Source organism: Spodoptera frugiperda, chromosome 8 (assembly GCF_023101765.2).
Source record: "Spodoptera frugiperda isolate SF20-4 chromosome 8, AGI-APGP_CSIRO_Sfru_2.0, whole genome shotgun sequence".
NCBI classification, from domain to species: Eukaryota; Metazoa; Arthropoda; class Insecta; order Lepidoptera; family Noctuidae; genus Spodoptera; species Spodoptera frugiperda.
Window position 1 is genome coordinate 5,929,853 of NC_064219.1, and position 112,409 is coordinate 6,042,261.

The window sequence follows — 112,409 nt, forward strand, 5'->3', positions numbered from 1 at the left end:
TTTGGCTCGTACCACCTGTAAAAAATAAAACAAAATAATTAATAATAATTCATAGTTTTGCTTATTGCGAATGTGCTTCGCTTCGAGTATAGTAGATAAATGAATTTTATTTTTGTACCAGGAATCGAACCTGTTTATTTTTAAATTCTGTTTACTTTGATTGGATTAATTAATAACATTTTCATTAATATCTTTCTATTTCAAATTTTATATTATGCTGTGAATGTATTTCTTGTTAGTTAACCCTAGAAGAGGGTTTAAAATTCGTTATTATTTGTGTATTTCGTGTTCTTCAGTCATTTGTCGGATGCGTATGCGCAGTCTCCTCATCCTCTGCGCCGGCGCCGTAGCACAAGCACCGCCGCCATCTTCCTTTTAATCCGGGTTGCGTCCATCTGTAAACAAAGATATAGGAATATTTCTTGTTGCTTTGTGTCATCTTAATAAGTTTTGTACTATTTATTTTAATTTTATATTATGTAAAAACATAAGTTAGTTTACCTACTAATATGTACTGTCAAATTATCTAATACTATTACATTATCAATGATGAAATTTTCGTTTATCTCATCAATTGATTTTTATTACTGTTTCTAAGTTAATATTTATGAAAGAAAGTTTACGATTATGGCTTAAACGTATTACACATTTGATAAGCAATCACATTATATCGGCTTGATTGCTTGCATACGATAACAATCGATCGGATTAGGCTTAGTTTTTCTTAGGATTTTGAAGCATGTATGCATAATGGACCATATAATATTATTAACACCGGTAGATCTAGATGCCGTGAGATGATTGAACACTTTTATTTCTTTCTGATACAGTTTTAGAAACTATCAGGTAGTATCTGGGAAACGGTAATCTGCTGTGTAACCGCGAACATTCATATCTATCTTAGTATTAAAATACATCGTGTATAGTTTAGCAATTCGGTAGAGGAGGATAACCTTACGGACCATACATAGGTACTGTTCTACGGAATTGGCAGTAAGCATTGGCATTTGTAAGCACATATTAGGTTCTATGATAGTTCATAACCGGAGCTGCGGACTACCTAGTGGGTTATCGAGGCTCCAGTTCGAAAAGCAGGAGTAGGCACGGGGTGGTCTTTAGTCAGTAAGAGTCGAGGCGACGCGAGAGAGCGCGTCGCCTAAGGCGGGAGAAGTCATTGGATGATTTTTACCCCTTCAAAAATAATGATAGTTCATATGTATTTTCGATACCAATGCTCTTTTTGTCAAACCTTTTTACCAAGAAGTGTGATAGTTGACTAATGAACGGTAATTCGGTTTCCTCTGCGACACCTGCAATCTTCACCCGGAACAAATATTTGTATGACCCAGTAATAGTTCCGGGCTCGGCTGATCGTGTGAGAAATGTTTGTAAACTCAGACGCGACAGTCAGACTTTGAACCAATGAATCATGGCGGTGCAGAGCTGTGGTGCAGAGTATTTTAAACTGAGATTTTTCTTTGCAAAATTGGTCCTACATTGTCCGTTGTTTCCTTCATTTCTGTATATTGTTAAGTTTACTTTTCGTATTAATTACTCATAGAATAATAATAGATAATAGCAGTTATAGTATGTGTCTCGTTACAACCTATGAAAGTTCGTTTAAAATAAAGATTTTGGGGATCGTGGGTAAGTACGAGTGAGTCTAATTTAAAAAGTTTTGCCAAAGATTCTCATGTTATGTTTGTATTAGAAGTTTACGATATTAGTATTATGGGCTCCTTGCGTGGTCGGAAACCAGTCGAGTACCTATCCTTGTCCAACAAGCAATAACAATAATCTAGCCTACGTAATTAACTTTCATTCAGGTCTATTTAAATTTAAAGACCATGTGTTTGATATAAAACTCGCTGTATCAGAATGCAACCAGTTTACCAAATTGAACAGTTTAATTAGTAAAATAACCTAACTTGCGTTGGTAAAATACTTAATACGTTTATGTCTTCGCTTAACATTCCTTGCTTGCATGACGAGGCTATCGCAATGCATCTAATGCATTTGATTTATAAGGAAAACCGGTAATGTAATAATGTATGATTTATACATCCCTCAAGCTATAATCTATTGGTATTTTACTAATTAAACGTCGTAATAAAGGAGTTGAGTCTTTCCCTAAGTGCTTCACATGCGAAGCTGTTTCATAATGGTTGAGTGGTAGCTCGTATGATGGCCGACCATGAAGAGTTATGATCTGGTTTCAGATTTTAGAGGTGGGTTATGTTTATTAAGATTTTATGTATGGTCTCTTTTGTTATTTCTGTATAGCTTAAGTGTCTGCTAGGGTAATCTGTACTGATCCGGAGCTGCGAACTACCTAATCGCTAGATCCAAGCAGATTTACCAGGGCTCCGACTCGCAAAACAGAAGTGGGTGGTTTTTAGTCAGTAAGAGTCTTACACAGGGAGTGTTAGACGATCGCCTCGCCCAGGGCGGGAGAAGTAAATGAACGATTGATTTAAAAAAAAAGGGTAATCCATTCTTTCATTTTGAAAGATCTAAGTTAACCCTATCACTGTCCGCCACCTTGCCTGTCATTGGTTGTGAGAATAATCCCGACCAATGACGGACAAGAATGCGATCGAGCTCACTTCGAAAGAATTGTCAGTTCAGAAGCCTCGGCAATGCGATTACAAGATTGTCTAAGCTAGACATTTAATACATTACTAGATAGGTAGTTATATCGATTTAATATTAAATTATGTGAGTTTCAGTCGTGTTCACAGGCGACAGGCGACAGGCAAGCCATTTGTCACTTAATATTTAATGTAACCAAAATTATTCTTGTTCATGTCGTGTGGTACTTTAGTGGTTACGATTTATGTATTAAACTGGTTCATTGCCGCAGTTTTTTTTTAATTTTTATGAGTGACAAATGAAAAAGGAAAGTTAAGTGATATTTGCTATAAGAACTAAAAAATCATGGTTTACTCACGTACATTAATAGAGGAATTCTCTACTAGTTTCGAGTCACAGAAGGATTCATTATTATGAGCTATTAAAAAAAATTGCTATATGGTTGAAACATTGAAATGAAACTCACTCGTTACGGCATTTTTAGCAAGATCTTCTTTAAAATGGGACTTATAACATAACCGGTCAATATTAAATGCAATATCCCTTTGAGGTACACGTACCTACATTCTATAATATTATACACTCTAATAAACTTAATATTATGCAGCTCCAGTTGTTTACAGACGTAAATGATACGTTCAGGCTAAATTGTTGCCTATTTAAGAGTCTGGAGTCTCGTATAATATGTGTCTAGGCTACATTAGCCTACAACGCGCATCTATTTCAATGACCCTACTTAGTAAGTGCACGTTTGCATATTCTACACATTAATTTTCTAGATGGTTAAGTACCTATATTATAAACTATCATTGCTCAGTGTTGTGATTAAGTAAGTAATATTTAGAGATGGATTCAGTACCATTAGTACGAGTTTGCTTTACGTTGAATGAAAATGAAATGAGAGGCGTTAGGCGCTCTGATTGGCCAGCACGAATGAACCAACCAATCAGAGCGCCGAACGCGTTAGCGTTTCGATCTCGTTAAATGTCAAACAAACTGATAATAAGCCTCAGGAACCAAGCGTTGAGGCGACATTGGGGTATACCTTAGCGCTATTTTCAGTAGATATTAGCTTGTGGCTGAGATGATGATGATGAAGTGGATTTGAGGTTTTGAAGTTTTGATTTTCAGGCAAATGCAAGAAGCTACATGTTTCTAATGACCCTGAAATTACATGTGTATTCTTAATATAATTGAAGTTTGCAGTAACCTAGGCAGGTTACAGCAAACTTCACACCTTCTTAGAAATATAAATTAATATTCTCATAACTATCAATTAATTAAAACCTACTTGATATGTATTTGTGCATCTCTTTATCTAGTAATTAGATATTTATAAATAGTCATTCGCTTATCAGTGGCGCAACCTTTAGAATCACTGCTGTGCTTATGTTCCTAATGTACATAACGAATATTATATGTATAGTATAGGAATATTACTAGTACATAATTATTTCAATACAAATTCTAAGACTACGTTTAAAAAACCCGCCTTCAAACTCGAACTAATCGTGGACAATACATAAAACACGTATTGAAGTACGAACCTCCATTTTTTTAAGTCCTTCTGAAAAATAATATGCTGAAAACCGCATCAAAATCGGTTCAGCCTATCAAGAGATAATCGCGCACAAACATACATACAGGTCAAACAGAGAACCTCCTTTTTTTGAAGTCGGGTCCTTTCACATCGCAAGTATCCATTTTATTCCATAGTTTTTGTCTTTAGCATATTAAGAGGCTTGAGTTTATTATTCATTTATTATGTGTGAATTAAATGCATCAATCTCTGAAACTGCTAGTCAGTTTTCGAGTAAATTTCGTTGAATTCGATCTTTACTTGAGAAAAACTTTTTATTATTGTATATTACATAACAAAACGCTTAAGAATACTGCAAGAGAATGAATAGTCGTTTATAATAAAGAATTAGACACAGAGTCGCAGACGCACCTTTTTTGTTAGATGTTTTTTGCGACATTTTGATAAAGCACGCTTTCTGTCTGGTCGTCTATGATAGACTTTCGATTTCTCTTTAATACTATACTTACTACGCTTTATGTCTCCTAATATAGACGAAATTATGACCAAAATGTTTATTTTTAGTATCAAGATTTGGTTTTATTTCACCAGTATTTAGGTTACAGTAGATTTGATTTTTCATTATGAGATTTAGATGCTTATCCAAAGATTGTGAGACTTATGGTTACGTCTGTATTCCTAGTATGAGTTTGCTTTAAAAACGAAACGACAGCGCGTTCGACGCTCTGATTGGTTGGTCAATTCGCGCCGGCCAATCACAGCGCTGTCTTTTCGTTTTCGTTCAACTAAAGCAAACTCATACTAAAGGTACTGATTATTGAATAAAATGATTGATTTTTTTGCATATACTCGTAGCTATTTTAAAAATGATTGATTTATGATCTTTTCGCATACACTCGTAGCTTTTCTAAAGGATCTTTTAGCTATCATAGTTGATTCCATATCTATATAATTGTAAGGTTATCATATTTTTTTACTACACAATGATTCAATTCCTGTGTATGTTACTTGATATATTATGTATGCTTGGAATATTTCGGTGATCACTAGGTAAATGATGTTTTAATGCTGAAAGATAATGTGCGTAGTGAAAATCTACGTACTACAGTTTCATATAGCTTAGGATACTATGTGAAGAACATGTGTCAATAAGGGGATCAGAATAGAAAAATAAAATAAAACAAACAAAATTAAAAATGGTTTATTTAAGAAAAAAATATGAAATAATAATAAAATCATAACACAGTCATAGTAATATCACTTTTGTCGTTAACTATTTAGATCTATAAAAATTTAACAAAAAAAATTTACCAATAACTAGTTCACTAAGTACTTAAATAGTTGTTAATGTGGCAGTAGGATCATTTAAATCTATTCCTTACTTCTTTTGAATAGGGACTATAAAAACAAATGACGAAGGTGTGTACTCAGCCTAAAACCCAGGCAAGTCAGTTCGTCTTGCTTTCTCTAAAGAGGTTCTATTCAGGAAGCTTGAAAGTGCTACAGGCTATAATTTTATCTTTTGATGAAGATACAGGTACAATCTAAATAGTTAAGCCATGAGTTTGAAATCGCCAATTCTTGAGTAACTGGTTTTATTATTTTAATTTAAGAAGAGGCCGTTTCTCAGTAGCACAGTAATGGCTGGTCGTAAGGCGTGAATATAATAGAGAAAAGGGGATTATGGACAATGCAAGGCTAGAGTACATAGTAAGGCTTCCCTGCCAGTGTCCACCCACACTTGACCTAGTGGCATCGTTCCACTGATTCCATACAATACAATTATCATGACACCTTTTAGAATATACTGATATGATTAACTTAGGCCTTTAGCTAAAGATCAGTTGGGTGGAAAATGATAGTCAATTTAATTTTTAATTACCTATCGAAAAATGTACTACTTGATGTTGAATTTGAATTGGATATGTAGATTAATATCAGATAGGTCTATAGTAGTCAAATCTAACTACTAGATAAGTCGGAGAAGATGGCCATAGCTATGTACTGTAATTGTTGATTTATTTATTTTATTTACTGGTTATATACCTTCAATGATTTATGCGACGTAAGTCTTATACGTCTTTGCCTATCCCATTAGGAAATAAAGTGTAATATACTCATTATTAAATATAATTCCATAGCTGTGACATCACTAATTATAATGCAATGCAAAGGTTGTAATCATTTCAGTATTTCCCCGCAAACGAACAGATAACCGCGGAGTTAACCGCTAGCAATAGTTACAAGTACGTGCTAGTAACTCGGTAAGATTACCAAGGCCGCATAAGAATAGTGCAGAACTATGAATATGAGAGCGCAACATTGTTTGTAGCTATTTCAACGTGTCTCTAATTATACCGTAGCCAATCGTTCGCTGTAACTGTGTGGGCTAACAGCTGACAGCTTTCAAATGCCCCACTCGCTCATATTTGTGCCAGTTGTACCTGATTTATATCGGCCTTCTCCACTCCGATATGATATATTTATATGTTTATATAATACACAATATCTGCTGCAACGAACAGGTGGATTGATGTTCGCTGCTCTAGTGATGTAACCGATGCAGTCGATGTATCGATAAAATTATTTTATATCTAATATTTTTAAAGATGTGTCACTAATTTATTATGGTGTATGTACACTACACCCATAAGTCATGGTTACGCAACTACATGGCGTAAAAAATAGTAAATCCCCACAAACGTGCGGCTGCAATAGTGAGGCGAGCGACGATAATTAGTGTCGAAGGCTACACGAGGGAACCACTGCCACAATGGCTTCCTACCATTATGTCTTTGTCAATGTACTGAACTATATATAACCATACACTTTGGAAATGACTACTGTCTACCTACATTACGAAATATTACCCAATGTATCAGAAATACCAGTCTAGTTGTGTCATAACACTTATAATGTTGAGGTAGGGGCTTATTAATAAAATATAAAAAAGAAATAAAACAAAATAAAAACTCGAAGAAAGCTGTAATAAAAAAAACCCACAAACATAAACAAAATACAACAAAATTAACAATTTAAATTCACTACTAATATGGAAATACAATCAAATTAACATAAGTGCTTACATAAAATAATACTTAGTATACAAAATATACGGCAATAGTAAAAGCAAAATTAGACACAATGACTAAAAAAATAATATATAAAGCGTACAACGAACTCAAGAGGTTCTCTAAAAGATATAAAACTAAACACAATAATATAGGAAATAAAATATAAATAATTAGGTGCAGCATGTCCGGAAATAGTAAAAAAACCGTTCACTAGAGTTCATTACAGTTCATACGGTAGAACTTGGTGTGGTCTCGTCAGGAGCGATGCTACACACTCCGGGGTGTCGTACCAGATAGTGCATTTACAGTGTCAACTTTGCCTTAACGCAAACTTGTAGCGTGCTTTGCAAACGCACTCCTGGCACGAACTCCGGAGCGTAAAAACTTCGATATCGATATCTGACGAACGGAGGGCAGCACTACACAGTCTATGCACTACGAAACGTCTCTGTCGTTTGTCACTTAGTGTCCCCAAATTACACTAATTGGCACAGGATACTATTATTTGTGGGTTTGTGAGAGATGTGTCAGTAGAAGCGATGATAGTTTAGTGATCTTGTTAGTAACTTTGATTGTAATACATTGTTATTTTTATTGCATGCTCTTTAACATTACATGTTTCTGTGCACTTTAACTACCTAACTACCTAAGTTTCTTTGTTAAATCTAGTGTGCTAGATAGACGTAATAACAAATCCTTCCGTTAGTTATTATCTTGCATTTAATTCGCACTTAGCAAACTAATTGTTATTCTGCGTACAGAAGTGATGTTTCATTGTATATTGACATCGACTTCTTAGGATGCGATGATTGACAAGGTCGTAAAGTACACGCGTAACGTCGATTAGTTATGTTTTATATTTACATCGATAGTATTAATTTTAAGTTTATATCGATAGATGGATGTACATCACTAAAGTGTAACTTATAAAGTATACTCACGTAGTAGTACAATGTCGTATTTGACAACAATACTGTGTACATTAGAATTTCACTGAGGTCAAAAACACATTAGTTGCGTCATGGATAAATAACAACAATTCATGTTATTGTCATATGTTTGACATTTGTGATATAAGAAAGTAATTTTAAGTAAAATGTAATTCAGTAGCGCGGTATAAATGACATTTCTCCTTGTCATGATCTCATTTCTCGTTATTACGTTTGTATGACAAAACTCGAATGTGGCGAGAGATCCCACAGATTTCGAAAGCTTTGTGTATTTTTAAAATATTCAAAATGAAAGTGTGCAGTGAAAGCGTGACATTTTAATAATGACGGCTGATAAAAGCAGACGTGACTTCGACTTTGTGCGTCAAACGTTGAGAAATAATATAATAATGCGTTAATTACTCCCTTTTACTTAGTGAATGTAATTATATTAGGAAGGGCTATAATTAACACAGATTTTTAACGTAAAATGAGAGAGTTGGAACCGACATTCTCTTTTGAGAAGAAAGTGAATGAGACAAATGATTGCGACTAATTAATCTTAAGTTAATTGATCTTTTTTTCTTATTATTCACATCAAATTACCATGATAGGGGATTACGATCTTTCTTCTTAAGAACATAGAGTGTTATTTAGATTGTAATGTCTTAAGGAAAATCCGTATTGCACGTACAGATATATCCGAGTATGACTCGAACACGAACGATGCGTTAATCAGACATTTTGTTATTTCCTCAATGACGTACAAGAGTCCTGCGTTTTATTTATATGTGGAAACTAGAATATATTGCACATACGTATTGTGAAATATAAGTCTAAACTAGTCTACTAGGTAATTAAGGTAGAAATGCACATTTACCCAAATTCTTGCAACACGTAATTGTCAGTTAACGTTGTCTAACTCACGAAATTTCACTTCTACTTCCTATTCCAAAGCAAAAAATGCCGTCATAACGGAAAATAACTTATCTAACCACCACGAAATGTAATTAATTGAAAGTTAAAGTAACTGTCAAAACATTTTATAAGAGCTTTCACCTCGACACGTGTGCTGACATCATAAATTAAACTCCAAAGTCCACTCTGAATGTAACAAACAGTCTTCCAACATATTTGCAACACTGAGGTATTGTTTAAATCAATCAATACATACATTATGAAGCTATTAAAACATGTCAGCTCATGTACTTGCATGTACTGTCAACGCATAGATCAAGGCAATCATTTACGTTGCGCCAGCGCACACACATACAAATACTTTAACGCTTTAGAAGTTCGTTTCCATTTACAAATACCAATGACTTGTTAATTGTCTTTCAAATCTCAGTAGGAATCTTTATATTTGAAAATGTTTTTTTTTATTATCACATCGTTTCAATGTGGGTGTAGGTAAATGCATAAGTTTTTTCCGTAATGACGTAATGTTGCAATGGAAACTCGACCTTGTGTTAGTTGACACGTGTGCCATCTATAATAGCTGAGTTTATTTGTATACGTAATGAAGTGAAGTGAGTTGCATGTGAAGTGCATATCTGTGCTAATTTATGCATGTGACGCGTCAAGTACAGGCGACGGTGCAGGTGAATACTTCTGTTTTACATAGGTTATAGAAGCTGTACAGAAAGAGAAAACTGTTTTACTGTCTCCTTTTTGGAATTTCAACTCTATTTCGTTACAGTTAAAGTTTACTGTGTAAATGTTATTTTTTCTGTAGGCACATGTGTTTGAATAGAGCAACGTGGTACACAGGTACACGTGCTCAGCCATTAAAAGTTCGTAACATTAAGAAACAAATGCCACCGAGGTTGATGAATACAAACTACTGTCCAATCGCCATTAAAGCTAGAATCTTAGCGAACTATGTAATTATATTGAAGTTTTTACGGCGATTCTTGGTATAATGACTGCGATGTCGTTAGAGTTTAGTTTAGCGTGGCACAATGTGAAACAAAGGTGAGCCGGCACAAGTGGGTCACAGCGCTGGCCTTGCGCCGCGCCGCAGAGACCGACCCAGTCCACCATCCGAGGGAACGAATACTCGCGCTTTAATTGTATTACCTACACGACACAAACATATACTATGTACTATTTTAAAATAACACTACTAAAACTATTTTTAGGAAACCTACGCATATATTTAGACGAACGCATCTAATTTGAATGCATAATTATCTTTAGCCTAATATTTTTAGCCAGACCCGTTATTTTACTTTCTGTTTCCAATCGGTACCTGCATGTTTTATGTTTAGGCACTAAATTGTATATTTACTTCAAACACAAAGGAATTGAATGCCAATAAAATATGCATTTGCATGTAATAAAATCCTGACGAATGGCTCAATGGACATAAATCCCCATGGGTGGCGCGCTAAGTGGGCGGCTGGCGGCTGTGGCGAGGAGGCCGCGGCTGTATGGCTTTAATACCAACCGCCTCCGCGCTGCACTGCACTCTGACGTAATGACATGCAGCCGGCCTGCATTCGTTGCTCACCGACCTGAATATACCGTCATCCCTTTATTTATAAACGCCAAATCTATGAGAGCGAGAGAGATGCCCGCTGGCCGACTACACTCCTATCGATCATTGCAACTATTCACGGTTCGAGTTCTAGGGCTCTATAATCTTTCTATTCGAACAATTTAATGAATAAAACATTTGTTGAAATCGCCAGTGTTGCGAGTGAATGTAACATGAATACAAACTCGTTTGCTGGCTGGCATTATGTCACGACAATCAATCCGCTTGAAAGTGCACAGATGTAATCGTAAGATCGGCTGAACATGAGCGCTCTAAGAAAGTAGGACAAATAATTGTTAGGTCTCATGCGCTAGATAAGCTGCATTGTGCAATTGTGCCGCGCATGGGACTACATACATGATAAATGTGTCCGCTCATTGCGGCACACATTGATATGTCCTTGAGTGCATGGCCGGCCGGGACCGCATCATATGGCATTTGAAACGCGACTGATTATTATATGTTATGAATCGCAAATGAGTGTGTGGACGTGTGAGAATGTGCACATACAGGCACAGGCTGTTACTTTTACTGAAGCCGGTGGGTGCGCGCGAGGTATGCGCCCGCGGCTCGAGGAAGCCGACACGCTCCACCGAACACTTTCCCTCTCGCGCCGACATCGCATCCGACAGTAATTGCAATTACAAACATTTTATAATTAATTGCTATCCATACCGACGAGGTTTTCGCAACAAGAGACCGGCACTGTGACGTGTTAGTGGCCAACATTTGGTTTCTAAACGAAAGCACTTCATGAGCGGATTGATCGCGAGGGCAAACCTGTTGCTCACCACTGCTAGCGCTACTCTCATTAAACTTGTCTGTATTCATGTAAGGATCGTAACCAAGGGAATACTCTTGTCTACGGCACTACAGATACAAGGCACGACAGTTGTACTCACTCCGCCGGGAGGTTTAGTGAAGTATATGTGACACAGTACACAGAAGGCAAGTATTCATGCACAGAGATATTGTGAAGCGTTCAGTAGAGAAATAAGATATGTAAGTGTAGATACATATAAATACATACATTACTTTTTATGTATATGGTTAGCATGCACAGCGATATGAGTTATTGGATTATGTATGTTGAACACGTGATATGCATCGTGATATCGCACGTGCCGAGCGACACATGTATGTACAGCCGGGGGTAGCTCCCGGGCGAGGGCCAGGCTCGTGGCCCCTGTAATTATCTAGTTTAAAATAATCCCGCAGTAGGCGTAGGACTTGCGCAACACAATTCCAACGTTCTAGAAGCGACACTGACACGACACTGGGAGGCACTTCACTGGAGTCCGCGGGGCGTGTAGCGGCGGCGCGCGCGCCAGCACCACTGCGCCGCGTTCCACTTTTCCTTCCGGCGGTACGCGAGCAGCCGCGAGTTGGCAGCGGCACGCCTTGCATAACCGACGGTTTCGCAAAGCGGTCGATGCAGCGCGCGGCCCGGCTTGAAATACGCGCCCGCGCTGCCAACAGGGCCGCGCGGCTAGTTGACGCAACGTCACCGAGCCCCAAGCTCCCACCGCCACCACCACCCGCCGCCCCTCCACACCACTCTTCAACTGGTTTCACAGACACCACTTTCGCCCGAATGCGTATTCGCTTTCATCGCCAGCGCATCCACGCTCCACTTTGTCTGGTCCAGTGTCGAGCGTGCAGGTCCCCGCGGTCGGGATACGTCCCGCGAGCGCGCATCGCACGAGAGCGGTGCAGATAAGAACGCGCGCGCCAGATGCATCGGTAACTAGGCCACCACGCACTCTGCCATCTGTTTGCATGATTGCACTCCATATAGATTGTTAGATAGTCGATTGTAAATATAAACTTATTTTTACGCGATCATTACAAAATAACGTATCGGTTAAGATTGTGGTATCATAACAGTAAAGAGACGATAACTGCCGCGCGTAAGGCTCGTATGTCTGCGACAATATTGTCGCGAGCGGGCCTCGAGCTCCACAAATAGACGTTCCATTTCGACGGCCAACTCACGGCGACACGCGAAAACATTACAGACACGTTTTATTATTTTATTGCCAGGTTTATAATAAAAACAACGCTTTATTTACCCCCGGAGATGGGTTCATTTAAACTATAGATATTACTAGCGTCCATAAATTATTGTTGATTAAATTATTACCAAGTTTTCGTCGTATTTTGTTAAGATCGTATTCCCTACAAACGAATGTCGTTGGTAGTTACCGGCTACCGGCTTTCATAAGATCGAATCAGTATAAAGATAGGCAGCGTTCTGTCATCGCAGCGGCCTCGGCCCGCTGTCACTGCTCGCTGGTACCGGTGCGGTGGACCAATAAATAATATTTCAGCGTTTAGCGGGTTTACGCTTATAGTATGCGCGCCCAAGGCCGCCTGACTCACGCGCGCGCCGGTCTAAACCGCGAGCTACGAAACTGACTCACTGACACGTGTGCACAGATCAGGAACGCTGTGACCAACGCTGCATACAAACAGCTGATGTCGCGCACTATCGGGACTCACCGGTCGATGCTAGGGGAGGGACGCGACTAACTACCGCACCGAACGATCCAATCTTGTTCCTATTTATCTTATTTTGATGACAGCATAGTGATTTACTTCTGACCTTATTATGCCCTCTATGGCAATGATGAGTTGCATTTACAAAAAGCCTATTTTTTACTTATTAGCTCATGTCGTCACGGCTAGTTAGGCAAGTCGGGGAAAACCTAAAACGTCTAGTTCCATTGAAATGGTTTCGAATAGAAGTGAGATTACTGTACGATGTTAACACTTCCATTTTAAAAATAAACTATAGTTGTTGTTTTGGCCCATTTTTAAGATGAGAATGACATATCCCACACGTGCGGTGAGGTGACACACACCGTGAGGTGTAAAGACTTGGCGTTAACCTAGCAATAAAATACACTGTCTACTTGATTACTACATCCACGTTACGGAATTTTTCGATTAAACTAAGCCGCTGTGAAAACAGCATTGACTGTATAAAACTCTGTACTACCGAGATGGTCGCGTATATTTTCACTCACACAAGTATAATATTGTTGTTTGTCTCCTGCACATACTATGTTTGCGTTTGGCTCTGTCTCAGAATAACATGTTAATTAATCAGGCTGTAATGCACCGACCTACAAACCTTAGGTGCTATCATTTACACTGAGAGGGGGAGGGGCCTGGCTGGCGTGGGAGGGGGAGGACACAGGTGTATTTTCAGACTCCTGGGGCCGAACCAAGATTACTGTGTGTCATTTTCACATTGAATTTACGATCGGTTTTCTTTAGTGCGCAAAGCGTGAAACTATTTACATTCCGTGAGAAATAAACGCTTCAGCGTTAGTATTGGATACTTAACGAGTCTATTAACACAGTCTAGTACTTGTGTAATTATAAATAAATGAAAATGTTACGATCCAAGTACATCCGACACGAATCAATTGCTATATATTTCGATTTCCTTTGTAATTATTGCAATCGGTATAAAGTATTGCGAGAGCTTGGCAAACATTTTAGTACTTTATGTTAATTGACAGTCATATACAACGGTAAGGTACTTGGTTACGAAATGAAAATGCAGCAACCAACTACTAAAACGATTATTAAAGAATATTGCAGGAAAAGAAACTATCGATGTAAATGGAAGATTCGAGTTAGCAGTAACGAATTAGGTATTAGTCGATTATCGAGTGTCTATTGGCAATATCGATTGTTTCCTGTTCATGCGCGCACGTCCCGAGCCGCGGTGGAGGGGGGGAGGGGGTTACACGCGCTGGCATTCCGCCCAAGGACGTATTCTAGGCTCCCTAGGACCGGTCAGGGTCAGGTCACATCTATCAGGGCCAACTACATCAAGGCCGCGCTAACAGCGCGCTATACCTAGGCAACATGTAGGCTAAACACGACAATGTCATTAATTGTGTTAGTGTTATTCACATCACTACTTCGCGTGAGGAATTCAAGTTAACTTTATCGAAACTGTAATATTATGTTTTTAGACTTTTAAAATAATTAATCATTATATTTTTGTCGTATACTTTTTGCTTACGCGGTTATTGTAAAGATGGACTTACATGAGTTAGAAAATTATATTGAACTTTGAACAGTTAAAATTTTAATTGAACGTACTATTAATAGACAGCCCTATATCACGCGAGTGTCCTACAATGTGGCTCGCTTGTAACATTGATTGCAATTAGGAATGGTTAGCGGTCGCCTTTGATGCATCGCTCTCCCAGCGTCCTTGGAATACTTTAGGGCCTACGAGCTACGCCGTAGCAAGGAAGCGGACACGTAGCGAGACCCTACGTTTTCGTAGCTTTGACATTTTTGATTTTACATTGAGACCGAGAACCGAGAAAAAAGGTAGAATGGAAATTTTGAGAAGTTTTATGTACTTGTCTTTGAGTTATATAACATTCGAGACATAATACAATTACAACTTAGTAATGTCTTTTGCGTTCACTTTCTACGGATTTGCGAAAACATCACTAAAAAAAGGTACTAATGACATTGCGTGTAGCGTCGAGGCGTATCGTGAATTACAATGGCCGGGCGATCACCGACGCACACTGGGGTTTGCTATAAGGAAGCAATGCCCAAAATCACATTTTCAAAATGTGGGTAATAGGAAAAAACTTGACGTATTATTATTGTTTGATAAATTTCACATCAGTTAAGGACGATATTAATCAACACAAAGGTTATCTGTTTGCTTATATACTGCTGTAAAGTTCATTGTTTTTGCATTGTTGCTGCGTTTAAAAATGTTGAATACAGAATTTAAGTGATTGTTGCTACTGCCCTATTAAAGTTAACACAAAACTATAAAATGGCAAGTGGAGATCAAGGTCAGTACTAATAAAAATATGATTAAGATTGGACAAATTCGTTGTGTAACCTACCGTAATAATTTTTTACTTTTTACGAATAGTTGTAGAAGCTAATTGGACGAAATCTAAATTTCGCGCAATGTTCTTTTGAAACGAATTATTGTTTTAGGCACCCTAAACCTTCTTTATTAAGAAACTAAAAACAATACCAAAAGAACATTGCGCGAAATTTAGATATCGTCCAATTAGCTTCTACAATTATTCGTAAAAAGTAAAAAATTATTACGGTAGGTTACACAACGAATTTGTCCAATCTTAATCATATTTTTATTAGTACTGCCCTTGATCTCCACTTGCCATTTTATAGTTTTGTGTTAACTTTAATAGGGCAGTAGCAACAATCACTTAAATTCTGTATTCAACATTTTTAAACGCAGCAACAATGCAAAAACAATGAACTTTACAGCAGTATATAAGCAAACAGATCACCTTTGTGTTGATAATATCGTCCTTAACTGATGTGAAATTTATCAAACAATAATAATACGTCAAGTTTTTACCTATTACCCACATTTTGAAAATGTGATTTTGGGCATTGCTTCCTTATAGCAAACCCCAGTGTGCGACGTTACGACATGGTTTAGAAAGTCGAGCCACGGTCAACGGTCCCGCGGGCGAAAGTTACCGCGCGTGTGTGCGCGCCTTTACATGCGTACCGCGCACGTTTCGCAATCACCAAGACGGAGGCTACTACGAAAACACGAAACTTTTGGACACCGGTTTATCATTTCACATCAATTTCACGAACTCACGAAACCACCTTTCTATTCTATTGCGTTTGCAAAAGTGAGCTAAGATACGAGTTTCAATGGTAGCTCCTTTGATGGACCCCGTTTGATACACGGATGAAAGTGATAGTGAGGCTCTCGGTCTATTATGCTCTGCCTTTACTATTCACGTCACTAAGTAGGCACTAAAGTCACGGAAAGTGATCGTTCAGCTAGTTAAGTCGGGAACCAATCAAGTAATTAATGCTCAGTTACGTAACGCTTGATAAACACGAACGGACTATGTATTAGAGGACTATGTACTCACGTTAGAATACCAATTCATTTTAATTTCACGAATTAGGTCAAATGATATTTGAACAAGGTAAAAGGAAACTTGATCCGGCACACGAGTACAGTTCAAAACAAACCATCAATGTTTTGTTGTTTGATAACAAAAACGTTTGGTATTTGTCGGAAGTCCCGATCCCTTAGAAACAGCTTGATGTCACAAATCAATAGAGCTGGCATTGATAATGTTTATATAATAACTTGTGTCTAGCTAATGAATGAAGATCACCTTGTGGTATCACTGATAACACTTGTGACACTGGGTACGGACGCGACAAAGGCTCGGCGGAAACTGGTCGCGTCCCAGATCTGCTGGGTACGGAGGCTGGCCGAGGTCCCGGATGCACCTGCGCTGTAGCGACGTGAATTATTGCATTACCCCACCTCCGACCCCCGCCCCCCGCTAGCGACCTCGCCGTTATACCCCCCCCCCCGCCCTCGCTTTGCCCCCGCTTTCCCTGCTAATGCGACCTTCGGGGCTGCATCCCTGGCCAAATGCCAGCTGCTGCATATCTCAACACGACTGTCATCTTTGACATCCTAGTATGTTGAAAACAATGATACGAAGACAACTGCACTTTGTCTGCAGTCAGAAGGACACTCCTCTCATCTATGATCTTGGTTTACTTTTAGACGGAGCAGTGATTGATTTATGATCTCAACAGTCTGAGGATAACAAGTTCGATCCGAATATCATATAGAGAATTGATTGGCTATAAAAGTAAACTCCAAACAAATGCCACAAATGTATGGTGGGAGCGGTTGAGCTAACATAAACATTCGATATTTCATACCTACTGCTAGTTGAACTAAATCTCGTTTGAGCAATATCACAAATAAATCCTCGGATCCTTCCATCTGACCTATATATTCGTTCGGTTACCACGTATAACATAATACATTACCACATTGTATAAGAATTATATGTTCTTATCAGTAATCAGTTATCGCACATTAGTTAAACCAATTTTGACACGTGACAAACATCAGAAGGTATTACGAAGACTGGTTCGGTGCAATAGCCTGGTGTAGCGGAATGTGAACGGTGAAAGTAGACGCGTCCGCTACTGAGAAAAAGAGTTTTCCACGCGGTTTCACCTTGCGAGAGCGCGACCAGTGCAACAGGTGCGAGGCAGAGACACGAGACCACTACGAGGTAAATATTGAACGCACAATGTACATGAAGCCGATTTATTTAATGACGGAGCACGGTGGCGTAGGCCGATGCAAGTGGAACGAAGCGCGCGCACGGGCGGAGGCGCGGCGAGCGACTGCGGCTCACCGGCTGCACCGAAATAACTGCTCAGTGCAGCCGGGCGGCTCAATGCAAGCCTCCTCCCTTCCCCCGCGCATGCTCCCGCGCGCCCCAGCTCCCTGCCCCCCGCCCCGCACGCCCCGCTAGCACCCTCACCCTCCAGGTCACGGTTGCAGGTCGTCATGACAATGCGAGAGCAGAGCTGCACCCTCGATCGATCCAGCTGTTGCTTCTGGGCTCCACATGGCCCTGAACTTGAAACTGGAGAGGGAGGGTGGGCTTGAGAACTAATGTACGTTTTATGTATACGGAAAACATTGCAGTATTATTGTTATATTTAAAAGGAAGTAAAACGTCGCGAACATATGTATAATGATAACCATTGATTAACCGCCAAGTAATTTATTGATCGGAGAATTTTCCAGAGCACGACTGTACGATGTAAATTGATATTATGAAGTCTGTTAGTGTTTTTACTTGAGAAGTTTCCCGTAAAGCTGCAGTAAGCAGCCCGGGGACAAAGCTTCAAGGTTCACAATACATCTGGCGCATACTGGTGTCAAGGCTGGGCCAGTCCAGGTCTATGCAGCGCTAGTTGGCAGGCTGCCAAGGTCTTTCCTGTTATTTTATTCTCCAGTTGTAGTTTCTTATTAATTTTGCTCATAAACGTCATAGACATACATTCACGTATTACCACATGCCGGCCGCAATGGCTTTTTCAACATGAATGAAAGATTAGATAATCAGAAATGAGATTGTGATGATCGTAAACATTATTAACGCATTTACAGATAGTGCTTGTTTTTTCCTGTAAGTATTTGTGAAAAAAAAACAAGCAATTTGTAACGTACAAAGTTGCACCAGTTAATAGGGAAGAGATTATAAAGGGAAGTCCCCGGTGTGGACGAGTTTGGCCTAGCGAAACAAGAAGTAATGTTTCGCTAGGTTTAATAATATAACTTCTGCGTAAGATTACAGAAAGTCATAGATCAATGTGAGCATTATTACGACATTATCATTCTGCCCTTGCCCGCTATACTCGTGTTTGTGCAATGTAGGGATGTGCCAGAGGCAGTTGGCATGCTTGTTGGCTTTGATCTGCTTCTCTTCAGCCAACAATATTTAGACACGAAGACGCCAAGATGTTATCTTATTAAGGTAATGCGATGTGTGCTAAATAATTGTAATTTATAACATTACACGCGACGATTTAGTGTCGACTCGCGATATTTATTTCATTATGTAGCCTGGGTCATCGTTGGGTGATTTGTTTTCATTACTAAGAGTAATTAGAGAAGATATAAGGTCTGTGTTTAACGATAAATGGATGTGAACGAAAGTTTATAGTGTGACATTTCAAACTGAGGCATTACGTAACTTGTACATCAGTTATATTGCACAAAGGTTCCAGGGTCGAGGGGGGAGGCTGGCTGGGGCTCGATGTAGAGCTACCTATAAAGCTAGATAGACCTTCACAGATTCCGGGAAGCCTAACCCACCCCCCTCCCTCCTGTATCGATCGGACGTGATGTCCGCGCATAAATAAACGACACAGATGTAACTGGGGGGTGCACTTTGACATTTGCGATCCAACCAAGTTCTGGAAGTTTCGAGAGACGAAAATATGCGAATTTATTGATTTGCTCCAACGTGTTTTAGATGAACAAAGAAAGAAAGAGATTAGATTTGAACGTAAATGTTTTCCTAAACAATAATATTTCAGACAACTTACTTACCTCTAACAGTAAGGGTGAGATTTCCACCTTTTCCTTTCCAGAACATTATACTTTTGTATGATATATGTTGAAAAAGTATAATAAAAATATATTCTCAAAGTCGATAAATGCTTTATCAAGTTTTTTTGGATGCTATATTGAACCAGCAACCTCGCGTCATCAGCTTAGCACCGTACAGTCCCGCTTGGGCTTGGAGAATTTAGTAAAAATAAAGAAGAAAATTATTTAATAAAAATACCAATATCAATTGGTGAAATTAGCAAACATTAACTATCCATAAAATCTCATTTGAAGAAACCAGAACTCGTGACTCTGCTCTAAACTGCAATCTTCTTCTCTTGCAAAAGACAAAGACGGGATGACCTTGAGAGAACAAACATAGTTATCGACGCAATAACTTTGCAAAAGACTCACCAAATCTTCTCAGCTTCTTAAGACGGTTAGAGCGTTCACAGAGAGAGCAAAGAATAGTCTAACAATGCACTAAGTCTTCTAAGAGAAGAAGACTACGCGTCACGCGAAGGACTGTGCTATCAGCCCGGTGTCCACGGATGAACTAAATGGTTATTGAATATCACGTAACGCACTACCTACTGCGCCCACCGCCCAAGGCTCGCAGCCCAACGAGTCCTAGATGCGCCCACCCCTCTCCCGCTTCACTTTCCCCCGCTGCACCCCCGAGCGCAACCCGCGTCCTTCAAAGACCTCCACAGATCCCCGGAAAGCCTAGCCTCCCGCTGTACCTGAATCGATCGTTAGTGCTATACGATTTATGTACTGAGCGAGATAAATGTTCGAGTATTACGTACGGAATGTTCTGGACTGTATTACGAGTTTCAAGGCTGTTTGCGCAGAAGAGAAGATTTGTTTTCGAGAGATATTTGAGTAGGATGTTAGTAGACAGTATTCTAGAAGTGTGAAAGAAGAATGGTTTTTAAGATGGTTCTGGATTTTGAGTCTTTTTTACTACTTTGAAAATTAAATATTCTACCTACCTGGGGTAGTACAATAAATATTTTAGCATTCAGACTCTGTAATTTGTTTGTTTGCTTATGACCTTGATCACTAAAAGCGAGGATGGCAACGGTAATACAAAATATCTTTGATATTTTATGTGTGCTGTTATAGTAGCTTAATAACAAATAATGTAGGTTTTTTTTATACCAGGCATATTTTAACTAGAATACTGAAAAGTACTATAGTGAATTTATTAAATTACCAGACCATTTCTTTATATAACACTAGAAATTACATAATCATTACCATATCTACTGATTTGAGATGTATATTAAGATATTGATATTTTTTTTAAGTCTTTGACTGCTGACAGAAATCTTGGGGGCTAATCTATATATTCTGCGAGGATGGCTCACATGTTATACCCCATAGCGTTCGACATAATGTTCATGACATTAAGGTTCTTTAAAGTAATAATAAAGACTCCTACATTGCACTAATTGAAACCTTTAGTTGGAAATATCAAGGTCGCAAGCTCAGCTCAGGCTCTGCCTGGGCGTAGTGCAGGGGTGTCGAAACGGGCGCACCACCCGAACTCTCCCAGCTTGCGGAAACAAGGGCGCGGTCGACGGGTGATGCTCCGTGCGATGAGTGCAACCCCTACCTCCCCACTGCCGTCCTTCAAACCCAACTACAATGCCTAAATTCAGATGAAAACGGGTAGGCTGGATCGATAGTATCGCGAATGTTCGTTCGGTTGTTAAAAGAACATTTTTGGATTTTATATAATTTGCCTTTTCAATTTAGAGTGCTGAGAAAGATAAATGAATGCTAAATGGGTGTTTTGTTAGTGGTTTCCTATTTCCACCCATCTGATCTACGTATCACAGACATAAAACTCAGTGGTGGACGCCCATCAGCATCAGCAGAACTTCTTTGACTATATGTTTTTTTACTATGAAAAAAATAATACTCAGTAATCTTGATCAGTGAGTTAAAGTTTCAAGAGTAAATCGATAATTACAATAGATAAACGTTTACTTAACATACAAACTAGATTTAATTGTCCGACAAAAAGCAAGAACAAGAAGGGCGACACAGAATCAGTTTGACATTTGAAATAATTAACATTAAGAGTTGGATAACGAGGCTGTTAGCACGATTCTAAGTGAAACAGGTTTAGGTTGTAGGTGTATTTTAGTTCTTTAGAAATTACTTCGATTAAAACTGTACGATCTAACTGCATGGTGAGGTAGAAGGAGCGTAGCAGGATCGTAGCAGGAGCGTAGCGGTAATGTAGCAGGAGCGTAGCCGTCGTAGCAGGAGGGTAGCATGTCGTAACGGTGACGTCATATTTCGTAGCAGGAGCGTAGCGAATGGCGTACGGTAGCAGGATCATAATTGTCATAAAATAATTATTAGTTTAATTATTTGGAGTTAATGTAACATTTGAAAACGAGGAAGTTTTCAATATAACTTTATAATGTTCTGTTTAGTTTTTATCTTTCAACTGTTTATATTTCCTACTTAACGCATTTATTCAAAGTTCGTATTTATGTTGTCATCATTATTGACGTATATACTCTATATACATTCTAACAAATAATTAAGATAATAACAAATCTAAAGACATTTCTCCTGACAAAAGACCAAACCAATTCTAGATGAAGATAAAAGCGTTCAGTATTTTACCCTGAACGAATTAAATTCATCTTCAATATAGAACTAAGTAAAGCAATCTCGTCTGACCTATTTACAAGATTCATATTTCCATCAAACAGTTTCGCGAATCAGGTCAGATCAGGTTTTAAGAGAATCTGGGCCGTATTGTGGGGCGGTAGGTCGAGGCAGGTGAAACCGGGACGCGCTGGAACCTTCGATGCCTTTATTAGGTCAACGCCGGATATAGGCAACAGCCTTCATACGAATCTAGATTACCTACATGTCACGGCCTCTCCAGCACAGTTCCAGTTAGCATACAGAATAGATCAAGGCAGTTTTATTTTGTGAAATATATTATTTTATTTTATTCTATTGTACTAATGCCTTCAGTGATTTTTTACAGTAGTTATTTTAAGCTTGTACCTTCTTCGATGACGTAGTAAGATTGTTAGACTCCTTGCTATGTCTAACTATACCAAGATTTTGGTGCTTTCTGAATTGTAATAGTGTACTAGGTACGAGTACTACAATAACATACTTTTTAAGGGGGGAAAATCAGACTCTTTTTGATTAAAAACCGCCCCGTTCCTATTCCTTCCCTTCGAGTCTGAGCCCCGGCAAACCCTCTAGGCAGTCCGCAACTCTGGGTAGTATAACATACCTAGATGTTCTTTCTTTTAATTCTGACAGTTTTTATTTTTAATTTTCTTTGTTGATCTTATGCTTACAAGTGCAGTTGCTGAGAGGTGTCTCAAGTTTAGTTAGGTCAGGCAAAGTAATATTGATATTTTCGAGTATCGAAATTCATAGAGAGCTTGAAATGGGCCTGATTTACAAATACGATGAGGATCTTCTATAGACTTACTTACTTACATGGTTACATACTTAATCTAACTGGCTAATAGTGGGGTATTTAATGTGTGCACTCTTGCCCACACTTTCCTTGGAAAAAAGGTGTGAGATTACGTAATATTAGCTGTCGTGGGCTTGGAAAACCAGAGGTGGTGGACCGTGAAATATATACCAATAAACTATATTTTATTGCCACTTCGAGTGCAGGAAAAGTAGTAAAGTATGAGCGCATGTTCAACATACGTGCCGACAGTACATTATTTAGTATTAGTTGTAATTATTACCTTTTTTATTTAAATTTGTTTGCTGTCGATTGTTCAGGGAAGAAATGATTTCTCTGTTAACAAATTTTGTCGGCAATAATAATATAGTGTAATGTTTATTGATTTTATATAAAGTCTAACTGCCTTACTCTGAGACATTTAATGGTTACTTGAACTATTCCTTAATAACGATTTTGTTCCGAAAACCATTGCTAAGGCTTTAAGCAATCATTAAATGACTCTGAGTAGGGCCGTTAATTATAAAAATATATTATAAGAGACTTAATTCTGTAAGGTTTGGTTGTGAAACTATTAAATATTATGCCCACTATTCACCATTTATGTTATAACTCCCATGTAATAGAGGATGAGACTATGTATTGTTTATATTCTATGACTATCTTAATTAGATATTTCAATGTTTCTTGACTTAGAGATTTAAAATTACTTATGTGAAATAATAACATGACTTAATTGTAGATATTTATATTCAGCAGAATATGAATCTATCTATAGGGCTTAGTACCCTCTATTTACTATTAAAGAGGTTGAAGCAATAAGGTTTAAGTTTATTCCACCTTTTTTGATAGTATTATGAAATATCTCGTATGTTACTAATGAGATGATAACAAAAACATTTTGGATATTTTTGAATGAATGAAAACTAAACTAATGTTGAAAATGATATTTATTTAAGATAGACAGACAAGTATACAATTATGTAAATACTGAATGAACATGTTACAATATGTAGAAATACAGTTCAAAAAAGCAGTGGTAACACAAAAGTAGACACATATAGTAAATAGCTGATTTACAAATAGACATAGTACCTTTAAAAAAAATAGTGGCAAATTACTCCTCTTGAAAATATCGTACGGGTGTCAAAAAATTTTTTGGATTTCGTTAAATACTATTAATAACTTTTTCATATGCTAATAGTATTATTAATATTTATTTGAAGCCTTGAAAAGTCGTGACACATATTATACAAAGAAAAAAATATTGTGAAATAACCAGAAATATGTAGTAAGTAAAGTATATTGAATAATACAAACAAAAGACATGTGCGAATAAGAAAAAAAAAATAATAGAAAGAAAAGAACATATTTTTTTATAACTTGAACACATTGTGTATTTAAAAGAATTAAGTAATCTATTATATAAAAATAAGTCGGGTTTTCCTTCCTGACGCTATAACTCCAGAACGCACGAACCGATTTCTACGGTTTTGCATTCGTTGGAAAGGTCTCGGGCTCCGTAAGGTTTATAGCAAAGAAAATTAAAAAAACATCAAAAGAAAAGCAGGAAAACAGGAAAATCATTGGTGGCGAAACGGAGTTCGCCGGGTTAGCTAGTTAGAATATAAAAGTAAGTAACAATTGAAAATATACTTTTTAAAACATTTTTATGTAGGTATTCACCACTTTAAATTACATTTATAACAAAATGATATACAATTTTGACTTCTACCAGCTCAACAATACGAATCACCTTTAACTATAACATTAGGTACATACATAATTACAAATTACTTTCTTTATACGCAGTTGTATAAACAAGAAAATATTAAACAGATATCTCAAAATTTCACGACAAGTGAAGTCATTAATAAAAGTCCTCGTTTTCTTAAAAGCCAGTGACCTGTACATGCGCATGAGTCGCTTAAACTCGTTATGCAGCGAGAAAGGAGAATATTGCCATGTGAATGACGTGAAAATAATGATCTTGTACCTGCCGTAGTCAGCTGACAAATGAGAGTTGATATTTTCTGGTAAGAAATTAAATAAGTAAGATATGATTCATGTAAATAATATATTATTAAGTATCTATATACGTTTTGTTAAAAGTATTAATTGATCTGAACTTTTATTAAAAACAAATATTTTATAAAATAACTGCCATCTGTCTTGCTTATTTGAAATCATTGGTCATTTTTGTACAAAATTTACATCAATATAAAGTTCATTGTCGATTAAAAACAAAAAAAAACCAATAACAATAATAAGTTTAGAACAAATACGTTACAAGTACCAACATACATGTCCAATTAATTTTTTTGTTCATATACACAACAACAAAACATCAACATACAATTAAAACAATTACTAGTTAACAATCACAAAGTAAGAACTAATACACACTGGACAGGTATAATAAGACAAAAAAACAAATGTACGTCGGAATCAGCAAACATTTGACCACACAACTTTCCCTCACGCTATAAGAGAGGCACGCACGCTGCGTGACGTCACATCGTCACAGCGACTCATACGCACATCTGTTGAATATCATTTCCCATAATCGCAGTTAAATACACGTCAACTCAATATACTAGTATTATAAAAAGCTGAAGAGTTTGTTAGTTTGTTTGTTTGAATGCGCTATGTTCTGGTACTAATAGTTCGAATTTGATTTTTTTTTGTATTAGATAGTCCATTTATCGAGAAAGGCTAATCTAAAACATCATGCTATGGTCAATATAGGAGCACAGTGTTTGGTGAAACCGCGCGGGAGTAGCTAGTTTAATTTAAATCTTAATGTGTGACCTCAGTATACGTCCATACATAGCTCAGTATTTATAACATGTGGCTGATGTGGCCACTTTGACAGATTTAAAAATAACCACCGTGATATTTAGGTTACGTACTATTTCATGGATTAATTTTATTTCATTTATTTATTCGTTAACAAGTTATGTAACTTTATATTTTTCATTAAAACTTTAAGAAAATCATTGAATAATTTTAGTGTGTACCTTTTGTAGTTTTCGACCATATAAGTCTTTTATATGTATAGTTCAGGTTTTCTCCTCTTGTAGTCATAGTAAAATGTAAGGAGTAATGATATCATTAAAGTAACTTTTTCTTTGAACAAAATTAGATACAATCCTTTAGAATATAGTAATAAAAATATCACAAAATTAAAGGAGAAAATTACAACATGTATTTATAAAGTAAACAAATATTTCACATGGGTTAGTTATATATGACATATTATGAATTTTTATGAGATTTTCCGCAGCCATCATTATAATTACCTGCACCTCTCAAAAGTATCAGTGTTTGACATTTGGACGGTGCTGATAATTATAGCAAAGAATGCGTTAAGCCACTCAGTACTTTCAGTGTGCATTAAAATGTATTTACATTTAACTGTATGTACATTTCAGTGAACATAAAGTACCAAATTTTATGTTTCTTCATTGTTTTCAATAATATGTTTCTTCCAGGTTCTCTGGTCTTCTCAGTAAGCAGCCGATGACCGAAGAGTGGGAGAACTAGGGAACAACTGAGATACCACCAGCTGTGTTCACTCTGCATTAATTCCCGAGAGAGCACAGCGTGGCACCCGGTCGTTCGATAGCCCGTAGATCTTCTTTCTTCATCAATTTGTTCCCAAAAACATTCTTCGAATATTCAAAATTGTTTCTTCTCTTGAAGTTTCATGTTAGATGGCGCTCCAAAACGTTTTATTCTAAAAATATGTATAAGCGCCATCTATGTTCACGCGGAAGAAATAAAGCTGTGGCACGCCAACTGGTTTGTTGGTGTCTGTGCCGATCCAAAAACGGAACTCGCACATCTTCCGCCCGTTGAACATAGATGGCATTACTAGCGACAGGGTGAAATAACATGAAAATATCGAATATTGTAATTCAGACGATGTCGACATTTAAAAACAGAACATATATGAATTAGATACTTATATTTAATAGTTTTATGGGAGATAATAATTTATATCATAACAAGCATTATTTACATATTCAATATTACCTACAAAATCAATAATGATTTGGCAAAAGGAAAATATATACTTTTTCCTGAAACAATTAACAAAAAAAAATTGCTTGCTGAGAATTTTTACTTATCAATATTGGTGAATGCCTAATTAACCTGAACAAAATCCACCTCAATCTTAATGTAAACCTACATTTTTATAAAAGCTTAAACATGTAACATAATTTAATCGTTCAATTAATCGATGCATTTAATTAATCGATACATTTAATTAACAAAATACATAATTTACAGACACATTACCATGATGTAAGTCTTAATAATATCAGACGAGCAAAATTTTCATCAAAATCGTGGAGTTACACGGGAGGGGTACGAAAGGGTAACTTGAGTATGACTAATTTGCAAGGGGGTCGTTACGGAGGGTCCCGCGACCCTCGCCTTGACTGTGGCCGCCACGTGCCAACCCTGACCTTGAGACACACACACACAACTGCACTTGTTGCACACATTCAAACTTCACCCTCTCTTTTATAAAGGACGCCGTTTAGACGTATCCTGTACGAAAACTGTGAACTTGTGTGAATGTTACACGCTTGCGTAGATGGCTCTGTAGTCGCTTTTGCTCTCTTTGTCTAGTATAAAATTGTGTACTGTGATAATTGTAACAGTTTTAACAAAATTTTAATATAGATGTGCATGTATTATTATTTTGATATTTAGTTTAGTGTAAAAAATTAATGACTGAGTTTCGGTTTTCTTTTTTCAACGAATTAAATGTAATAATATCTGGTTTAAGACTAGTTCAAATTAATTTTATTAATTAAGAATGCAAATTAAACAGTGCAACGTTTTGTAATCTTATTATCTGCAAGCAACTGGTCAAAAACATAGCTTAAGAGTCATGATACTACACTTTGACCATTTACATAGGTACACTTTTTGCGTTCGATTGTTTTTTTAGTGTCATATCAAGTTTGTCATCCGGTTAGTTCGATATATCTACATGTATATGTTTACTTAGTTATTCTGTTACAACACTCCATGAATCATAGTCATATTCAAATTAGACAGGGTTTATATCTTTACACCTACCTTGTCACATATCAATTAGGTTAATAGGTTTCTAAGCTTATTTAATTCAGATATTATATGTCTTTAAAGGGAAGTGAATATCGATTATGATTATTTTCTGATTACATATCGACTTTTTGTACATATCGACGTTTATAATACTGGCATTTAATGATCGAAGTGTAAAAACCATAATTAGAGGATGTAGGTATGATTCAGTATTTTATTTTAAAAAAATCAATCAAGCATTTGAATTTAGAACACGAGTAAGTGAAATAGAAATATGACTAGGGATGGTGTCCCTTTCTTTTAACCATTTTTATAAAGTTCGTACTTTACGTGGTAGCATTTTACATTGAATTTATTTCGCGCATGCGTGCTATGTATTTTATCACCTCACGTAAGTAGAATATTGCATACACTAGTACATAAACACTCATATCTATTATCTACACGTGTGAGTGTAAATATTATTTATCATTATCGCTAACGATAAAGCGATATTTAACCCTTGAATGGTTTATACATAATAAATGCTTTTCAGAATGGCATCGCCTATAAAACAAATATAAAAAGTAATGGGATACTGTTTTTTGTGTAAAACTTGAAACAAATACAAAGAGAGATGTCATAATGTGCCTATAAGTGGCCACTGCTGATCAAAGGCCCCTTCTCGCATGAAAAAATGTTAATTTTGGATGTTAGGGAAGTAAGAATCCCACATACCCTAGATTTTTAACAGTAAAGCAGGCGCCATTTGTAAATTTCCCCCCTTTGTCAACAAGGAAACATTTAATTAATTTTACAGTTACAAGTTACACGCAAGTTTGTTTATCAAAAACAATTTTTACCTGTTTGTATAGCCAAAATAATAGTCAACGTAACCACAATGTAAAAATTATCACCTACATAAATAGTACGCACATACACGCTTGTGGTTGTATTTCATTTAAATGTACATTAATATAATAGAAGTAAATGTGTTTTATTTTATAGCTTTCCATTTATAAATTTAAAAAATAATTGCAAGACATAATGTCTATGTGTACGTATGTATGTAGTAAATAGTTATAATATTATGTACCTAATAGATAAATGAGTATGTATAAAATATTATTCACGATGCATATTAAATGCCACTATATTTATTTTAAAGGTTTTTTGAGGGGTCAAATTAACAAATGACTTCTCCCGCTTTGGGCGAGGTGAAAGACTCTTACTGACTAAAAACCTTGTTCCTACTCCTGCTTTTCGAGCCGGAGCCATGGTAAACCCGCTAGGTAGTCCGCAGCTCCGGATCATTTTAAAGGTACACATAATGGATTGACTCTGATTGACTAATATAACACCAATGTGTTATTCCAATGAATATAACTTAAACCGCAGAAAAGAAATAGATACCTAATGATTTAAAAACATTGCTATTTTGTCACATTATTTACCTACTATTCTATGTCAAATGGTACCTTTAATTTACATAAACCACATAGAGTACGGTTGCGCCACAATATTCAATTCTTAGTCATCTTCAGCTATTTGGTCTACAAAGTGCTCTTTATCTTTATATACATGTATGTAAAAGACCCTCTTTCATATCTAATTATATACTATTTATCATAGATGAGCACATATTAACTTATTAATTAATTTTAATTAGTTTCCTCGTTAGTCGAGTGGATGAAAAATCGACTCCTGCATTCTGTAACGGACCAATTCGATATCGAGGCTCGAAAGAACTTTTTCACTATTTTGAAAGTAAAGAATTCAGTTCTGAGGGCTTTGTACGAATTTTCGTTTTCTGCGCTCTGATTTGCCTGCTCCATGAACCAATCAATCAGAGGGCTAAACGTATCGTTTCGGTCTCGTTTAATGTAAAACAAACTCGTACTACGATTAGATCATCTGTATTCTATAAACAATTAGTACGAACTATCGAAGCGAACTGAGACACGAAACTTCTCATTATTTTTGATTATTTGATCAAAATCTACTGATCAGCGAGGGTGACCGGTGTTATGAAATAGGGGTGTAGAAATAGGCGCACCCCTTTTACATGGGATTAATGATGCGACTTAACAATGTGTGGGTGTTACACGACTTAAATAATGCACCCCTGCTTACTATGCAATTGATTTTTTTAAATATTGCACGTAACATTTACACACTAGTTTTTTTTAAAACCTAACAAGGTTCCTTGATATATGTCAGTTGTCATGTTCGAAGGGTAATTTATCATTAGGTTGTATGACATTTAATTTATTTCCTATTTGGACTTGATCTAGACTTTTTTAGTGTCCTGTCAAAGTTTTTTGGAGTAAGGTGCCTGCGTTCATTGGCTATTCATTTGTCACGTAAAGTTGGAACTTATTGATTTATACTTAATTTACATAGCCTAATAATATCATTCCTCTAATTGTTCGAAGGAACAGAAATACATAATAAATGTAACACCTATTTTTAAAATAAGCGCGTATTGCCATGTATTTACATTCTAAAATATTGAAGTATGATAGAGCTATGCTTCGGTACTGAATGACCCATTTGACCGGAGTGATACCACGCAGAAAACCGACGTGAAACAACGCTTTCGGTGTTTCGTCGTGTGAGTGAGGTTCAGAGGCCCAAATCCCTAACAATCTTACCAATCCCCTAACCCTCAAAAACCCTTGCACGCACTAGTAACGCCTTTGGTGTTTCGGGTGTACATGAACACGGGCGTTTGTTTGTTTACCGGCTTATACCATAAAAATCAGGGTCTTGTAGGCCCTAGAAATCCTATATATTTAGTATATATACATTTATACAACCTATGCATACATATACAATATCCGATTGAGTCATACTTCACAACCGCATCTAATCTTCATCAGCGTAGGTGTATGTAATTAACAGGTTTCAATAAATAACTCATGTTAGTACATAAGTAAATACTCGACGCACATTGCACATATTATGTAAATACGTACGTATTTTAATGTATTGACGAGTTGTGATTGTTTTTGCGCGCTCATGTTTTATATGTAGAAATAATAGGTATATTGGTTATTTTTGTAAAATACTTATTATATACATTTATATAGGTTTATTATATTTTGATAAGGTTCGACCTGTATATATTTTGTGTTCTTTTTTATAATTGTGTGTTTTTTAAATAGATACGTAAAATACTACATATATTACAAAAAACATAGAAGAATCTCACCTGGATTTCTTCAGGAAGGTTTTTCTTCAGAAGACATTTCAGCCATCATCATCTATATGTCGAGCCATGACCTGAAACGAAAAGATATACAATTAACGACGTTATATATTAACCCTACGTTATAAATTTGTGAAACCAGTTGCGGATATTTTTTTTAAGAAAGAGAGATATTTTACTAAAGTTAAAATACATTTTTGTAGTAGTTTAGACTGATACCTAGACGGTTTGATGAAGTCAACTCGTAATAACCCGTTACTGAGTAATATTTTGAAGATTGTAAATTGAAATGACCTAATGTGTCAGTGTGCCAATGTTCCAGTATCTGTTCCCAAATAGCTTTTCTAGCGCATTTTAAAATACTAAGGACTTGTTTCACATTGTCTGGATAGCCGCTATGTATCAGATAACTTTAGATTAAGCACGTAATTTGTATGCACTATCTCTCACATAAGTTTATATGGAGGTGGTGAAACAGGCGCTAAACAATAAATTACCATCCCGCTGAAATATGTTTATAACAGAGTCTAAAACATTGCCCAAGATCAGTTTTACTGTTAAATTATTTAAATTACTATGCCTTTGCTAACACAAATCACCTTGTAGGAAGTCTGCGTTTGTCTTTTTAACTGTCAGCGTTAGACTGGCGTACAATTACATACGACCCCGGCACTACTACAGCACTTACATAAAACAAGCTAATGAGGTGTAATAACATACGTTTTTGTTGCTATATAACAAATAACATTGTACACATCAAGCTACGAAAAACCAGTCTATCTTGGTCTCGCTTTGTATCATCTTTAGCAGATTAAACGGTCAGTTTATATTGGATTTGGTGTAGCCATGTCTATGTATAGAGTACAAGTATTGGGTTTAAACACACCATGACCAGTCGCCATGGTCGCTCGTGTGCCATGTTGAGAATCCTTGAGGTGATCTGTAGCGTGGCAAACAAGGAGTGAGTCACCGTGCGTGACGTCGACACCACGTTACCCATTATTTATTATCCACGAAATACTGTGGTGACGTGCAACCAGATAATGTTTTATGATTTATATACACGTGTCCCGCCGCATCCATGTGATAAGCAAATCGTACTCTGCTAGCGGATTTAAGATCAGCTATGTCGCTACGGCAATGTATGAATGTAAAACCTTCCAGCCTCCACAAATAATGTATTTATTTAAATTCATGAATGTCTATTGATGTTCTCGCTCAAGTAAAAAATACGTTGATAATACAATAAGGCTTCTGAACACATTTCTTAGAATTGTAAAGAAGGATACAAGCGAAGGTCGTACTAACAGCAGTTACAAAGTTAAACAAACTTGTTGTCCATTATGACGTTCTGTGTTCCAAGAATTTCGTGAGTAATCAGCTTGTAATTCGGGATGAAGGAAAAATCAACGTCGAAATCCGAAGAAACCAATCAAGAGTGCTATTATCACAAATGGAGAGTTCAGGGCTAAAACCGGGGCCAATATTGAGGTTCCACGTGGAAAGCGGGTTCCTCGTGTACCGGGGAACCTAATTAATTAATTAATCCGAAAACCTTTGAATTGTAATTGAAAATTAATTTCGTGTTAACATTGTGTAGGAGATAATCTGAACTGAGGTCCGGAAGCTAAAGGGTATTTATTATTTCCAACTGTAAGCAAATTCTGTTGCTAAATATAGATCTCGTGATCGGCACGGGCTCTAGGTTTTGCGTCATCAGCCCACGCTGAGGGGAGGCTTGCGGTAGGTGCGGGAGGGGAGGGAGGGTAAGCTCGCCTTCCAACAAAGTAGAGCGCATGCGCGAACAGCGCCTACGCTAAATAATGTCAAAGGGCAATCCCGGGAAGCCTGGATACCTAGGGCGTAACACGCGCTGATTAATTACATAAACTCCGGTAAGTGTTTATTTTTATATAGGGCGGGTTTCAGAGATTTTTATATGTGCCAATCAAACATCATTTTGTGTCCTTAGACACAGATATTGATCAACTTCCTAAAGTTTATTAAATATTTATATCTACACAATTTCATCTATGTTCTTTTCTGAACCGTCCTATACATACCTACCCCAATACTAACCATTCCAAAATTCAATTCCCTTAATGTTCTAGTTTCATAAGTTGCTTTATTTTCGCTTATTGAATAGATGTGGTCGATATCAATGTAGTTATAATAATGTACATAAACAAACGACAGATAAACACGTGTAGCGTCCAATTTGAATAATGTAGCTTGGAATATGTACACAGAAAAATAAATATTGTTTTGTAAGATAAATTGGATGTTTTATGTAGCAAACATAGGGATATATAGACGGAATTATCTTGTAGAAGATTACGAATAGGAGGATGAATAAATTTGATAATGAAATGGTAGAAAATAGAACAATACACAATAAACAGTCCAAATTTAAAAACGCAGATCACAATAAAAAAGAAAACGATAGCAAACCAACCAATAATTCTAAATTAAATGACAAAAACGAAGAACTAAAATCACCAACTGGTTGTATGAATACAAGAAATAAAACATAAGGCGAAAATGAAAATATCGATTCTAATAATAACAAAATTGAATTGAACATCAATTTATGCAAAAGGTCCTTGGTATCATGTATAATCATAGGTCCTTGTATAATGGAAGACAATGTATAAAAGACCGAGTCAGCGTGTATAATTGTCTAGAGCGAGTCAATTGTGGTAATTAATAATATGAGACACATACCGACCCTGAATGACACCCGATACTCTTGGAGCTGCGGTCTTAATCTTAAGGACGACAATGAACTTCCACACAATATGTTGTTTATCGGCTTATTGAAACAAATTGCTATTATATAGATTAATTGATTTTCTTGGAGTAAGAGCTGAACCCTTTTTGGAGTTGGGAGTTGGTATTGGATTATTTGCCAAAGCAAGAAATATGCTCAACCGATAACTACGAAGCAATATTAATTTAGACTAACATAAGAATAAAGGAATCCATGTAAGTTACTCGTACATGAAATAATGACTGCCTACAGAAACACAATGCTACAAATTCAAGGCCTATATAACGAGACGTTGAACAAAAACAAATTATGTCTGCCTTAAAATTGAATTTTTACACAGCTTCAACAATGTCGTTCGTCTCCATACGTCATTATGCTCATCAAGGTTTGAATAAAGTCACTGAGACCTTTTAGCATTGAAGGGCAAACACAATTGTGGAATGACAGTGTGTTTAATAAGATCAAAAGAAGGATTGGTCATCCAAACGAGTTTATTAGCTTCGTCATAAGTTGGGGCAGTTTCATCCTGCAGTTCTGCATCACTTTGTTCGCGGTTACGTGTTTCCCCATTTACTTCAATGTTACTAGCATGCTGGAATACATCAGATATTTACATACCTACATATCTATTTTCATCAACATTTTAGTGCATAACTCCAAGAATATAAATATCACCGTGTGCACGGATATTTATAAGCATCAAATGCTACGTGCTCCAAGAAAGTACGGCTATAGATATATTATCGCTTCCCAGCTATTTAAACATTTCAATAAGTACCTACTTGGAAGTGTTCGAAATAGTTTGTCTTATAATTATGTATGTTAACTTATTTTCCATTATTATGGCTTTACCTTGGAACACCTACAATAGAGCATGTGTTCAACGCAAATAGCGCGTGATCGTGTAGCTGATGTCAATCTTAATTGTACAATCCCTCTTAATCAGATGAAACTGCTCCCCAGAACGCAGTGCTATGCAATGAATTTTAATATTCCCTTTTGCATTTATACATTGCAGCATGCGCCTCTGACGGTGCATCAAAAATAACCAGAGTGAGCATTCCATATAGAGGCAAAATCTCAGTAATAAAGATAAATGGGAATGATAAAACGAATTAGCATTCTCATCCAATGGTACCGCGGCATACGGTGCCTAGGGGAACATCTGACAAATGCACACAAAGGTCACATTCCCGTCGGTTGCCATTACGACTCCATAAAACGTTCTGTTTTAAATTGCAAGCAAACGTGCAGACGAGTAAAACAGAAATAAATAAGCAAGTCTGCGCTGGCAGCGCTGTTGCTAGGCGCGCTCAAGGTCTGCGCGGCCCTGGCCGTGCCCCCCGCATACCCTCTGCCCTTCCCCCCGCGCATGTGCACCGCTCAAGCTGCATTCGCCAGCCGCACACACGCGAATCTTTGCACACACTTCAAGCACCACTACACGCTCGCTGTGTACCGACGTGCTGCACGTGTAAGCTTAGAAAGGGTTCACGTTAGTGAGCGTGTCGTATACACACGATCTCTGATTAATGATGGTGGATATTCTTAGTTTTGTATACAACACACATATACCTTGTATCCATGTGTTAAAGTACATAGTGTGCGCTCCTAACTAAATGTGGAAACTGCCTGCTTACGTGACATCCGCGGAATGTATCTTCCGTCAAAACTCAAACTGTTTTTTTGTGAACTCGGCATAACTATTTGCTGAAAATATTTCTAGGTCGATATTCTAAAATTCTACATTTTTTAAGAAGAAGTATGTATGTTTTTTATATAAACTGAGAATTAATGACGACTTAAGTAAACGTCACACAGAGAGACGATCTAAATAATCACTGGTATGACACGGTGGTGACCAATCCTAAAAAAATAAAGAGCAAATTGCAGTGCAACGTTTAGTCAGCTCAGCAATGCATCAAAGTCCGAGAATATTTTTTGTCGAGTTATTTCTATACTACTACAAATCACCGACATGCTATATTTATGACTTACACGAAATTCTTTCGTGTATCCAATTTATTTTCGAACGACCGTTGTATGAAAAGTTTACAATTCTCGTACGGAAGCGCGGAAGTTGTATGAGTTCCAAGAGTTTCGTCATTGTGGAGATGCAACTGGCTAACATTGTAATACCTATTTGGCATATTATGGACAACTGCCAGGAATTAAGTGACGATGTCAGTTTTTTACGTAATATTAGTTTACTATGATAATGACTATTATTACAAGTCGACCCTGGCACAAAAGTGTTTATTTTCATTTATCTGGATTTTCCGGATGATAATTTTTTTTTACGAATTTCATAAAATAGATCTAAAAGTTGAAAAGATTTAATCCTATAGTTTTGTAATAAATCTATGAATATGAAAAGCCGTTTCAGGACTCTATTCTGGGCAGTCAAAATATAAGATTAGACGGGAAGAAGAAATACATATAAAGTTATATTTTTTAAACAGCGAAAGTAAACATGTTATTGTTTCTAATTCCTCAGTCGTCTAGTTTAGCACTGACGTGAATTATGTACCAGGTACGACTGTCTCGCAAGATGGGCACGTGTCGTCCACTCGCTATACACACGCTTTGGCAAACTTCAATGTTTATTTATTGGTGATATATCACATCTAGAACACGTGAAATGCACTCTATCTGGTTTTCTTTTAGCGTGTAATTACAATGTATACCTTCATGGATTTATGTCCTTACAACTATTCATGTATAATGCTTTTATCTAGTCCACGAACAGAATGCTATTATTTTAATTTGATGTCGTGTTAACATATGTGTTGTGACGCGTGTCTGGCATTTGAACAAAATTAATGGATATGAAAAAAGACGCGTACCTACCTATAGCCATAAATATAGCCTAAAGACATTGAATCTAGGATTTGCACTGCAAGACAATACGAACGAGATAAGAAATGTATAACAATGTTATCGAACACTTTGATAAACTTGTGAATGTCGTTATCTAAACATATCGCGAATTTATTGTACGTAGATATAATGTACCTGCCGCAGACTGACTGAGACTACCTCATACCTACTTTTGTTGTTGTAAATAAACAAATGGTCGGCCATCTTGGCGGCCATGTTGTTGATGAGACGTCAACGTGACGCGCACGTTCGTCAGCTGATAGCGATACGTGGTGCTCCACGTTAAAGTTTAGCTAGTGCAAATAAATATACCCACGATCACTTCATTCGAGTGTTGTTCAGTAAAGTGTCCGCAGGAAAAACTCGTCGCAACACACACAATGAGGGCTCAAGTACCTATGTACATAATCAATATAAAAAACTTCATCATTCAGTCGATTTGCATTATGATCGATGGCTGCACCGATCCGGTTTTAGTTCCACAATACTGAACAATAAAATAGGATTTGTATTGAATAGCACGTTTGTTTTGGATTTCAAATACCACAGCGAACCTGAATGTTTCCTTGAATAATAGCAGGGAGTTGGTTAGTCATTCCCTGTTGCTTTCGTTACTTTTGTTTCAGAATGAATCGAGTCTGGATTGTTTTTTTAAAACCTTGACTGGTAATAGAATCAGTTGTAAGTGATAATGACGAATGAGGAGACAGCGGTGGTATTATTATTTGGTAGATTATTGTTATTCAGGCTTCGCGAGCGCGGGTTCAAGGCAAAGCCGCATGTGGGAGGCCCCCGAGTTTCGTAGTATTATTTAAACTCTATCAGTTTAATCTTGGAATCGAAAAATCAAACTCCATTGTTACATGTTTGCTTAGTACGGATGAGTTCATTAGGATGTTGTGAATTGTATTTGCTAATGTTATTCGTTGTAACTATTGTGGTTTTGTATGCGGTAATGGGTAATTAATAACATAGTTATTTTTCCCTTTCTTCTTTAGCTTTAGAAACATTCCATTAAATGTACTTCATGAATGTTATAATATGATTTACAATACCCTTTTTATATGGTAAAATAGATGTCCATAATCCATTATTGAAATAAGGTTTCATTTTGGCGACGTTAGTCTTCCTCCGAAATATAACCAACTGAACAAATATATTTATAGTAACAGTCCAGGTAGGTACATACTTGCATAGGTACCTATATACCTGCCTTAATTACCGCAGGGAATACCAATGACTCCAAGCTTTTGTCTAACAAAATGATCATTGATATTTTCAAGTCAGCGTTCGATGACGTCATTGTGTTTTTGCCAGCTAATGTGCCAGTAGCTTTTAATATTTAGTTTTTTATCAACGTCAACGACCACACGAGGATTGCTAACAATTATTTCTAACACAAGAACACTAGTAGCAGACCTCCGCTTGCCATTAATGAAGGAGGAACGTTCAGAACGTATAATTAGGTGTTGGTAATGATTTAAAGATGGTAGATGAAGAAAATTAGAACGAGGTACAAGATCATCCTACGGTCAATATAAGTCTTTTCCGAATATAGGTAAGTATTTCCAGAGTTTACTGTGGTCTCCATGCTTAGCAGACTTAGATGTAGGAATAGGTCATAAAACATTTAAAAGATACTCTGCTTTCCGTCTGCCAGTCTGATCGTAGTTTTAGGACATACCAGAGTGTGGCTATGCTCAAGTCTTACGTGCATCCTAAGTCATAATCTTCCTTGCATCACACAGATGGATAAAACGATAAAAAAGTTTTGCAATATAATTATGTTTCATTAATATTTGAAATGAAGTCCTGTGCAAATACAAATAAAACAAGACCTGAAGAATAAATTAACAAGAGATACTTAATTTAAACATTGAAGACTAACTGCCGTACTCAGAGACATTAAATGATTACTTAAACTATTCCTTAATAAGAATTTAGTTCCGATAACAATTGCTTAGGACTGAGTTAAGTAACCATTAAAGGACTGTGAGGTGCGGCGGTAAAACGTAAAGTTTAAAATAATGCCGCCTTTATGTACATTTTCATTGAGGAAAACTTTGTCAATAAATTAAAACAATTGCACATTAATTTTAAATGGCTTTATGAATGGAGTTTTATAACAAATTCTTACGTATGTGATGTGATGACTAAACAGCGCCATGTTTGTAACTTTTTCGGCGTCATAATACATTTTGATCAATGCCGATAGGAGTTTGAAAGCCTAATTGATTGATTCAAGATTAATTGGAAGTATCATCTTAACTTTATAAAATGTCCTATAATCCGATATAGGACGGTATAACCCGTATTGTTACTTTGAAAAGTGCTCTAACCGAAAATCTATCCGAAGAATGGTACATATTATTATGTACATTCCATGCGAAAAATTTAGATCGCATTTATCTGTAAATTTTCCGCAGTCCTCATAAATATAAATCTATTATTATAAAGTTTATATTCTCATAATAAAAATCATTTGTGTTACAGAAGAACAAGGAGAATGCTAGCAATGCGAAGGTGTAATTATCTTTTACTTAATTATGCATAAAGATGCAGAATTAAGTAAAAGATTATACACTAATTATCTTTTACTTAATTATGCATAAAGATGCAGAATTAAGTAAAAGATAATTCAAGATGACTCTATAACCGTCAACGGATAAATTAATAGCTAAAATTGAATTTCCAGATTATTTTGACCTAACCAATAAATGTTTAGACTGGAACCAATAAACCAATCCTAATTTAACGAAGCATTTACGACAGCGGCATCCATTTTTCAAACTTCGAACAAAAGAATATTCCATAAAAAGTATCGTTTGTCATTTGTTTCTTTTCCATATCAAACGTTGTTAACATATTTTATGGATTTTGTTTATGATAAAAACATGTAAAAAAACATGCATTCGTTTTTAAATAATGATCTAGAAGTAAAGTTTTTACCATGTGCGGGCCTAACAAACCACAGCGTCGGCTGGGATCACCCGATTGCCTTGAACTCATGTTCGACATTTTTTGCGAACTAACGCTACAACAGGATACATGGCGCGTCGCTCAGCTCGGCCCTTTACTGGTTTAGTTGATGCCCTTGATGAATCTTAGAGATCTTTTGGGGCAGTTTTACGGCCTGGAATTCCGACGAACCCGTCTGTACAACTTTCTTTTGCTTCTTATTTGAAGGTGCTGCTTACATAACTCCTGTCGCGAATTTTGATTCGGATTTCTGAATCGTTGGCTTTGTTCACCAACGTCACTCATATTGCAACGGTGCTGAAGGTAACGTCAACTATGTTTGATAGGCGTGCTGCTTGCGGAAATTTGCTTTTACATCAGATACTAGCAATAATAACTAACGAGATAAGGTGGAGACAAATTGAGTCATGTAGAGGACACACGACTATGTAGGTATAGGTGATATTGACTGGCTAATGTCTAGAGTCAATATGTTTCGTTAGGAACACGGCGATGGGTCTAAAACAGATCGAATCGAATTATTTATTCATAATCATTTGTCTCTTTCTCTCTCGTTTCTTATCGTTGTATGAAAATCTATTTGCGATTATTTTATAGAGATTGGGAAAACAAACGCAATATTCTTCTAAAATTATGCGAAGCTATTTCCTGGCAGATGGCTCCCCCTCTCCACCTGCTATCGGATCCAGACATGTTTTTGTTGTTGTAACATTGTTAGTTAGCTAAATTATGGGAAACTTACTGGAATGTGTTTTGCTGAGAAGATGTTGCATAATGTACACGGCGTGGCGTCAGCAGCGCAGTTTGTGGGATAGCACACGAGCCGGCCACCGCAAGAATTCAGTCACGTCGCGGAACTGTATCATCGTACATACAATCTACCTATATAACACCGCTCATATGCACTCAGACCGAAACGGTTTGCCTAAAATGCCGACAGATATAAGCTGATCGCGACAGAATGGCGCGTCCACGCTTGTGCGGCGCGAGACTCGCGGAAGGCCTCAACGTGACAATTTTTACGGAACTGTAATTATTGGTCAGGTGACCCGCTGGGACGCGACTGTGAGGAAATGGCGATGCGGTGTGTAGCGCGGTCGTCGGTGAGGCACTGACGGCTCGCCGGCTGCCTGCCGCCGGCCGCTCCTGCATTGCGGCGCGCAGCCGCACTCGCGCGCGCATGACCTTGGCATTGAACTTGGCAATGGGCCGGCGCGGCGAGGGGGCCGCGGGCCGCGGGGAGGGCCACTTCGCCGAGGGATGGTGATGCACCGGCAGCTGCACCGCCCCTCTCCCGCCGTCCTTCCGTCATTGCCACTGGCCGAGCCCGAGCTCACGGAATACAAAGTACTGATTCCAGCACTCAAATGTTTATATAATGCCAAGATATTCCTTATGCCAGCTTCTATATACACGACACTGCTAGTGACGAGCCGTTTCCGTTTATCTTATTTACTTTTATGACACACAACCGTTCGAAATGTATCTAATAGGTGGAACACACTGCTATGTAATTACTGTAACAGTAAAATGGCTGAAGTATTTATCTACATGCATCATACTGTGTTCCACAAGTAAATGGTTATTGTTAAAGATTAAATTAATTTCATGAATAATTTAGTGCTTCTGTGTAATGACTAACCCATTGAAATAGGTAGGCTACATAGTTGTTACGGAATTTTAATTAAAAGCGAGAATAACCTGGAATTCCTTAAATCCAAAATAGTGCTTTGATGAACAATACGTAATTATAATTTTGGCTGTATCCGAGCCGATCATGGTGTTTGCTCGTGCGCCGCTAGCTCGAGGCACATCTGATGTAATATCGGTGGAGCATAAAAACTGGTCGCACTTGAGACTTTAGTTACCAACCGGCGATTTATTAAGCTCGCAATCATTTCTTCGATAATTATACGTTTATGATATCAAGCAGACTACATTCTATTAATAGTACCGTCGCAGTCACAAGTGGACGATTCAATTGTTATGACTTAAGCGGTGAAATTATCGTTTGATAGCGTAGTTATAAAACACAATCAGACGTGGGTGATGAGGCATCTTCCTACACGTTTGGGGTGCGAAGGCTGCAGGGTGCGGGGCGCGAGAGGGTAGCGGGGGATGTTGAGATCGATCTGAGTGCGCGCGCACAGCCGCCGCGAGCTGCGACGCTACCCACTTCTAAAGGCCATACAGATCCCGGGCTGCCTAGGTACTTAGGTCTCAATGCCAAGCACTAACTCGATATACACGTGTAGCTAGCTTTCCTATAGCTAATGTTTATGCGGTAGATATGTACTGGTGATTACATAGATTTCGTAGCACTTTTTATTTATGTCTTATGCAAATAGTGATAATGTTATTGCTGGCGCCATTTAAACTTTTCTTTTTTTAAATCGCATCCTAAATATCAAGTGTTTTGAAAGAATCTATGTATAATTTGAACAAAAATTCTCAGAATATGTAACACATACAATGTTATTATAAGATCCAGTAATAACTATGCGCAAGTTTATTACCTTGAGAAGTAATATTACAAAGTACCCAAGCCTCACGAACATTAATTTCACTTATAACTTCGATAACAGTGCACTGAACTTAACGCGACCAAGATTGATTGTATCTTGTTTTTAAAGTTTCAACTTCAAGCATTAAGTTAGCTAAAAGTTTATTTATGTTTAGTAACATTGAACGATTATATAATATCCTTTTATATTGTGTAAAAATATTGGTCCTAAAATACTGCCTTTGGGTACTCCATTTTTGTCAATGCTTGATTCATCAAACGGGGTAAATTGATAGTACTGGCTCATTGGGAAAACCTACTATCAGTTTACAAGGCGACCCCTTTTATTTTCCTTCAAGAGTGTTGAAGTAAAAAACCCAATTATCTATTGTATGATACAGGCATGCAATAGAAAACTGACTAAAAACAAGCTGATAATTTCAAAACAGAGAGAGATAAATCATTAATCGAAACAAAGAGAAATAAGTTTTATGTCCAATGTCAGAAAAGTGGAAACGGTGTGACAGGTTGTCAGAGCATACGACTCACCGGCGGAAAATGGATGACACTGTTGTGGTCAACTTGTCAACTCATCAGGCCGTCATTGTTGCACGGCCCACTTTATTCTTTTTCATTTCCAACGAGAATTGTTCATTTTCCCCGTTTCTATGTTAAATCAGTCTCAGATAAAGTTTTGCTAGGACCACTTTTTTCTTTTTTATGACTTACATTATTAAAATGCAGATTATCCTTAGAAGGAGACCAACCTACACCTAGTGATATGAGTCGCAGGATGAGCTAAAGCATTAGACAAAACTAAAATCTTGCATTTACTTCATTACTTTTTGAGTCCTAGTATTGTATAGAAAAAAAATATCTGCTTCATAATAACAAATATGTTTACCCAAACTATGTATTCATATTTCTTACAATTTACCTATTTCTTTGACATAAAAAGTCAGATTTCTGAGAAAAGTATGTATTCAAATTGGCTATGGTTCTATTTTTGTTCATTAATATTTTACTGAAAGCCTCAGCGACTATAAATAGCTGCTGGGAACCTCTCAGAATATAAAAGCAATGAACCGATCGTTACACCCCGAAAAGTATCTTAAAACAGTTGGTAGAAGAGTAGATATTTTCATTTTAGATTAATTAATATTGTTTAAAGATGGACGACTCTTTAATAGTATATTTAGGTAGATAGACATTATGCAAGTCCTTTTATCGTACTTATTATTGTAAATGCGAAAACAATAAAATACTACTGCACGGATTTGGATGAAACTTGGTATATCATCAACAGCATATAAGTAGTCATAGGTGACCTGAGGAGTCTTCTCGTACGGAGAATGTTTAAGCTTCAATCACCACGTTTACTCAATGTGGGTTGGCGATTTCAAACTCATAATTAGAAATTAAAAGGTCAGGTTCACCGTTTGCCAGTGGTGTCTAAATAATCTTAGAAAGATTATAGTCGGGAATAATACATAGGGTGATTTTTATTCCAGGAATTCGGAGTAATCCGCTGGCAGACGCTATTTTAAGTTATTTTAATAACCGATTCTATAGTCTATCTATAACATTTCACCCTTTGAACGCGAATAAATGTAACAATTGAATAAGCAGTAGCTAAGTTAGCTTTATTTATAAATTGTGTTATGTATATCATCCACTCTTGCAGAAAGCGTTTGACCTTTACTGTGCTCTTTTAAGGTCAAAGGTTGGAGAGTATACCGAGCACCTGTAAATAACTTATCAGGACTTTACAGAAGATCACATGGAATATTAATGACATTCATTTACATTGGTACATATATGTATCTTCTTTAACATTTGTTACGACCTTCTTTAAATCTTATGTTTGTTACTGTTTATGTGGATTTTTATTTAAATCTTCTGAACTTTGGCACAATAAATGCTCACAAAATATTACTACTGCATCATCTACATCTGGGTTTGTGTATGAATTATATAATTCCCTGTTATATGAATCTTTCTATCCAATTAAAGCTTCGAATACAAAATTACTATTTCTGTCTATCAATTATTATTAATGGACAATGCCAAACTATCCGTGCATAATTCCCTTTACGCGTGTATCCGACGTACAATATTTTCTACAGGCTTCACATAAATATTTCTCATACTGACAGTCAATGCATAATATATTTTTCTTACGCGTAGAACTAATTATGGGTCCAGTTAAGGCACGTGTCTTTTATAGACTCAGGTGCAATGAGATAACATTTGAATTATAAGAAATTGTTCATATCTTAACGCTGAGTCACCAAGTATGTAAACATGTAAAATTAACTTTATCAGTTAAAGTTGTTATAATTTTTTGCTGTTTTGAATACTTATGTTAATTTGACTTTTGACTTCGTATTGCTAACGTTGCATCATTTTAAAGTTACTATATTGCTTATGTATCGGTATCCTTTTTCCTTTTGTCTATATCTTCCTTATTTTTATTATCGTCTACCATTAATTTTGTTTGTGCTACAAAGGCTAGAGGTATACTATAGAACAGAGATTACGTCTAGGCTTCTACTGCGTATAAAGTTACGGCATTCGCCGGCGTCACAACCGTCCGGGTGGAGTTGCCCTTGTCCTTCACGGAGGCTCACGGAGCGCGAATCGATCGGCGCGCGCCCAGCTGACCCGCCCTGGCTGGTGTAAACACTGCTTTACCATCAATGGGCGACTATACTTTGTTTGGGACACGTTATGTACTCTAAGGACCCTCCATAACCCTCTGGGGTTAGGAAAAATAGAAAGGGCAAGCTTTGCGGTGTATTAATAATTTTTAGTCAACAATAGATGATAATTATAAGTTGTAAGAAATTGAACGTGAGCTGATAATTTATTAAGACATAAAAATAGGGGTTTTTAGTATAGTAGTGAGGTAACGATTTCTTCTATAATGGTTATAAATAGTTTAGATATTATTTTTAAGTGTTAAAAGTTTTCTCTGGAGTGTATTAAAATACTTAAATATACAATACATAGACATAAATAATATGCACACTGGTACCGATGGAGTATTTGAGACAGGATTTAGCTTTGTTTGTTCTGCTTTACTAAGAACCGCTTTATATCTTAAGATATGCGATGCTATAGTTGCAAATTATATAATAATAATCACCTATACTTAGTCATAGCTCTTTGCTATTTCATACCGATGCCCTCCTATATTTTGCATTTTAATTTTTTTCTATTCAGTATTGCAAAACATTGCGTGCATTTTTCAATTCAAAATAAAATTATTATGATTTAGGAATTGTTGTGTTTAAATGGATTGGTACTTGTATTATTGACAATTGTGTGAATTTTAGTCATTTTCCTATATTTGTGTTTAATACGAAAAATTGGATTAATCTTCTTAAGCAAGTTTGAAGTCTTTTGTCTTGATAAAAAGATAGCTGGTTGTTTTATAAAGGTTTTCTGAACTAACAATAAGGTGATTATTTTAATCGATTTTTATTTTTATATTAGTTTCCGTTATCGTTAGATATTTGTTATTTTTTTATTGTTCGCGAATAGAACATAACACAATAGGTTTAATATGGGATTTTCTATTTATAAATAATGCAGAGGTTTTAATCTATGCTTAGGTACCCTTCAGGAAAAAATACTAACCACCATACCCAGAGTCATTTAATGGTTACTTAACCTAGTCCTTACTAATTTTGTCCGAACAAAATCATTACTAAAGAATAGTTTAAAGTAATCATCAAATGTCTCTAAGTATCTACGCCATTAAAGAAGAACGCTAGTAAGTAGTTTTTTTTTTAAACTACATTGATGTTATTTTTTTATTCGTTCTGAAACATCTAAAGTAAATAGTAATATTTTTATTTTAATAAAACCAAAGCAAATGAAATTATTGTAACAGCAACCGGGCCATCTTTTTTATTCTATTCAGTAAGTTGAATCATTCAGCTGTTTTCTGTGATTTAACTTTCGAACTATATCTTAGCTATGTGTAACAAAAAAAAAAGAAATTTTCGAATGCGGCTATATTTAAAACACATTCTAAACTTAAAAAAGTCAACGCCAGATTTAAACAAAATGGCCGGCCAGGAGATCCCATTGTGACTATTGACTATTTAGCAAAGGTACGTCAATAAACAGTTCTGTTTTTTTTGTCATGTGGGCGGGCAAGGATCGGTCGATAGAGGGGTGAAAGATGGGCCGCCCACTGCCTCTAAACACCCCCAGCTTCCCCTGACCCAAATAGAGGGGGGATGAGTCACAGTCAAATAAACAAGGGGACTATACACATGTCAATATTAATAATTATGTTTCTTTTGCTACATTTTAGGGAGGATAATAAATAATATTTTTGATATTTGATATTTCTCTTGGACTAATATAATATTATTTTAGGTATTCTGATATTTTTATATAGTCTTTCTTTTCTTTCTTTATTTTGAGAGTGAAGATTATTTTGAAGTGTTTTTATGGATTTAAATATGGAATGATTAATAATTCTTAGATGCCAGTATTAACTAAATAATTACAAAAATAAGAAAAGAGTTAAAAGATAATAATTTCAAATTCAATGTTTAGAAAATTATTTTTAATTGAAAGTCTACATTTCCATCTATGTACAAAACAACCTATGTACTTTCATTTGAAAAATGTATATTATGTAGATACATTTGCTGTATTTAAGCAATAAATTGGGGAGATTTAAAATAAATATTTGATATTATGATAAATTGATAAATGATAAATGCCAAATTAAAAGTACCCTTAACCGACGAACATGTATGGAAAGACTGATGACTGTTGATGAAACGAAAGAGTATGTAAGCCTGCCTGCCTACCCCCATGGGAGAGAGAGACAGGTGAGGATACGCATGTATTGTTGCGAGTATGAAATCGCAATAATTTTCTAATCTATAGAAATTAGTCTTTCTCAAAACCGGCATATTTTTTTATATAACAACATAATCGTCATTATTGTACCTATAGCTCATCCACATATTATTATACCCATAGGTACTCGTTGATACCTTCTTACAAAAAAGTCAATCGTTAAAATAATGTCCGTGCCGGTAGGTTCAATAATAGAAATAATATTTAAAAGAAGATTCGTTATTTCGTTTCTTTGTTTAAATACCAAAAGAGTATTATTTTTATAAGATTGATATTAGCGTGTTATAGAATACTGAAGCATATACTTTTGTCAACAACAAGTCTTTGAATTCCTATCTACCCTCATCTAAAAATTATAATGTCCGGTTATCCAGAATTGCGTTAAATTCAACCGCCATGTTGCCTCTTTGTAAACGAAGTACCTTATGTTTATTTACTTAAGCAATTTCTTTCCAATCATCGACTAAAGCCTTTGGAGGACGCAAAAAAATAAACGCTTCGCCTACTCACATCGGTATTCGTGTGACGCAAACCGTAAGCGTAGACAAACAGGGGATTACTTCAAAAGCGACCTTAAATATTTATGGTTGAATTATGGCCAGTTACAGGCCACTAGGGGTTGATAACTTGTACAAACAAGCTCCAAGACCATAAATATCTTAAGCGCCATAAGCTATAGAACAACGTGGCCAAACACCGGCGACCGGCACTGCAGTCAACAATGTCACACTGACAAATTAGACTCCATTAATACCACAATACGTTTCCTATAAACACAACAAATACATGGAAATAAATATCATGAGAACAGGTATTTGTTACGAGTACTTTGACTCCAACACTATTAACGATACTTAACCAGCGGCGCAAAAACATGCACAAAAAGTGGGTATTCGCTTAATAATGTGGAAGCAAATACCGGCGTCTAACCATCCTTGAGGGATTAATATTCATTTTAAATATTATGCTCACAATGAATTTCAGTTCCCAAAACAACGTCAAAACTGTTTGTTCAGGCGATTAGCGTGCAGAACGAGTGACGTGAGACGCTGCGCAACGTGAGCTGACCAATTTCGCGCAATGAACAAATCATTTGTTCGCACTACCTACGACGATGTTACCTATCTGCCGTTTACTTCCTGTTATTATTTATGAGCCTCGAATAACAACGTCCATCAAATCGTAGCGTGCAAAACCACGCAACTCGACAACTATGATATGCATACGTACTTAGGTGGAAAGCGTGATTACAAACATTACACAACTGATCGATTTTTGCATCAAACGGAACGCGCCCGGGTTTCGGTGTAGGAAATGAGTGTCTTACCTTTGCCGGCGAGTCCTCAGCTGTGCAGAAGGTCAGGATTCATGGCACTCGCGACGATTATTGCGCATTTGTCCCTCAGAAGTTGTTTCCAGAAAGAGGGCGCGCGAGAAGAACCTACCAACGCGGCGGTGCGCGGCAGAATCGCTCGGCCTCGACCTTGGCCGTCAAACCCGCGCATGCGTCGCGCGTCGCCCCCCGCACCGCCGCGCGCCTGCGCTCCCCCCTGCCAATTATGTCATTATGATGTGCCGCCGAGTTGCTGCTGTTGTGTTGGCAAACATAGTCTCGCTCTGCTGGAGCTGGATCCAGATTTTTAATAAGGTCAAATGATGTAGGTAGCCACATTCTTGGAACCGAATATATGAAACTATGAAGGAAGAAGCCACCACGCCACGCCAACTACCGACTACAAACTAAACAGATGTTGACACTGGCATGCTGATTTATATACGTAGCCCATTAGCTTGTAGGAAGATGGCGATTTTCAGTTTTATCAACCGTTTGGAGGTATATAAACAAAAATTTCATCCAATTTGTTTAACTCCAAAATGTGGGCCGATACGCAATCAAAATATACGACGATGTTTTTTGTTTACATACTTATCAGATAATGACAATGTTTATGTATTTAATACTCCAATTACTATTTTATTTTGATGTTTATTTCCTTAAATTATTTTGCAACTCTCGATTTCTGAGAACAGCGGGTAGTTACTTACTATAAAATCTGAATTGGTAATCTTCTGGGGCTTTAAACGAAATGAAGATCCATCGTATGATCCATCAATTACTTTGAATACAAAGAAAAATAAGAAGAATGAAAAGAACTGTCTTCAGTAACCAAACACAAATTTTAGTTCTAAAGCTACAATTTCTAAACTAAAACCCATTTTACTATAACATAACTTAATTTAAGGGCAAAATGAAGGCGAAATGAGGGCAAAAATCATGTAATTCAATAAACTAATGAAGATTAGTCCCAAAGGTTTAACATTGAGGCCGTAGTAGGTAGATAAATAATTATTTGTTTATCCTCCTGATCAAGACGCTCCCAATTACGTATCGAAGGACACACATTATGTATTTGATTAGTTGCTATCCTCCAAGATATATTACTTACATACAAATTAACTGTATACATTATGTATTTACCTGCTTCATATGTATGTAGATAGCTACTGTATCTGCTTAGTTAATTTTGTTAGGGTAAATATGGAACCTTAGTATTAAGCCTCCAGTATCCATCTGCGTATCCGGAGCTGCGGACAATGTAGTGTGTTACCGAGGCTCCTACTCAAAGCATGTAGTGTGTCACCTAAGGCAGGAGAAGTCATTGGATGATATCTTTTATATATGTTCATCTACTTATTTATCAGCAGACTGTATATCACCAACCAATATAGCTAGAAATAGAAATATTTAACTAAAAGCAATACATTTTGTTTTTTTTTTTGTGTTATTGTTATAGAGAAAGTCTCATCCAAATACCGGATAAAAGACCTTATTGAAATCAGTTTTGTATTTGGATTTTGATATTTGTATCTGGAGGTAATTAGGGAATTGAAGTGGGAGAAATGTTACTTCTTTCCTTTGATCACGCAGGCAAAGCAGTTAGCAGAAACTAGTTGATAACAATTCTGTGTAGCAACAAGAAACACTACAATAACAAATGGACCGAGTAAATTCAAACGTCGGAAGGTAATGAAATCTATAAATAATGCAAACATCACAGTGATGTAATCCCCCATTGTTGGTCTACCTGCAGTTTTGTTTGTACCCACCTATACATGGACGGTGCAGCGTCTCGTAATGACTGCTAGCACACAAGAGAATGCAAATTAAATTAGAATAATTAAATTATAAAGAACCGCATTGATCAGCCTTTATTTATGTATATGGTGTGATTCAAATCTCTATGTATGTATAATATGTATTATATCTTAGTTGTATTTAATTAAGGTTTGTTTTACAATATAGAAAATGTTTGATTTTGGTTCTTAGTCTTGGTAATCTTTATACAGAATGTTTTAGAGTTAAAAAGGCTAACTATAACTAAATCAGTAATTATGAAACAGGCTTTAATTATTATCTAATTATGTTTCTAATATATGTATCTATAATGTCCCTTTGTTAAGGGAGAAAATCATCCAATGACTTCTCCTGCCTTGGGCGAGGTGAGAGGAAGTAACAGACTCTTACTGACTAAAAACCACCCTGTTCCTACTCCTGGTTTTTGAGCCGCAGCTCATCTATAATGTCCCCAATATTGGCGTTTCATAGTCTGCGTAACTCCATAAGAAACAGGCGAGAGGTTATGTATATATATCCCTAATATTATTTAACATAGCTATCAATTCTCAAATCGGAATGGAATATTTATAAAAGTTTTTTGTTAAGCATAGAGGGTAATTCTAATTTGCACTACTTGATTCCAATAATAAGTACAAGGACATAGTTACAAATACATTTCCTATCATAATTATCCCATGGTGATATAGTAATATAAATTATATAAATAAACTTGATGGCGACAGAGAAAAATTGTAGATAACAAATATAATAATTATAGGATATCTTTCCTATAATACTACTTTACCCATATTATTTTTCTAAAAGATATTTAGGCATAACAAGGCCGCTAACGAACAAAAGGGAATGGCCAAGTAAATAGAATTTGAGTTTATTATTACGAACAATACTATTCATTCCCTTGACGTAAATAGGTCTAAGCTACACCCACGGCAAAGAGAACAAAGAAAATACTTTCTGGGAAAATGTAGCCGGAACCCATTTAGCTAAGTTGGTACCTACTATTAACTTTTAGAACGTACATAGGGACTTATATGGGGATTTAATTTTGGGCTATATATCTTATATTAGCAATCCATATTTAAAGATTTAATAAAAATATTCATTTAAAATGCAGGTACTCTGTAAATAATACACACAAATATGGTATCCAATCGCGTATGAAACTATCAACGCCATCTATTGATAAGCTTATGCAACCTTACAATGTTGTATCATGACGGGTAACGCTATGGGAGGTTAGGTGACGTAGTAGTATATACGCATGTCAATAGATGGCAGTAAATACATAAATGAGAATAATAGGTTGTATTTTACTGGAATTCTTTTTTTACGGCAATAACCACATAGTCCAGTCATTTGGTAGATAAAAAGGGGGTTACCTGGAAAGTTACCCGGGAGTTTTGAAAATTGGTGAATTTATAGTTTTGGGTATGCTCTTTTCGAATTTCAACTTTGCCACCTCGTACACCCGCCGCTCGCGCCGCCATATTGAAAAAATGGCGCCTAAAAACGGTTTTTTATTAATATCTCCGTTCCGACGCATTTTACGAAAAAATATTTATCTACAAAATTAAACTAGAAAAAAATTCCTACAATTTATGTATTGATCACTTTTTCATAAAATCAATAGTTTTTGGCGTACGAGCGCCGCAAAGTATTATTATTCCAGTCAAATTAGGATTTCACCTCGGAATTTGAGATACCCAGCTGTAATTTTGTATATACTTGTATATTGCCTGCTTGAAACTTGTCTCAAGATCTACATATGGTAGGGTGTAAGCAACTATTAAATTTTAAGGTCCAAAGGTCCCAAAAAACGTTTTTTTGCGCTTTTTTGGAAATATCTCATTTCCTATGGGTTTTTGGTATTTGCATTTAATACCAATATTGTAGAATACAAAATTCTCTACAACTTTTGTCTAAACTTTTTTTTATACGGTGCACCGTTTCCGAGATAGAGGGCGGAGAGCGCGCGGTCACTGCACCTCTTCAAAAATTTTTTTTTCGTCTAACCTATCCGTGATGGTTGTCTATGGATAGGCCATTAAAAATACGTCATGGTTCCTAAAACCATTTTTCGTCAAAATCAATTGTTTGAAAGATAGACACTTCCAAAGTGGAAAAATGAGGTCTATCGAATGTGTCCTGCCCTCTAACTTTTAAAATAAGTGAGTAAGAAAACTAAAAAAAATATATGCTGTAGATTTTAATGGAATCTTTCAAAGAAAATTGGTTTGAACGAGATATCATAATTAGTTTTTAAGAATTGATACATTTAAAAAAAACACATTGTTTGTACACGTGGTGGTGCAGATGAATAATACTTTGCGGCGCTCGTACGCCAAAAACTATTGATTTTATGAAAAAGTTATCAATACATAAATTGTAGGAAATTTTTTCTAGTTTAATTTTGTAAATAAATATTTTTTCGTAAAATGCGTCGGAACGGAGATATTAATAAAAAACCGTTTACAAATAATGTGTGTTGTACAAACAGGGGAATTTCGGTAGGTTCCTGTTTCTGATGTTATATGTGTTATGTTATATGTTCCACTGTGTCCTCCGGGCGGTCTTCGAAGTGATGACACCCGGGCGTTTCCTCCCGCCCAATCAAAAACAGGATCCTATCGAAACTCCTGTGTCCGGTAAGCACCTGCGTCAGGCGGTAGGTGAGGACGCCATGGCGCCTCTCTAGCCACTCCTCAAACAGGGGACTTACCTCTGCAATGACAGCGAGCCCAGCCCTCGGTTGCGACAGTCGTTGCTGCACAACACACATTGTTTGTACACGTGGTGGTGCAGATGAATAATACTTTGCGGCGCTCGTACGCCAAAAACTATTGATTTTATGAAAAAGTGATCAATACATAAATTGTAGGAATTTTTTTCTAGTTTAATTTTGTAGATAAATATTTTTTCGTAAAATGCGTCGGAACGGAGATATTAATAAAAAACCATTTTTAGCCGCCATTTTTTCAATATGGCGGCGCGAGCGGCGGTTGTACGAGGTGGCAAAGTTGAAATTCGAAAAGAGCATACCCAAATCTATAAATTCACCAATTTTCAAAACTCCCGGAAGACTTTCTAGGTAAAACTACCAAATGACTGGACTAACATATGTATTTAAATAAAATGTATTTGGTATATATTTCGCTTTAGTAGTGATTGATTTGTAAGCTAATCATTGAGTATTTCATAAAGTACAGTACAGCAGTCTGTTCTAATTCAGTTAAAAAATACAAAACTAAATAGAGCAGTTTTAGTGGTAGTAGGATTATATGGCTACGACATAGGTTCTACGGCGTAGCGCTGTAGCGTAGTTCTACGACGTAGCAATTTGGCATAGTCATACAGCGTAGCCCTGCGTAATTTAGCATTTATAATATTTGTTTTTCTTTCACTATTGTTTTATTAATCTGAGTTTTAAATGATTATAATAGATTAATACTCAATATTAAAATAAAATAACAATTTCGTCGAGTTTTCATTTATTTACAAAATGGGCAGTAAAAACATTTGATACACTCTAAAATTACAATAATATCACTTAATTTTATATCAGTAAAATGTCTACGAAGATATTTCTTCTATCTTTTTATACAAAGTAACTTATTAACCTTCTTTTAAATGAAAAAAATATTTCGAGAAGTAATTTATTTTTAATCGTATTTCCATTAGATTGAATATGTATTTTTAAGAGAATATAATTTCTCACACCCGTAGTTAAATCCATGTAGATATGCTTAATGATACGATACGGTATTTGTAATGTAATTGAATATATCATGATATGATAATCGCAAATAGTTTCACTAAAGGACTGACATTTTTTTTAATATTAATATTTACTTTAAAGTTCAAAAATACCTTCCCGATCCATTTGAAATAAATAATTTTGACTTTGATTTTCAATAAAAAAAAAACCTTACATGAAACTTACTCTAATGGATACACGCTACACACACGTGTAGCATAAAACCGTATATAATTCTATAACCCTTACTTATATGCTACAGCTATTCAAGACTCATTTTTGACTACAGTTATACATTCAAAACTTTTTTGTTATAATTTTTTTTATATATAATTCCTTTGTCATGACTTTATTTCACTGTATGATATAATGAGTAAGTCAAAAAACGATTCTTATAGAGATTTGCACACCAAGCCATGATAATTAGCCATTTACAACTTTATCCCCCAGGTAATAAAGTTGAACATGTAAAACTTAGATAGTTTAAAATGCTTTGACGTTCGGTTTCTGCTTAAAGGTACGCGTCCCGCAACATACGCATCGCACGCATTCCGTATGACGTCATCAGTACGCATCGCATGTAGACATTGCTGATGATGCGCATAAGTGGTCGCAGTTGTATGAGTTTCTATACTAAACAAACTAAAATCCGTAGCGTGCGATGCATATGATGCGAATCTGTGGACGCTTACACATAACTTATTTGTTTTATTATGACACTTAACTGAATCTTTACTTAAAGTTTTATGCCTATAAGTAATGTTTTTCATACAACAATCTGCCACATAATAATATATTATGTACTTATCTATGTATTATGTATGTATTTATATCTTAGAAGAGTATTGTATTGTCCCTGGTAGGTTCTCGCTTAAATACCCGCTGCCCGTTGGTACTGTGCTCATACTTGTTGTTGTGCTCAAAGGATCAGGGTTCGATTCTTGATCCTTCATCTTTTTGACTCTGTAAACACAAATAAGTTATTAGAGTTTGATTAGGTATTTCAAGTAATTGCATCTATTTTCGGAATTGTCATACAATTTAAATATAGTGCATCACAATGCATACTTTATGGTACTCATAATTGTACCTCATAATTGCACTTGGCTGAAAAAAGGAGTAGTGGTTATTAATTATAATTATTCATTTCTGCTGGATTCAACTATTAATTGTAACTAAACAAAACTTACTTAGACTTCAAGCACAAGGCCAATAATTTGTTGGCGGGAGCTTCAGCTAGTAAGAAGATGGCTAGCGCTGCCAGACATCCGAAGAATATTATTCCTATGGTTGTATTCACCTGAAAACAAAACATTAATGTTTGTAAGATATTTGTAGTAAGTAGTCTATCCGTTGGCGCCTTGTTTGGGTAACAAGCTGCTGCAAAACGAGTTGTTAGGTCCCGTAAGAATACGGGTCTGTGATCGGCGAGCCAAGGGAAGCTCACTGCCCGACTAGAACTAGAACCGTGGGTACGCGTCGCCTTCCGTGCGTGCCTCAACGAGTTATCAGATCATCACAGATGGAGCCCAGTAGGGATGATGCCCAACCAGGAGCTACGGACTACCTAGCGGGTTCTCCTTCTTGCCACACGGAAGAAGAACGCATGACGGAAGAAGCCATTAGATTATTTTCCCACCTCAAAAAAGTCCCGTAAGCAACAATTCTTATAAATCTTTAAGTAGTGATTACGATTCAGGGTGTGAAGTGTTTATTATTGCACTAACGATGCAATATAAGACAAAGCATTAGTATAGGGCTAAGAAGACAGTATTTCTTCAATCGTCTAAATAATAGGCTACAACTGACTTACAATTTCAACGTAATCATTATGCTGTGGGTTTCTGGTGATGAAGACGTTCCTCGCGATCAACATCGCGTGGGTCAAGAACAGGCCGTAGGAGAGTCGGCTCAAAGGCACCCAGGGGTACCAGCTCAGGAACGATTTTATAAGTGCTGGAAAAAAGTACTTAGTTATTCAGTACAGATGCAAGTTTACTTATAAAAGCTATATTTTTAACTTTGTGACCTTAGAATAAAGTTCAGATTTATTTACCCGGTGTGAAGGCTTCCCCTTATCACTTAGAAGTGTGAGAATCCTGACAAAAAATAGGTTACCACGGCCTCACAGAAAACTGACGTGAAACAGCGCTTTCGTTGTGTGAGCGAGGTAACCGAAGGCCCATTTTTCAATCTTCCCAATCTCCGATTCCCTAACAACCCTTAAATGTCTATTCCCTAGAAGGCCGGTAACGTACTTGTTACGCTTGGTGTTCCCAATTTGTGCAAACATTGTTTAAAAATTCTCAGATGTATTTACCCAGTGTGTAGGCTTCCCCTTATCACATGGGACTATGAGAAACCTGACAAACCAAACAACCATCGACTATACTACGAAATAATTTACACAACTAGCGACATCTATGTATACTTACGGACATGTCCAAGCGAGCAGCACAGTACTAACAGCCCCACACCGAGAGCCCAGACCGGCCGGTTCAGCGCTGCGTACACGGCGCCCTCTAGCGGGTGGTAACTGCGCCAGAGGTAGGAACTACCCAGCAACATCACCAGTAACATCAGCGTTAAGGCTGCGAGTGCACCAAGAACCGACCATTTCTGAAACAAGTTATTAAAAGACATGATTAATTTTGATAGGTTCAAGATTTGCATGACAGGAATCTATACTAATATTATAAAGCTGAAGAGTTTGTTTGATTGTTTGTTTGTTTGTTTGAACGCTCTAATCTCCGGAACTACTGGTCCGATTTGAATAATTATTTTTGTGTTGGATAGTGCATTTATCGAGGAAGGCTATAGGCTATAAAACATCACGCTATGACCAATAGGAGCCAAGCAGAGCGGGTGAAACCGCGCGGAAGTAGCTAGTAACATATACGTATATGTTTATTTATGTACGTGTTTATATTTCGTACTAAAGAAAATTTTACACAAGTATTGACACGATTTCATGTCCCAATATGCTTAAAATAACGACTGATTTAGTAAATTAGCGCATAACAAAGGCCATGTATGTAAAGAGATGATACTTATGATAATAAGTGTCACTTACACAGAAACATCTTTTTTTCTCTTTATATGAAAATCAGTCTGCCGGGTCAGCTGTATTTAATATTGAAGGAGGTACAAAAGTTGTGCATTTCCTGACCTGTCTCATCCTGTCCAGGCCTTTGCTGCTGTACTTGATGAACACGTAGCCGATGTAGAAGCCGACCAGGTAGGAGGCGAACCGCGTGTGGCTCGGGATGTAAGTCAGCTTGAAGTCCTTACTGCCGCGAGGGTTCAATATGAAACTGAAGAAAACATACAATTAGTGCTATTAACATATTATAATGTGTTTTTATTCTAGAAAATAATACAGGTACATATAGATAATCCTTCTATTGGGAAAATTACCAAAAATCAATAAAGATATCTAGAATCCGATTGTTAAAGTGAAATGATTAATGGTTTTGTAACAATTCCTGAAAATATTTAAGTATTAAGACCAAAGACACTCCCTATTTGGTAAAAAATTAATCAGATAGTCGGGTTCTTGAAAATTATCAATTTCTTAAAATGATTCTTAAAATGTTCAAGATATTTATTCCACGCTAACAGAATATCTTTTTTAAGGGGGGAAATCATCCAATGACTTTTTCCGCCTTGAGTGAGGCGAGAGGGAGTGTCAGATTCTAACTGAATAAAAACTACTCCGTTACTACTCCAACTCTTCGAGCCGAAGCCCGGGTAAACCCAGCTTGATAGTTCGCAGCTCCGGAACAAAAATATCCTTATGATAATATAATATCCTTATTATAGTTTCTTAATAGCAATTAATACATTAGGTTATAGAAAATTACTCAACAACATTAACATTAAATACTCAATGAGCCTATTTTCTTTATTGACCCATTAGTAATTGTTGGTAGGAAGGCTGCTTGCTACTAGTAAACGGTAACAGAGTAAATTGATTAACAGATTACGATTCTATTCACAAGAACAATGCTAGAGGAAATCCTCCGTGATGAAACATTTAATCGTTTGGTGAGTAATATAAAATGTTAGGTATATAATTATGCTTAGGTATGTAGGTACCCATGTAGATATCGGAAAATTATGAAAAATTATTTGTTTTCTTAAGATTGTCGACGTATTATTTCTTATAAACTTTGCTTCGCCAACCAAATCATGTTGCATCGCAAATCTTTCCAAATCTTTTTAGGTAAACGAAATAAACGACCGAATACAGAAAGGTGTCATGGTATTTTATAAGACATGCAAAGTGATATTTTCAGTATTTTAACCAATCACCTAACCAATTATTCAAGGTTTGATTTAAGACGTTGATCCTACTAATATTATAAATGTGTATATTCGGCTGAAGGAATCAGGATAAAATTTGGAATTGGAGCAGATTATAGTCTGAAATAACCCATAGGATTCGTTTTATCGCACGGGAATGCGGGCAAAGCCGCTGGCAGAAGCTAGTAGTTAATAAAGAAGGGCAACAAACAATAGGATAGTAAAACTCAGTTTTATCTTCTTTCAGTCTTTTAGATTACTCGCTTCGTTCCGGTTCAGGGTATGAAGGCTATGGGGTCACCGCAACGTAACTCGGCAGATGATAAACAACTTTAATGACATATAGATTACGTTTCAATTTGATTAACAGCATATTAATGAAATACAATAAAGAAGCGCAATAGTCATTAACAATACTATTAATTAAGCACCGAGCAAAGTGGATAATGATGAAAGTCACGCGAGATGTAGGAAAATAACTATCTGGAGGATTTTTATTTATACGACATTGTAAACATCAAAGATTGGTATGTATAATCTCTCGACCGGAATGATACCACGGCCTCACAGAAAACCGATGTGAAGCAACGCTTGCGTAGTGGTTCGTTGTATTAGTGAGTTAAGTGGAGGCCCGATTGTCCCCTTTCCCAATCTTCTCAATCCCTGATTCCCCAATGACCCTTAAATTTCTAAAAAGGCAATGTACTTGTAACGCTTCTGTCGTCATCTGTTTGTCGGGTTCCCATGAGCAGCGGCGATTGCTTACCGTCAGGATCTGTCTGCTCGTTAACCGGCTTACACCACAAAAAAATACTTTTAAGACAAGTAGGTATTATTTGAATGTTTTCATCATTCTTCAGCAAAGCAAAATAAAAATAATCTACCACTCGTAACCTTCAGGCAAAGCTGCTGACGACATTTTTTGAAGATCGACTGCTATGCTAAATGCGTATAAGATGGTAATTGAAGTTCGTAATTTAATTTACATTTTTATTTTGCAATAATTGTCTTTTTAATTGAAACAATAAAATTTTCAATTTTCTCATATTATTTATTAAATTTTGTCCTAATGAAGATATTATATAAAATGAGTAATTACTTACTCAAAAGTGAAGAGTTGTACAGCGGACAGCTCATTCATATAGTTGACGACGCCCGGTGCAATGATAGACGCGGCAGTTAATAGGGCTGCGATGGTGATGCCTAGCTTCGGCCACGTCCTGTAGATGCAGTACACCAGGATAGTCACCACGAAGAAGTGGAAGTCGCACGGAATGTACCACGAAGGTATTATGCACTGAAACAAATGACGGTCCACATATTCAATAGTTTTAGGGCCTGGGGTGGGGGCGTACTCTTATTCAACGAACGAACGAAAAGACTTCGCTGATTGCATACTACAATTCCATTTATTGCAAACTTTCGTGAACAAAAATAAACGAATGAAATGAAGATATATAAATAGGTTTTTATATGAAATTAAAAATAAAACTTTTTTTAAGTAATTTTATTAGTAAATCAATAAAACCTACGGCCGTAGATTAAACGAAACTTCGCATTCGAGAACCGGAGTAGCCCTCCTGGTGAAGGTTGCAATTCCACCAGAGATGTGCTATGCTACGTTTCTGTGGTTACGTTTAGCTTTCACCAATCATATTTAATAGTACACATATTATAGCATTGGTGGCAACACGGACTCAGCGAAGCCATGTTTTTTATAAGGAAAGATGCGATAAAAAAGCGTTGACGTGTAAAACTGCCATTTTGCACCCTATTAAAATTTGCAAATAATATAATAATTTACTGCTTCACTGTAAATATTTTCTTGATTGTTGTAGTCAGGGGAAGATTTTAGGAGAAAAATGTAACTGTAATTTGTTCAGGTACTTACCATACTACTATTACTATAACATCTCGCCTTTTATCCCCACAGAGGTGCAGGTTAGGGCACGTAATGCCGCTATACAATGTACACCCACTTTTCACCATTTGTGTGTTTCACTTACCATACTCTCCGGATTAATATAATTATTGAGCATGAGGAGGTTGAGCCACCAGTTGTTGCGGCAGTGCGTAGTATCGTATGCAATGGCCCTCTTCCATAGTGGGCCGGTCCCGGTGTATGGGTGCACAGCACTGATGTAGAAGATGACCACTGCCAGAGCTACCACCAACCTGTTCAAGTTTAGAATATATATATATAATTTTGCCGAAATTTACATGTGGGATGTAATTCCAATGTTTGTGGGAATAAGGTTATTATGAAGATTGATCAATCAATGAATAAACGAGACCGTGTTTGGCGCTCGGATTTGTAGGTTCATTGGAGCAGGCCAATCGGAGCGTCGTACGCGTTAAAAGTAAAACTAACTCGTACTAAAGCCCCTCTGGTCACCTATTTCACATATTCTGTGTCCTACAGAGTTCATAATTGATTCTTTCTTGAAACTAGTATAAGTATGTGTATGTAACTTCCAGGCAGAAAGGTTTGATGTTATGTTGTATACCTAGTATATAATCTTTGATATAGGAAGGCCCTTCAAAGAATAATAATTGCAATATTACGTTGTGCGTTCAATATTACGAAACAACACCAGTTAACAATGGACCGGCCTTCAAGTTATTTACATGGATCATATTATAATACATATTGTATGCTTTTAGCATCGTTTTATATTCCAGAATTTATAATTATGTGAAATCAATATTTGTAAACAGCCAATCTTTTATAATTAAAACATTTTAACTATAAATTGTAACCAAGTTTATGCAAAAATTTGCCATTTTAAGATCTAAGCCATTGTCATTAGTGTATATTAGATACATAAATACAACTATAAAATTTTTAAATTTATCAAGATAACAACAATAGCCATGTTTAATTTCCTCAGAAAATGCGAAACTGCTTAATAAATACATAAATATGTGCATTATTAAGCAAAATTCTTATTAATTGGTGTTTGATTCATTGTAATCATATGGATTACTTAATAATCAAATGATTCTAGCAAGATAAGTCAATGTTATTCAAAAACTAATGACAAAATTATACATGACACGTGTCGCATTGTTTTTATGATAAAAACGTAGTCTTTTATTGTTTTAAAAAGAATTTATAATATTGTAAGCGGTTTTATAAGCCTATAAAAATAAATCGGAGATTAATAGATTTTTAATAAACGATTAGGCCATTCGGAAATAGACTTATTATATGATGATAAATTGAAAGTATAATTTTGTATATTTTCTTAAAAAATATACAAACAAAAACGTTGCGTGTGCAGACGTAGACGTCATACTAGATGGACTGACGACATAATCAAAGTTCATAATCAAAGAGTCAATGGATATCGTTATAGGCTTAGGGAATAGAGAGTAAAGTTCCCTAAAAAAAGGAGGATATTCCGACCAGCTGAGTTGATCGTGTCTGACGGGCTTTCTACCCAACTGTTGTGCTTTAGGATATTTTATCTATGTTTATTCACATGTAAACTTCACGTATGCAATGTACGATTTATGACTTCATCCATTGATTTGCTTTTCGATCATCTATGTGCGACTTCTGTCATCTGTCACTGTGTGTCGCACAGGCAAAAATCCTAGTGAAAAGACGATGGACGCAAGAGTTGACGTTCAACGTGGAGGTTTTAGAGGGGAGAACCTTTGTTTAGCAGTAGACTTTCAGGTAATGATGATGATGATGATAACATAAAAATGTTTCTTAACTTTCCTTACCTTACATATCTCTTCAGAATAATAAACAATGGATTCGGTAGTCTGTTAAACTTTACCAAATTCGTGACGGTAAGGAACCCAGAGAGTAGGAAGAAAGTGTCCACAAAGAGATCGTCGTGTAGTATCAGCATGCCCAGCGTAGTCTTATTCACCTCCTGTTGAAATAACTAAATCTAGCCCTATTAATTTTTTGCATTTATAAAGCAAACATAAGCATAGAACATTTTTATTTGAAAATATAAATGGAAAATGTTAACTTTGTATAGTGATAGTTTAGGCGTAGTGTTGTTAGGTTGTCTGTTCAGTCTACGTGCATAGATTAGATAATATAGTTGATAGATAATAGTTGATAGTTCAGGGCTAAGCAGTTTCAAGGCAATTTTGTATAATGAAGTAAGATCATTAGTACAAAAGACAAAGTGCATCACCATTTAAGTTTTTTAGGGTTCCGTAGCCAAATGGCAAAAAACGGAACCCTTATAGATTCGTCATGTCTGTCTGTCCGTCCGTCCGTATGTCACAGCCATTTATTTCCGAAACTGTTAGATCTATACATATAGTTGAAACTGTGTAGGATGATGTATTTCAGTAACCGTCATTCGTATTTTTGAATAAAAATTAATAAATTTATAAATTAAAGGGGGCACTCCATACATGGAACTGATTAAAAAATATATTTTTTTCAGCTAACATATCCGTGATGGGTGTCTATGGATAGGTCTTTAAAAAAGACATTAAGGTTCCTAAAACCATTTTTCGTCAAAATCAACCGTTTGAAAGTTAGACGCTTCCAAAGAGGAAAAATGAGTGTCCCCTTCTAACTTTTAAAATAAGAGAGTGAGAAAACTAAAAAAAATATATGCTGTAGATTTCAATAGAAACTAACAACGAAAATTGGTTTGAACGAGATATCATTATTAGTTTTTAAGAAATTAAACATTTTCAAAAACCGCAAATATAACTTTGTCGTTCATACAAACACTATGTAAAACCAAGTTATTTTGTAACTTGTATAATATGTCATCTACTTGCTGTTACGGAACCCTTCATGGGCGAGTCCGACTCGCACTTGGCCGGTTTTTAGTTATTCTATCTCTGTTAAAAAAATAGCTTTCCAAAGAAAATCAATATTAATGTTAATTCGGGCACAATTAATTATGCACAGCGATTTTACTATTCTATATTCTTTTGTTTTCTTTACTGGTTTTCTATATTCTTTCTTAACGCACGCTATTTTTAAGGACTTCGGTTGAGCCTTAAAACAGTCGGGTATCCCCGAAATGCAACGATCATTTTTTTAATATTAATGGACATTTTTTGTAATACCCGATTATTAATACCTCATCAGAAGACAACGCATCACTGATGGGCCCAGCGTTATAGATTCCGATCTGATGGTCCATCACTATGAGACATATGGTCAGGAATCGAATCCCGTAAAACACTTCTACACCTTCCTTCTTCATCCGAAGAAGATCTGAAGCATTCTCTCTTAAACAGAATGCGCTTATGAAGTCTGGTTCTGAAAAAATAACAATAAAATATTCATGGTACTCAACAATGTCTATCAAATAGGTACGTATTTAAGAAAGTATAGAAAAGAGTTCGTATTTTTTGTTCTTGTATTGTGTATATGTATTGTGCCTTGTGGAAAATTGTGGTCATCACTACGGCACCTACACCTATGATGGGCGTGGGTTTCATACATCACAGATAAAAACACGTATCGTAGTAGCCTTAGCTTAACACAAAAAAAATTTAGCAGGTAGCAACCATTAAATTCAACACAGCCATCGCCAACGTCCATACCATGTTGAAAGCACCGGTTCTCGTCCGATCACCGAAGTTAAGCAACATCGGGCGCGGTTAGTACTTGGATGGGTGACCGCCTGGGAATACCGCGTGACGTTAGCTTTTTGTTTCTAATAACTACATATTTTTGTCCTAATAATTACGGATATTTTTTATGAGAAAAAGCTGAAAATCTATTAAAGAAATTTGGTACAATGGAGCTGGTTTTCCTATTGGTGTTTTTCTATACAAATAAAATAAATAAAATAATAACACATTACCTCTGGAATCTGCGTCTAGCGATGAGTCCTGTGTCCTCTGGTAATTCAAGTACGTGCAAACCAGAGCGATAGCCGTCACTGAGCCCATGACGATGCTAAAATAGAACAAGTTTTGTTGAAAACTGCTTTTCTACAAAAATATAATTATTTAAATTAAGCACTAACATTCCTTTTGTCGGCAGATTAATATACATGCGTTACTACTTCTACACTTACCACACGTGTCATGCATCACGTGTCACGTGCTGTTAAAGTTGAGTAACCTATCTCATCTAATCCTAAGAGCTATACCTATATTTCATCGGGACACCACTGAAAAAGTGTCACGGGTTCTTGTTCAAAAACCAATAGGCTAGATTCCTACTAGTCAAATTCAATACTTTTTTCGAAACGTCAAAAACGATATTTTCTATGAACTTTGTATGAAATACATACTCTATTATGACGTCATCAGATTTGTACGTCAAATAGCAGTCTTATTTTTAGAAATTTAGCTAGAAACAATCGAAAGTTAAGTAGTTCATTAAATTTATGAATTAGAGTGTGATTATTTTTGAATATTTTATTGTATTAAAAAGTTGTAATAATTTATTTTTGACCGAGGATACCTACTCAATTATCTATAAAATAAAAATAAGTCTTGTTTTCCTTCCTAACGCTATAACTCCAGAACGCACGAACCGATTTTCACGGTTTTACATTCGTTAGAAAGGTCTCAAGAAAACTCTCTCAGGAAAAAATTCAAGAGAAAAGCAGGAAAACAGGAATAATCATTGGTGGCGAAACGGAGTTCACCAGGTTTCCTAGTTTGGTATATTTTCATGAACTTTGTAGAAACTGTAATAGAACATTTACTTACAAAAACGCATAGAACAACGCGTCATATTCCAGTTCATCCTCAGCGCTCTGGCAAGGTTCGTCGACACTGATGTCGGCTTTGATGCCTGCAGCTCCAAGATGGCTCCGTGCCAGCATAATGCCAAGCAACTGTTCCACAGTCCTTGGAGGACATGATGAAGGGACACAGGCACCCCATGTCAGCTCGTTCAGGGGACGAGAGTGAGGTACATGGTACTGGGGTAAGGAAAAAAAATGGGGATTTAGACTAACTTAGATGGTGATGATGGCGAGTAAATATAATTACACTCATACATACATGTATGCATAAGATTTAGCGCGAAAAACAATACCCTCCCTATATTTGTAAAATAATTAGGAGATCGGAACTAAACGACTGACCCAGGCATAATAACAAGAATACGAATTTCACGCTAACCCGTATCATTTAAATATTCACTTATGAATTATTTTGTGTTTAACTAATTCTTATAACTTGGTGAACAAAAATTAACAAAAAATAAGTTTCATAATTGATTTTTTTCTGTTGTGGTTTGACATGACAACACGGAAGTAGGTACTGCAAGCTATTATTAGGACATTAGTTTCCCCGAAAATCAAATCGAAATAATTAAACGAACATCAATTTAACGGTAATATAATGACTTTTTTTCTGAAACCAAATAATTGTAAATGTTTTGATCGACACAAAATATATATTTTGTATAAGATTGCACAATCTTACTATATATTTTGTGTCTGTCCTTGGTTACTTTGTGTTCATTATCTAGTATAAGCAGAATTGTTTACCTATCTACCTCATATATAAATAACTTTCGGCTCAGGTACATCAAAAACGCCTAAGTAAAAGTTCACAGCAATGTTATAGTTTGAAGTTTTTGTAACGTTGTTTGACGTAGGAACGCTACTTTATTTTCAGGATTGCGCAGATATGCCAAGTTTCTGGACCTTCTTAATTACAAAATATAAATTTTTAATTATGCGGCTTTATTTATTGCTAGGTACCATATTTATACAATATTTATTTGTACGGGTTACGACGTCCATACTTTGGTTTAGCCATGTCCTTTGTAAAATATATGGTATAGCCGTTCCCGAACTACGACGACTAGAACATTGAATGAAAATAGACTAGAATGTTTTAAATTATATAGTAATACATATAATTTTCTTTTATCTGGATTAGACTATACATGTGCATCGGTACCTAGGTATACTTAGGTACCTACACTAGGAACACTTGTCTAACATTTTTGCAAAAAACTTGTTTCTACGTTTTTTAAACATAACACTAATTGACCGGTTTATATCATTGTAACAATGGTAATACGTAATAGACGATAAACCGGTCAATTTATTCTTATATACATAAATATGTATTCAAAACCTATTCTTAATATAGAACAAACAAGATTCAAAAATAGTTTTAGTCTATTAATCATATGTATACGAAAATTCACGCGATAAACTTTAAAACATTAGAGTTTTTCCTAATATTTATATAATGTGTAATGTATTTGATTTTCCTAACAAATAGTTAGACATTAATCTTAGTCTTAGCCTTAACACTGTTTTCTCCCTATATTTTAGTATTGCGTGACGTAATCTTGGTGGGCTGTGTTATTTTATTGTTCACTAATTTCTATAAACCATGGAACATGCGATATTAGCATATCTAGTTCATTGAATTGCCACGTGACATAATTGTAATAATGTAATTTTAATACTTATTAGGAGATTTTAGAAGACGTGGGATTTAATACCTCAGCGTACTCTGTTTTAATAGGGCATCACGCTTTTACATGCAACTAGCGACCCGCCCCAGCTTTACATGGGTGCAGTGGTGATATATTATGCATGTATTATATATATAAATTTTCTTCTTGAATCACTCTATTAAAAAACCGCATCAAAATCCATTGCGTAGTTTTAAAGATTTGAGCATACAAAGGGACAGAGAAAGCGACTTTGTTTTATACTATGTAGTGAAGATTAACAGTTATGTCACTTAAAAAGCGATATTCAATTCAGTTTTTGTGTTATAAAACGAGGAAGATTTCTTTTATAGTTTAGGTTTAGCACTAGAATAAAAGGAAAAAAATATTTTGTTGTTCTATAAAAAATGTTACGTTCTTTTACCACTTCGGGGATAAAAAGGCGTGACGTTGCATATATAGATTTATTAATTTCGGTAGTTTCTAAATAGCGAATAATCTTTATTCTTACCTCGATATAATCCAGTGCAGATTGATACGGATACGTGGGTCGGTCTACTCGTCTTCTCACAGCCTTATCAGTTCTCTCCAGGCGTATCTCAGCGAGGCAGTATTTGGTCTTCAGCTCCGGGTGTGTCTTCGCCCAGGGCGCGTTCATGCATTGGTCAAAGTTACCAAGCTGGTAGCGGTTACCAAATAAAAGACCTTGTGGTTCCGATGCTTGGGCGTCCCATTCTGTATGAAAAATAAGCCAGGTAAATGGAGGTCTGGCATTCCAAAGCCAGAAATTTATATGATATTTTTATAAAAGAGTGTAGATGAATGATGAATAATTTTTATTTTATTGTCCATGTTGTTGATTATTTTTAAATATTAGAGACGTATTATTTATTTTCTTACGGAAACAAAAGTTTTGAAGATATATTGATACCTTCACATCAGCAATTTGAAAATTGACACTGACCTCTGAGTTTACTTACAAAACATTCGAATTTTAAATTAAGCATGTAATTTAAAAAGTATTCGTATGCGCAGGAGAATGTATTTATTAGTGGTAAATAAGTATAATTTTGGTACAAGTTTTTACTAGAGATACTTTTACTGGATAGGGAACATAGGGGTATCTACGAGTATATACTCCTTTCGGATCAGTAAGTTGGTAATAAGTAAGTATTTTTTTTACAGTTTCACCCTGTTCTTTACTCTTTCTCTGATCTCTAATCACAAATCAATAAGACAAGTACCTAACACGCACAAATAGGTTTTAATCATAAACAAATATCAACACTTACCCCAAACGGCCCAAAGAGTAAAATTCTGCAAACCAGCCAGCAAACGGTAGATATGATCTAGGCACGGCTTTTCTTCAGCAGTCCAGTTCTGATTCTTCATAGCAAATATCACATCGTCCAGGTACACACTACTTTCACCATTCCCGACATTTTTCGAAGACTCGAGTTTTTTGTCACTCAGTTCTTTATTCCCCGTAAAATCTGACGGCAGGCGTGTCGTCGATATATCTCCTTCCCCCACATTTTTAGCATTAGCTGTCACGTTACACTTAGTTTTACTTATAGCTACTATAAAAAATATTATCAATGTGTACTTCATGGTGTACTGTCTCTCACTCAATGAGCTGAAGCTTGGAAATACCTGGTTTTACTTATAAAACAATAACATTGCATAATCAATGTCAGGCAATGCTTTGTAATAAGTAATTAGTTTCTATTGTGATCACGGCACATCCCATGGAATAAATTAGTATATATGAACTTAAGACACGCCAAAGTATAGGAAAAATATTGTATTTTTTATTTTTGTTCTTAGCTCGGTATGTGTAGTAGCCAAACGACAGTCCTTCACGATCTGATGCGACGCAATACATAAGAACCTCATACGTTTATGTATTTATCAAAATATCGTCATTGTGTGAATGTCTTTTCATGGTGGTAACGGAACCATTTACTTTATTTACATTCATAATTATAAATGCCAGTTTGTTTGTATTTTTTTTTCACATAAATGGGGATGTAATGGTTAATTTGGAGTAAAATATATAAAATTCGTTAGTACTAATGCATAGCATGTTTCATTAGGTAAAAACATTGAGATGTATCGAGTAGGTACAAAGGCGATCATTATCACTGAAAACTACAACCACAGGAACACATGACTATGTTTTTTAAATTACATATCGTATACAGAAGGAGGATCATAGAAAAAATGCATAGGTAAAGATAGGATAGAAAAAATGTGTACCTAAAAGAAAGGAGTTTATTTTACACCACGATGGCAGCAAGAAAATACACGGTTCACCTGATGGTAAGTGGTTACCGTGGCCTATGAACGCCTGCAACACTTGGAGTTTGTGATTAGATGATGTCTGATAGGGAAGAATGGAAAAAGAAGACAAATATTAAATAAATAAATAAATAAATAAATAAATAAATAAATAAATTTCTTTATTACCAGCTCAATGTATTATACATTTTCCAGTTTATGCAGTGACAACCGCACTAGGCACAGCCTGTATCGCGGCTGTCAATAATAATGGCCTACGTAACGATTGTTTCAGGAAGTTTGTAACTTATTCGTACTTATTTGGTTTATTATCTCTATCACAACAAAGAGAGAAGGCGCATTTTTTTATTAACATTTAAATAAATTACAACAATAAAAGAATTGATACAATACTTTATGTAATGATTTAAATATTATTTGAATAATGACATTTTTATGTCCTATTGCATACATTATTGGGGAAGGTCACCTATTTGTTGTCAAGGGCTGCTTTATTTGATAAACTAATTTATTACAATCATATTTTTCTTCATTTTCCGATAACTGTAAATGTTAGCCTAATGTTGCGTCTTATATATGGCCATAAGCTCGCCTACCATTACAACAGACATGCATTCAAACTATGTATCTCTTTAGCAGATAATTCTTAATGTCGTTGGGGCAGTTTTAGTTTTTTGAGATGATAGTATTGGGTTACAGATAGACGCCATCTATCGCATTAACGTAAAAGTTACTCTTACGTATGAGATAGGGGTTGCTATCACACCCCGCATACTATGAAGGGTCTTTACCAGCTTTCATTTAAAGTCCATAGATGTCGTTAAGCGCGTAAAGTGGGTCTTTGTTATCGGTGGAATAAGTTTTGCACTCTTTTTTATGGAATAAAGGGGCAAAATGGGAATACGGATCGCCAGTAAGTGATATTACCATCCTCAAGCAACCATTTAAACCAGAAGAATTTTATTTTTTTCAAATCGGTCCTGTACTTTGGGAGCCTATTCAATACAAACAAACAATTATTCCCTCTATATAATATTAGTATAGACTGGCTGATATCCGCGGCTTCGCTTGCACGATTTACGAATTTTGAAGGTAATAAAGGAGCTTCAGTTTTGTTTTTCTTTGTGATGGCACCCGAGTCTCCAAAACGAAGGTGTCGACTCTAAGTAGCCTAAGTTACTCCTTAGTACATCAGCTACCTGCCGATAAAAGGCTCGGCCAAATAGGTCTACCCAATATATTTGAAAAAACTGCATTCAATTTTTTTTATTTTATTTTGGTGTATGTATCGTATGTATATTCATATATGAATGTAGTAAAAAGCGGTTATTTCAACATTACAAGTAGATCTCGCAATTTTATCTATTAGTTTAGATTGACAGGCACACGGTTATAGCGCAGTAGCTGAGTAAGAGCGACTCGGGGATTGAACCCAAAATCTCGCGCTCAGTAGAAGTACAAATTTGCAATCACCCAACCAATTAGAGAATCTGACGGAACCAATCAAGTAGGCATTTTCTGTTTATGCTATAGTACCTACATTAATAAAAGAATAGTAAAATAGGCAAGAAACAAAGAAGTCAATGTGATTTCCATAATTTATTAATTTCTCAATGTCTCACAATATATTTATATAATAACTATCGTGACACATACTAAATTAACTTAAAACAATGGTTTACTCATGTAAATATACTCGTGCTACTAGGCTGCGCGACGTTGCCGCGCCTGCGCACACTGCTCATAATAAAGAGTCCCTCTGTGACTCGAAACTAGTAGAGCTTTTCTCAATATATTTACGTGAGCAAACCGTTGTTTTAAGTTAGTCTCACAAATGTCTAACAAACATACATACATATAACTACATTTTTTCTACAGTATCTTAAATATTATGTATTTAACATCTGAAGTACATAGTGCAAGCTACTTATATCTACTGTAAGGTACGAGAGTGCAGGGTAAATACATTAATTAGTAATATAATAAAAGCTTATTGCTACAAATACTTATGTTTTTAAATTAATTTGGAATAATTATGGTTAGAATGCTTAATTCATCGTCCTCATCATCATGAGCACTGCCAGGCCACTGCTAGACTAATGTTCAGATACTCAAGCGCTACTCAATTTTAAGACGCTCTCAAGACTAGTTCTGTCCCTATCAATTCTTTATAAAAATGACAGAGATAGCACGATATTTAAGTACAACTTAAAATTGATTAGCATTTCAGTATTCGGGCGTAAGAGCCTCTATCTACTGATATTCCTATTCTACACTGACGGAACACTGTTTATTAGGGTCGGTTTACATCTGACGTAAAATACGTCGAGCGTATCATCGGTAGTACTGACGTATCATTGGTTGAGTGTGAATGGTCGTACATTTGTCTGTTCTGGCGTTACGTGACCGATGATACGCGACGCATGTTCCGTCAGATATGAATGTACCCTTAACATTTTGTAAAAGAATGTCTCAATGTTTGTTTTTGCGTTACGAGGCATTTGCATAAAAATGGAAGAAGATATGTTCATCAGGAAAAAAAATAGTTTTGTTTGAATAAAAGAAAAAGCACTCTTTTTGTATGCGTCAAAGACTGACATCTCGAGAAAAATATAATGCCACAGAATATAACAAATCTAGTATGATAATGTTTTATATTATTATCAATTGTTAGCATACAATTATGTTCAAATGAAATGAAGTAATCAAATATGAAAACATTCTAACATTTGTGTAGAAATGTTTTTTTTGGAAGCACCTTAAGTACTTATAAGGCGTTACTTAATGATATCAAAGAAATATATCGTAACTCTTTTAATTAAATACCTACTAAGGTATACTGAACGAGCAAAATAACGCATAGCCAAACATCTTCTAAACAGTGGCCTAAGTAATAGTTTGCTTTACGTTTAACGAGTTCGAAACGAGAGCGCGTTTGACATTCTGATTGGCTGGTGCATACGAATCGGCCAATCAGAGCCCCGAACGCGATCTCGTTTCGATTTCATTAAACTTAAAGCAAACTCGTACTAAGGATAACAAAGATTTTCATATATTTTATGAAATAGAAATACAGAATTATAGGTTTCGTCGCATTATAATAATATAAACTGTCAGTTAAGTTATTTGGTAGATAAATTAAATTACAGATAAGAAAATTAAGATTAACTTAGTACAGACACAGTTGCTGTTGTTATAGTAAATTGTACACTCTTTAAAGAAAACCAATGATTTATTTTCTTACCTGCTCAGCTATTCTATAACTTTCAATTCGAAAGATGAAAGTGAACTCAATTTGGTCCACCGTGTCATTGGTTGTGAGAATATTCTTGACCAATGACGAGCGAGACTTTGATCGAACTCATTTCAAAAATTCAAATTGATAGTTGCAGAAATAGCCTTGCTGCTTACCAAATAATTTAGCTGACTGTACATGATCTTAAAAAGGCATTAGGCTTTGGCAGCAGGGAACGTTTCATCGCGTAGTATACCAATTATTGTTTGTCTTAATATAATATTTCCTTAAAACTATAAATATCTACAAATTCAAATTCTACAATTTCATAAGTTATTAATGTAGGTAATAATTTTATTCTTTGTTACTACAGAGTATATAAACATTTGTTATTTTTTATATACAGGATAAGAAATTATTAGATATGTATCTATATACTATGTTTAGATGAGGAATATGAAAACGAAACAAATCGAAAATGCTGTTTTTTCTTGACTTTTCGTTAGTTTACTTGTGGTTAGTGTATGTGTATATAATTTGATATTTTTAGTATATTAAATATTTACATTATAGCTTATTTAATTACTAAATATCCAATACTGAAGTCCTAAAATGAACTTTTAACACTATGTAGTTGAAATTATTTTTAAACTAAAATTAAATAAATAAACAGTGACCTTTATACATTATTAAATCGTATAAATTAATCTTATTAATACATGACCTACGTGAAATTAATAGTAGTAAAATAAAAATAAAAGATTTTGACTAAAAATTAAATCTACGTCGGTTGTGAGTAAAAATTCTCGGAAAATATAATTATACAAGACTTAAAATAAACCTGGATACGTCACTATCTACGTCAATGGATCACTAAACATGTTTTAGTGTCATTATAAAGAAATAGAAAAAAATGTATCGGAATTCCATTTACATAATTGTCATTATAAATTAAATATAAATTTGTGTAAAAAATGTAGCAAATAAATTCTATTCTTGTGTAGATTAAAAACGTAATCAATCGTAAAATGTTAAATAAATTTAAGAAAATATAATTATAATTTAAAAATAAATCTTATAATAAATATTAGCGTTTTATTAATATTTACATCTTTGGAACGCGTTTCAATAGACACACTGACTAGACTTTACTCGTGGAGATAAATCTTTATGTTTATAAATAAATTTATCTATCCTTAAACTAATATATAATTTATATAACTTATAATTTTTCATTTTATGAAATAATAATCTATTATAGTACAATATATTAGTATACATTAATAAATAACTACTCTACTTTCTATTACATCACTAAACACTAAAAAAATCGGAATCAGAATCGTATACCATTTTGAAAAAACTAATTTCTATTATTATAATTACCTATTTTACGTGACTGAATATTTCATTAGACTTACGTAAAATAAGTAGATATGAATATTAAAATTAATTACACATTTTACGGTAAGTAAAATAAATCAGATGGGACAAATTAATTGTCTTCATAAAAATAATGTCTTGTATATTTTATTCACGGTTGTATCTTAGTGTTTTAAATGCAAGAATTTAATCGTATTGGCATTATTTCCGTCAATGTTTTTTGTATTCAAACATTCAAAGGACACCGGATCATCGGCTTTGTTTTAATTTATGTTGATTATATATTTAGCACTATTGCGCTTTGTTTATATTATATAAGGTGTTCTAAAACTATCTGCTACGTCTTTAATGGGAGGTAGTGAGTGTTTGAAGATAACAATAGTAATTATTAATGATTGATTATGAGCATTGTTTTTTTTTATACAAAACGTAACGTTTGAGTTTGTAATAAAAGAGCTATTTCTTTCACTGTATCTGGGGGCACGGTAGTGTAAGACGAGCCAAGCGAAGCGCAAGGGCACTACCTACCTTTTCTCGAAGCGCTTCGTCGTATTTTTGAACCTTCATAACTTGAGTTTGGGTTATACCAGATAAACAAAATTTTCAGGATATAATGTCAGTGGTATACTTAATAAACCTCTAAAGTTTCAATTGCATAGCTCTTATACTTTAGATTTTATTGATATCTAAAATACCCCGATTTCGTCACTCACTCACTCACTCACTGATGATCATCAAAATTCTTAAGGTACTTCCTGAAGTCCTAGAAAACTGAAATTTGGTATGTAAGCTAGTATTAGTATCCAAACAACAAAAAAATCCTAAAACCTGGAACTTTTACCCCCCAACCCCTTAAACTAGGGGTGAAAGTTTGTTCGAGACTTCCGCAACTTTTGACGCTAGAGGTCTGAATGCGGCCGCGAAGGGGTAAAAATCTGAAATAGGGAAACTTAATTCCCTATTTCCTGCTTGAGATCTGAAAATTATACACAAGTACATAGAACACAAACTTTTCATCAAATCAAAACATTATCCTACCCATAAGTACTTAGACATGAATAATATTACTACACTTCACTTCGGTAAGTGTTTATTAATCAACCTATACTTTTGAACACAAGCATCGTAAGTATAGTATCTTTCTATCATAAGCAACCTACAAAAAGAAATGAAATCCCACAAAAACATTTCATGTTAAATGTTGCCAAGACGAGACCATATAGCTCGCACTGTCAAAAAGTAATCAGATCCCGTGTAGAGCCAAGTTTCTAACCCTATACTTTTGAACTGGCGAGTTGGCCGCACGGAAAGAGTTTAGAAGATTGAATAGATTTTTAAGCTCAAGCCCATATGACGAATATCAAAAAGTCCGTGCGGCCGACTCGCCAGTTCAAAAGTATAGGGTTAGAAACTTGGCTCTACACGGGATCTGATTTTGACAGTGCGCTATATGGTCTCGTCTTGGCAACATTTAACATGAAATGTTTTTGTGGTATATAGTCTATATACAATATTGCGTTTTCGTGGGTCTTGGTCTTAAATTGAATTAACTGGTCAGTGTTACGAAATTTTCTTCACTATTGTAATTTACCTACCTCCCATTAAAGCCATGGCAGATAATTTTAGAACACCTTATATTGTTTTAGTATTTATAATATGCGGTATCGGCAATGACGCTATTGAATTATTTTTGCAAGGGTACGTTTATTTTTAGTTTTGTTCTTTTTTATTTATTTTTTTCTTATTTGTTGATATGTGATTGACTAGATATTACAGATAGATAGAGATCTCAGACATATTTGGCATTGTTTTATGACTAGATTAATTTCTGACTAGATTAATTTCTGACTAGATAATTTTCTGACTAGATGTTTTAATTCTTGACTAGAGATAATCAATACTTATGTAGTTCTGACTAGATAGACTAGATTTATAAATTTTTGGTAAGTGCTATGATAATTTGAACTGTCCTTAATTATTTTTTAAGCTTAATAAAATTAAAATAAATGACTTCATTTGACTAGAAATCGTTGTAAGACTAGATTGCATTTTATAATTTATATGTTTTTGTAGATTTATACATTTCTTTCCTTCTTAAATAATCGTTTCTTATATCCTAAAATGACTAGAAATTATTGACTACGTAGTTTTATTGAGACCAAAATTAATTGTACTTATTATAATGACTAGGTAAAATACGTATAATTAATTGACTAGAAAAAAGAACAAATATAATTTGACAATAAATAATTATTATGCAAACGTCGATGAACTAATCCACATCGATTCTAAGTAAATATAAGACCTAAAAAAAGACTAGAATTTTGACTAAAGACCTGACTAATTTATTTTATTACAACTAAAATAAATATGCAATAAATAATATTTCGAATACCTAAGTACTATGAGATCAGAGCGAATGACCAAAAAAGTCTTAATTTACGACTCTACATGTAAATTGTTGGTATTTTAATGTATATATTTATGCAAAATTCGTATTGCATTCATTATGCTGACGTAGATACGGCATTAGTTGTTGTTTTACAATATAGGTACATATTGTTGATAAAATTGGGAAATCAATACATTTCTTGATCGCTAAGTCATTGCTAAGACCGCATTTTATAGGTTTGATATTTATCCAAAGAATCCATTAATTTGTACGTCCAATAGATATACACAACACGATGAAAACATGAAATTAATGCCTTGAAATTGAGTAATTGATATTACAGTAAGCAAAAAAAGTAACTGTGCAGCAGAAGAGTACCGCTACTCCATTCGATTTTTTACTATCAAAATGTCTGAATCCGATCTTTAATTTAATATGAATTTGGTATTAGAAGGACTAGATTTCTTAGCTAATTTATATGCATAAACATTTTGATTAGTGCAACCAAAATATATAAACTATTTTCTCTTAACGGTAAAATGAAATAAAACCTGTCGAACGATTGACATTTCTACTATGAATTTATTATCGTGAAATCGGAACAAGGTATCGAAATAAATTGTAATGATAATCGAATAATCGGTAATCTATATTGTATCACGGTTTGAAGACGTCCCAGTTAGGGGTGGACTCAATTCCTATGAATTGTTCACTTTGAAATAATAATGAGGGTTTGTGGCACGGTGGTAGCCTGCCGTGGTAGCCGCTGCATCTAAAAATATGCTCATGTACCGATCGATGACGGTGACCCTTTGACAGTTAACGAACGATCGAACTTAATGCCAATACTGTAATACGTTTTAGAACCGAGATAACTTACCAACTAACATTTTTAGATACAAATTATGAATTTATACTAAGTTTTTTATACCTACAAATACTATTATTATACCTATAAACTGCTATACATCTAATAAAATTGAATTATACGACTACTAAATATAGATTATATTTAAACAAACTACACGCATAATGTTTGACATTTACGTGATTAGATGATTTGGAATGTGCTGCAGGAGATCATTAATATTTACAATATATTCCTAGAACCTAATACACACGCCACACTTATATACAAAAGAATATACAGACATTTATATTAATTGGTTGAAATCTATATGACATTATAACAAGATAATGTTCAAGCAAAACTACTAAAAGAGGACCCATTATGGATATTTTTTCAATAGAGAGAGGATGTTAATTCATTGTATTATTAATTCATTATATGTTTGGGCAACAAACTCCACTTCCAAGGTTACCTGGGTGTGGGGGACTCACCCGCTTAAGAGAAATACATGTGTGTGTCATGCGCGTACGGCGCGGAGTACGGGTAGAGGGCAGTGGCGACCGGTGCGTACGGCGGCAGCCGCGGCACGGGTCGCAGGACCCTCCGTCACCCATCCATAACTCCCCCGCCCCCTCCTTCATCCTCCGAACCCGTTACGTCCAGACTCCGCGAGTCCTCGGAAGAACACGACGAACCACATCTAGGTCGCACCCCCTCCCAGTTCAGCTCATGCTGAGGAGCTGGGATTTTGTTCCAGAAGTTATTGAAGCCGGTCTCTCGCATCACGTCCTGGTTTAAAATTTAAATTAAATTAGTGACGAATTCATATTGACATTTGAGTTTTGTAAAATTCAGAGTTCATTATAGACATTAGTTTACTCACCGGTTGATAAGTAGGATATTCAGCATGCACCTGCCGGAATGCAGAAGGTTCCTTCTCAGGCTCATTCTCCGGCTGTTCGTGAGCTAGCATATGCTTCCGAAGGTAAGCCTGTCTTCGGAACATCTTGCCACATCTCTGGCAAGGGAAGCGACCGGAGTCGGCAGCAGTTGGCTCACGGCGTTTCACTGCGCCGGCTACCCGAGGCTTATGCCAGCGACGGTGAGACGCTAAGTTAGCGGGACAGTTGAATACCTAGACAATAAAGAAATAAAAAGTTTTAACTTGGAACTATCGAAAATAATAAACAGTATCCTAAAACATCCCCTAACAAAGATACGCATTAATATTTTACAAATTGTGTATCCAGATATAAGTGCTAATATTCTCCCGACACGCATCACCGCACGGCTCAATTAACGGATGCCCTTGTACAAACATTTCGTGTCACCACTTGTGTCGGCTTCCCATGGAAACATGGCAAGTGTAAGCCACCCTCGCACTCCCGTTCCCACGAACAAAAATTACAGGATTATGGACCACCTATCTAATAAGAGTGATAAATGCAATTTAATTAATACTCGACAAATGTATTGGGATGTCATAAACAGAAGGGTGTTTTGTTATCAATTAGAATTCAATATTTCACGTGGGAATGTTGTTAGATAAAAACAATCGACAAATATGGATAATACCATAGACCGTTTATTGGTTAAATAAAATATGTATTTAGGATTAAATTACCTTATCGCACTCGGGGCATCGATATTCAATGTGTACGATACGAGAGCACCGATGTTGCGCCAGCGCAAAGGCGTCGCTGTACAGTCGTCGGCACAGCCTGCATATGTACCGGCCCAGCCTGTTCTCTATCGCGGCTATCAAAGCTTTCGCCTCGTCGGTCACCTCGACCACGTTAAACGCTGGATCAATGTCTCCCTAGAAAAAGTACAATTATGAGCATGCAAGCCACATTCACTACTAAAACGATTTCTTATCACACCATCAATTACGACTATTAAGTAATTGCATGTTATTAGCAACTTTATTACGTCTAAATAGAACGTTACAGTTCTCTATCTCAATCCAAAGGAAACAGACGGTAGTATTGAAATGGCGATTTATTTTGTATTTAATGTGTTCGAGCCCACCCCTGCAGTAAGCGTTGCGGTGCGCCCTTAGACCTGTTATTAGTGCAAAACACAGCACAATACCCGATTTCGTACCTGTTTAATTGCTAAAGCGATAAGGAAAGTCGCCGTGCAGCGCTGTAATGGTATGGTAAGAACGTCTAATTAATAGTTCCTGTGCAACTTTGCCATTTATTTTAGATACGTATGTGTGATTAGACTTTGTTTGCTGTTGTGGGGAACATTTTCCCATATCGACTAAACGACTTTAGCAGAGTAGTTATTATGAATTACCTTTCGAACGACGAGAGTTTCATCTTCAGCTAGATCTCGTATGATGGTGCCGGAGACAGGAGATGTCTTATCCTCGTCAAACATGAGCCTTCTAACAGCTTTGCTCTTTTTAGTTGGTTGCTGAACTGGTTTTGGTGATTTTTTAGGTCTTTCTTCTAAATCTTTTATTTCGACGACGTCTGGTGAGCTTCTGCCACTTTTTGATGGTGTCGTCTCCTCTTCTTGAGGTAAACATGTCTTAAGTTCTTCAAAAAACTGTTGAGTGAACTTTAGTTTCTTGACTTCGGGACTATCACTGTCGTTAGAGTTCTCATCGTCTAGTTTCCGTTTGTCTGTTTTATCTTGTGATTCTTCTTTGGTATCATTATCTTCAAAATGGCGAAATATTTTAGGGGATTTGTCTGGTTTGTTGTCGTCGACTGCCTTTCTTTTTTGTAAGGGTGGCGGCGTGCACGGAGGGGTAATCGGTGTAGTGGATTTGAGGGACAAGTCAAGGGGCACTAGAGGTTCGTTATAGTAAGCCAAATATTGCTGGAGGAGTGTCGGATGCTGTTGGGGAATGAGGTCGTGAAGATAGTTACTGGAGATGCGAACGGGTGGAGCTGCATACGGCTGGTAAAATCGTGATGACGTCAGACGATGGAAATGTGGCAAAGCGGCCTCCATATTCAAATATTGATGTAATGAAATTGTAGTTCACTGATTTTTGTAATCATTTTGCTTTTGATCACTTTCTGTCTTCAAAACCTTCGACATTTTTGTCAAATCTGCAAAGACGAAAGATTGTTTATTTATTTGCTGACAAAATGAACATTAATAAAGTAAAGTGCAGTGCGGATTGTTCAAGGGACCGGTAAAAGGCACAAAAGGCGAGGCGTTGATTCAATTGTGGCCGAGTGGTCCATTGATTGTAACGACTGGGAGACGACAACGCGACGCGACGATTTGTTTTGAGAAATTGCTTCTTACTACTTTTGTGGACATTCAAGGTGAGAAATCTTTATGAAAACGTGAGGATTTTAGTAAGACAGATTTTATTACATTGAATATTAACTAGATTTTTAAGTATAACAAAAGTCAACTTTCGATGCATCATTTCATTAAAAGATCCGACAGCACAAGTCAAAACTAGATTGGCAATCAGGAATCTCCAATAAACATAGTATTACTAAGAACATTATCTAATTTATTTACATCTCACAAATGTTACAACACGAAAAAGTTTTCAATATTAGTAACTAAAAACTAGAAAAGAAACACATTTTGTTTCATTTAATTACCGGCCATTTATTTAAGTATTTTCTTTACCAACTTGCATTGGACATTGCAGTACAACATGTAAGTTCCGTCAGGCGCAGCACGCAGCCCATTCGGAATGTTTATTGGTAATAATTTTTACTACTCGCTTTCATGCAATTCTACTAATATATTAAAAGTGAAATAATATTTAAAAAAATGTTCCTAATACTACTACAGAACTGCAATCTTGATTAGCATTCATTTGTTCTATAATAAACTTTTATTGCGTCCTTTGATTTATTTATGAAGTCATTTTATACAGGATTTTTGTTTATATATTGTTTTTTTTATAATAACTATCGTGTGACATTACTAAATTAACTAAAAAATCTGCGCGGCTGCACGACGTCGCCTCTGTGACTCGAAACTAGTAGAGCTTTTCTCCATTATATAGATTTTTTATATGTGTCTACATGTATGTGTTAAATAAGTAATTAAACTCCTTTATTATTTGCTATAGTTAAGTATTAAATTGAATTATTCCCGCGTTTTCAATGGGAATTATTACGATAATGAGGGAAAACAACGATAACTATTCTTATACTATTAAAAAACAAAGTTTTAACAAGAGACAAACTCCTAACGAATAAGATACTTCGTAAGATAAAGCAATCTATGTATCGTAAATTGTAATGAAAAACGTAAAAGTTTCCTTCATATCAAAGTTCCTTAACCAAACCAATAGCTGACTTATTTACTGACAGAAGATTTCGCAGAGATTACTAGCAACAGGCTCGACCGTCGCTAATCCCCGTCTAGTTCACAATCAAGGGGTGTCGCGCATGCAATGTTACCTAATTACTGTCAACGGGGCGCTCCCACGCTCGTGGCAGCCCTACCGAGGGTGAACTACCCTCTCCTTTTAATACATTTTCATTGTTTGGTTTGAGCAAATATACTGAATATGTTTGTGGTAACGGATGTTTATACTGCATTTACTTATTTCAGTTCAGATGTAGTGTAATGCTGTTTTAGTTGGGGTGTTGCTAATTTATGGCTAACACTTTAAGTTATTTTTTATTGTTATTTAAATATGACACATTAACCAGTTATTGTAAAATCAGTAGCCAATGCGAATTTAGGATTGTTTGCCTATGTTAAAGCTGGGTATTCAATGCTGTATTTGTAAGCACAACCTTTACCTTAAGTGTATTTAGGTATATAATTGGACTGAATCTGGTAACCACAAACGCCACGTAAGTTTTTTACCATTTAGACACATATGTATGTACGTTATACGTAGTGGTAGCCCGGAGGTTTAATACGCCCGCTTCTCATGCATCTCATAGTTCAAAATCGAAGAACAATATGACTTTTTCCAAGTTATATGTACTCTCTAAGTTTCTGACACTATTGACCAACGGTGAAAGAAACCATCGTATGGAAACCTGGGCTTATAATTACTAATTATAAATTTGAAATCGCCAACCAGCATTGAGCAAGTATGGTGATTAATGCTCAAGCTCAAATTTTCTCTATACGAGAAGAATCCTTCGGTCAGTAGTGACCAGTTGTGGGCTGTTTATATGTGATGTGTACGTTTTAAAGTTTTTTTTAGTTTCTATTAATTTAATAAAATGTAATCTTATGATAATTTCTCTTTTAGTGCAATGCACATTTTCACTTCAAGCAATCATTAAATATATTTCAACAAAGAGAAATCATAATAAAATGGTCGACGCGTAATGAATTTAATATTGCATATATTTGTGGTTCGGCCCGGGTCCCGGTATATTCGGGAGGCATCATTTGGGCGGCTGGAAGGCGGGGTTTGCGTTGCGTAATGACTAGATATAATACACCCACGTAGTAGTAGGTATATTATATTTAACAATTTACATAAATATACCGTACTCGTACGTTTATTTTCACAACTGCTTTTTTTTTAAATTTGGTTGGCTCTTTTCTTTTCGATTCCGATTTCATACAAAATCGAAAAACAATAATCTCTTTAATGAGTGTCGACTTATTCTAGGGTTTAAACAAATTTTTAAAGCGAACATTATCATTATTTGTGTATCTCATTTTCAATAACGCCATCTGGCCTTAATCAAGAAACTAAAATTAATAATAAATACCCAGACTACCTTATGTAATACCTGCTGTAGTATTAATATTATTTAACAAAAGCTTCCTAATTATTATTTTCAAACTTTAAAGTAAACTAATCTAAATGCTAATAGTACTATATATGTAGAAAGCTGGCATCTTTCGAGGCTAACCACATTTTTTTTATTTAAACGCGACATTTTAGCTAAATGTGACGATATGTATGTATTTTAGCTAAAATGTCACATAATCTCAAAGATTCATAAAATAAACGAAAAACTCGAGAACAACTAAACTAACTCCAATACTTATTAGTATATTTCTACTTCTTCCAGTGTCATAACTGGTTTATTTCGTTTTTTGTATGTGTTAATATAATTGGTATAAAACCCTGTTAACATAAGAAATAAAAATATAACCTTAACCCTTTAAAAGCTTCTGAAGCTACGAACTGCCTAGCGGGTTACTGGAGCTCCGGCTCGAAAAGCAGGAGTACGAACGGAGTGGTTTTTAGTCAGTAAGAGACTGACACTTCCTCTTGCCTCGTCCAAGGCGAAAGAAATCATTGGATGATTTCCCCCCTCAAAGAAAAAAAAAACAATAAAAAAGCTTGAAGTATGAGAAAACTCCATACGACACGTAAACTTGTAAACCACTTTACAATTAGTCTCTAATAACGTCTATTAAGCCAGCTACTTAATTAATAAAACCATTACGACTACAAAATAGGCCTTACGAACATATGAATAAAACAACACAAATCCGGTACAAATAACATGTTAGTGAACAGCATATCTCTATAGTACTACCTAATAAAGTATAACTCATAATTGTCATGTTACGTTAGCCATGAATTCTTGAGTATCTGTCCTTAGTTATTAGGGCGTGTACACACGGTCACTTCGAGGTGTCAAACTAATTACAGATAATTAATAGCTGTTCACACTCACCGTTAGTGTAACACTGGTTTTATTGAAGTGAAAATTGGATGTGGATTTGTTTAATTAATATGTTTGTAAGTAGTTATTATGTTGTTCTGATAGTGTTATTAGTTTTGTCTGTATGTAGGTTTATGTAGTTGATTGTGTAGTCGTTACGTTATTGAGCTTGTTGACTTATGTCCCATGTTTAGTACATTTGAAGATAATATTTTACTTTCCGATTTAAATGTGAATTTAGTATAAAAACCTGTGCTGTGCTCGATGGTTAATAATTAATATTGATTAAAATAGAAGTAATAACTGGAAAAAGTAAGTGCCCCCTTGGTTGGTCCTTGAACATACTTTTTATAAATAATGTATAGGAAAATAATAGGAATGTTGTCATTAAACTTTTTCAGTAAATCACAAGCTATACAAATATTAGAAATAAAACTTTAAAGACAAGTTTTTTTTTAATAATGAACAAGATTAAACCAAAAACAATATATACCCTTTCCTATTAATCATTTTTTTATAATGTGAGATTTTTGTATACAATAACTAAAACTTAAAGCAAGATAAACGAAATTTAAACACACCTTGAAATTAAAAAAATGAAACCAACGTTATGTTACGACCTCCAATTCAACGACTATTCAACATACTTAACAATTAAATTACACGCATCTAACCTTTATAAAACAACATGTATAATAAATGAAGGACCACAAAAATTAGAGCACCCCTTTCTCTAACAAATCTATGTCTACGAGACTACGAGATCTCGTAGCACGCTGGCTACAAGATTTCGTAGCCAGATGATTACCTCCGGCTAACTTGTGTTGTGTCCGGCTTCACCTAACTTTAACTAAGTTACCGATAGCCGCGTATGATAACTGATATTCTTACTACATGTGGGCAAAGTTTGTTGAAAGTTTTAATAGAAGTTTTGAGCTACGAAAACGAGGGTTATAGGTGGAAAGTTACTGGAACTATGAATTAAAAGTATTTTATACTTAAAAAATAATAATAGTTGTTAATTGTAATAAATATGAATATTATTTTAACGGGTTTTTATTTGATCTTGTTTTAGTTTGTCTTTTTTTTGTTAATCACGACACGGCACACAAAATTGTTCTTCACTTGTTTTATAAAATATCATTTATTTGATTTACCGGGAAATATAACTTTTACGGACAACAAAATTATTTATACGAAAAATAATATCACAAAAACATTATTGAAAACAATAAGGGTTTTAAAAATACGCAAACGGTTCTCAAGGGTTCTCATTATAAACAAAATTGCAACGAAATCAAAGTAAGATGCCAATCGCCCACGTGCAGGGCGAAACGCAGGTGCGTGGCGAGGGTGTTACTATGGCGAAAACTAATGTAATGACTCATACCTTAGTCTGGTCCTCTTCTGAATCACCCGGCGACACCCCTGCACACGAAAACTTCGAAAAATTTAAAAAAATCTAAAACTAAAACTTTAAAAAACGGAACGAAACTATTAAAACTTTTTAAATATGTAAACTTTTTTTTGTTAAATGAGATCGTACTGTAAAGTTCGTGTACTTCGGTGGGTTTTTAGTTAGGGGTGCGCGGTCCGCTCGGCAGGGCGGTCGGGACTCGACTGGCGGGCTGTCGCAGGGTGAGCACCCTGGCGCGTGCGGCCGCCGTAACCCCTGCACAGGGTGCTGTCAAACCATTGTGTACTTATTTTACTTTATACCTGATTTGGAGTCGTAATAATAATAGTAAAAGTTGATGTGGTGGGAGTGGAATTATAATACCCTATGAACTATTTGATGGGAACTTAAGCCTTACACTAAAAGGCATATCTTAAAAATATAGATATAAAATTTTATTTGCTTCGTAAATTACATTTTTTGGAAAAATAAAGATGTATCGTACCTCGTAAATTCCGTAACACACTATATTCCACAAGCACAGAGGCATGTCTAAAGGACCCGGAACATGGGCCCCCATGCACACGCCACAAGTGTCTACTTGGGGTTTTTTAAACCTTTACCTTGTAATACCGATTACTGATAAGACCCACATGTGTACCGTACCTTCGTATAACTCACTTGCAACTCGAAATAAGTTCAAATTAATAGATATTATTTTCAATTGTAGAATTTTTAGTTATATTTGTTATAATAAAATTATTTTCTTCTTTTCAAAATACAAAGGTTTATGTGATAATGTTTATTTTAGTCTCTAAGATAACTGATAGAGACTGTATGTCTGAGATGTAGATTGTAGACTGTAGATGATTTATGTACGAATAATTATTAGGTTTTATTTAAATGAAAATTTGAGATGTATTGTATTCATTCTATTTAAATATTTTTAATTATAGGTATTGATTATTACGTAAACTATGTAAGATCTTATTCTGACATACATATACTGTGTTGTATTATTGATTTATTTTCATTTCAAAACTGTAATTTAACGTTTTCTGTGCGATGTCTCCGTGAAGTGATTTTCAGTTCAGTAGTAATTCGTTTAATGTTTTTCATGAACTTGACAGAATTCAAGGTAACTTCTACATTTTATTACATAACTACTAACTTGTTATGTTGGCAATTTATTTTGTCTGTAGATAAGGACACATTGTGAATACCTATACCTGAATTAGGTATAACCAATCTTTTATTCTTCGCGTGGTTTTAATAATATTTTTTAAATACTGACAAACTACTGAAAATTAATTCTTCAGAAAATGGTACGTTACAATGGAAAAATAATAACGAAACCATTTGCTGTTTTAATAAAAGCTTTTACATTTTTTATTTAAAAATAAAGTAAAATAAACAAATTTTCAGCGTAAAAGGAGACGCAGCGATATGTTTCATTGGGCGGTTCTGGTCGCCGCCCGCCCTGGAGCGCCGCCCAATCAGATGACGCCCCGCCCAAAGCCGCCCATGGCTTGGAGAAAATAATTGAATGTAATTGAATCATGAGTCTGGAGAATTCAATTAATGCGGCACACTGGCCGCGTTGTGTAATCAGTGCAATTGTTGCGAGTCCTCAATGGGACTGCGACTGAGTCGCAAGTTTGTCGGCAGGCTTTTGTTTAGCAATTGGTTATTGGATTTATGTCGTGTATGTTGTAATTTGTTTAGATGTTAGAGTCTGAGCTGAATGTGGATAATAATATGTTTAAAGAGCTTCCGTTTTAAATGTTCTTTGTTGGAATAGTTGCGTAGATAATTATTACAGATTTGGAGCCAGAATTCTACGTTTATAAAAAAATATAATCCAAATCATGTCACCTAATCAAAATGAATGCTAATTTAATTAATGCTTAGAAAAAAATAATTCAACAGATTTATAATAAAAATTTCATTTACAACAAATTTTTGAGTACAGAATACTTCCAAATATTTCTTTTGAACGTATTCCTCCTAGATCAAGAATAACACACGTTTTCAAATGTGTGACACTGAATATGTTAGTAAGAACTGTATGTACCTAGCATGTTTGATGCAATAAATGAATTTGAATTAAAAAATATATATGTATAATTCCCGAAACTTCCACCTAAAGGTCCATGACCTCATCGGGAACAAAAGAAACCTTGCAATACTTACCATTGTATAACCATTACAAAGCACCTACTAGACATACAGGCGACTCCATTATAGGAACATATGACAAACTAGATAGTACTCGAAATCCTCTTCAAGTGTCCGGCTTAGCGCATGCGCGGCAACGACCTAATTAGACTAAAACACTAACTTACTTACATACCTACCATAGCACTTAACACCTTTAAAATAAGGTTGATATTTGCTTGACTTGGTGGTAATAATAAGTTTGTGTTGTAGCGGAACTGGGAAGCCATACTCACGCACGCGCCGGAAGCTTGCGCGCGCGCATCCTACGCTACCGGTGTCGCTTACTGCCGGCTGGACGTGTAATTGAATAGTACTTGTCGATATCGATGACATTACAAGTAGTTGCTGTGTTATTGATCAGTGTGGGCTGGTCGATTAGTTCATAAAAAACGGTAATATTCCTTTTAAATGAACTTTTTCTTGAGACTAAATCTAATAAAATGTATTGTCGTTGCATTTTTAAAGTTAAAAATAAAAAATCTATGACAATTCTACTAATCCTCAAGAAACTACAATTTAAAATTTCGAACATTATTGGTAGCAGAATACATCTAAATATAAACTATTCCAAATTACTATCGCATCATATTAAATTAGTATCGATTTTAAAACAAACAGCGCCACCGTGAGAACCAATCAACCCATTTTTATTGCATCTATGGGAAACACAGGTAATTCGTTACACCAATAGAAATACGCGCTATAAACATCACATGGTATCACCATGACTAGCACGACACTCTCAATGATGGGTTGAACTACTACTATATGCATTATTATTTTCACACAGATGTTTGAATGGAGTATTTAGCTCAATTTTTGTAAGGTCACATTTGACGTAAGACCCGACTGAAGGATATTTAACAGGGACTTTCCAGTAGCAAAATTGTTTGATGAATCTGACGAACCTTTGAAGATAGTTTTTTTATCCATCTCCTAAGCATAGAGATTATATAGCAAACCTTTCTCGTTTTCTTTTTCTTCTTCTCTAGTAATATCTTCTGGTGATCTTCTGATTTGTTTCGTTGCGGGATCCAAGACTTTTTGTGATTTGTGAATCGACTGATTTGAAGGGCAGTAGACTCTCGTTGATTCGAAACTGGCTCTAAAAATATTTCGAATTAACGAATATTTGAATAAACAAATGGTCGAAATTTGAATTTACCTCAAAATGTCGGTACTCTGCCCTGCAAGTTCTAAGAACTTTCTATCTCTTTCTCTTTTAAATTTCGAATTATCGAGAGTTTGAATGTTGTAAATTCAAATTATAACGAGTCATTTGGTTACGTGCAATTGATTTTTTTGGTTTGAATTACCAAGTGCACAAAAATGTATTGATTTAATTCGAAATACTTATGTATAAAGAGGTCGTCTGGGGACCTCGTGATAACTTCATATTATAGAGAGGTTCGAATTATTAAAGTTATGAATTAAGATTCGACATGTACTAGTGTAATAAAATATATAATTATGTGAGAGCATCCGCATGTAAATTATAAATATCATTTTTTGGCATTTGCATTGGCATTTGCACATTTCGACCATAACTCACAATTTTGCAACTCTAAGGTCGTCGTGTTATAATATGTAGTCATTATATAAGAAATTTAATGCTATTTTGGGTTCAATAAATGTCCTTGGTCAATGATATTTATAGCTTGGAATATTGGTGCATTACTGGTTCGAAATTTTCATAATTATAAGTCCGTCAGTCAACGTCAACGTCAAAGATTTATTTGCAGATAAATATGGTTACATAAGTTGTTAAGTGATACTTAGTAGGTAGCTTAGCATAATGTAAACTGTAAAAATACTTTTATATTTTTCTCAATTGACTCTCTCTCATTATAATATAGAATCACAGTGGTAATACAGCAAACTATGATATCATATACAATGTTTTATGGAATCGCTGCAACATACAAGTACCACTTAAGTATCCTAGGCGACTAGACCATGGAGTTCCCAGTTCCCATAGCATAAACCTCATTACATCCCCATTTAGAAACAAGGGAAACAATTACAAAAGGTGTGTTGTGACGTGCTACTCGAATGTGAACACATCCTTCCGATGTCAGCGTGTTCCCACGATACGGAGCTTTGTTTACACCTCCGCGAGAGAGGACCATCGATACACCTTTGTTACAAGGTAGGTCACTCTAGGTACTCAGAGTATTAAGTACCTATACAGCTGATTTCAAAAGTTCATTAAAAAACTAAACGTGCTAAGGAAACAATACGTATAAGTACAATAGATGGTTTTATCGTCGCGTTCCATTTATTGTTCCATAAACACAAACCATGAAAGGATTTATAAAATCTATACGAATGCACATTTTATCTGAAAACATTGCGATAAAGCCGTACATTAACCGTTATATCGAATTTCGGTATTGATTCGGACAACAGCGTGGAAATCAGTGCGTAGGGTGCGCGCACGCCGCACTCGCAACCAATCAGAGGCGAGCTAGTGACAGATGCGCGCGCAACACTATTGTATTCCCAACTATTGTTTGACGGACAAAGTTGGGGTGGCATGCGTGTGAGAGTAAACATATGAACGGAACATTACTCTACTGCAATAAAATAACGGCGGAATGATGATACACATTGTTTGCGAACGACACTATAACGGCTACTCTACGCCGAAGATATCGGATGACCCAATATTGATGGATGCTACACAGCATCCCGCTGGAAAAGGAAGTAAGTATAAGTAGTCTCCAATGTAGTAATTCTATTGTCCATTTAAGTTCAACGTCGTATATTAAATTCCAAGACATACCTTACTAGATATTCGGTGAACTGTTTCTGAAGCTAACGAGATAGCATAAGAGTTATAAATGGGTCTACAGCTTGTATGGGTTTTACTTTATGTACAGATTTTTGATAAATAAAATCGCGATGAAGGACGTAGGATATTAAGTACAAGAAGTCAAGCAAGTCAGTACACCTTGACATGTTTGGAAGAAGTCCCTCCCAACAGATATTTTGGTAAAATCAAAAAGCCGTACAAATTAAGAGCCACACACATTTGCAATGACGTGGCTTCCAAATAAGGAGACGTATTGTTCTAATGAATACTTTTAATTAACTGACTTAACACACTACTTGTGAGGGCGAGGTGTCACACACGCTACACGTTTTATAGTTACCATTCTAAAGACCACTTTACAGAATGAATACGAATTATTAAAGCACGTATTATCAAGTCAAGCAGATGCACCCTAAAATGGACAAGCCACGCTTTTGAGATTTGATCAATCTCCTCTTTAAAAAGCATACTGATTAACCCCTTGTACATGTTCGTTATGTTTAAACTTGTTTATCACAAACCTGGTTGTCATGGTAACGCACCCCCGGTTGTCCAATCAGCCCCGTGCGTGCTTGTGCGTGCCATCCTGCAGGTGTGCGCAGGATTTAATCTACTGATTGTTACTGACATGCGCCCATACAAAATACACTTACCTATATCTATCTAGGGGTAGGGAACTCACCGTTATTGGAGTAAATAATGGCTATAAAAATATTGGTTAATTCGATCGATTGCTTAAATTATACCGTAATTTTATTCGTAGCAACTACAACAAGGAGAAAATTTATGTATGTGCGGTAGCTTACTTCAAATTAATTGCTTAAATATTTTTCTTTTTATTTTGGGATTTAAACAGTGCTACTTATGCTTTACTTCAAATCATAATAATAGGCAAAACATGAAAAGTAACATATACATAGGTTTGCATGACCGATTTCTATACAGTTTACTTACCTTTATGGGTAATAATTGAATTGAATATAATACAAAACTAGAAAAAAATACACACTTTCGTAATACTGCAAAAAATGCACATTACGTTTCGGAATTACCATAAAAATAAAGCTCATTAAGTAAATCCGCATTCTGGCACGATCATAAAAATATTTCATGTAAACATGAATGGAGGTATTCTTCGGACCCCTCTATAATCTGGTATAATAGTAGAGTAATTTACGGACTCATAGTCCATTGGCGAAAAAAAAAAGAAAAAATAAAAAAGCTGCGTAAGCATCGGCCATGACAGTGCAGGAGCGTGGAGTCGGGTGCTGCGCGAGCGCACGTGCCCGCCACGCGCCGCACGCGCCGTACCACGCGCACCTTGCTACCGATTGCAAAAATGTCGAACATAACATTTTAATTTTCACTTTTGTTAGTAGTAAAGGTTATCTATAGATAGTCTACTAAACTGTTATTGAACTAATATATTTAAGCTTTGCCTGTATCTAGATTTAATTTAATTGTTATGGTTAAACCAAAAATTGGATTAAAGTATATTTTAATTATTATTTAAATTTAATTTAAAAAAAGCTTTCACTAGTTTATTTAATTTCAAATGCAATTAAGACGTTTCTAACATAATTATACCAACTGCTTCCGTACAGCAAAAGCTTAATAACATAAAAATAAAATTATTTTTTCTCCTCCTAACATTCTGTCGGTACATAATTCGAGTACAAAGCACGGGATTATTTTATTGTATTTTTCGGTGAACGGTTTCTCTTGAAAGGGGAACACCTATCTGCTCCCACTGAGCACACGGGATTTTTTCTAAACACCATTTACTTGCTCCATTCTTTCCCTTGTTCATTACAAATCGGTGAATTTCTGCTATAAATATACTTGTCAGATGTGTTATATGAGGTCTTTTGTACCTGTGTACAAAGGTATTGCAGTTGTATTGATATCGTATGAACTTTTGAATTATTCCTGTATTACAAATGTATCTAAAAATGTATATTTCAGCATTGTGGATTACCGGAAGAGATAGGATCAAGAAACAATTATATCTCTTAGCTAAAAATATTCCTCCTGACCTATGCCAATAATGAATTGAAATAACCCAACGTATTTCAATTCATTGATTGGATATTCGATTTTTTTAGATTTCTTTTACATTGAGGCTAATAACAAAGCCTGTATATCCATTCAAAAAATTCTTTTTACCATGACGTGTAAAAAAAACATCCAATATTATTATTACTACAAACTAATCGGACCACAGTAATTCTGCAGACGACCCTACCTTAAAATATCTGCTAAACAGTGCTGCAATCTTGTCTGGCCTCAGACTCCCTATACAAAATGCCAAAAAAAAGATTAACAAAATCCCTTGCCTTTAGACCTTTTTCAAAAAGAAACTGGTTAGTTGCTGAACGGTGAACAGTTGAAAGGTCGCCGGCGCATGTTTGAGCAGCTGCTGAGCCCCGCGCATGCGCCGTGATACGGGCAGGTGTACATACACTCGTGCGCCGATACGACAATACAAACGAGTATGCTCTACTTTATTATTTTTATTGTACTTTGAAAGGTGTGAGTTGGTGCAAGTTGACTATCTAGTGTCTGGTACATGATGTTTTATTTATTCAGTCTTTCAGTTTTTAATATCATTTATTCATGAAGCTCAAAGTGAAGTTTGTAAAGTTTGGTATTATTCAAAAGTATTAAAAATCAGGAACAAAGCAGATTTATTTAGATTTAAGAGATTGGCAGTGTGAAGCTATTATTCTGGAATGAATGAAACCATCGTTGATTTAGTTACGCTACGGAATATAACTTTTATACGTTACCACAACACAACTACCAATATAACTAAAATCAGAATATTGAAAGCCAAAGAGATACACCAACGACAGCTATAGTTAATCTACATCTTCATCATCATTAACTCAATCATGTAAGAAACTTGAATATATATTTTAATAGACCACTACAGATTCAACTTTCACGGTTCTCTCACTCTGGACTTCGTCTTCGTCTGGACTTTAAAAAGCTCTGAGTTTGTTTCGACATTTCTTCTCAGAGTAGTCGGATAGAACCCGGCCTCATCTAGTTATTTTAAAGAATGACATGTCTTATAAACAACTTGCAAAAATAAATATCATTTAATAATTTGCCATTACTTAACTAGAATAGAGCATATTACCAGCCATACCAACGTATGAGTGCTATCGCCATTGTAGAGCCACTATACTTATCTATAGGCAGTCGAGCGCGCGAAATGCGGGCTCTCCACCTCTATAGAATCCACCATTCAAATAGTACGACACCATGAATTCGTACAATCGAATAATAATATTGCAATGCTGTTCATTTGTATTTAATGTAGGACTTGTAAGTGGGAATCGGTTAGATTTCAAACGAGAGATGTTTCTGTTCGAGATGCCATATGTGATAAAATGTTGGTAACGTAGTTGAATTTATAAGTACATAATTATTTTCTGATGTGATATTGCTTTTGTCCAGGAGAAATGTAGACTTTATTGAATCTCATATCTTGACGCATATAGTGCAGTTTTTTAAATATGAAAGTTTAACATAATTTCTACAATTAAACATTCGATATTAATTCGATAAAAAAGTTGGTTAAAATCAATGAAGTTAATAAAAAGAAATCTACACCCAAAACAGAAACTCTTGCTCAACACCGATTTCTTTTTACACCCACACATTGTAACCATTAAGAACTAAATAAATACCCACTCTCATTCTCAAACTATCATAAAACAATACTAAAACAGCAACACACATTTACTTAACACGTAATCATAACATTCACTCACCTACTAAATCCTATAGAATTCCCACTTCCTTGGCCGTATAATCTTTCGTCGTACAGGTTATGAACTTGTAAAGTTTTATCAAAATCTCATAAATCAGGTGTAAGGTGCGTGCTCCCCTAATTTCCTTACTAATGGGTAGCCGAAGGGTGCAACAGGTTGAGCCGCCCCGACCTGCTTTAAGAAGGGAGCCCTATCAATGCCACTTGCTTGAGACTACGCCGAGTCATATTGCTGGATGGTGCAACGTAATTTGTGTGTGTTTTTGTTTAGTCAGTTTGACACTGAAATGTATTGTGTTTGTAGACATTTTTAATTCTGATGTTCTAATTAGTTACATGTCATAATTAAATTATATTTTAATTTTTTATTGAACATTACGTTTAAGTAACTATTACTTATTTATTCCAAAAGTCCGAAAATCCTCGTAGTTAGCTTTATAATCGGGATTCGGGAGCTTTCATCTCCTAAGATCATAACGTCAAGACAACGGATGTTTTAGTCACTTCGCACAATATTGATTGATAACTAGACAATAATGTATTGACTAATACTCCATCGAATTAATATGAAAAAAGTTTAAAATTAAACGTGCATCTTCGACGGAGCTCTTCTAGTGCGTCTTAAAACACTGCTCTGTGGTAAGTCATTCATTCACAAGCCACCTGTTTAATTCTGACACGTGGTGCTTGGTGCCGGTTTCGAGGCTTTCACACTTCATAAACACGCAATTATCAAGATAAAAACAATGAATCAATTTTATAACTTTTTTTTTCAATGTTTATTTTTAAGGGTGTCCTTGAAGGTTGAACTTTTTTCGTCTACAACCTTGAGTTTTTCAGTCAAACTTCATGTTTTAAGTTATTGACATTTAATGATTACTTAAACTACTTCTTCATTAGTATCGATTTTCTTCCGAACATTTGCTAAGGACTTGGTTATGTACTCATTAAATGACATTGAGTACCGCAGTCAGTATGCATTACACATTATTTAAATGCTACAACTACTGTAGCAACAAGCAACTTTTATTTCCAAGAAAACGTGCCATATCATCAAAAATTCCCAAAAAAAAGTTAATTAAAATAAAGCCACGCATTTTATAATGAGTATGTTTGTAATATGTGGCATTATTTAACAAAAAAACGTGTGATCTATTACCGATACATATGATTTGGGCAGAACAGGCCGTGTAATGCAGTCCGGAAGCATTGGGAATTACTCCATTATCATAATTAGACATGCAGCTGGCTTCTACACTACTGCCATGCTACCATACCACACCATACTGCTACTAATGCTACTAATTTTACACTGTATTCTACCAAAGGTATGGAAATTGGTGTTGAAGTTGGTGAATGGGTCGTTTTACGTTTTGTTTTATGAAACGTATGTTACCGTGATTATTTTTGCTTTAATAGAATGTATTTTTGGATAGTTCCAAATAGATTCTATTAAAGCAAAAACCTTGTAACAACTAAATGATTTCTATTTCTATTTAAAATGAAATGGTCTTGGCAAACATTTGATTAGTGTGTCTATTAGAATATTTTAGATTGTTTAAAAATTTGGACACATTTAAATGGAAAGTAAGTAAGAAAATTAATGGTTTCAACTACTTTAATTAGACATTTGTGTAATGTAACATATTTACTACAATATTTCAGAAGTCAAGTTTATTAATTGTAATTTTATTACTATCTATTGTATTCTTTATTTAGGTAGGCAGTTATAATTTAGTTTTGTTTATTATATTATTAAATATTTATTATATTTATTAAACTTTTCATTAACTTAAAACATTTTAACTAAATATTTTTGTTTGAAACAAAAAATATCCATTATAGTTTTTGATATACATAATAGTTAACCAGCTTCCCAAAAAGGAGGAAGTTCTCATTAAGTAATAGACTCTCGGAAAGAGAATTTTTACCTAAGTATAAACTAACAATAAATTTTCCCGTGTTATCGTATATTTTATTAAAACTTGATGTAATTGATCTCTGTCTAGCGTAGTCGAGTGTCGGCCGAGCCGCGGGAGGATGCTCTAAGTTTGAAGGACTTCCCTCTCGGACCAACTCTCCTCACTCCTCCCTGTAAAGTTTGCAACATTGTTGTTAATATACGCTCTTGTTACCTTGTTTTAGTTATAGGATAAATTAATTTTGTATTTGTATTAAAAGATTGAATTTTATTATCAATCTCTTTCTTAAATCTCTGTTGTTTGTGATCATTAACAAACTCACTTAATGCCGTACTCAAGACAATTAATGTTTACTTAAACTATTCCTTAGTAATTTTGTGCCGAAACCTGAGGACTGATTTAAGTGACCATTAAATGATTCGGAGTACGGTGGTTAGATAAATGATTGAAGTATCCATATTCTTCCCCGAAATATTAAATTTTAAGTTTGTAAACAGTTAACAAAGCCTCGCAATTGTAAGAAAAGATTTCATATTCGAATTTCATCCTAATAAAAATATTCTACCAATTCGAACAGTTGCAAACATAAACACCAAAAATCAAATAGTTACAAAAAAAAATCAAGCTTTCTCGGCAAAAAACCACTACTTCCTATCCTGTAGCCACCCCATTGAACATCTGACGAGGTGAATGAATCCACTACATTAGGGTGCTAGCCCAATGATATAAAATGTACACCGTTTGTAGAGTTACGAGCAAACAATTACATTCCGGCACACATCTGTCAGCGTTTAGACAATCACGATACGATACGGCACGCGATTTTTTAATGACATTGTACGGTTTTGATACTTTTGGGTTTTATTGTAGGTAATACGTTAGATGGCGGGGAAAAGTAAAATGAGAAGTATAATATGTGGTAGTGAAATAATGAACAAGAATTTTTCTTCTTTTTAGAGGTGGTAATTAACTGAAAATATATGGTCTTAATAGTGATCATTTTTATAAATATTTTCATACAATAAGTTACAATTTTCCCTTTATTTTAAATTACAAAACTTAATAACCTTTCAAACTTTGTTTCAAATTTTCAATTCAATAGTTTAAATTGCTTTTGTACTCAGTAAGCAGGGACGCCTTGTCGACAGAAATACAAAAAGAAATCCCTAAAACTTACAGTCTTCTTTGGCAATGTTATTCAATAGTCTACTAAATAGAAAGTTATATCAGGTCCTTCACAACAACTATCAAAACTCACCAAGGCGCGCTACACACACACGACAGCTGCGACTCGAGGCACGCACCCGTCGCATTAATTCGGTAATGCGCCGCCTTTTAATTACGACGCTGATAAATCTGCGCGCGCGCGTGTCGCTCGTGTGGACACCGCCTTATGCCGTAATAATACTAATAATGTGTCCGTACCCTTAAATTTGGCCTGCTTTGGATAACAATGAGTTGTAGAATTTGTCGTTTCAGTAATAATAAGTTGTGCTTAGAAATTGAACATGTTTTGAAAATGGTTAAAAGAGTTGAAACCGCCTTTGGTATAAAATACATGACGGGTATTTTAAATACTGTCAGAAACTTGCATAACTTGTTTACAAGTTTGCTAAACTCAAAAAGGGAAAAAAATATTTTTTACCGTTTAGTGTTGTAACTTGTTATGCCCAACAAATACGATAAGTAGCTTTATTTTTCGAAACACAGAATAAGTATCACTATAAGATTTATTAATGGAATCTGGTTCACAGGTATTACATACGATAGACTCAAAATCAAAACAATTTTAACAACACATGTCGCCATAAGTAGCAATATTCGCTACTATCCAAATTACATGAATTAAAACATTCAATCTGCCACCCTAATACTTCCATAATAATATGTCCGCTCACAACGCCACAACAAAGTGATAATTACGTCAAACATTTTCCACGGAGCAAAATTGTTGGCGCCCAAATGGGACCCGGTATTCAAAGGGAGTCGCCATTTTGTCCCACCGACACACGTGTACTCATAACCTGTGACATTCAACATATTATTAGTCAATATTGTTACTCGGATATGCGGGTGAAATGCCGGGATTTTGTGGCTGATTCAAGTTTCATTCTAATATCGACTCAACTTGGACTCAATAAAGTTAAAATTGCATAAAATGTAATCACGCATTATTATTTTTTCCTTTAAATACTAAAAAAATAATAACCATAAAAAAAAACTTCTTTTGCAAATGGTATTAATATTAAAATACAAAAATTTGGCAAAAAGAAAGATCAGTTGGTTACGTTTTCACATTATCAAATCAAATAATCATTATCAAATAAAATAAAAAAAAAACAAAACTTAGGGCGTGATTAAGATTCTTTTAGTCTAACTGATGAATAATTAGGTGTATTTTCTGTATGAAATATATGTAATAGTTATACTAACAACAACTTAATCAAACATTTGAACATGAGTGAATAATGCTACTTATTATGAAACGACAACGAAAAACCGCATCCTCCCCACTCTAACCTAAACTAATCGAACATCCATCCTAATAAAGATTTTAATCAAATTATTTTCGTAAATGATTCTTTTTTTTTCATAGTAACAGTACCTATAACACAATTAATGACTATTATTTATCTAACCACGTAAAAAGTTCTATAGATTAATTTACCGATTAATGGTGAACGAACATCTGTTTCTAATGGAACTATCAAAAATGTATGATAGCAATCGGAAGGGTGTCCGCATGTATTGAGAGTCATTGATATTTTTTATCATAGTTTTATGGGTATTATAAAAATATGAGCCAAGGGTGATTTATTGAAGCAAAAAAATATAAAATGCGGGAAGAAAAATAATTTTAGAATTGCAATTCTAGCCTCAGTATTAATGTCAAAGATAGGCAAAATATTTTTGTAAACTTTATACCCATAGTACTTTAAATAAAATTGAATATACCTGATGTTTGAAGCTGATCTCTGTACATGATAACACTCGGAGTTCGTCCAAATAAAAGAAGCTAAAATTACGTTTCAATAAACGACAAATCTGCTTGAGAGAGTTAGGCAGGAGTAATATAATCATTATGTTGTCACTATAACTATGTATAACTTACTACACAACCAACATATTTAATATCTTATTTCATTTGAATTGTTTCTTGCCAATGACATTCATATTACAAAACAAGACAGTGACCGCGTATGCATTTTCCATTTCCTATCTTTCCAATCTTGATCAAAGAATCTTTAAGTAAACATTTTTAAAGCTATCGAAGATAAAACGATATGTCAAAAGCAACAAAATGGACATTGGAGAGCCGCGGACGCTCAACCTTTCATAGAGAAAAGTTGAAAAAATAAATCTTTTGAACAAAGTGCCGGCCGAGAAGCTATTAGCCACAAATCCCCTGTGTCTCGCTAGTGGGGTCCACATGAGTTTGATTTTAAAGAAGGATGGTTGTAAAGAAGATTTGATCCGGACTTGAATGAGATATACCTATTTGTGATTAACACAATAAATATCGATAAAACGAGCGAACTCATAACTTTCAGATAAGATGAAAGAAAAACTTATCCAATGAATTTTTTTTTCCCAGAGCTTGAATTTTTTAAGGGGGAAACTATCCCATGCCTTCTCTCGCCTAGGGCGAAGCGAGAGGCAGTGACTCTTACTGACTTAAAACTACCCCGTTTCTACTCCAGCTTTTTGAGCCGGAGCCCCGATAACCAGCTAAGCAGTTTAAAAAAAAATGAAAAAAAAAAACAAGTTAGTTCTGTTAGTCCGCAGCTCCGGATCTCAGAGCATGCGTAGAATGTTTGTTGTAAAAAACAGTTACATATTTGTTGCACAACTATAAGTTAAAGTTAAACTACAAGTGAATTGTTCTAACCAAGCTCTCTAATATGTCGGACTGTATTATGCAAACTTGACACTCTTTACAGCATGCTAATTTTTTGACACATTCATAAACGTTCCAATCATAATGTTCAATATAAAAAAGCAGTTTAAAACTCATTGCGTTGCACTGAATCATAGTCACCGTACAAATATTGGTCAGATAAAGTAAAGATTGTGTACACTGTCCGGATGCAGTATCCGGCTCGTAGGCTGTATAGGTGTGTGTACCTGGCTTTATAATGTACACACAAGCCGCATACTACTTGGTATAACCGCTGTTTGTAGCCTATCGTACTAGACAACAAGTATTGAGTTTCGTCTGTCGAGTTCACTACCTATGTATTTTTTATTATTGTAGTATCAATCTGCGAAATATGCAACGACACGCCTTTTATCCCCAAAAGGGTAGGCAGAGGTGTATGCCATGTAATAGGGGATGAGCCTATTGTCATATACTAAGACAGAATTCCAGACTCCGGGCAACTATTGAGACATTTTCGAAAAACCGAAAAACCCCAGTTTGATACTTTGCCCGACCGGGGAATCAAACCCGAGATCCTTTGTCCAGCAGACGCACTGCGACCACTCGACCAACGAGACTGTCAATCTGCGAAATAATCAAAAGTAAAATATGTATAGAATGCGTTTAATATTTTTACTCTACTTATACGAAGACACATCCTTTACAAACACTAAATTCTTCAAATCAAATGCAATATGATTTGATTACTCGTGACATTTACCCCGCACGCCTATACTAGACCGTGCCCCATTACCGACTGACGACACTGGTTCAAGGAATTTCTAAATTGCCGGCTATTTGTGGCAGCCCCACTCGAAACCCACTTGAAAATGTCTTACTGCATGTAAATGTCAAGTTATCGGAAAATACTTTCGTGATTTGTTAGTGGTTCAAGTCTAAATCGGTTAAAGTCTTTATTCTAGTTTCAGGTTTCAAGTTAAATTTATTGATGTTGTTATTATAATAGCTGTTACAAGATTGATAGATTGGTAATAAAAGTTTTTAAATTCAGAACTTGTAACACAAAATGAATACGGTACTGCTATAGTATTAGATTGATAGATTGGTAATAAAAGTTTTTAAATTCAGAACTTGTTACAACATACACGAAATAACAACTGCTGAAGTATTCTTAGGGACTATGAATCATATTCTTACTACACTCTCTTCTAATAAGTCGAGGAAAAGCCGTTGGTATGAAATTGTCTGGAAAAAATAATTAGGTAATTCACAGTTATAAACATACATGCATACATAGCCTCATGGCTGTCTCACATGGGGGTAGGGAGAGATAATGGAACGCCAATTGCTACGAATCTTACATAGGTACGTACCCCTTTCCCTTCATCAACAGTCATCAGTCTTTTCATCCATGCTTGTCGGTTAAGTATTACGGTTATATAGTAACTTAATATTATCATTACAATTGTTTGAACGAATCCCTATTTCATGAACTGATCATAATAGGAAGCAGGACCAGATATTTTATAGGTACTATTGATTTACCAAACTTACCTCACCACGCTCGGCCACACAGGCAGATGTACAAATAATTGCGTGAAATCGTTAAAAAACAACGTATCACGAAGTCCGTTGATCACCATGGTAACTAGACAAGGTAACAGAGTTCACACACTCCCGGAAACAGCAAGCTGCTATGTGCCTTCCGACCCATTACGGAGAAAATTCTAACAAAACCATTTTTATTACTCTACAGTGAATTTAAAACTCTATTGTGTTCAAAATAAAGTAGCTTTTTATAATTTTACCTTAGTTCTGTGAAATTGATGGTACTAAACGGTGGTACTACTTTATGCCTTTCAAAATAGAGTTGATTTTCAATTTATTGGTTGTGGAATAAGTACAGGGTGTATGACGTAAGCACGTTGAGTAAAGTTCCGTCGGCGCATTTGGTTACATGTGGTTCGCGGTTAGTTTGCATGCCTTATTGTTTCCTGAAGACTGTCTGACCGTGATATGTAGACCATGCTTTATGTTTTTTATGAGGTAAGTAATGGTTCGGTATACTTTTGTAGGTAATGTTCTTCTAGAATATAATATTTAGTTATCTTCAAGTGTATACAGACTAGCTGTATCCTTCAACGAGCATCTTTCCCTAAGATAGTGTAGTGGTCTTTCTAACACATCATATTCAGGACGGTATGACTTTTGTTAATGGATATCCATGTTTCCTTTCAATTTGCAGTTTCAGGCGTTTTTTGGGGGATAATCATCCAATAATTTCTCTCGCCTTGGGCGAGGCGAGAGTGGACTCTCAGGCTGATACTGACTAAAAACCACCTCGTTCCTACTCTTGCTTTTCGAGCCGGAGCCCCGGTAAACCCGCTAGGTAGTCCGCAGCTCCGGATCAGACGGTTTCATGATTGAGGCGTTGGAATAGCTAGCGTTAGCGTTATTATAAGATGAAATTATCCATTTATTACAGAAATGTTGCAAAATTGGTCTACTAGCAAAAAGTCACAATGTAACTTCATGATACTTTCAACAGTTTTTACAAGGGTTTTCGTTCATCAACAAACAAAAACTGAATAGATACGTGTGAGGGTGCAGAGGTCGAGTGCTCGGGGCAAACATTATAGTGTTACGTTACATTATTAGCTGCACGATGCATTGCGCCTGCAGCCATCACAAATTGAAATATATATTGGGTTTTCTATACTAGTTTCCCATACGCTGGTGGCGCCGTGGGGTTGAGAGGGCTAGAAGGTAACTAGAGGAGGCTGGTAAAGAAGATACATACTTGGATACGAGGTAAAATAAAATTATTAATGGTTGTTCACGTCATCAGTATCCTTGGTACGAGTTTGCTTTACGTCTAAACTAGTCTAAAGTAATCGAAATAAGAGGCCGGATCGAATAAACCATCCAATTTCGATTTGCAATTCTTTGCGAATTTTAGATATGCACCTACACGGAAACTATATTATTATTTGAATTGTTTTATTTGAATTTAAAAAGGACTTCACATGTTTCTTTGGTTGGTTGAAATTGCACATAATATGTACTTACTGTATGTAAATACTATACAGTCTATGTTTAATTAAAGTGAGATAAAGGTAAACAAGTTACTAGGTCATCCTTATTGAAACAAGATAAACTACATCACTAAACTACCATAAAATAATTTGGAAATAATTCACAATATATCTTCAAGTTCAACGATTTAATAATTATTCATTAACAACAACCTTTAAAGAATGTTGAATATTCCCCTAAAAGTTTAAGGAGAACAATCTCGCACAATTACTTCATAATGATCACTTAAAAACGTGAATATTTCTAACAATAAAACGCACGAAAGATTTCTAAGTAACTAATTGTTGTTTAGCCCTCGAAGCACAGTTTATTAAATGGTAAAGATAATTAAATCAAGCGAGCCGTCTTTGACGCCGGCCCGGCTATATTTTTATTAAGGGCTCCATATTATCAGTAGAGAGGGTTGCTAGCTTAGTAAAAATGATATCGATAGAATTTTTACTAAAAGAAAACTTTAGTTACAAGAACTTTTATACTTACTAATTTATTTATTAATCGAATACGAAAAGTATCACGAAAATGTTGATTTTTTTCTTATACTTCAATAACAAAGCATATTCAAATTACCTCAACCCTGTTATAAATTAAAACATAAATTGGAAAAGTATTTACTTTCATTGTTGCACAAAATTAATCATGGCAGATTTGGTAAAAAAAAATATAGATGCTAAATAATAATAAAAACTAAATTATTAAAAACAAATCTTTAATGGCATCCATATTTTTTGTAAGCTAAAGTGGCCAGTAACTTATATGATTTGCCGATAAAGTCTAAACAGGTTGTATAACATTCTTGTTTTAAAAAGAATTGTTCTTTAATATTATCTGTTTAGATAAAAATGAATGTTTTAATTTTTATCGACTAGAGTAACTTCCCTTCTCACATCTTTTTTCCTTGGCAAGGTGAGAATGTCTGAGTTTGAAGTCGGCTATAATTACAGGCACGAGGCTCCTACGGCGGAGAGGGGTACAGCTCATAATCGAGTCAATTATACGGAACCAATAAACAAGGCACAATTAACCTGAGTACTGTTAATGTTTATTACCCGACAACATTTTTTATTATTTCCTTTCATAATTTTTACAGTATTTTTGATGTATTTTTTTAATATACTTATTATAATGCATTGAAAAAAGCCAACTTAGCACGCGACCCCATACAAATAAAACAAGTGTAAATAATGTTACAAGTAACAACAAAATTTTCCATTTGATGGCACTCACGCCAATAAAAACTATACAGGTCGAAAAGTAAAACCTTTTTAAGCAAAAAGTTTTTTATTGCACTACGGTGGAAAAAAAAACTTTTGAAATTAGAATTACAAAAAAATATATTTTGAATTTATGCTGCGCTTATTTTATTGTTTTATTTACAGGGTTTATCAATTAAACTTTTATTTATTGATTAGTGACAATATACTTTTAACGTGGTCAGTGCCAACTTCACCAATAACAATTTTTTTCGGTGGTTTATTTTTATTAAATTACTAATTATTACCTATTACCAATAAGTATCTGTTAATGGTGAAAACCTTATCCATGTGAGAAGATGCTTTGTTTAACAGTGATGAATGGTGAAAATACTACGATCGCTATGCAAAGGAATGTCAGAAATGCTTTATTAAGGTAAATAACGATACGTTTGTACTGGTAGCAGCTAAACACTTAATGTTGTTTGTTCGAGAAATTACAATGTAGTCACGGCATCACACATAATAGAGGGCCGCGACCGCCCGCGGGTTTCTGCACGAATGACTTCGCTCATATTCTATGGTAATCGGTACGCCGCGCCGATATAATTTTACATTATTCACTTTTCAATTACTAACTTACAACATGGAAAATTTCTTTTCAAACTTCTTTAATTGACATACGGCATAATTGACATATTAGAGAAAGATGTGGCTTGAAAGATGATGTAGTGACAATGTTTGAAAAGGGAATGTTACGATGATTAAGACATGTAGAAAGGATGGTTGAAAGCAGATTTATCAAAGAAATATACACGGCGGATATGAACGGGATCGTCGGTAGAGAGCAGATTGGCGATATATTAAAGAAGGGCCAAATTAAAAATACCCTTAACCGAAATGAGCATGCATGAAAAGACTGTTGCTGAAGCGAACGAGGTATGTAAGAGTCGTAGCAATTGGCGTTCCATTGTCTCTGCCCACCCCGGTACAGGCCTGGGGTTATGTATGTGTCAATTGACATAAGTATCGCGTGAATGATGACGAGATAATACATGATGGTCACTGTCATTACCTTAAAGTTTAACAGAAACTTGTAGTTTGTAAGTTGTTATTGATAGATAATATAGGTTTAATTTTAAATGCCTTTTCCAATTTTAAAACCTACTACAAGAGCGATAGGTTTCTTTTTACGTGTTCCAACAAACTTATATTTCATACAGATGTATTTATTTTTGTCTCACAGAGAGCTGAGAACTAATACAGCATCATGCAAGTCGGTCACAAAAGTAGGTAAGTCTATCCAAGTTTTAGTATAATGAGACTATTTTTTAAATCTGTGTAATTATCAAGTCATAAAAATCTCCTAAACAAACTTCCACTCCAATTAATAATGTCTTTAATAATCTCTAGAATCAAGTTTGCATAAAATTAACAACTGTAAACGAAAACGTGGACTCGCGAAGGGCGGCCGGTGCCCGACGGGGCGGCGTGATTCCTTCCCTGAGCAAAACACTCCAGTCAAATTGGAAGCTAAATGCTGAATAAAGTTATTTGCTATAAATGCCTCCGGGCACAAATTTCAATTATTGTCACATCCGAATAGTTTCGTAGGGGCCCCACCGTGCATATGGTACATTCGTTTACAGATATTCTTATAAAAACAGCGATTTAAATATTTGATTATTTGTAAATAAATTACATATTTCCTTAATCTAGAGATAATAAGACACAAGTCTTATTGTAGGATTTGTCATGATTACAAAATCATCCAAGGATTTGTCATAATTACAAAATCAAATGGAAAATTTTGTTGTTCCTTGTAACATTATTTACACAAATCCTTGGATTTTATCTTTAAACAATATATGACCTTATTGATTAATTGGTTTTTTATTTTAGTGTTTAAAAAAAGTTTTAAGTTTCTTTTTTAGGTAGGTATTAGTTTTAATACAATACATTATACATAGATAAAAAATAAAAAAATACACAGGTGTATTGTATTTTTTATAAAATTGTCATCGTCATAAATATCAGCCTACCTATTTCCCAATACTTCCTGATCACCTGGGTCGAAGCAACCTATATCCACTACACAAATTGTGCTTAGGTGTGTAAAAAAAAGTATAAAGACAGATATATAAAGTAACTGAGGTTTGAATAGTAAAGGTTTATATTATTTTAACTTAAACTATAAGAATACACGTAATAAATACTTGAATAAAGATGGACAGCTAAAATAAAACTAAAACAACTTTTAAGTTCATTTTAAAACCATTTTTATATCACCAACACTTGTCGAACCAACAGTACCGCACAGTAGGCGTATTCATCTCATAAAGGGGTCAAAATATTTTATTAGCCTTGCGATTTTAACGTCGTAGCGAGGGCGCCAACTAGATTAGAGGCCTGAGGCGTTGGAGGCGCGTGCGACAAATCGACACTCCGACAAATCGTCACTACCCTTTTATACAAACTAATTCCATTTCTCGATATTCGTAATACTGTGACCTCTTAACATAAAGCCATAAGGTTTATTTTGAAGCGGCTAATATTTTCTGCGTGTCGCATGAATCGCCATTTCCAATTTGTCTCGCAGTGGTCAAGGATGAATGCAGCGCAGATTGGCCGTGTCACTTGATTGTACTCTATGATAGCTCATGAATGAATGAGTACGTTATTATATACCAAGGGATGTTATAATGTACTGCACTCATTTTAAAAGACGCATTTTTTTATCTGCACGAGTTTTGATTTAGTAAACTACTTTCTGTAAAATGTTTTAAAAGTACACTCATAATCAACATTATACAATTTCACTTATTCTTTGTTCATGTTACCATTAAAGTGTCTTAAAATAATTGTTAGTAAACAGCACAAAACTACGTTTGACGAGGAACTCGACTAATTTTCATTTAGTACGGTAATATAATAGTTTAGTATGTCACTCGAAAGTCTTATAAAATTAGACATTTGTGATAGAAACAGCAAAAGAATCCGTATTCATATTTGGGAAAAGACAGAAACGATAAACCGTTCAGTTGTTTTAATTTTCATATGTAGTACGTATTTTAATAAGAATCTTATTACGTTTGACATTTAAAAAAAATTTATAACCTGCTTGTAGATAAAATAATAATCAATTTCGTGCAGTTAAGTAGATACTGAGTTTATGACACGATATTATGTGTAAATTATTTAGAATCATATCGTTATTTTAGTAATTTGTAATTCCGTATGTAAAGGCACCCTATTTATTACCAAGCATCTTTATAAAAACCATCAGACAGATAGTTTAAAATTCTTACAGAAGCACAGTGACTGCCACGAGAATACAATAAAGGTAAAATAATGAACTAAATGTGTACATACATGGTAATGTATTTTCAATACTTCTTGTACGGCAACTTTCTCTTCTTCTTTTCACAAGAAAAAGTTACGTCAACTGTCAGATACTTTTATTCTTCCTTATCTTAATTATCGGATTCCCTCTTGACAAGTTTTTTTTTATTGCACTTATAAATTATCATCAAGCAACCACTATAGAGTTAATATGCGTAATATTGCAACTCAGATTACTTAAATTATAATAAATTAGCATAACGAACAATGGCTGCGCGCAGAAGATATAATTATTTAGTTTCATCAAGTTGCATATCTACTTAAAACGTAGTAATTAAGTATAGTCAGGTTAGCTAAGTTAGAACCCTGCTAAGGTATCATCTATTTTCGCATAAATTAAAATTGCGTTTTACAAATTAATTGTTCAAGAATTAGCCCTATTAAACATGTATAATAAGCCACTAAGGGCTGAATCGCGTGGGTTCTCATATTTGTCAGGTTACAGGAAAAACTGCTTAACAAATCATTGTAGTAGAAAATAAATAACGTTTGAAAATTGTTGGTTCTTAGAAAAGGAGTTGGGAAATAGTCAACGTCAAATCATTTATGCCAATTAAACCATAAATGGGTACTTCTCGTTTCAAACGAGTTAATCTGTTAATCAGTGAAGCTAGGTGCTCGTTCCAAAGTATAGCTTCAAATGAAGAAGAACGAGCAAGAAACTCCATTCTTTATTTTCTTTTAATATCTAAAATGTTCTCGGTTGTAGCAAGATGTCATTCGCAAGGTGATAATTACAGGGTCTGTTGACGTGCGCAACAATGGCTATGCAGCCGGAGCGCGCGTCACCAGCACCCGCCGCGCCACGCTAATGATTGTAGGTACTCGTCGCGATTCTACAAATTATACATCATATTTCAAATCTATCAGACACAGATTTCCATTTTTAAGGAAAATATTTGCAGAATATTTTAATGGCATGATCGGTACTAATAAATGCTGTCCTATAAAGTGTACATTGGACCGTTGCATAATATAGGTATTACATAACTATCGATTTATCCTGTCGATAAATCTGGTTTTACGAAATATCTGGTTTTGCGAAAGAAAATACATACAAAAAAATGAGATTGTGACCTTTACGTGGACATTTTTTACATCTTTTGTGTTTGCTGAGCAGCATCTAGGTATACCTACACACATTGAAAATATTTAGAATCCTATCACACGTCTATTTCAGTTACTATAACTAGAGAAATGTTGCATAAAACAGTAAGTTCAATGGCTTCACACCGTCTCCGTCGGCTCGATTCAATCAGTGTGACCGAACGTGTCGCGAGCTGAGAGGCTTAACCTCCGTAGGTGTTCACGAGGCGCTCCGACGCATCCTCTGGGATTCCGTCCGTCCTCTACGTTCCGCTTACTTGAAAAATTCAATGTGCGACGAACGCCCCACGGTGAAATGAAAAGTCCTGATATAAAGAGAAAATATCTCAGAAAATGCTGCCAAAAAGCTCATTACTTCCATTCTTGTGTTTGGAGAAATGTAATAGGTTTTACATAGCAGTGTGTGAAGGAAGTCTACGAGCACTCTATACATGTGGAATCGCTGTCTTCACAAATAAATCAATGTAATGACAGTCTCAGACGTTCGATGTTACGGATGTCCATTAAAAAATCATGAATAAAAAATCTGCTCGCGTCACACAAATAGGCCATCTCAACCCTAAACGAAATGTTTTGATGTAAACGGGGAAAGAATGCTCGTCGGATCTCCCCTGATAGTTATTTGATATGATTTATTCATACGCGCGGCGTTCGGTGTTGTGCACCACGTCAAATGGAAGTTTATTTAATAGAAAATACTTTCCGAAATCTATTTATAAAGCCATTATGGCCGCTTTTTTATTTTAAAGCTGTTCCTGACGCGCGCTTGTTATGCAAATATTGCGGGGGTTGCGGCCGCCGCCGCGATGTTTATCCAACTAACTAATACATGTTTACTCGTATTTTTATTGCTCGATTAAGTTTCAAAGTGTTTTCAATCCGTTCATATGTTTAGTAAGTAAAAGACGTTACGTTGATAGTAATAACACAATGTAAAATTTCTAGCTGATTTATCAAACGCATACTTAACCAATTTTCAATTCTCTTTCAATCTCAGTAAGCACTCGTTTTTCGTCCTGTCGATTTAATATTCCAACCTTTGGTTCCCACAAAGTACCCAGTAGTAAAAGGACAAAGGACGGATCCGACGGCTGATAAAGTATGCACAAACCGCCCACGCCATCTGAGTGGAGGATCGTGGCGATCCGCCCCGCCCATTACCACAAGCGGCTTATACTACTTACATACCTACATTATGTACTTAGCACATGTGTTCCGAAATTAAAGCCTCATTAATTATTTACTACGAGGTTACAGTCAGGCGATTTTGGGAAATATTAATTCGTTTTGTAAGCAAAATAAGTGACTCGGCTTTTAGGAGTAATCCCTACTTTCATTTGAAGTGGACTGTTTTCTGAGCGTTTTAGTACTAGTATGTAAATCTCGTTTAAGTCGTTACCCGTAACATCTGAATTGATAACAAGGACCAATTTAAATCTTAACCACGTTTTGTCTTCTAGTCGATAAGAAATCACAACAAAGCAAGTAAAAAAGACACCAAGAAATAATCAAGCAACCTATGTGTAATGTAAGACTAACAAGTCTTTCTTATCACCCTCGATACTTTTATAAAATAAAATCAAAATTTGCATGCCAATTTACTCTATTATAAACTTTAGAGCTTACTGAGCGAAACAGTACAATCCAGTCCATAATCCCAACATTACAAGCACAGTTATCTCCATGGGCAACATTTCTTCAGCACTAATACCGGGAGCTGAGTGCGTGTGGGAGTGGGGCATGCATATTTGATGGCAGCTCTAATGCGCGCCGCTCTAAGCGGATTGTGGCGGTCGCTAAATGGTGCCACTCCCTTTGTCGCTTGTTTGCCGCAGCCGACAGCCGCTGCTACTGTCTGTTACGGACTTTCGTATTACATAGCGTCGTCTATTTACTTGCAGATTCCTGGAAACACTATGTACATGCCTATTTGGTTAACATAGTTAAGGTATGTGAAAGAAACTTAATGGCCAGATGAAAATTTGATCTGTGGAACATTAGCTCAATAATTTTCAATAATTGATACTTTGATTAAAGATGGATAAGACATCATCAGTTTTAATCGAATATACTAAAATGTGGTTAAAATAGAGATAAAGATCTGGACGTAATCTTGTACGTAACTGCCAATCTGATCAATAGCAAAGATGCTCTACTATTTACAGCCAAAATTCACCGAAAGTAGTACTCCACGAGTAAACTGCAAGGGTGTTATACTTATACTTATACAGTCTCCTGTGAGACTCGGCTTCACATTCTAAAACCAAAAAATACAGATCATATTGCATCAACATTCGCACAAACTAAATCCTACTAAGTACTTACGTTCAAAGCTCCATATTGCGAGGTTCTTACAAGAGAAATTAGCTCAGTCGTGAGCTCAACGAAGAATGTCCCACTTTATTAGATTCCATAAGCTCTATTCATCGTTTTTTCGCCCTCGCAGGGAACCTTTGAGGCGGCACGCCGTATTAGTGAATAATGCGATCGAATCATTCGATCTCGCGTATTAGACGCGGTCGGGGTCGTCTGTAATGTGCCCAATGATAATAGACTGCCAGTATTAGGCGATTACACTAGCTTGCGATTGCCAAACTTTCAATAATATTCCATATCCATTTATGCGCTGTGGAAAATATTCCTTGTTACTTAGGTATATACCTTCATAGTATACCTAACTTCAGTAAAGAACGATCAAATTAAGAATCTGTTCCGTTTCCCAGTTAATTAAAAATGTTAACAATTTATCACATAATAAGACATACACCAATAATGTTACATATTTTTCGTTTGTTGTTCGTAGCAGCTTGTACTTACAACTAAAGCAGCCCCAAACATTTGCGCGCCTGTTCGTATTTTACTAGCAATGAATATATCTGCGTGTTGCAAAGCTTGAGAATGATTGCCTTGCCGCGCACAAAGATGTTTATTGTCGATCACCTGTATGATTCCATTAAGAATTACGTGGGATTAGTGTCAAACCATACATACACACGTATCGTATAACAAGTTTATCTATACTTATTGAAATGTCGATTTATTTGTACCTACTTACGTTCGATAATACCCACTAAACAGAACTTCAAATGCAACACAAATGTTGTACGTGCTAGGGGAAAAGAGATTATTTAAAGTCATATTTTTTAACTATCTAAAAAATATACATCTCTATTTGTGCTACTGCACAGTTTAGTTCTTCATTTTCTAATAGTATAGTTTTCTAACCACATGTTCTTAATTTACAGAATATTTAAGTAGACATAAAATTTACCACATTTTCCTTTAAATAAAAGCAGAACTTAATACTCCAGTACCATCCTGACAAATTCACAAGGAGATTCCTCAATAAGCCTCGTATCTAATAATCTTGTCCTTCGACGTCCAGCTACATTGACGACACAAAAGTTAAGCCTTAAATATCGTGGTTCTATCACAATAAGCCTTCCTTTGTGTGACGTAATCTCTTAAGGCTTGGACTCATTCTGTCGGTCAACGCCAAGCCCCAGGTATTGCAAAGGCTTTCTATGGGCATCTGTAATTCTCGCATTGTCGTGGAAATTCTCGGAAAAGGATTTTCTAATCTAAGTATAGAATGGCACATTGTTGTAGCTCAATTGTCTGATAAGCTAGTCTATTTTTGTTTGTACAAATGTAACTGACTAATTTAAACTTTATCTAACAAAGCATTATCCATTTTGAAGGATAAACACTGAAAAATTTAAGTCTAATTAGCTAAACTAATTCATCAATTGGGTTATCCTTATTTGCTATTTTTAAGTCGAATTTATATAAATATTACCAGATATAAGTGTGCGCTTCTCAATATTTATGGTGTGTGCATTGTAGATATAAATATTATTTCTTTAAAAAAATACTAGGTAGGTACTTACATCGCT

At 35.4% G+C, this 112,409-nt stretch overlaps 2 protein-coding genes, 1 long non-coding RNA gene and 1 other non-coding gene across 6 annotated transcripts; 1 reads left to right on the forward strand and 3 right to left on the reverse strand.

The window, feature by feature from the left end:
• Nucleotides 1-235: 235 nt before the first annotated feature.
• Nucleotides 236-49,103, reverse strand: LOC126910932 (uncharacterized). 2 transcript variants are annotated; one of them, XR_007705526.1, is made up of 3 exons: nt 48,703-49,103; nt 31,360-31,430; nt 236-395 (listed from the first exon to the last, which is right to left on the reverse strand). It is a non-coding gene; the product is annotated as an uncharacterized LOC126910932 (long non-coding RNA). The 2 variants fall into 2 exon arrangements; XR_007705527.1 differs by lacking the exon at nt 48,703-49,103 and adding an exon at nt 40,728-43,230.
• A 5,867-nt stretch (nt 49,104-54,970) lies between these two features.
• On the reverse strand, nt 54,971-68,834 carry LOC118282053 (nose resistant to fluoxetine protein 6). 2 transcript variants are annotated; one of them, XM_050695345.1, is made up of 13 exons: nt 68,246-68,834; nt 67,465-67,688; nt 65,240-65,454; nt 64,381-64,475; nt 63,649-63,830; nt 62,309-62,463; nt 60,580-60,748; nt 59,677-59,870; nt 57,438-57,582; nt 56,704-56,887; nt 56,082-56,224; nt 55,459-55,568; nt 54,971-55,231 (listed from the first exon to the last, which is right to left on the reverse strand). In XM_050695345.1, the coding sequence occupies exons 1-13, from the start codon at nt 68,562-68,564 to the stop codon at nt 55,096-55,098; spliced, it is 2,271 nt and encodes a 756-aa protein (XP_050551302.1). In that variant the 5' UTR covers nt 68,565-68,834; the 3' UTR covers nt 54,971-55,095. The 2 variants fall into 2 exon arrangements, with proteins under 2 accessions (XP_050551302.1, XP_050551301.1); XM_050695344.1 differs by having other exon boundaries at nt 62,309-62,475; nt 68,246-68,818.
• On the forward strand, nt 64,104-64,222 carry LOC118282055 (5S ribosomal RNA). Its single transcript, XR_004784273.1, has one exon. It is a non-coding gene; the product is annotated as a 5S ribosomal RNA (ribosomal RNA).
• A 6,530-nt stretch (nt 68,835-75,364) lies between the features above and the next one.
• LOC118282051 (B-cell CLL/lymphoma 6 member B protein) lies at nt 75,365-85,384 on the reverse strand. The gene is made up of 5 exons (XM_050695350.1): nt 85,095-85,384; nt 79,419-80,185; nt 78,739-78,933; nt 77,998-78,249; nt 75,365-77,903 (listed from the first exon to the last, which is right to left on the reverse strand). Exons 2-5 carry the CDS (start codon nt 80,082-80,084, stop codon nt 77,721-77,723), a joined length of 1,296 nt encoding a protein of 431 aa, XP_050551307.1. The 5' UTR covers nt 80,085-80,185; nt 85,095-85,384; the 3' UTR covers nt 75,365-77,720.
• Between the last annotated feature and the right edge of the window lie 27,025 nt (nt 85,385-112,409).

Excerpts from the sequence above, each read along its gene's own strand:
- LOC118282051 (XM_050695350.1), bottom strand. The coding sequence starts at position 80,084 with ATGGAGGCCGCTTTGCCACATTTCCATCGTCTGACGTCATCACGATTT. Across the intron at positions 78,250-78,738 it reads GATGCCCCGAGTGCGATAAG|GTATTCAACTGTCCCGCTAA; the intron begins GTAATTTAATCC and ends TTTATTGTCTAG. Across the intron at positions 77,904-77,997 it reads AATATCCTACTTATCAACCG|GACGTGATGCGAGAGACCGG; the intron begins GTGAGTAAACTA and ends ATTTTAAACCAG.
- LOC118282053 (XM_050695344.1), bottom strand. The coding sequence starts at position 68,564 with ATGAAGTACACATTGATAATATTTTTTATAGTAGCTATAAGTAAAACT. Across the intron at positions 63,831-64,380 it reads GCTAGACGCAGATTCCAGAG|AACCAGACTTCATAAGCGCA; the intron begins GTAATGTGTTAT and ends TTATTTTTTCAG. Across the intron at positions 55,232-55,458 it reads GCCTTGTGCTTGAAGTCTAA|AGTCAAAAAGATGAAGGATC; the intron begins GTAAGTTTTGTT and ends TTGTGTTTACAG.